Consider the following 139,017-nt stretch of genomic DNA (forward strand, 5'->3'; position numbering starts at 1 on the left):
CAAGCATCCACGCAATTAAAATTCACCTCTACAGGATTCACGTTTTCGGGACATTTTCACCCAGAAAATCACCTGCACAGACGACACCTTTCAGAGATTGTTTAGCGTAACCACCCGCCTAATAACTCTGCTGACCTATTTTTGCACTGATTTACATGCAGAACAGATTATGAAATAACATTATCATATCTTTTGAGTCATAGAACACACACACGGGTACACATTGGGTGAAGGGGGCCCACACTTTTCAACTGACCAAGTCATGGCGATGTGCCCCCCCCCTGCTTTTTTTTAGTAGTGCACAGATCATACTGGATGTTGCTCTTTGCATTTATCTCTCCACTTTCCTGCAGTCCTGGAATGCATCAGTCATACGCCCCTGAAGAAATAGACAACCTGGGACATTGGGATGCCAGGTTTTTTTTTTCTCCTCTGTCCTTCATTCAGATGAGCACTGTGTTTGTGGGGGGGGGGGGGGGGGGGGGGGGGGTTGTTTTTCCAAAACCTGGAATAATTCACATGGCAACAAATGCATTTGGGTGTAACCTTCCCTCGGGTTCTTCCCCATCCACCATCCTGCCTTTGTAGCACCATGCAGCTGGAGAGTGAGATCCCCCCCCCCCCCCCCCCCCACACCCCCCCCCCCCTCCGCCAGCTCGCTTTCCTCATTGCCGTGTGCTTCCCCTTTCTTTGTGTGCACCCCTCCAATTTCTGCTGGAATCACCTTGCTTCTTTACAAATCAATTATTGACTCTGCTTTTTCAAATTTTTCTTATATCTGTGTGCATTCTTTTTCTTCTTTTTTTTTTACATAAAAGAAAATGTCCTTCATTCATTCTTCGAAGAGACAACCGGGGTTATAGTTTTTACGACTGCCTGGATGAAGCGTTTTGTCATCGTGACAGTGTGTGTTCATGCTTTGTTTGGCTCGGCGGACCCCCATTGTAGCCGATCCAATCATCTGCAAGCAATAGATCAAAGGAGCCAATATGAATAGAGATCCCCTGTTTATTGAGCCATAAATTAAATACACATTTCCTCCGATTTCATGGGCGCACTAAACAGGTCCTTGTATGTGATGCATCACGGAAGTGACAAGACCAGTAAATCAATTCATGGCAGACTTCCCCAACATGTATAGATGGGGATAATTTATTTGTGCGCATGCCTGGCTACCATTGACAAAGAAGTATACAATGATTTATTTATTTTTTCCCGGTTTGCAAAATCATTGTTGTCTTTTCTGGATGATACTTAAGAACAAGAGGGCTTTTGTTTTTTAGGTGAATATTGCCAGTAGTTACTTTTTCACAACTTAAAACAACTGTTTCATTTGCCAATTCCATTTGAGTTCTTATATTCCATTCTTACTACGAACAAATTGCTTTTGACGTTATTATATCCTCGAAAAGAAAAACGATATCACCCGCTGTTGGGTGACAGCGTGGCGCTCAAACCTCAACTGACATCCTCTTTTCCGAGCGTTGATTCGCCTCGTGCAGTCCCCTCGAGATTTCCTTGTCAATACGTGAGTTCCCTTTCCCAACGATTCCTCCTCACCTCACTCTGACACCCCGTTAAATGCAGAAAGTCACAAGGGGATGTCAAATAAAAAAAAGGGGGAAAGGTCTTGCGTGCATGCGAAGTGTTGCCGTGATGTGCGAACAGCAACGGCGAGGCTCCTCCCCCACGCCGCACAGAGCGCCGGAGCGCGGCATTTCTCAAAGTGTTCCAGGTGCCCGACACCGAAAAAAAAAAAACCCGTCATGACGATGACAAACTGGTGTTTTCTTTGGAAGTGTAAAACCCAATTGAACTATCAACCACAGCCTTGTTTGTTCTACACAGAAACAATGGCGATGGAAAGTCTGTTGGGATCCATTTTTTGTTTTTACGGAGCAAACACATTGCTGGGTTTATAAGGAATCCATTTCAAGTCCACATAGGGAGGACGAATCGAGTCAAACGGAGGACTCTCACCCGGGAAAACGCTGTTTGAGTTATTTTGTTTTACGTAGGTCATGATGGTTTTCCATGTTAAATGATTAAATCAGTATTTTTCTTCCCTAAACCGTACTTTAAGTTTCTCACTAGCATAGTTTTGTTGGCTGAAAGGAATCTTTGCACATTTCGTGCCGCCATCCAATGCGCCGTGAAGGAGAGTTAATACTTTTTTAAGGGATCACGTTGTTCCGTGAGTTCAGCAGACGGAATGAAACTGGACGATGCAGCTAATAAGCGAGAGTACCTTTCTTCATTTGAGGATTCTCCAACATTTCCATTCTTTCAAATCTCCTTTTGATTGGTTAATGGACACGTTCAAAAAGAGAAATAAAAGAAGTTGAAGACCAAAGTAACATATTCACATAGCTGAAACTGTTTGAATTTAAGTTATTTATCTGTCGGTAATGCTGGTGTGACCGGATGTCGTTTGCTACGTATGTTATGTCCACAGGGGCTTTGGGTGTGATTATGTAGAGATACAGGTGGAGGCAGACACACACACATACACAGGTCAGCCTTCCACGTGAAGTGCCTGATTGCAAATCTCGATGCTGGCTGAGAAAAAGCTAGAATGATGGTACGGGCTACTGTAAAAGTAAAATCCTCTTTTCCCGTTAAAGGCAGGGAACCGATTTCAACATCAACATCGAATCAGATGTCACACTGATGCTGTTGTTTTGTGGGTGTCAGAAAAAACGTACAAATATATAAATCTTCACGATAAACCTCAAAGCCGTCGTAGCCTTGACCCTTGATTTGCAGTGTTGGCCTTTCGTGTTAAAATGTGGTTGATTGTCCTTTCACTCTCCCCACCGCTCTGCAGGCATGTACATGACCATGCGCCCCGCAGAGTCACAGCATGCAACACGCCGCGCCGAGCCAATATCGACTCGTTACGATGGACCATTGAGGGCGATAAAAAATAAATAAAAAAAAAACAGCCAAATATTTTTCCCCGGGTTGGTTGTAGGTCAGTTCATCCTCCAGCATCACCCTGAGCCGGGGTGAGTAATTATTGTCTGCTCCAGTGCAAGGGATTGGCAGTTGGCTGCCCTCTCTCTCTCTCTCTCTCTCTCTCTCTCTCGCTCTCTCTCTCTCTCTCCAATGCCCCGGCAATGCTGCACTGTTATTGATAAAGTTGATAAAGAAATGCTTGGGCATGCACCTGACAGATTAGACCAGAAATCCCCTGGGTGAAGGACAGGCGGACAGCAAACACTAAGTCCACCCGACAATCAGCGGGGGGGGCAGGACAGGAAAGTTTGGGGCTCAAGTGCCTGGGGGGGGGGAAGTCATTTTCCGTGAGGGTTTGTTTGCCTCGGTCGGCCTCTCGGTCGTGAAGCTGCTGCTGTGTTTCTGGCGGGGTCCGCGAGCCGTGAGCAGGGAGGTAAGAGCCTCGTTAGCCGAGGCGTGCGCTGATTGGAAACGAACCGACTGCGGAGTGCAGAGTTCCCGCCGATCTGATGACTAAAGCCGACTTAAATCCAAGCAAACCCAAGTTCCCATCACGTCGCCGCCGATCCATCACGAGTACTTTCGGATGCAAATACTGCAAAGCCGTGTGATTATTCTTGTAACTGCGCACATCTGGCGCAGTTGTAAAAGCTTTGCTTAAAGTTCAACGTTTGGTTGGAAGCGTCTGCGGCGGCTTACATGCTGTTTAGTGGCGTTGGAGTGAGAAGTGCCTTTCAAACCCTTTGAATATATGGCACGGTTAAGAAAATTCTTGGAAAATAATTAAAAAGCACATGATGTCACGGTTTGGTCTCTCTTCCTGTGTTATTTTGTAGTTTTCATGTCTCTTGTGTTCCTGGGTAACTTCACTTCCTGCCTTGTCCTGTGATTGCCTGATTGATTCCACCTGTGTCCAATCACCTGCACCTCCCTTGTGTATTTAAGCCCTGTGTGCCTGTTGTCCAGTGTCGTGTCATTGTCTATATGTCCCTCGTTGTTGGAGCACGTCCAGGTTTTGTTATTGAATAAAGAGCACGTCAGAAGAACCTGCATTTGAGTCCTGCTTTCGCCTGCACCAGCACCGAACGTGACAGAATGACGCGACCACCTAAGGACTCAGCAGGGTTTGAGCTGAAGAACCCGTTTTTGGGAGCCCGTCTGGCCTTTGGTGGGCCCCGCAGCGTTCAGCAGGCTGCCCGGCGCAACGCCAACCCCGGCTCGCCAGCAGGCGCCGGGCAGCGTTCCGGTCACCGCCCTCGCCGCCCTCGCCGCCCTACGCTGACCTCAGGGGAGGTCACCAGCGGGCATTTTCCGGCACCAGGACCCCCCTTAGTCTGGCGGCCCTTCCCTGGGGTCGACCCTCATGTCGACCGGGTGCTCACCTTGGCTGCCAGGCTGCAGGCTGCCTACAGCAAGGCAACACGGGCCCCCAGAGTCTCGCCTCCGCCCGTTCCTGCGCCGAGACGCCCGTCAGCGCCCGTTCCTGCGCCGAGACGCCCGTCAGCGCCCGTTCCTGCGCCGAGACGCCCGTCAGCGCCCGTTCCTGCGCCGAGACGCCCGTCAGCGCCCGTTCCTGCGGCGAGACGCCCGTCAGCGCCCGTTCCTGCCCCGAGACGCCCGTCAGCGCCCGTTCCTGCCCCGAGAACCCCGTCAGCGCCCGTTCCTGCCCCGAGAACCCCGTCAGCGCCCGTTCCTGCCCCGAGAACCCCGTCAGCGCCCGTTCCTGCCCCGAGAACCACGCCCCCGGTCCCGGCCCCGCGGCGCCTGACCATGACCCCTCCCTCCCACCCTCTTGGGACCGCCTGGAAGTCGGTCCTTGAAGGGGGGGTGGGGTCAGGTGTTGGGCCGGAGCCCCACGCCACGACGCCGCAGCCGCACTGCTCGGCGCCCCCCGCCACGACGACGCCGCAGCCGCACTGCTCGGCGCCCCCCGCCACGACGACGCCGCAGCCGCACAGCTCGGCGCACCCCGCCACGACGACGCCGCAGCCGCACAGCTCGGCGCCCCCCGCCACGACGCCGCAGCCGCACAGCTCGGCGCCCCCCGCCACGACGCCGCAGCCGCACAGCTCGGCGCCCCCCGCCACGACGCCGGAGCCGCACAGCTTGCCGCCCCCCGCCACGATGCCGCAGCCGCACTGCTCGGCGCCCCCCGCCACGACGACGCCGCAGCCGCACTGCTCGGCGCCCCCCGCCACGACGACGCCGCAGCCGCACAGCTCGCCGCCCCCCGCCACGACGCCGGAGCCGCACAGCTCGCCGCCCCCCGCCACGACGCCGGAGCCGCACAGCTCGCCGCCCCCCGCCACGACGCCGGAGCCGCACAGCTCGCCGCACAGCTCGCCGCGCCACGACGCCGGAGCCGCACAGCTCGCCGCCCCCCGCCACGACGCCGGAGCCGCACAGCTCGGCGCCCCCCGCCACGACGACGCCGGATCCGCACCGCCCGGCACCCCCCCAGACCCTGACGCCCGGTCGCCGACCCGGCACGCCCCCCGAGACCCCGAGGCCCGGTCGCCGACCCGGCAGGGCCCCCGAGACCCCGAGGCCCGGTCGCCGACCCGGCAGGCCCCCCGAGACCCTGAGGCCCGGTCGCCGACCCGGCAGGCCCCCCGAGACCCTGAGGCCCGGCCGCCGTAGCGGTCGGCCCCCCGAGACCCTGAGGGAACCCCCGGCCGGGGGTTGTCGGGTTCCCCGCCCTCCCTCCCTTGTCTGTTTTTCTGGGTTCCACCCTCCTTTAGGACCGTCTGGAATTCGGTCCTTGAGGGGGGGGTTCTGTCACGGTTTGGTCTCTCTTCCTGTGTTATTTTGTAGTTTTCATGTATCTTGTGTTCCTGGGTAACTTCACTTCCTGCCTTGTCCTGTGATTGCCTGATTGATTCCACCTGTGTCCAATCACCTGCACCTCCCTTGTGTATTTAAGCCCTGTGTGCCTGTTGTCCAGTGTCGTGTCATTGTCTATATGTCCCTCGTTGTTGGAGCACGTCCAGGTTTTGTTATTGAATAAAGAGCACGTCAGAAGAACCTGCATTTGAGTCCTGCTTCCGCCTGCACCAGCACCGAACGTGACACATGATTCTAATAAAGCATGTGGCTTATTTGAAAGGTAACAACCAATGGCTTTTCAATTTATTCTTTGCCTTTAGCTATGTTCATAGCTTTGTTGAGTATTATTGTCATGTGAGTGAATGGCAGGAAGGTTGAAAGTGCGATCTCTCGCTGTGTTCATAATAAACCGCTTTAATGATGCGTTTACAAAGACCCAATATCTTCATATGCGTGGATGGCAAAAACCTGGATGTGGTGAACATTATGAATGTAGTAAAAAAAAAGCAGCGGAACAACGGCTGAAGTAAAATAATCAGCGCACAACAAACCAGACACTCCCCTTTGATCCGATTGGATGCAGATGGATGACTTGATGACTTGTCGGCCCGAGCTGTGACGTCCTCACACCGACCCGGGCAGACTTCTCGCTGGATTCTTGCTGGTTCCTGAGGCAGCGGGCCAGGTGGAAGGCCCGGGCAAACCAAGGTAGCAGCTGTCTTGCGGTCTGGCAGCACGGGGGCGGGGGGGGGGGGGGGGGGGGGGCTGTCGGGCCTGCGGCTGCTGATTGACAGATGGGTAAAAACAGCGGACCCTGTCTGGAGAATCCCCGGCGCGTGATGGATGGAGGTGTGGTCGAGTTAGCAGCTGAGCACATTCCGACGCAGGGTATTAATCTGGTGTGATGGAGGAGGAGCAGACGCCTAATGTGCTCGCCATCGCCGATCTGGGGCCCTTTTTTATACATTTCTCGCACGTTCACCCGCATCGGGATGTTTTCTGCAACTACATACATCAGCCGATAACTGAGCTAATGCGGACCAATGAGGTGACGGTTTGAGTGTTTAACCCACCGCGAGAGTTCTTTAGTTTCAGAGATGCAGGAAACATTTCTCATTATGTTACCGCCATTCGTCAGGATATTTGATACCTCCACTGATTCCATTTGTCCATCCATCAGTTCCTCCATCCATCCAGACTCTGTTTTCTGATTGCATGGAGGTATCCGAGCTATTTCTGTCCTATTGCAAACAAAACTTCTCTGTGCTGCCTTGTAAATCGTTCCCAAAAAACCCAAAGAAATGCATATTTGCTCGCTGATGGCCTCCATAGAATACTATGAGGAGCATGACTCACTGTGTGTTTATAAATGAATTAATAACATCAATTTAATTACCCTGCATTGCCGGCTGAATCATGAATATCTCAGAAACAGTATCCCACAGTGGCTCATCTCATTTATCTCATTTAAATAAAAAAAAGATTTCTGTATGAAAGAAGTGAACACCTTTCTACTAGATCACAACTGTACTATTAAATGACTTACTATTAAATTACAGGGTGCACGTCCATTAGCGTGCTCCTCCACACATTTGTGTGGTTAAAACATACATTTTTCACAATCTTAGACAAATATTTTGGACCCACACGTCTAAAGCGGAACGCCTCCCTTCATCCTGTGCACATGTGGAGATTGATTGGACGAAGCCCCTCATCATAGCAAATCCGCAAAGTGCTCTCTGGCGGAGGCAGAAGGTCTCTCGGCAGGAATCGGCTTCCGGCGCTCCAATCCGTCTCCTGCACCTTGATCGGCGAGCAGCGGCAGGTGGGAATTCCCCCAGGTGCGTTATGAGAGGATGTGGAGCACACTGGTCCGTTCCGTTAGTTTACATTTTGTTCATGACGAGCTTAATCACGTGAAAGAACACCACGGCTGCACGTTGCACAACCAAAATAAAACATCTGATGGCTTTTTTGGTCCTTTTGAAGTTTATCCTAATTAAAAAAAAAAACACACATCTTGGGTCCGTGTGTGCAAAGGTCAAAACATGCAGCCATCAACTGTAGGTTTGACCTTTCAGTCAAATATAACTCAGATAAGTCATTCAGTGATGTTTTATCAACTCAAGTGCATCTCAAATACCATGTTTTTTTTTTTTTTGAAGACCTGGTTTTTGAAAAGGTTCTTTTATCTCATCTCTGTCAGAGTATTGTAAATCATTGTATTTGGGGGTTAAGCCTTCAGCTGGTACCAAACACTGCTCTGCTTCTAACAAAAGGAGGACGCGATTACATCACTCCTCCTTTAGCCTCTCTTTTCTGTCAGTAATTGACTTTGAGATTTTACTGATTACCTTTTAAAGTAAATCAGGGTTCAGCTCCCTGTTACATTACTGACTTGCTGCTTCCATTTGCACTGTTCGATTCAGGCTGCCGCCCCCCCCCCCCCCCCCATGTGTGGTGATAACGCTGAAAAAGTGCCCTTTGGACGCCCCCGCGGTGGATAAAATGTAATAGAATTCTCTTTCGGGTAGCAGTGCAAGTGGAAAAAGACAGGGCCTGATCAGAGCGTCTCGTTTGAGACGGACTGATCCTGGCTCAGTTTGTCCGACTCCTTCAAGAGACAACTTCATGAAACGGTTTTGCGGCGGGTTGACAGAAGGATAACAGGCACCGTCAGACTCTAAAGCTTCTCCTCTGCCAGCCGAGCCAACTTGGACTCTGCGAATCTGTCTGTGAGCAAGTTCAAATCGGCAGATGTAGGTCAGGGGAGGCTAGCCCTGCTAGCTCTGAGCCACCCACACGTTCCCCCCTGTACATCACCTGCATGCTTTAACCTCCTCTCTTCCTCTCGTCTCATTGCAACCCGTTGCCTCCCGCGCTGCAACAAACTATTTTACCGGAGGTGTTTTTGCTTCAACGAGTCAGATTTTGCAAATACGTCATCTAGAGAAAAGAAATTCTGAATGTTGCTGTACCCCCCTCAATACATGTCAAATTAAATAAATTGTATCTCTATGTGGAAATGCACTTATTGTAAGTCGCTTTGGATAAAAGCGTCAGCTAAAGGACATGTAATAATGTAATAATAATGTAAAATAGTAGGAGAAACACAGTCTCTCGATTGGGTTTAACAAAAACAACAACAAAAAATCATCTATGATGCAAATTAGATGTCGTTTTTTGTTTTAACATTTTTGTATATCATTGTGGGCTAGCATTAAAATGTTGGTGACAATCTGCATGAATGACAAATAACAATAAACAAAAAAAAAGGTTTATTTTCTTGGGGGTGCTTTATTTTCACAGGAATGTCAGTGTGATTCTTTTAAAGGTTACGCTTTTAAAGGTTGAACGAAGGACTCACGTATTCTCAAACCGTGGGGCAGCGTCACGTCACGCTGACTTTGCTTTTCCTAAACGAAGAGTGGGCTGTGGGAGTGTCCACTTCTAGCCTCCTCTGTCCTCGCCTCCATGCCCGGACTTTAGTTTCACACAGGAATGAACTCTGCCCCCTTGCACAAGATACATCCAACCCAACGATGTCCTGTGACATGGGAGCAGGAGCCATCTGGGCCCTGATGTGCTTTGTGTGAGCAGAAGAGAGTCGCCGGGGTCGGGACTACTGAGCGGGATTAAAACCCCTCTTCATTTGTTCAGGAATCCGCCGCATTAAGGGTATGAAAGCTGACATGTGTGCACTAAAACGGATGAGCCTGTGCTGTCTGCACAAGTCTTGTTGTGCTCTTCGTATTCCCCTCAGAGTTTACCTAAGCCTGCGAGCTTCTCAAAAGCCGAAAGTGAAGGTGACCCCCCCCCGTGTGTGCATCCACCTGGGGGTTTGCTTTGTCTGTCATTGGGTTTGCACGCTTGCAGCCCTTATTTATTGATTGCCAAATTAACCATGTTGTTGCATTAAGAAAGATGAATCACCCGCCTTTCATTGACATGTTGCACACACTGACTTCCTGACATGTCAGGAACGTCGGGGGCAGCTCGGCAGCATCCTATGGCACGCTGCAGCCAATACACACCCCCACGTTGGCTTGTTATTATATCCAAGTGTCACAAAGGATTTTCTCTCAAATGCCCCCCCCCCCCCCAAAAAAAATGTGCTTTTTAAATATATATAAGAATATGGCCATGGTTCTGCAAAGAATAAAAGAAGGGGCCAGATGTATGTATGGCTTTATCCGATTGCCCACCCACAGAAACAGCACACTAAGATCTCATTCTGCCTAGTGCCAAAGCCATTGATGAGGTAATACCTTGTGATGAGGATCCTAGGGAGGTTGACAAGGAAATAGCCAGGGACACTAATGAGGTGGCCCCGGACGTTTCCTTTCACCCCTGGCGGGAGGGAGGGAACCAGCTGATGTTTAATAGTGTGAAAACACAGATGTAACCCGACGCTGATGGGCCGCTTGTTATCGTCTCAGTGTGATGCGTTCCCGTGGAAATAATGATGTCAAGGTCACCGCCACACCGGGCGCTCGCTGGTGCACGAGCGCTCGTTTGGGGTTTAAGGCGTCATTCAAACAGACTTCGGAAACTCAGGGGGAGGATATGAAGGGACTTCTTTTAAAAAAAAAAAAATGAATGAATCTTACTCTTCGACAACAGGTGTCATGATTCCCTCCGCATGAAGGGCATTAGCGGGCATTAGCGGGCACTTGTAGTCATTTCCTGTGGCGGCCCTTGGGTCGCGCGATCTGACGGCTGTTGGGGATTAGTTCGCGTCTATCTCTCCGATTCCAGTTGTTTTGTCCCTTTCATTATCGCCCGTTTTCGTCTCGAACGGATCGGCGGGCCAGATTGGAGGCTGACCGGGAGGCTGGCACCGGCGCCGCCTCCTCCTCGCGGTGACCACCGGCAGCTGGCGTGGCACGGGGCCCACATGGCGGCGCGCCGGGTCCCTCCTGCCGCCTGCCGCCTCATTGCGCCGGGGCTGTTGTGCAAAGATTTGATTCGTAAGGGGCCCCGACCATTTTCGACGCAGCTATTAAATGAATTATTTTGCCCCCCCCCCCCCCACAAACATTCCAATCACTTGACTCTCCCGTGCCGACACGATCCCTTTCTCTCCTCTCCTTCCCCTCGCTTGGGAGTGTCTGCGGCAGCAGATGCTCCCGATGGCTGAAAACTGGATGGATTATAGGATCTAACAGATGCTGCTAATGTCTCCGGCAGCAATGGCGGCTAAACCGAATCAAGCAGAACGCAGACACGCATTAGTGCATTACTGTACAGTATTCGGGTTGCAGAGCAGTTACTCGAGGGCTCTGCATCCGGGGATCCGGTCGAAAAATTGTAGGAATCTCCCAAAAATCTTTTAAAGAAACACTCTCTTCTCTTATTTTGAGTAGAGCTAAATGCCTCCTGCAGTGGAAGCAGCTGGACGTGCTGAACTCAGAGCACTTCACTGTGTCGTGTGAGACCAGGGGCCCGCTCACCCTCCGACCACCTCTGACCTTGTGTTTTCCTTTCCTCCGGTGAACGAATGAATCATGTGCCAGACTGGCACTGCTATCTGGAGACCAAACCCCCCCTTGTTCTTGTTAACTTCCTCCCAAGTGTTAAACTCTCCATAACGCCAAGGGAAGATACTCCCTCGCAGAGTGGAACATCTCATCCATATTCATACCTAATTTACAGATTTGAGGGCGGAGAATAATGGGTGAGCAAATACAAAATACATCACCAGACAACTTATTAAACTGTCCATGCCCTCTTGCCTAATTACTGAAAGACTTACTAAAACAGCAGTTAATAGTTTTTATCCTCTGTCAAGGGTACCCAGATATCTGAATGAGAGAGTTATTCAATGCAAGAAGAAGTGCAACAATAGTCGCCAGACCAAACCGCGCTTTATTCTAAGGCATCGATGGTCCGTCTGGGACCTGATATATTGGCTTCAATCCTCTGGATGTAACCATAAGACAGCCTTCTCTCCAACATACACAAAAATGACACTAGAATATGAGAGATAACCTTTACAGCAGATGTATTCTCCACTCACAATAACACAAAAACAGGGAAAACACACACACACATACAGTATGTATGTATGTCATGTGACTCTGCCCATTTCGATTTGCATGCTATAATAGCATCAAAGTAAAGGTGTCATGGTCAAAAAAGCTCTAGTTTTTTTATGTCGGTTTTAAGGGTGACAAAACACCTGTAGAATATGCTGCGGACCGAAATAAATGAAGAGTACAGTAAGAGTAAATCTCTCTCCAAAAAGCAGTAACAGCGTCTATGTACACACGAGCTACACATGTAGCTATGATGCCTGCTAAATGATGCTTTTTCCCAGAAAGTGTCCCGCCCAGTGCGGACGTCCCTTATTCTTCCATCTGCATCTGTGCCAGCCTCCACTGTCGATGACACTGTCAGTCAGAGTTCAACGACAGCAGTCAGAGACGTGGTTGATGCATTCTGCAGGAGGGGAGAAGACGAGGGGGGGGGGGGGGGGGGGGGGAAGACAGCGAAGACGAGTCTCTCTGCGGGGATCAGCAACACCTGTTAAGTTTACACCAACAGCTGCGCCCAGTGACAGCCTCTCGGGGAGCGCAGGCCCGTGGGACTGAGCATCCATAATATATGCACTGATGGAGTGCCTCGCAGCACAGAACGACGCCAGTAAAGCATAGGTGGGGGGGCGGGGGGGGGGGCAAATCCAAGGTTCGCAGTGACTCGTCCTTTGGGTTCCGTTCCCTTTCCACCACCCTGTCCTGTGGTGGGGCCGATAATCCGAAATACCCGCTCGCATTCAACGCCCATTTTTTATCACAGATGCAGTTTTATGCCCATTTATCCATGATGTATGAGTCATTTAACACTGTTACGGTGGCAGAAAATTAAAATTTAATTCGACCACTAATTAGAGATATTTCATTGGGAATACCTTATCGATGATTAGCTCGGAGCCATTGTACTGCATGAACTCAGAGTGCTCTGCATTCTTAAGTCTATGCATGACAATGGGTTTTTGATGCTGAAGGTGAATGGACTTTTTTTTTCTTTTTGTTTACTTGAACCTATATTGTTTTGCAGGATGATTGAAGTTTGAGCCCGGTTTTGTTTCCCCGCGAGTTGTTTCCGGTTTCAGTGATCGCTTCAAACGTCTGATTCTCACCTTTGAGAAACGCTGTGATTTACAACCAGGCCTTAAATTGATTAAAGCCTGAGGCTGGAAGGCGTGAATTCGTCTGTTTCTCACATGTCCTGCTGTTAATTCCTCTCACTCATAGCTTCCTCGCGGCCATGTTTTTGGGCTGTCAATTGTGATAACAGCTGTTCTCATCAGCTAGGCCCAACCATCCAACAGCTCAGCCACACACCCACATTGTTAGCGTGTCATTTCGCTTCTACTGCGTTCATGCGTGCCACCCCCCCTCCCCCAAGATCACCATCACGGACCATCTTCTCAGCCTCTGATACTCAGCAGCGTCGGCTGCTGTCGAGACTTTATTATAACATCCATCCATCTTCAAACCACTCATCCTGCACACAGGGTCCCGGGGGGGGGGGGGGGGGGACTGGAGTCTATCCCAGCCAAATTCAGGCGAGAGACGGGGGTGAACCCTGGATCGGTCGCCAGGGCTAAACAACACAGAGACAACATCCACACACCTAAGGGCAATTTAGAGTTCCCAATCAACTTAATCCCCAGCACATGTCTTTGCAGTGTGGGAGGAAGCCGGAGAACCCGGAGAGAAGCCACGCAGGCACGGGGAAGAACATGCAGACTCCACACAGAAAGGCCACTGGGCCGAGTCGGACCCAGGACCTTTTTGCCGTGAGGTGACAGTGCTACGCACCACACAAGTGAACAAAGAAAGATGGAGGTTTATTATAACAAATCATGTTATAATAAAGGGTTATTATAACACGATTTGTTATAATAAACTACCTGATTCCCCGATTGAAATTAAGATGATGATGTGAATCTAATATGAAATATGATTTCAGGTTGGATATTGAACAATGGCCTCGCCAAGTCTCGTTCTTTCATAACCTCCACTTATCCCCCCCACAAACTCTCCCCTAATGCCTTCTCTCTCTCTCTCTCTCTCTCTCTCTCTCTCTCTCTCTCTGACTCACCGGCTGTGACTCACCAACAAGCGGCTTCATAACCCGTACCTTTCATGTCCATTCATTGCAAACTGTCCCAAAGTGTCTCCTGTTGTTTCCCTCTCCTCTTCCACCGAGATGCTCTTTCTTTTCCATCTCCATTGCTTTCTCTCTCTCTCTCTGATAATCTCTGATCCCTCTCCACGTTCACAGCTTGCACTTCAGTTATTTGATGTATTCCCAGGGGTAATGTGTACGTTATCATCTGGGAACATATTGCAAAAGCAGATTTGAGCCGGACGGGCGGAATGCGCGCGCTCCTCGTTCCCCTTGCAGAGGTTCAATCAGGTGTGACTGGTGGCGAACAGGAGGCCCGGAGGAGCGAGCGGGGAATTCACAGTGAGCCGCCACACCGACGAGCTTGTCACCCCCCCCCCCCCCCCCCCTCCCCCCCCCCCCTCCTCCCCCCTCGTGTAATTGTCTCTCTCCGCGGCGTCCCGGCAGGCCAGCGGAGAATGCAGCCTCGCTGCGCCCGCGTTGTGTCCTCCTGTCCCCACGTTCGTATCCGTCTGAGAGGAGAGGAGAAGTTGTTTCGAGCTCAGTCCCCAGATTTGTCTTTGTCTCACACCGAGGTGACAGTGCGGGACGCGCGTCCCTTCGAGGTTTCTCTTCGGCTTTCATTGATCACAGCGGCCCTCCGGATGTAACGCGGTCGACGGCGTTTGGTAACTTTAACCAGTTGCCTTAGGGAACCTGAATGCGCCGGCGTACTCTCTATAATCATGTTCAATCATTTCTGATATATTATTAATAGGTAGAATTTATTTCAGAGATCTAGGGCTGTCTGATAATTTGAATTCAAGGGCGGAAAAAAAAAACCTCACACACACACACACACGAGATAAAGGGTGCAGCTTTAGGGACACATCGCACATTTGTTCTTTTTTTTTAATACGCTACATATTATATGCCCGAACGCATTAAGAAGCACGTGAATCACAAATAGTTTGCAACCTCACACGGCGCACATGACTTTGGAGTCGGGATCGAGTCGACATTGAGAAGCATTTCGGGGGCGACTCGGACGTTTTGTGATCACGATCACGCGTCAACGCGAAGACTTAAAATGCAGAGGCGGGAAGACGAAGATAACTTCGGAGCTAATTAAACGGAAACTTCCGCGCTGAGGTGTTTTCGAGGGAGGTGGGAGGGGGGGGGGGGGGCACACGGAGAAGTCGAAAACCCTTTGCAGAGACACAGCAACGTCAACGTCGAGGGAGAGGACTTATCTCTGCAACAGCCCCGGGAAGCTTGGAAGGCGTTTGGCCGGGTGATTGACAGCTGTCGATGTTTCGCAGGTGTAGATAAAGAAGAAGTGGGATTGAAAGTGATTTTAAAAAAAAAATGTATTAAAGCGCCAAAAGTAAAGCAGTACAGCGTGATATGAAGACGGTCCTATCACTCATCCTGTTCAGGGTCATTTCTTTCTGACGCTGCTGCTGGCTCATCCTCCCACATTTAGATTGTATTATTGAACAAGGCCCCTCAGAAAGAAACGCATGACTCATTATCCCCAAAAAAAAAAAAAAAAAAAGGCTGCACTCCCTCCCTCCCTGAGAACAACTCAAACCCATCCGCAGTACACGGTGTTGAACTTAGATCCGCTCATTACTTTTGACCTTTACGCCGACCTGTCGGGGGTGATGTGGTGACTAAAAGCTCCGGCGGACACTTAGAACACGCCGACTGCGAGGGGGGGGGGGGGGGGGGGGAACGTTTCTCCCACTCGCCAATTTGCGTGGAGCGGGGATGACGTTTGCGGGCGCTTAGCCTTTTGGTGGAACGCCTTGCGAAGACGATGGCGGAGACGCTTTGTGAAAAAGGTCGTTGACTTGGCGACCTCTCACCTTTATTACTTTCCTCCCTCGTTTCCCACCCCCCCGTAGGGGTCTTTCCCCCTCAAACCACCGCCGCCTCGCACGCAGCTCGCTTTAGAGGCCCCCCCCCCCCTTAGAGCGAAGAAATGATCGTTCTTTCCGTCTCGTGAACAAAGGTTACACGAAACGTCATGTTCCAAGCCCATTAAACTATGGTTCTGTCTAATGATAAATAAATAATGTTGTTATTTTTTTGGGTCCATGCGATCAATGGATATTTTTATCGGTGAGACAGCAGCTGTGATACAGTTGGTTAGAGATGTCTCTGTGTGTGTTTCTGTTTTCTTGCATTCCTACACGTGTATGAATCAGTTTCCTTCAGGTTTCTCTTTTTTTTTCCGGTTGTTGTGATAATTTGAAAAAAAAATAATGTTTTTTTTTTCCCTCATCACAAGCTAACCCGTGTCCCTCTGAGAGCTTTCGTCCAGTTAATTGGACGGAAGTCATCCTTTTATTTTCCAGAAGACAGATATTTTTACCGCCTTTTATGTAAAGCTGATCTTCCCTCATTATGTTCTATTTGTGGATTATCTGAGTGGTGCGAAAGAAACAATCCAATGGAACACAGACTGCTGCAGCCCTTTATAGTGTGCACGGTATGTGTCTATTTAGCATGGGAGGAGCCAAACTGTGACCCGGCGTGTCAACTAAACCATCCACTGGAGAACGGGTGCACGTCACGCACACGCATGTCCACCCCGGGACGATGGGAGGAGGACGAGCCAAGGTCCTCCTCCCATCAGAATGTGACACTGGCAAACGAGAGGTCAGGGGGTTTCAAACTAAATCAAAGGCAAATTCTAACAGTGACAAAACAAATGGAGTTTGTCCCCTGCAACCGCTCGCCCCCCAAGCCCTTTTGAGGGAGCAGTTTAGCGAGCGCAAATTACTGCGACATGAGCAAAGTGACGTGGTTTCAGTCGGGCTCAGGGCCGCCGGGGGCAGCGTTGGATACGCGCTTAACTTAACCTCTCAGGAGCATGTGGCTGGTCACAGTTAGACAGCACACACACACACATCATGAAACATTTTCTTCAACCCCAACAAGATCGATTATGCATGATTTGTAATGAGGGGGAGGAGGGGAGGGGGGAGGGGGGGGTCCAGTGCCTTTGACTGTCTATATCACATCACATGTTTAAATCCCATTACAGCGTATGTTGTGAGGATAACAGGAAGGAGATAACAAAGACATGACCTATGTGAAGTATATTCAAAGCATTCAGACAGTTATGGCGGACGTCTTTGTTGGCTTTTCTAGGAACGTGCTGTGTATATATATGTATATATATATATATATATATATATATATATATATACATATATATACATAAGTAATATACATATATAACTAAAGAGCCAACTCACACCTTTTATGGATGCACTTACAAATAACTAATAAATGCACTAAGAAACAATTTGTTTTAAGACAAATGTAGGAATGCACATTTCCTTATTACAGTGAATTCAAACTCATTCTGCAGTAAACACTCACTAGTATTCCAACTATGTGGAGAAAAAAATGCAACATGTAATTCTGATTTGCTTAAAACTATTTTAGAAAATTGAGCCAGGAACGTGTAGATGTATATTTAAGAGGGGAAATCTGGCAAAACACCATTAAAACCCTTATTTCCCTGCCTGTTTGGTTTGTGGGGGGTGGATGAGATGAGATGAGATGGGGGGGTTGGGGGGGGGGGGGGGGAATCATTGGGACACATGTTTCTCAAATGGGACGGCCTTTGTTCAGTTGGCAGTCGGTCCTTGGCAAATAACGTCGACACGTTGCACAGCTGTTGCCGAGCGAGTGCGCACGGCGCGTCACCAGATTTCCAACGCTCGGATGGTCACAATGTATCATAACAAAACCGCAGCCATTTAAAACATGAACCTTCGAGGTGGGCACGGCGTTTCATTACAATTCATGCGCATAAAAATTGCCCCCGACTTCCTCTGGCTCCACTTTATTATTTTACAGTCCCGTCAAATCAGCTGCAGCATCCAATTACTGAACAGACTTCGACCCGTCAGGAGCACATCTAATACCTTTTCCAAATGATAAATGAAGCCCGCGCGCTACAGTGCCACACCGTCACGGCCACAGATGCATATTCACTCGCAGTGAAATGGAACTGTATTCAACAAATGAACTCCACGCCGGGATCCCGCAACTTTCCAAATGCATCAAAAGGGCGGCGTGTTTTAAACCCCGAGCTGTGAGGAAAACAGAGGACTCGCCGCTCAACGCGCCGATAGGGATTGTTGTGAGAGTGTTGGACAGGTGGCTTGGACGGGTCAACCGTCATAATTGTCTCAAGGACCGCCGCGATCCACTGAGTCCCACCGGGTTAATAACGCTGACCTTCTGCCTGGGCCGAGGACCCGTCCTCCTCGAAGTGAAAGAGCCTCCGACCAGACGGCACGCGGCCCTGCCGGCATCTGGGATCGTGGGCTCATCTGCGAGCATCTGCACTGGGAAATGCTCCGGCCAAATTACCAGTTGATGAACACGTGTTTCCATAATATATGAGTTTCATCCAAATCAGGCCACGGAATATTTCGTCTAAGCAGACATGCACAAAGGTGCCATGTTTTGCACAATCCTAAAAACCTGTAGAAATGTTCTATTACGTTATACGACTACGGCCTTTTTCACCAAACAACAATGAAGGAAAACTTGACATCTGGCTGGAGGGGTGTTTCCGACACATTCCTCCTTTCAGCCACAATGAAATGGCAGGAACCCATTTGTTTTGAATCTGAATTAAGTGGCATGTAAAGGGGCCCCATCGCTAAATCATTACGCATCAAGGTCCCGCGGAGGTGTGCGTTCGAGCCCTGCACAGCGCTTTATTAACCGGTATCCTGCATCAGTCGTTTCCTTCACTCGGGCCGTCATCTATTCGTCAGCACTCAGCGAAGATCTAATTTCTGTGGCGTCCAATCCGATCCGCTCTCCGCGCCCGTCTGCCGCCGCTTTGGCGCGGCTGTGAAATGAGAGGCCTTCATCTTGCATCGCTCTCCGTCACCATTGCTGCCCAACACGGCAGGGTTTCTGTGTGACGTGGTCCCTCGTCCGTCCATCGCACACATGCGACCGGTAGTAACTCTACCCCTCCGCTGCCAGCTGGTATCGGTGCTTGTGTGCCTGCAGCCACTGGACCCGAGATCCCTCCAGCTTTAATCCACACATTGCTTGTTGTTTTTAGGTCACATTATAGGGTGTCAGTCCATCTCAATGGTTTTGTCAAAACATGAGTTGGGTTGAAAGACGATTATAGCAGACACGTGAGCTCTGGTTTGTGGATCTTTGGCCAACATTGGACATTCTCCTATTGGGCATCCTACCTCGACCATTTCCCGTTTCAAATGGGGAACGCCATTACCCGAGTCCCATTTTAATCAGGGAATATAAAATGTGCCTTTGCAAAAAGGTGAGAGCCAATCTCCTCCTTGAAACCAAATAGTTTGGATTCAGCACCGTGTGTTGGGAGGCGTGGAACCCGAGAGGTCCACAGGGTGTGGATTGATTGCTTTTAACGTACCTCGACTGGCTTTACCCTCCCTACGGTGTCAGGGAAAGTCAAGTCAAACAGACATTGACTTCACACCATGAAACTAACCGACAGAATTGAGGTTTTAGACGTTTTACGCCTCCTCCGCGTTACATAGCAACGGCTCCTTTTTTTTGTTGGACAGCTTCGAAGAAATGATCATTCTAGGAGGATATATTTTTATACTAAATGTTCTGTTATTTATCAAATTGAAAAAGTTATTCAATAAAAAAAAAGCTTTTAGGTTTTAATCATTTGAACACAATAGCTTTTATACAATAGCCTTTTTTAGCCAGCAGAAGGGCTGGATTATGTACATTTACCACGGCGTTGCTCTTTAAAGGGTACATCTGTTTACTCTTGAGAAGAGAAGTCATCTTCCCTCTTTGAAGAGAGTGTTACCTTATGACCTCGTCTGCTTTGAGACAGCTTTATGAATTCATTTGGGGTTATCTCAGAAACAGCTGAAGGGCCCCGTGTCCACATGGCGCCGTTTTGTGGCAGGAAAGCGGCCAGCAGGGGGGCGGGATGGCGCTTTATCCCAGAATCTCGACCCCCATATCACCACCAACCCCCATTGTGTGATTCTCCAACGTTGCTTTCTTTGTTTTTCAAGTACAGTATTCTTCCATTTCATACAAATACTTTACTTGCGCATTTCAAAAAAAAAGATGGAACTGGAGGCCGCAACAAGAGAAAAAAGGACGCTGGTGCTCATTAAAATACAATTTAGCTCTCAAAAGAAAAATATAATTACAAAACAAAGTACTGCTGAAGACAGCGCGCGTGACAAATAAGTTGAACTTGGAACCTCATAAATGTTTTTCCTTTTGAGGACGAATCTGTTTCCATAAAACAATCTGCACCTGGTCTATTGCAGCAGTAAGTGCTCTGACACCTCCGGGATCCATCAGTAAACGACCGGTGAGATACCTGCAACCATAAAAGGCTTCACTGGTAACCCTTAAATAAAACAGGTAAAGAAGTAGCTTCAGCTGACATTCCTCTTTACACTTTCCTCAGATTGGGAAGAGAGACGTACTGAACCAGTGATTACTACCTTCAATGACAGGTGTTCTTTCCTTCTCTTATAGTTCCTCCCCCCTGGGGGGGGGGGGGGGGGGGGGTGTTACGGGTCATGAGCTGTGGCTCAATCACAAGGCATCAGCTGTATATCTCCCGTTGCTCATCGTCTCCGTCCTCATCACCATCCATCCATCCTGATTACACCTCTAATGGTTCCCTTTCACAGCAGCCACCAAACTGTAATGGAATCATGCTCGGGTGAACAGCCGCTTCTTTGCACTTCCGCCCCCCCCCCCCCCTTTTCCTCTCATTCTTTCTCCATTTGAAAACACACACACACACAAACTTATTTCTTTACAAAGTTCATTTACAGGAAGATGTTTGCACATTGGATACAATGCATCCATTTAGCCCTTTCAGTTCACGTTTAGCGCTATTCTTCGATCCAACCCCCCCCTGTCCTCTCGGCCTCTGCTGGGTCTGCATGGTGTGGCGCGACGAAGCCTCCCCCTCCCGTCCTCGGGGGAAAATCATCTTTCCGTCGTGCCCGAACCCTGCCAGCCTTATCGGTGACAGAGGAGAGATGAATAAGGGATCAAAAGAGCCTTTTCTCTCCTCACGCTGTCAGGTTATATTTACTCTGGGTCCCAGCGGCTCGGCGCAATGCCACACACCCCAATTACACATGACAGACCTTTCTCTTTTTTTTTCTCCTCGAGCCTGGGACCTGGCTTGATGCTGTCCTTTTTTGAAACCTTTCTGTACGCGTTCAGGGGAGGGGGGGGGGGGGGGGGGGGCAACGGTCCCCTAATGAAGCCGAAAAAGTTGCTGTTTTTTCTTAAAAGCGTTTGATTTGTATCGGGGGTTTTGGAGATGAGGTTTGACCCTCAAACTTTTGTGGGAGTTTGCAACGTCCGCGTCCCTCTGAGCGCAGTTCACAGCACTCCTGAAGGCCAGAATGTGTTAACATGACGTGATATAATTGACGGACAAGTATAAAACATAGATTAGCATCTCGCACCTCAAATGGCTCGGTTGGCGGCGCAATTCATCCATGGATTCTACGCCGGTTTGAGCAAACGGCTGCAAAAACCATCCCACAAATCATTTTTGAGGAAAATGAAATAGCAGGAAGCCGATTTAATGACCCATGTCTTTTTTTTTAAGGTTACCTTTTTTTTCTTCTTCATTGAATCCCTACTTTCACCGCAGATGAACTACCCTCTACCGTTTAAAGGTCGGTAACTGATCCCTCACGAAACAGTCAATTCAGTTTAGCAAAACTAAAGCAGATTCCCGGAGTGTTTATGTACTGAAACCTTGGCTCCGATGTTGAGGACTGGCAGTAACCCACCACTTAATGAGTAAGGCCCACTGCTGCTGCTGCCAGGCAATAATCTTCTCTTGGCATAACCAAATCAAAGCACGGAAACGTTCTTATCAGTCAGGAACAGAAGACCTCCCCCCCACTCTCAAACAGACCCAACAGACCCCCGGCTTAATTGATTTTCACCGTCCCAAGGCAGCTCACGCCGTGCGTCACGCCGTCTCGCTTACTGGACGCCTGTGTTTGGTGGCGAGGTGGATTATTTTTGCTCGTTTCATTTGATGCTGCGATTCAATCCGTGATAGCGGCTGTACACAAATAGCCTCGACGTGGGTGGGTTTTTAAATTTTTTTTATTTTACAATATTTACGTAAGTTTCAATCAGATTCCTCAACTTTAATTAAACCGGTGGGTGGATGGCGTACAAAGTAACCCTCCCGTATGAAACGGATGTACAGAGGATGTATTTTTTTTGCTCAGGTAGCGTCGCTGTAAGAGAATTCCCACGTGTTCCATAATTCATCTACACGAAACGCCTTTCAAAAATGCAAGCAGATTTTGAATAAATCAAAAAAGGTACATTTCTAACAAGTCATAATTAACTTTTGGGACAATGTAAGACATCAGAACAATCAATAAAACATTATAGACCCTGTTTGTAGATACAAGTTAATCAAACATTTCAGAAAAGAATGTTAAAGAACTTTACTTTCTAAGTCATTTGACCATTACAGTGAAGCCAAGGGTTACCCTGCTCAGTTAATGTAATTTTTGGATTTCCAGGTATTTAATTGAGATACAGCTACTCGGATTGAAAACAGGATTATCAGATTTTTGTTTTTTCTAGTTGCCACATTTGCTCACTCTCGGTGCCAGCATCAATCTCATTAAGTTCAGTCGTTCTTTTTCATCCAATATCGTATTTTCGGTTCAAGGAGGCAGCTTGGTCCGTCCTTTCAAAACAATCAACGTTTGATCTGATCTAGTTATTAGTTTCTAAATGGGTTGACGGCACCTGAACCTTGAGTGACATGGAATGCATTTCAACGCTGATCTAAATGAGTTTGTGACAGTGAGGCTCTGTCACAGAATGGGATTAGGAGCAAGCGTGGTCATAAACTGATAAAAATCTACACATCTGCCTTAAAAAACAATCCAAAATTAAAAGAATTACTTCAAAATAAAAGCATTATCATCCAGACAGTTTCTTAGAAAATTACATTCATATTTATACGGTGGATTATTTTGATAAAGAAATGTTTAAAAATAAATTCCTCATTGGTAATTGCTTGGTTGTCATTCATAAACAGTGTGTTCACAGGAAACCGGGGCCTGCACCAAGCATTTGTCACTTCCTACTCAGAAGCTGTGATCTATTAAAAACAAACTTGACAGGAAAACGTGTGCACCTGAAAAAACCCTCACACCTGCGGTTGTGCGTTTTGCAGAGAGGGGAAATGCTGCTGTCAGGTTGCAGAAGCCGAACAGAAGGGGAGTCATTACACCGGCAATGATTAACTTCTTACTATCACACATTGCTCTGCACCAATTAATCATAATCATAAAAGAAAAACAAAACAAAAAAACTGTTACTCTTACTAATCCGTCATTATTTTTTTAATTGCAACCAATATAAAACCAATACATCCTGATTGAAATTGACACGAATGCTTCGCTGTGCTTTGGGCAGAGAGCCGGACCACCGACGCAGAAGCATCAAGGGGGACATGCAGCATGCAGCTTTACCCGTTTTACCCTCGTGTCGTCCTCTCGATGAGGGCTAATCACGATGCGGGTGGGGGGGGGGGGGGGAATAAACACTTTTAAAACAAACCAAATAAACCACGTTGCATATTCGAATGACACCCCGGGGGTGGTGTGTATATACAGCACGGCTGATTGTCGCGACCATTTCTGGAAGCAATCACTGTGATTTCTTAAAAACATGTTCATGTTGCAGTGAGACCCATCATGTGTAATTTGTCTATAATGGATGCCTTGGAACTGCTAAAATCGGAATTGTTAAGAAGACTGAGGAGGGAGCGAAGTGTTCGCCAGCCGCTCACCTCGGAGAACATTTGATCAACATTGGTGTTTATTGTTGGATGTGTAAAGTGCTGCACGTGAGGCGGATCCACCTGCGCACATCTCCAAGATGATTTGGACTTTATGAAAATGAAATTATACACTGTCAGGTTTTATAAACATGAACCCTACCGGTTAGGAGGAAAAAAATGATGGTTCTTGGGACTGTGTCTGTAAATGAAGGGATTCCAGATTTCTTCAAATTGCTCTCATGGAAAAAAAGAAAAAAACAGTATTCTAAGGTCAAAAAAGCAAAATAGAGATGATACAAGACAACGTGTGCTCATTCTGTCTCTCCGACAAAAGCATTTAGCGAGGGGACAGAACTGTTTGTAGCTTTACCTGTGATACAACGAGCCCTGGAAAACGACAGTATATGAGAACCCCCCCACACACACACACACAATATGTTCTTGATCCTTGAAAAACATCTTTTATCTTTCCAATGTATCGTTATTAACTCTATATTTAGAAGAAAAAAAAATTTCTCCTGAATATCGTGATTCAATCTTCCAATTCACGTTGTTTCCACTCGTTAGCAGGCAGTACCAACAGACCTAAACATAACACATCATTCCTATTTGTTGCTTTTATTCATTTTCATCCTCATTGGTCCAGTAACGAAAATCATACATCTTGGCTACCTGATGGACTCTGGGTTGTGGCTCTGTGGACCTGAACAGCTGGTAAGAAGCTCTGCAGCCCTGCAGGGAAAAGTCATCTCCAACCCCCCCCCCCCCCCCCACACACACACTTTGATGTTTGCACTGCACACTTCAGATGCAACCTGGAGCTGTGTCTGCTCGCAGGACGCCTCAGATGACTCTGCAAACGCGTCGGGGGGCTCAGCGGGAGTCTGAGCACCCGCAGGGGGCCACTGCGGCCGCGTGACGCCGCGTGAAGCTTTGGAGAGCTGCGACCCCGTGACCTCCTGACCCCCCCCACCTCCCCTTAAAGCCCGCGCCGGGTTCTTCGGAATGTGCACTTGCTAATTCTTCGCTAATATGTTGTTGTCAGGAAGAAAAGAAATCCATTGTGTTCTCACACAGCCAATTTGGTTAAAAGCAACCTGAGGATTTGCTCACTAATCCTGGATAAAGTTATCTTGAATACCAGTGCACCATATGTTCCCGCTAAATGGGTCTTTTTTAACAGGGAAGTATCTCATTAAATTTCGCTTTGTTCTTTTCATTAGCATACCACCTTTCATTTTGTTTCTTATTTCTTCATGCACAGTGGTGATTCTCGCTGTATCCGCCCACTTCTGCGTGGTTTGAATACGCCGCATGGTGCAATGCAGCTGAGCGGCTACCGCTGCTTCCTCCACTTTGGACTTTCTGTTCCCCGAAAGGTCAGAACTGTCAAGCATGTCAGCTAATTGGTCAATGGTGCAACTCTTCAGGTTGGAGCTCATTCATTTTGCTTCATATATTCTCACAATTTCTAATGGGGGGGGTTGGGGTGCAGCCTGTAAGGAGACTCTGGAGCCAGTTGTGCAGTCTAGCATTTGGGGTTATTAACCCAACTCGCTCTGCCTTTTTTACACAAACATGATGGGGGTGCGGAAGAAAAATCGTGTAAAACCGGTGCACTGAATTACTGTCAGTACTTGGAATCAGTATCCGGTCCAAAGGGTCGTTCTTTGTGGTGTGCAGACAGTACCGCTGGGCTTATTGGGCAAGTCACAGCAACAAGAATCCTCAATCGCGGGCCATTAAGGGCCATGACAAGACATTAACCCAAACAGAGGTGTTAATTGGATGACTACCAAGCGCTGGCACGTAGCCAGTGTGACATTCTTGTATCTTCATCGTGCCTTTGTGTGTTCATTCCTCGGGGGGACTAAATTGAATGTGAAGCCTCATTAAAAAAAACAAAAACTGTTGTCTTTTATATTGTTTGTTTTGACAAAGGGAGATTTTGTTTTTTTCTAATTCAATTAAAAAGCGAACTCCAAAACAATGCAACGGCGCCGTCATTGTAAGGTAGAGACCGAAGGTACAAATATGGTCAAGACGTCGGGATAATAAAGCCACGAGCAGTGTGTTTTGTCTTGGTCTCCGTTTTTTGATAACTCCGACTGCGGTGGCCCATCCGAATCTATTTTGTTGTGCCACAGTTTCATATTTAACAGAGAGGCATTTGACACTTCTCAACAGGTGGGCGGGCTGGCTGGCTCCGTCCATATTTCCTTGGCAGCGGTGCGCAGTGATTGGTTCCAGATTGGTCAGAAAGTGAAATTGGATCACAGCTCCTGGCACCAGTCGAATTCGTCGCTTTGCCCTCATTCCCCCCGCGGGATGAGAAGTAGTCGCTTTACGCTGTAAAATAATTGGAAGGAAGAAAAAAGCACAATGTTTCCTTCTGAAATAAAGTGAAATTGTATAAAGTTACATCAAATGAAATTATTAGTTCTATGGGAAACAATGAATCCATCTGCTTGGCCTTCAATTCAATGAATGCCCATGACTGAAAGGTCATCTTTTGGTGAACTGATTTTTAATATTTGGGAGGATGAATTGCTCCTTTAATGACTGACTGATGGCACGTTAACAGCATCCAGTCTGTTAAGCCGAGTATCAATAATTCATATGTTCTTTGTTGGCTTTGTATATTGTTGGGTTGAGATACAATTTAGAACACCAAATATACCGAGGGGAGCCGATGCTTTTTGGAGGGCAGATTTCGGGGGGGGGGGGAGTCTCCTTCGGCGGTCTACACAACTCAGCAATTCATGTTATTCGTGAACTTCACACAAAGATGTGTTGGCGTCTCTTTCATCCCTTTTGTATCAAGTCATCATTTCACCTTGCTCTCTATTCAGGAACTCCATTGTTTGGGTCTTGACCATGAGCTCCAATAAACTGCATCATTCCAAGCGGCAGGACGGTGGCATTGTGTTTTATATTATCTAAAATTATTATAAATATAGATACATTCCACTCCTCCAGTTTTCAAAGAAAGGGAAAACTGGAATTTCCTCCCCGGTCGTGCACATTTAGCGACTCTCTTCCCCTCTCACGCTGAAGACTGTTCAGATCTTTTCCAGAGCCTTGAGGTCAAACGGAGCAGAACCATGAAATTCTGTGAAATTATCATCAAATTTTCAAATGCATATTACATGCTCCAGACCCAAATTATCCTCCCACGCCATTTCAAGGCTGATTGGGACAGAGCGGATGATGGGCCACCAAATGTTATGACGAGAGAATTCCCACTATATCCAATATACACACGGGCTGCGATCAATGTGATGGCGATACGATACGGTGGGATAGTGTATATAGTCACTGCCAATGGGGAGTTTAATGGAAAGGGTTGGGCTACAAAGCAGGTATGGGGACATCCCAGTTGGGGGGAGGAAGGATTCCTAATGGAATTCTAAGACATTAGAAGAGTAGAATTCTGGGATTACCGCCTGCCTGCTTAATTCCTAATCCTCCAAAAAGGTACAGATTGTGTTTGGGCGTCCAGCCCAGCATAAAACACATTAAAGACCCTCCTTAAGAGGGCAATAGGATCACATACGAGTTTCTTTTTGGCAGGTTTTATCTCCTGTGTGGCTTTCCTGGTGCCATTCAATACGAAAGGATGAGGAGCAGTGGTGATGGCGGATGATGATGCGGGTAAACAGAGCGCAGGGAGGGTTCATTTCTTCTGCGCAAGTGCTTTACATGCCTGCACCTTTTTTTTGTTTTGTTGCAAAGATGCACGTGTTTCCCAGTCGTCCCCGTTGCTCCCACGGCTCCCCCCGGAGAAACGGGTCCATTGGTGGGCGGAGCTCTACACACTACACGCAGAGGAGCCCCGGGAGCATCGCTGGAGGGAGGCCCCCGCGGATAATTACAAACCATTCAGCAAACACAACTCTGACGGCACACGGAAACACACCCCCCCCCCCCCCCCGACTGTGAGCCAGGAGACAAACATGGCTCTGAACCAGAGAACGCGGCATGGGGCTACCTGATGGTACAACACGGAAACAAAGTCGGAAACGTGAAGATCTGACACCCTGAGGAGGTGGGGTGGGGGGGGGGGGTGGGGGGTAAAAAAAAAAAAAGCGGCCTAGGCTGGTAATGAAGTGTTTGAACAATCTGCCATGTTTTTCAAGCTCATAATAATCACCTTGGTGATCATCAGCATCACCACCACCAATTATGGAATCCCATCTCCTGGATTTATGTCTAATTACCCTCATTAGTAAATGTCACCTCTATGGGTGTGCAGCTCAGGCCTCACCGGCGTGCTCGCTCGGACCGTGAGTTGGCGAGTTGTCCGACAGCTTGCCGCCCGCCATCGGGCTAACTGAAAAAGAATCGGGTGTATCAGTGACCTCAATCATATCTCCACACCCGCGGCTAACCTCGGGGCTAAGTTGGGGAATTAGCAGAGGAGCCGGGGAGACATGCGGCACTGTATTTGACTTTGCACTTCAGAGGTGTGAAGCGCTTCGCCCCCCCTCCCCCCCCCTCTGGAGACTCTTGAGAGGGAAGCATCATTATACATTGATGAGTTCTCCCTCAGTCTGCACAAGCCTCTGTTTGTGGCCCCAATTGATTTCTTTTTCTTTCTTACTGAATTATTTTGATGAGAGTATAGGGAACGCCGCGTTGATTACACATACTGTTATTCGGGCGCGTGTTTTGCTGTGCACTAGTTGCTTGTGCAGGTTGCATCTCTCCATTGTGCACATCCTGTAGCTTCTCACTAGATCCAAACAGCTGTTCGTTTCCTACACTCCCCAGACCGCATTAACAAAACCAACTCAGCGGATTCCACACTATTCTCTCTCCTGTCCTTTTCCTTTTTGTTTTGCATCTTTTCATTTCGTTCTGCTACATTCTTTCTTTTTTTTACTTTTGCCACTCGGCTCGGTATTTTGGGAAAGGAACTTCACTCCTTTTGGTTCTCTGCAGTTCTGTGCTGCTACCAATCCGTGCATGAAAAATTAACAGAAAACACAGCCAAGGGGAAAAAAACATAACATCGAACCAAGAGCAGAGCTTGAGCAGAGGGTCCCCCCCCCCCCCACACATGCTATTTTAGATATATAAATATAAAATACAGACCAAACAACAATGCCAATAAAAGGCTGTATTGTCTGGGCTAATTGTAGAGATAAACAGCTCTTCCTGGGAGACGTCTCCTTGTTTTCTCTGCATGTCTTTGGCTGATCGGGTTTCAGTGACATTCAAAAGTGGAGCCAGAACTGAGCACACACACACACACACACACACACACACACACACACACACACAGTCAGACAAACACACAATAACCAGCTAGTGTTAACAAGCTTTTACCTTCAACGGTTTGCCCTCATTTGTATTTTAGAGTCCACCTTTATGCCCTCTCCCTTTTGTGTAAAAGTCATGGCTCATTCATTGTGAAGGAAAATGCTGTATTGTCACAATAATTGTGAAAAGCCTGGAAGGAGCAAGACTAAATTCAATGCCCCTGCAGTTTGTCAGCAAATGTGCAACGTTTGCACATTTCTCTTTTTTATCCAAAGCGAACTGCGGCCCCGGGGCATCAAGACATTTGGTGCAAACCGCCGTTTGTTCCAATGGCCATTTTTTATTTGTATTATTCATAGTCTATTTATCATGCTTTATGGACGGTGTTGCACTTGGCTCCAATAAATATTCAGTTGACAGTGTGACAGGGTTGTTCACTTAAGTTGCCACTTATGCAGCCCCGTTCATTCCTGATTAAACAAACTGCTGAGTTCATGATATTGTCCCGAAGGTTTAAAAAAAAGACGCAAATTAGTGTCCCTTGTTGGAATTCATGAAATCTTTATCCAACCAAAGAAAGACCACTGTGCGGCATGTCAGCAGGAGGAGCAAAGTGTAAAGAAGAATTGATTTCTGAAGAAACCTAATGATTCAATTGCTGTGGTCCTGGAGTTTAAATATTGGAGCTGTTATGTAAACCCTGCTGAGCTATTCAAGTACCCCACAGAAACCCTTTATAATAGGCAACGTACAGTGAGAGCGTTTCCTCTCAGGAGTTCCTGTACTTCTGAGACGCAGACCTCTAAAATCCTAATGCAGCCCAGTGCACTTTCTTCCATATATATGCCTCATTATATCCAGGCACGTGCTATACTGCGCTGAGCCGTTCTCAGATGCACCCATACGTTTGGGAGGTTTATGCAGTCAGTACATTATACAATTGGATACATAAGATTATTATTCTGTCTATCATCTTTTTTGTTTCTTTGGGTCCCTCTGCTTCAAACTCCCAAACAAGCAACCGCGGGCCACTTTTAAAGGGCTGTCCCTTAAATTAGCAGTGGCGGATGATGTCACAGCCAATCATTAAAGCTTTGAGACAATCACTCTAGCAGGTCTGCGAGAATAATAGCGTTCACACTACTTCCAGCAGATCTTTTCACATGTTTCTTTTTTCTTTTCTTTTTCCGCGTGAGAATTTCATCAGCAATCCTGCTTTCCGGGATTGGGTTCCGTCAACCCATTAGACAGCGTGTAGTGCGCACGTTCTGAATGGCGTTTGGGGTTGCAGGAGAATAGGAGTGTCCGCGGTGTGGTTGGAGGGAAGCAGCGGGCGGGGCGAGGCAGCGCCACAGCAGTCGGCAGCAGGGCGACGCAGCGAAGGAACGTTGCCTCGGAGCGCGGGCTGCGTGCGTAACGGAGGGACGCGCTGATTGACAGTCGGGAGGCACGGAGCGCCCCGCACGGCACACGAGAGAGGAGCACGCTAATCGTTTTCCCCCTGTGCACACGGCTTGTCAGAGGCATCTCTCTGTGAAATAGCAGCCCGATCAGCCCGGTCGCAAATTACGAAAGGCTCCACCCGGGCGCGGTATTTGAAGACTTGTGCTAACTGGAAAAGGTCCGCGCTGACCTGGCGTCTCCAAGTGCCAAGGAAACGGGAGTGGATGGACAGAACGGTTACACGGCACTTTCCAAGCTGAGTCGAAGAAGATTTCCCGGGTTTCTTTTTTTCTGGAGTAAAAGGAGTGCGACTTGCCTTCGGGATCATTTTGTGGATCTTTTATTATTATTTTTTTTTTTGAACTAACAACATTGTGACGCGTTTGTCAGTCAAGTTGCAAGCCCTGGATCCCGCGAACACCCACCAATCTTTTTTTAAAATTGGAATAACAAGATAATCGTGAGGTGGGAGGAGGAGGGGGGTTTTGGTGCGTAATTTGTGCGGTGTTTGCGGTCGCTGCTCCCGCAGAAGTAGTTGCGCCTCATTTCCCTCTCCACGCGATATAGCGCATCCCCGTCGCCGACCCATGGAGTAGGCTAAAACACAAAATAAAGACCTCAAAAGCGGCGAGGGGAGGAGGGGGGGGGGGGGGTCATTCTCTGTCGATCGGATGGGCAGATTCTCCGTAGTGTGGTAAACTGACCAATGGGGAATCATGAACAGCTCTTCTGAACTCGAAGACGGCACTCGGCATAAAAACCAGGTACGTTCACTCAGCAGTTTGCGCCGTGGCTTCGCGAGGAGTGGCGCACCCGCTTGGTGCAGTGTCTCCACGCCGAGTTCGGGGAACGTGTGTTTGCCCCGTGGAAAGAGGAGCTGCACGCCAGCTTTCTCCCCGACTCCCGGAGGTGGGGGGTGGGGGGAGCACTGGGCACTGGCACTGGTACTTCTGTTCCTGTCGTAATGTCTGAAACCCAGCCGCGCACCACGCAAATCCCCGCGGCTGCTTGTGTTTGGCGTGACACGACGCTCCTGGGTGTTATCCTGCTAATTGGTGCGCTAATTGACGAAGTGGATGATGCGGACACCGCGGCAGGTGATTTTTTTTTTTTTTTTAAGTGGGAACAGGCGGATCGTGGTTTGCGCATTTCAGTGTGCCTTCACTAAATATTCTTATGTCGTCTCTCCCATAAGATGCCTGGGCTTGTGCTTGAGCCAATTGTCCATAAATCCCATTAGTGTCTATTTTGAGTGTTAAAATGTGGCGCACAGACTTCCTCCGCTAGACCTGAAACAGGTGCGGTCGTGTGTTGCGTTGCAGCCAGCCCATCGCTCACTTTGGGGAATAGTCCATGTTCCACAAGGTCAGTAGAGGGCTGTTGATGGTCCATCGGGGAGAGGTACCCTCGAATCCCTGGAAGCACAGAATAATTTACCCTTCCTATATCCTCTTTCCTACTCGCAATGGTAGGATTAGTTATTATGTGGCATTACAGAAAAAGGGGGGGAAAACACTTCCTTTGGTGCCAGTGCAAAAATGTTTGACACAGACGAGAATAAGGGGTGGTGCGTGTTTTGGTATGAAAAGTACCTTGAGAGTTAAAAAGAAAAGAAGACAAATGGGCAACGTGGTTTGTCACCCCTTCCGGCAGTAGCTCACTCCAACAACAATTGTCTTTTCTCTCAGTTGTTCCGTGGCTTCAAACCAATCATAGGGAATGCGGATTTGTGTCCTTCAGAAGCCAGGTTCCGAAAGGAATTGTCTTGTAAGCTCGCCAGCTGCCCGGGACGATACGTTGCTTCCCGTCATGTCCTTCGGTAGACTGTGCAGATCCGTCGGGAGTCCTTCACACGGTGGGCCTGTGTCTGATGTCCCCGTTAGTACCCTGTGTTTGCACAGGCTGCGGTTAATGTTTTGTATATTACAGTTGGCTGATGTAACCTTTTATGATCTCTGGGGGCCCTGATCAATAGCTAAGTGGCTATGACCAACAATTCGCTGCCTATGCTTGCTTTATTTTAACTTAAAGGTCACGCGAATATGCTCGCAAAACACACAGCAGGCCTTTAATTTAATCACTGCCTGTCTCATAATACCCACATATTAGTCTCACATCAGTAAACTTTGCAGAAGAAAATATCTACGCTGGGAAAAAATGAAACCTGATGGGATTTTAACCTAATAAGTGCCGTTCTCGAGGAAGAAAAAAAAAAAGAAGAAGAAGAAGAAGAAGAAAATGACTAAACGGCATGCTAATATGCTCTGTGGTAAGCCAAGAGAGATGAAAATGGAAATCATGCCCCCCCCCCAATCCCAACACACGTTCCGGATCAGTCGGCATCAGGGAGTGTTGGATGAGAGGTGGTGGGAAATGAGGCTGGCTGGTGCCGGTGGTATCTGTCCCCCTCCCTCCTCCATCTATCGGTCTCCATCTTCGGCACTTGTTATTTTGCTATCAGGCGCAGGACCCACATAAATACTCCTCCTCTCTAGCGGGGAGAAGCGAGACCTTCCTTCATCTGCTGTCATTTCAGACCCAGTGGGGGAGGGGGAGGGAGGGGGGGGGGGGATCACGCAGAGATCTCTAGTGGTCTCTGTTTGTTTTCATATCGCTGCACATGGCCGAGGATTAGCGCGGTTGCTCTGCATGTTTGATTTGTTGCTGTAGGTGTGCTGTCACCCGTGGCCTTTTAAAACAGATGGAGGCCAGTTAGAGTAAAATGGAGATTAGAGTGCTGCTTAACATTAGCCTTGGAATCTAATTCAACGGATAATAAGCAACAGTGACTGAGGCGAAATGGTCCGAAAATGCTTTTGAAAGAAGAGACCTGAAAGGAGCAAAATGTCTACCATGTCCTACAGTATAGTTGGTGGATGCACCACAAATATAAGGTTTTTTTTTTTTTAATGAAACACAAATAGAGCTAAATCAAAGTTGCTGCTTTCCAGTATTGCCAAATGAATTCAGTGCACACACACACACACACATCTTTAAGGTATAGGCTTCAAATAAGCCCAAAGGGGAAGCCTAGTTTGGATTGTAGGCAATCAATAGCACTTAAAAAGCTCCGAACTTTCCAGGGCCCTGAAAGGACTGTTTGTATGAGAGAAGAATACCTTAAAGTACTGCTGTGCCTTTTCTAGCTCACGTATTGAGATGCACACACGTACAAGAACACCCACTGCTCTAAAGAGGTCTATATTTTACACAGGATGTGTTGGGGTTTTATAGCCCAAGCTCAGCTTTGGTGCTATGAAAAAAAAAAAAACACACACACAAATGGATCAAACCCACCACATCAATTGGCAAATCACCGAACTGTTAGGGTGTTTATTTATCTTCGACGCATCCGACATGAAGCTGTAAAAAAGGTGGACGGTTTGCCTTGACAGCTCACCCACTGCAGGCCCACATCTATCAAAAACACTCTCAGCCGAGACCCGGTCCAGATCTTATATCAGGCTTGCATGACAGCCATGGCGTGCACACACACACACACACACACACACACACACACACACACACACACACACACACACACACACACACACACACACACACGCGTCTGTAGGGATGTGTCACTAACTCACTTTAATACCCACACGTGGTAACTGTGGCACAGCAGGGCGGAACTGAGAGGGCATGCACATCATGCATGCAATGCACCCTTGCTACGTATCTTGTGCATAGGCCTGAACAATCAATGGAAACTAATTGCACTGAGGATAAGCATCATGCATTTATATTGTTTCTACATTCAATAGATCCACAAACAATAATGTGAGGTGACTTTACAGTGCCAGTGTATCAGTGCTTTAACAGGGGAGACTGCAGCTTTGTACCATATAAAGAGCTCGCTGGACTTGTGGACATCCTTGTTGAAGCTAATGAACCTGCTGAGCTGGCTGCAGGTGTACGAGGCGGTGTGGACTGAAGCAGAGAGTTCCCTGGTTCAGTGGGCCTGTGATTTCCCTGTTGGGGGGGGGGGGGGGGGGGGTTGTCCGTCTATGGCAGCAGTACAACTCTAACAACCTCAGCCTTCTGTCTCGCGCTCCCCTCGAGGAAACACCACCCAGCAAAAGTTCTCAAGCTCCAAAGTACGCCCTCCACCTGTCCCATTTATATCTACAAATCCGGGCACCCAAGTCCCGGGCGAGTTCAGCGTGGGAAATGGGGGGCGTTTGAACTCCTTGCACTGCGCGTGTCCTTGCGCGTGCACGGCGGCGCAGGATATAGAAACAGACCGTGTGTGTGTGTGTGTCTGTCCCGCACTTGTTTGTTCTCGTCCTTGCATCTATCCGTTTTTCACTTTAGGCCGAGGAGGACAAGGGAGGGAGGAAAGGGTAAGTTATTCATTGTATGAAGAAAAAATAAAATGATGCCGATCGGTTTAATCGATTTCAGTATTTCTCTTCATAAAACGCCGCCTTTCTATTGGCATCATGCGTCGAAGCCTCACAGTTGCAATGTGTGGCGGTGCTGTCCTCGCTCACTGATGATTTTCTAATCACCCCTCACTGTTGCTGCAGTATTCGTCCTGTTAGCGTTGGACACATCTGAATGCTGTAGTTGAAGCCCATTGCCGGATTGTGGTATCAAAGCTCAAGTGGCTCGCGGGAGTGTAGGCCTATTGTTAGAATGAAGGGATGAATGTGTGAGAGGAGTGTGTGTGTGTGTGTTGGTGGATCAAAGCGGCCATTACGAGCCGTTACGTAAGTGAAGGGTGTTTTTTTTGTTTTTTTTTGCATTGGCAGAGATTTTGTGCCTTAACGGCGCGGCGTGTTCACAGGTTTGGTTTTCTACTGCAGACAGTTGGAGCCATTTTGGGTAGCGCGTGCACGTGCACTATCCTCCACCCGACCCCTCGCGCTCCTCCTGTGTCTTTTCCCTCATTTTTCTCCCTGCCGACATCTCCCCGCTGACGCAAAAAGACGGTGCATTTAAATATCGGATTTCCGGTGCGGCAAGGCGAGGCAAGAGGAAGGACGGCTTCGACAGTGAACGCAGGAGTCGATAAAATCAGAGGAATAAAGAAGAAGTTGAGAAAAACAAAAAATGTAACCCCCGAGCATGGATGAAGGGACACGGGAGGCTTAGTAAGTATGAATCACAATAGGTCCCCGGATCAGTGTTGAGCGGGCAGCAGGCTAGCTGGGGGCACATGTACCTTTTTTTTGCAAGATGACGCAGACGTATTCCAGCTGCTCAGAATCCCACATGCCGACAACAAAGGCCTGTTATCAGATACACCACACGGCGCTGGTGGAGGGAAGAAGAGTCTTTTTTTTTTACGGGCAGCTTTTGGATCAGTTACAAGGCTCATCACTGAAGGCCAAACCCCCCCCCCTTCCCCCCCCCCCCCCCCCCCCATCCAACAAAGCATCACCCAGGGCTCCGATACAACAGCTGCAATAAACACTGATTGTGACAGTGATTTTGGGTAATTGTGTTGATTTTCACGAAACACACATTCCCCGCGTGTGGCTTTTGCACGCGCGCACGCGCGCGGCGCCCGCATGTCGACGCAGGCGGCGTGTTTCGCACACGGCCGCTTTTGGATTCCTCCTTTTGACTCGCGCCCTTTTTGAAGGGTTCCGAAGAAAGCAGTGCTGAGTAGGAAAACATTAGAAAGGCACCGCAGGGCAAGGTTATATTCTACCTCCCAGAGTAGGTATTGACAGATGTGTCAGCAGGCTGACCCGATGGGCAGGGTTTCACAGCAGAGGAGCTAAAAGTGTGAGAGAGTGTGGCAGAGAGGGGGGGGGGGACGAGGCAGGCAGAGGCATTAGATTTCCATCTGCAGGATTTGGACCCGTGTGTGTGTGTGTGTGTGTGTGTGTGTTGGCCACGGAGGGTCATTAAAGCAGGGAGGAAAAAAAAAACCGCTTCAAAAGGAAAGATAAATGTGTGGATTCACCCCATTATTTTACTCTGGAAGGCCGTAACATCGCCGTTGTGAAATTCATCATTCGCGTCCCCGCTTAAATCATCATCCAAAATGCATCTGAAATCAGCGGCCTGCGAGGCGCGCAGGTGCAGGGGGGGGGGGGGCGGTGAGAGAGAGAGAGAGGCGCAGTGTGTGCACGTGCGACAGGGTTCGTCTCAATGGACAACCAGCCAGGGCCCCCCCCCCCTTCCGCTGACAGACGGCTCCATCTCCATCTCTGCAGTGAGAAGTGTCCAATTTCCTCCTCCCGCCGATCTCCATCGCGGAGTTGATCAGACCCGGAGTCTCGATCTGCGATAAGGAGGCCGTGCTTTTAAGGAATCACGCTTTAAGCTCAGGGGCCTCCCTGTGGGTTTCGGGCAACGTGTATCCGATGGGCAATGCAGACGAAACGGTGAATAATAAAGGGGAATTAATTAGACTTTGACAAAAAATCCGGTGAATTATTCAGGACGAATGGAGGAGTCCAATCGAGCAATCAACAGGGGCGCTGCAGCGTGGGAACCGTCCCCCTGCTTTTACGCGGGGCATCGGGACGCAGATTCCGCCCCTTGATTGAGCCGCGTTTGCTCTCCAACCCTCTCCAGAAAAACCCATTATCGGTTTTCCTATGAGCCAAATGGAGTCATTTCCCGCGGCAAACTGACTTCATATATTTACCTGCTAATGACTTGCTTGAGTTAACGTTGAAACGTAATAGCGTCATTAAGGGGTTCAGGTGCCATCAAGTGTCGCAAGCGTTAATTGACGAGGCGGATGAAGGCTGAGAAGTCCTTGTTGCCCCTATTAAGTCGTTTCCTTGATGCGTGGGAGCAAAAAAAAAAAAGGAATGAAAGAATGAAAGATTAGCTCGTTAACGCCAGGAAAACCTCCAACGCCTGCATCGTTATCACGGATATATGTTCTTTTCTTCGGGGGGGGGCAGGTGCTTCACTTCTGAAAGGCCACACATAAAACGTGTTAATGACATCTGGAAAAAACCAAAATGCAGCAGCAACCGATCATTTCAGTGATTATCAGGCATAACATGCAGTATGTGCTTGTATCGATCCTCATGAGCGTTGATGCTAAGACGCAATATACTGTAGGTGAGGGCTAAATTCATGATTATTACTAAATCAGTTATTACTAGTACCTTAGTAAGCTTTACCATTTGATGATTTTATATACTCACCTAAAGGATTATTAGGAACACCTGTTCAATTTCTCATTAATGCGATTATCTAATCAACCAATCACATGGCAGTTGCTTCAATGCATTTAGGGGTGTGGTCCTGAACACTCTATATATATATATATATATATATATATATATAGGCCACATTGCCCCGACCTTTATTGTTTGCATATCTTCACTATCATTCGTGTTACAGCAGAATACTTCTCACTGATGAATGCAGTTTGTTCACTTAACTGAAGCTGAAAGGTTTTTTTTTTTCGAACCTGTGAGAGATGGAGTGGGAAGAAAAGTGGATGAATGCAGCTGGGAGCCTGAAACGAGCAGCATTTGAAGTAAGGATAGTTTAGAAGGGGCGATGAAAAATTGAACTCTGCCTAAAAAATGTACAGAAGTAGACCGACAGAAAGGGAGCCACAGAGAGTCACAGATGTATTTATTGCAGCGGTCCTATTAAACAGTTATGAAAAACTCATGGCTAAAATATTAACTTTAACTTAACCCACCAACATCCATTATGAATTCATCATCAGAAATTCAATCTGGCAGACTGTGTGCCATTATTCAGATGCTGGGGGAAAGTGGCACATTTAAATAAATGAGGAATTGTAGGACTGCCTTGTCCCTAAAACCTCCATTTCAATTACTCACATGTTAAACCATTCAAACAAACTCGGGAGATGGTTCAATAATGGAAAATAAGACCCTTTTTCTTACCAACACAGCTTATTATCTCATTGAAAAAACAAAAACATTTCGAGCTTTTCGGCCAGTCGGACTCATCAAACTTTGAAAGTGACTCAATCATGAACCATCTGCCTTTTTGTTTTCCATCAGCGGCACAGAGGGAAACCTTATTTTTTTTCCTCTGCACCTTTCGACATGCAGCTCAATGCGGTGTCCCCCCCCCCCCCCCCCCCGCTCCCCCCCGCCCCGCCACGGCAGTAGTAGACGGGCCCGCATTTACAACATTTGGTTTTTCCTTGTTTCCTCTGGTAGAATTCTGCACCTCTCGGCAATACCTGAAGTCTGAATGAGATTGGATATGGAAATGTGCTGCGGACCGCTACTTTCTGCTGATGTTGTGGAACTTGGCAGGACGAGGGGGGGTTTCGGGGGGGGGGGGGGACAGGACACGTTCCTCAGGGAGACAAACACCACGTCCGTGAAACCCGACACGCTCACGGACAAACCCCCTTTAATGCAGGGCACGCTACCGAACCCCAGTGTCTTCAAAGTGTATCGAGATGGGGTATGTTTGACCTCGTCTGTGCGGCCATGTTGCAGCGGCTCTGAGGAACGCCGGGGCGGGCTTTAATGACAACGCGTCGACGCTGCTGCACGCGCTTTGTTTTTTACGGCGAGAGCGATGGCGGCGCGTCGCCGTAATGGCCACTTGTGCATCGCAGTTCAATCTAATACAACCCCCCCCCCACCCCACCCCAAACAGTTTCGATGGTAATCGGGCTCATTATGGCGAGGAACCTTGGTGAGATCTTTTCGGTGGGGATTGATAATAAACTGCGTCTCATTTGTTAAGGTCGCTCGTTGATTGCGACTGAAAATTTGACCAGCATTGGTACCTTGTCACGGACAGTCCTTCACGTGGGGGGAGGGGGGGCTGGGGGGGGTAAACAGAGTCTAGAAGATTAAGTGTAGTGTCTGCATCATTCATCAAAAGGAATGAATAGCCTGAACCGTTCCAGTGTGATTAAACACTTGGTCGGGTCGAACGAGTTCAAGAACATTAAAGGATATCAGATTAGATTTGAGGAAGTCTAGAACAAAAGTTTCATTACATCTCGGCTCATCCGTCAGCCTGAATGAAGTTTCACCCTCAGTCAGTGGGAATATTATTGAATCGTGGAATGCCATGTCAATAGGAGCTCCTACTCAGTATTCACTCACGCTGCGACTGACAGTCATTATCTTTCCTCCATCTGTGCCTCCTCGTGTTTTTGGAATATTCCCCAGTTATGTGAAACCTTGTGCATCCACAACTAAAAAAAACAACAGTTAGAATATAGCGTAAAGATGAACACCCCCCCCCCCCACCCCCTCTCTATCCTCCTTCACCTCCACTTTACATCAGAGATCTCAAGTTGAAATGTTCTGGCTGCGGTGATGTTGGTGTAATCACATACTCAGTTAGTCTGGTATTGTAAAAAGCACTTCTACTGTGGAGCCTGTCACCAGAGCACAGCCTCGGCCATTTGTCTGCCACCTTTAGTCAAATTCTCCCTTAAAGATGCAATGACTAATACATGAAGATCGCAAGAGATGTTGGGGGGGCGAGGGGGGGGGGCCGACCTACGGAGAGTGTGAGAATTTATTTTGAAAACGTGATGTCCGGAGATTTTGGAGTGCTCGGAGAGACTTGAAGTGAAAAGTTTCAAACTGAGGCCGAGCCAGATGGGCTTGTTTTCTCTGCCCCCCCCCTCCCTCCCCCCAACATTTACGACCAGACAGAAACGCTAATTAATCGCCTTTGACCGTTTCTTAGCCCGTGCAGTGTTAAACGCGCCTCTCGCCTCTCGCACTCGGGCGAGCGGCGTCGCGGCCTCCCGTCAATGTGTGAACATCAGAAATCAATCAGACTCACGGCCCCTCAGCTCACATTGATTTGTGGCAAATGTGTTGAAGATGAAGAGAGAAACCTCTTTAGCACTTCGGGGGGGGGGGGGGGGGGGGCAGGCCGGTCCAGGCGAGAGGAGGTGAGGGTCGGGGAGAGGAGGGGGTCGCTGGTCCGGCGACCTTTTGTTTTGATTGGCTTGACGCCGCTCACCTCGGGGTCGCCGCGGCGGTCAGGCCGAGCGGAGGAAAGCCATGATTTTGGGGGGGTTGTTTCATTTTTTTTGCAGTGTGCTTGTGATCTTCCGGTATGTGGAGCGTGGCGGCTGCTCTCAGCCCTGCAGCGGGAGGGGTCACGGGGTCACCCAGGCGGTTAGGGAGTCTGCTTTTCTCTGTAATAAAGTATTACTGTGTTAAAGTGTTAATTTGTACCTTTTTTGAAATTTGTTATTGAGTCCCTTTCAATCGGGGGGGGGGGGGGGGATTTTTTAAACTCACAGTGGATTATCTCAATTACGACTTGGAGCACTTCATGCAGCTCAGATGGGATATCGGGAGGGATGCTGGGACGGTACATTTTGTTTTTCTGTTTTATTCATCTCATGAGTGAAAGGCTTTGTTTATCCATTTTGGAGAAGGAGATGACTGTCGGAGGGGTTGGGGGGGTCGGAGCAAATGAGAGCTCAACGGTGGCTTGGCGTATTTATATCATTGGCATACACCAAGAATCACTGGAGGGGGGGAGGGGGGGGGGGTGATGGAGACGAGGTTTGAAGTGGATTACTGAGATAGCACCGCGCCACGGAGAGAATGAAATCTTATTTACATTAAGCTTTTATGAAATACACAAGCAATAAAAACGTATGTTTCCCCAGTGCAGTAGCCCCCACCCCTCCCCCCCCCTCTCCCTCTCTCTCAGCGGGGGCTGCGAGGCTCATTGAGAGGGTTAAAGAGGAGATTAAAGTGATAATGTACGTCTCTAATCCCCGGCACTTTAAGAGGCCAAAGAGGAAGAAACTGCCTCCGAGCACAAAGCTGGACATGAAGTGGGTGGCGCCGGCAATCAGGGTCAGCCTGTCGCCACGGCAACAGATTATTCAGAATAATTATCCGCCATATGCGCCCTGTCACAATTAGAAGTTGGCTGTGATCGGGGTTGCAGGGTCAAACACTGATCCGCGACCCTGTTCCAGAGTGGTGGGGGCTGAGGCTACGAGCAGCATCGCTTTTCGCCGCAGTGACTTCCCTCTAAATGTCAGCTTTCAGCGGGCCCCCCTTTTTCCTCCGTCACGGATCTTGCAAAATGAAAATCTTGGAAATGAATGAAATGGATTCATGATTTCCATCAGAACGCCAAGCTCCTTGAATCGGCGCTTCGGCTGAGCGCCGAGCAAAGGGAAGGACCGCGTAGAGCAAATGGGAGCTGACAAGAGGCTCCACCAAGTTCTTCTCTTCTTAAAACCTTTTGTGGTTTTACAAGTCCAGACGTTTTAACTCGTCGCTGCAGCCCTGCAGCAGGAGAACGTTTCATTTCCCACAAAGCCGTGTTCACACTAAAAAAAAAAACAAGGTGCAAAGTGGTTTTACTCATTTTAATTCATTCCGTCACTTGTGAAAAGACATTTGGAGTGACTTCTCCTCACTTTTAACCATCTTTTAAAGGACAATTCTTTCAAAATAGATCATATTTGGGAAAAGCCGTTCTCTCAAATAATAGCTAGTTTTTTTTTGCTATTTGCTGTTTTTGCTCTTCTTTTACTCTTCCTCATAGTGTAGGTCACACGTCGCGATGCGAAACGTCTTCAAGTGACCCGGTGCAATCTCTATTCAGATCCCGTAATTCCATCTAATTGTGGATTTCGTGTAAAAAAAAAAAAAAAAAAAAACTGAAAGGCTCCCCCTGCGGAAGTGCGAAATGTGACAGTTTCAAAAAGACCGGTGACACCTCAGGCTCATTCCCCCCCCCCCTCCCCCCGGCGAGCTGTCGCATCGGTTCAGACGCGCGGTGACGCCGCTCTCCTCTGATCACATTTGTCACATCCTGCCAGGCGGGATCACAGGGGTAGCGGCACCAGCGACACTTTTCAGGAGAGCGCCGGGGACGCGTTGCAGACGAGGCGCGCTTTTAAAAAAAACACCCAATTAAGCCCCGCCGCGCGCCGCCCCTCATACGCGGCCTATTAGATTGTCACCCGTCACTATTAGGAGACACTCGGAGGCCGCCGGGCATTCTGGGAAAAAAAAATAATTACGCTTTTTTTTTTTTCCGGGGCGTCATAATTATTGTCTTGAAAGTGTCTCTTTCGAAACGCTAACAAAGCAGCCTCTCACTCCCCCCCTTCTCCCTCCCTCCCTCTCTCTCGTCGCACGTCTGTTGTCTCTCTAGACGCTAATGAAGTGGTTTTAATCTCGCGGCTCCAGAGGACTCGCGTTAATTAAGTCCTCGCGTTTTATTCGTTTGAAAGTTTTTCCACAACGGGAAATGCCCTCCCTCCGTTGTGCCTTGTGCACCCGCGTGGAATTGGCAACAGTGACCTGATGTGCGGTGGGGGGGGGGTGGGGGGGGTGTTTTGGGTCTCCATCTTGAATTGTGTCACCTGTGACGTCTCCTTTTCTCGCCCGAGATTTTGAGTCGTTCGATGGCTTCCCGGGTGTGATCGGGGTCACGGGGTCATGTGGTGTATCTGGCTAGTTGAAGTGAAATGAACCATTGCATCAAAGTACTACATGTATTCAAATAATTAGCAAAGTGGACATTTAGTCGCACTGATGCTGAAACTATTGGCTCCAGGATTTCCTGAACATTTCCCAGTTGGTGAAACCACCTGTTTTAAAAGGCAGTGAGCAAACCCCCCCCCCCCCACACTCTGCATCAAGAGGCCCCTTCACATCTGCTGCTCGTACCCCCCAATCCACGGCACGCGTTGCACTCATTGAACACAGGGTTATTTATCCGGGAGATATGAAATGCTTTCATTATAATAAAGGCCCTGTTGAGAAAATTGCTTTTGTGTTTACGAGTACTGCCACTACAAGTTTTTGGCACTACACACCGTTGGCGTGCTAGGTGCCTTTTTTTTAAACTCCTCCTTTTTTAAACTCGTTCGCTTTTGAGGTTAGGAAGTAAGATTTAGACCCTGCGGGGCGAGAAATAGCGTCAGCGTTGACCTTCACGAAACGAAAAGGCCGCGCAAGAGCCATTTCAGCCTGCTGAATGGGGAGCGAGTGCACGTCTCTATTTTTTTTTTTTATTTACCCACCTTCATTTTCTATTTCACGCCTTCCTCACTACGGAAAGCGTGGCGAGGTCATCCGTTGCACTTGACACGTTAAGGGAGCCGTCGCCGATCTCATAACTCGGGGTGCATGATAGGAGAGCTGATTTCGCATAGAAACCCGTGACCCGCGAAGAGCGAATGTCCTCTTGCGGCGCGACCTCCCCTCCGGGGGGGGGGGGGGGGGGGGGTGAGACTGACCACGCAGCACTTACCACCCGATGGCACTCCACTAACATATCCGTTAGTCACGCAGCGCCACACACGTGGGCGTACCCCGGTGGGGTTAGAGCGACACAAACACACACACACACACAGCGTGTGGAGGCTCGGCCCGGTCATCCTGCGAGGTAGCTGCGCCGTTAAGTGTCCGCAGCGCGGATGCATTATTCACGGTTGGCACGCGCAGCCGCGTATGGAAGTGCGCACATTAAGATGTGGAGGCGCTCGATGCCTACTCGGGGAAGGAAGCGCCCGCCTTCTTATCGCCACTTCAGTTCAAATAGCGAGGCTGTGGGGCAGAGATCCATCTTGTCTGTTAATGTTGTATGTGTGTGTGTGTGTGTGTGTGTCTAGTTATGCGTGCATCTTGTGCATGCGAGATGGTCCCGGTGCACTTAACTGCGCTTGCAACTGCAATCAAGACTTTAAGTGGCCGGCAATTTCCAAAAGAGAAATTGAAGTGTGGACCGGAACGGAGGTAGAAAGTGATGCGGCCCCTGTGAAGTTCAAACGCGAGGCGTCCTTGATGGGAATCATTTTTGATTATCCCAGACAAAAGTACAGCCAACAGCAGCATAATTACCTCCTCCCTATTTTCCGTAAGAATGAGCACGTTCCTTTTTTTAATGAAGAAGTGCGTTCCCGCGTTGGATCAGTAGCAGCAAGATGGCCGCTCTGTGACGGGGAGGAGCTTCCGGGTGCAATAAATCACCGCTTTAGCTTTCGCTCGCCCCAGTTAGAAGGCGTTCATGTTACATGACGGTCACGTGGAGGTTTCTGTCAACTTCCATCGGCACAGTCCAACCTCAAATCCGTCTGTCTCGGGGACAGTCCAAACTCCCTGTTTTTTTTTGTTTTTTTTTAAATCAACTTGCAGCAATTACAAAAAATGTGTAGATGTTGGACTAGTTGAGCTTCTACATGTTCGGAGCCGCGTTCGAACGATGTATTTAGGTTCTTAGTAAATGAATAAGCGGATAAGGGAGCTTGAGCAAGGGCGATTTTGGGATCCTCGGGTGCGTGAGGGAAGCGAGGTTAACAACTTAAGCCATTAACGCCCTCGTTCAACCTCGCCGTTTCCCTTCAGGCCCCCGAGAGCAGCCGCGGCGAGTGTGTGTGCCTCGTCACGGCGGCTCCGGTGATATGTTTTTGCATTCCGGTGTGTGTGTGTGTGTGTGTGTGTGTGCGTGCGTGTGTGTGTGTGTGTGTGTCGGTGTGTGCGCGAGCGCCTCAGGGACAGTGGGTGACAGACTCGCTCCCCGCGTGGCGGCCCCCGATTTGCAGTGCCGAGCGCCAAGGACAAGCAGTGGAGGGTGGAGCGGGTGATTTGTCTCTTAGGATTGAAGTTCTCTCGTCCCGGTCCCCCCCCCCTTTCCCTCTATTCTCTTATTTTGAAGGTGAAGAGCATCCCTCTCTGTGTTTTTTCTCTCTTTGCATCACTTAAACAGCGCATCACTAAATTCAATTTAGAGCTTTTGTCATGAAGATGGTAGCTAGCAACCACGTGTTGGCTGCCTTTAGCGGTAAAGGTAAAGTTTCATTGACTGAAGATTATCTTGCTGACAGTTTAAGAATCATAAAGTGGGTTTTGCTACAAAACTTAAATTCAACAAAAAATCCCAAAATCCAACAAAAATAAAAAGCTGATAAACTTCTGAGTTTTTTTTAATCATCCACAGCAGCTAACCTTGGTCCATGGGTGTTTACCTGAGAGGGAGCCGCAGAGCCGGCGATGTTGTTGTTGTTGTTGTTGTTGTCGTCGCCGCCGCGGTGATAACCGCGTTACCCGTTAACGCAGACCAGCTAGCCAGTGGGGACCGTGGGCACCAACAGACGGAGTTTTAATGTAAACACAGCAGGCATGAAGTCAGATTACAGCACCCACGGGGGGGGGGGGGGGGGAGACTGAGTCTTTCCAAAGAAATGCTTTGAATTTTTTGATTTTAGCACCTTTTACGAATCGGCTCACGTATTCTCCAGTTCAGGTCTTTCTGAGGCTCGTTGAGATGCGTTTGTTTTCGTTCAGCCGGTGTTGGGAACGTGCATTGAAAGAATATTCTGTTTTTCACCACTGAAATGGCTTACCTTGGAGGAGACGCCGCGGCCAATATGCAAAGAAGGGAGAAAAAAAAAAGCCACTGAACGTGGAGACAAAACAACAAAAAAAACGCCTCGTGAAAGCAGAGCGGGATCTCCACCAGACGTTCACAGAAACCAGCTGAGCAGAAATGATGAATATGGATCTGCAACGAGGACATGAAAAATAGACCAATTATTTAACTTACCTAATGCGTCATATTGCCTCTCATGCAGCACTTAGTATTGCCACCAAAACCCCACCAGTAGCGTCGTCTCTATACAAAGTGTCCAGCGCTGTCGTGATCCATCAGTCGCACGGGGGTGAGGGGTGTGGGGGTGGTGGGGGGGGGGGGGGCGGCTGTGCCGGCCATCGCATCCACCACAGCGGTGTCCTCTAAAATACCCACACCCAAATCTCTGTAGTCCGCAGAACAGAATGTTGGGGGGAACGGGCTGTGGGGGGGGAGAAACACCTCCCTCATCAACGGGAGCTCAGGGACTTGATGAAAAACGTCTTGTCCAAACTATGAGGTCCAGAGAGTGGTCCTGTGTGCATCAGTTTAACGAAAGGAAAGAAGAAGAAAAAAAAACTCCTTCTGGTGGTGTTTTTCCTTTTTTTTGTGTGGTAAAGATCAGGATGTATTGTGATCATGGGTTAGAAATAACATCTGCCCTTTTGCCAAATAGTTAAAAAATTTAGCTAAATTGCCATGCGTTGTTGAAAGCATGCGTGCGCCTGCGTGCAGCTCGGCATCGCATGTAAAGATCGGATTTGCGCCAGAGGATTACACTTCTTTTCGAACAGGTTTTTGGAAAATGTGCAGGAATGAATAGATTGCATTAAAGAGTCTCCACAGTCCTTCCTCGCCTTCAGGAGGCATGCGTGTGTGTGTGAGAGAGAGCCTGTATATGTTAAAAAACAGAATTTAACTTGCATTGTTAGAGTGGAATATATTGCTAAATGGTTCAACGGAATCGTTTCTAGTAAATAAAATCGGATTATTATCACATGAGAAAAAGGGGCGAACTGCTTCAATAGGTAGCTGGTGAATAGCTCAGACAAGGATTTCTTCATAATGATAATGACAGGTTACGTAGACATTGTGCCAATTGATGCAGTATTTAATGAGTGTCTGGATTCAGTTTCTAAATACGGGTCGGGTTATTCCACATGAGCTCTCAACGATAACTAATCATTTCTTCTTGATTACATGGATTTCACATTAGTTACTTTCCTTTTGTCCCCTCAAGTAAAATAGAACGTAATCTCACTGACTTTTTATTGGTGTGCCATTAGTATAGGATTGATTAGGTCATTATATAGAACTCCATTAATTCTTGTAGAATTTACCACAGAGCGAATCCTCCCCGTCTTTTCAAATTCAAGGAACGTGCATTAACAAAAAAAAAAAAAGGCACTGCTTTCTTTGCCTTGTAGTCCCTCGGTTGGAGTACCCAGGAATATAGACTCACTGTGAGCTCTGCATTAAGTTTATCTTGATTCATTGTCAGGGGGGGGGGGGAAGCTTCGCTCTGTTGAAAGATGGCTTCTTAATTTTTAATGGCAGGCAGGGGAAGCCTCTGCATTTATTCTGTCAGCATGTTGATTCACCCACTCATTTTGTCCGTGAAGGCATAGCAATACCTACAGACATTGTTAATCTCCTCTATGTACCACAGGTGAACTATGCACAGGTTGTTTGGCTGCTCCCCCTTTTAACCCCCCCCCCCCCCCCCCCCTCCTCCCACTTCCATCATTCTGCCAGTCTCAGTCCCTTCATTTAGCAGTCTGCAGACCCCGTTAAATGATTAGTAAGCCCAGGAGTGAATGTATGCAAATCCTCCTCCACTCCATCGGCTTAGTGAGCAGCAAGGTTTAAACACACCTCGCTAAAGTCCCTGTCACACACACGCACGCACGCACACAAACACACAGGCACACAGGCACACAGCAGGTGTATCCCACGATCCATCACGATCTTCATGCGCGTGTTATAACCTACTGTGGACTTTTTGGGGTGGGGGAGATTCGCTCTGTAGCTGACTTGTTGCCGCGTCCACTGTGGGGGGGGGGGTCTGTGTTCATTTAGCTGCATGGGCGCTCTGTGGCTCCTGACAGCTGCGGACAGAACAGACCCAAGGACTGCTCATTAGAATTCAGCACGCCGTTCCCAAACATCCCTCCATCACTTTCCCCTGCTGCTGCCCCCCCCCCCCTCCCTCCCCCCCCCCCCCTTTGCTCTCGTACACATCGGAGGAGAACGCTTCGAGCAAAGGAGTGAACTGTTGGTCAGCCATCATGGCGGTGTCTTGTGTGAGCTGCATACACAGCGATGCACGCACTAGTTTTTGTTCTTTTTGTCGTGTAGTTCCTAATACAAAAAATACAAAACTTAGATTTCAAATGTTTCTCTTGGTTGTTAACCGACCCGGAACGAGCATAAAAATCAGATTAAAAAAAAGATTTTGTTCCGGTGCAGTTGATTCTATTGAAACAGTGTCACATGTCATGTCCAGTGGGGCCCTTCCACCGTGGGTGAGCAGCGTGGTTCACGTGTCATGGGACGACGTGCTCTCCTGGAGCAGATAGAGAGCCCCCTTCCTTCATAATGACTTTTTAATAATAATGATGTGTTCAAACACACACACACACACACACACACACATCCAACTGCACATGGTGAAGCCTGCTTCGATGCACCCGGTCACCGTTGATGGAAATTGTCTCTCTGTTGTTTTTCTTTTGTATTCGGTGTGTGGAAACTACGTCAAGCCCTGTGTGACGTGTGCAGTCACATGTGTAGGTGCTCGTAGTTCATGGTGCGCCGGCTGCACTTATCTCCAAACGATGTTTAGTGCTTAGTGCTGGGGGCCACTATTTACATCCCTATGTCGTTTCAACAGAAATCCAAAAAACGCCTGTCACCCCCGTGCGTATTTGTGCATGCGTGTGCGAGTCTGTGAGCGCATGTGCCTGCACGCCCCGATTGCACATGTGAACAAACGCCAACACTGGTGGCCCTGTCTGTTTGTCCCATGCAGACGTTCTGTGAGTGTGTGCCCAGCTCCTCCCAGCTCAAACACCGCTGGTCAGACTCTGAAACTGCCAGGGAGACTCCGGCCAAGGTAAGGCACATGCATGCTGTGCACCTGGACCCGCGGTCACATCGCCATGCACGCACACACACACACACACACACACACAAGAGCACAGGCTTTTGTGTTCTGGGTTGTGTTATTCTTTTAAAAGACGCTACATGGTGTCATTATTTTCACTTGGAACCTATTGACTGCTTGTTACATTTAAGTAGCTCTGCCACAGACAATTATTTTTGTTATCAATGAATCAGATCATCTTCTCAAACAGTGGTACGAGTGATGTATATGACATAAATGACATGACGGAACATATCAGAAAGAAAGGGGCATCGCATTCTCTCGTCTCCCACGTCACAAGTGGTCCGACCGGCAGTCGGAACCCCAAAGACGTTCGATGCGACATCAAAGCACACTTACGTAACCTCGGCTCATGCACCCAAACGAAGCACGAGACGGGATTAGGCCTCGGCGGAGGCACTGTGAATGTCCGAGGTGGCGGTGGATGGAGCAAAAAACAAAAAAACAGGCACTGGGAGCTTTTGCGTCGGGGCCTGACGATACTGCTTTAGCTTTTAAAGAGGCGTGTGCCTTTTTATGTGGCATCAATGTGATATTCCGCCTTTGTATAAGTCCGCACACATGCGTGTGTGGATATTTGCGTTTTCAAGGGGTGAACGCGGAGTGCGTGAGCGAAAGAAACGGCTCGTTTTTTTCCGCTTATCCAATGAGCCCACAAAGCCTTTTGTTTGCCAATATTCCTGCGTGGGAGGACAACGTCAAAAGGATCCTCTCCCATTCTCTGCCGTCTCCCTTTTCAAATTCACCCTTCCAAATTCCCCTGTTGTCCTAAAATCCTGCGCCGTGGCACGAGTAAAGACACGGGAGGATGTGAAAGTCAGCCACTAATTACAGAGAGGGCTCCCGCTGCTAGTTTGAGAGGCTCATTCTACCGTAAAGGGATCAGTCTTCAGAGGCTCAGTCAGTCAGACCATCTTCAAGATATCGGCAGGTGAATTTCTTTTCTCCTTCACGTCATCTGACCTCCTGTTAGCCTCACCTCAATATAAAACTCTTATTTGTATTTTTTTTTTTCTTCTTCTTTCCTGTGCGCTGCCTCGGGGCTGGATTTTAGTTACTTTACATTTCTGGCTGTACATTTTAGAAACATAGTGGCTTTAAATGTTGACATTTGAGGACCATTACGTGTGCCAATGGTTTTATTACACACCCCCGGCTGCTCCAGGTGTATTTTTGTGAGTTTCTCTCTGTCGGCGCAAAGGGGGGTGGGGTGGGGGGGGGGGGGGGGGCGGTTGCCATATATCTTCTTTGGGTTAAGTCAACACTCAGTGTGCTTGCATTGATTATTTAGTGCGGTGTCAATGACGCCCCGCTGGCGGTAGAGCTCGGTAAAACGGTTTTGATGTCACACTGCAGCCCATTCCGCAGCATGAGGCCGTGATACACAATATGCACAACCCCCCCCCCCCCCCACCCCCCCACGTTCCCCTCCACAATCATTCAGCCGCACCTGCAGTCACACACACAGGGCGGGGGATAAAAAAGGACTAAAAAACAGTGTTTGACTTGCAAAGAGAGATTTCAGCCGTCACGGTCTGCATCTGAAGTCTGAAGTGGGGGGAGGGGGGGGGAGGGGGGGGGGTGGGGGGGAGCATGATGTGTGGCATTCCCTGGAGCTGTTTTCTGTGATGGTGTATTGTGGTGAAGAAGTTACCCCTTTTGTTTTCCACGTGCAACGTCGTGCACGTGCATTCCCCGTGTGTTACAGAGCACCGAGCAGAACGGGCCGTGTGCAAATGACGGGGTTCTGTGGGCGCAGCTTCCAAACCCATTCGGACAAATCGAGCCTGGGGGGGGGGCGGTTCGCAGTGACAGTGCTGATACGTCAGCGGCGTTCACAAAACAGCGGTCGTGGAACGTGGCCCCTTCAGGAAAGGAAAACATAATGCATTCAACATTCATTGAATCAATAATGTACTTAGTGGATTCTACCAAATGGAAAGATATAGTACCAGAATGGAAAATAAGAAGAAAAAGACTCGTGAAAAAGGAATGGTTTATGCCTTTAGTATAGTTAGTAACACAGCTTTTATTTCTTTATTTTAAATATGACATTCTACCAAATGCATGCAATGTGTTCCTCGCTGAGTCCATGTTTGCTTGTTGATGGCTTGAGGGTTAGATAATTAACGTGTGGCTCCCCATGAATGAAGCCAGGGGCTTTTGAAAAACAACCATCGAGGCCTCAAATGAAACCCTTTTTTGTGTGGGCTTAACTTAACGAGAGCTCCTCACATAGAGAGTGCAAACGTGCACAGAGCACATGTCTCTCACGCGGACGAGTCGCCGGGGGAAGTTGGAAGTTTTTTATTGTGGGTAAACGCGGTGGAAAGGAGTATTTCCTGGACAACGCCATTGATTTTCTTCACATCAACGAAACCATAAACCTCTCTTGTAAGGCAGACCATTAGCAGTCTATTAATGTGCCTCGCTGTGCTTCTGCAACCAATTTACATATTAATGACCTCGCGCTCACTCACATTTCCACATACAGAAAGACAACAAACACCTGCCCACATATTCTCTGAAGAGAACATCCTCCACTGCAGGAAATCTGAGAGAGATCACTTGCTGATTCATTTGGAGGAAGATACGGGGGAGCCAGTCATTTTTAATCATGCATCGGTGGGCCATATTGCACTCTCCCTCCTTTTTGTTAGTTCCCCCGGACCTGAGTGGGAAAATGGATCATAAAAAAGCCATCACACGGGCCTTTATCGTCCGGTTAATGGAGACGACGTTGCTGGCAGAGGTCTGCCTTTGTCCTCTAAGAGGTTCTACTCACTGCTCATTCATTTAAATTCTATCGGCTGTCCGAGTCGTCGTCCTCCTGCTGCTGCCTGATGCTGCTGCTTTTCAGGTGGTTATTAGTTTGTCTCGGGGTGTCTCGGGCGAGCGTCCTCTCTCCACTGCTCCTCCGGTGACATGTTATGTTGCCACATTATTCATCCACAGCTACATTCTCTCAAATAAAATACGTCTATATTGATGTATGGACGTCAGTCTTTTAAAAAAAAAAAAAAAAGGCGAGTTCAAGCAGCGGTGAGGCTGACGTCTTGTTTTTCTCTCCCTCCCCTCTTCCCCTGTTTCCTCTCTCCCTACAGAGGATGAGCTGCAGCTACCTGCTCTGCACCATCCTGCTCTTCGTGGCCGTGCTGCTGGCCGTGACCGTGACCGGCACCATCCTTTTCATGAACCACTACCAGGCGCCGCCCATGTCCGACGGCCTGCCGCACATCTCCACCAATCAGGACGAGGCCAACGCCCTGGTCACCGTGGAGAGGGGCGACGGCTCTCGCATCAACATCTTCATCGACCCCAACTGCCCCGACTACAACAGTAACTTTTTGCGCCTGGAGGGCGTCCAGACGTCGCTGCTCCACTCGCTCACCGACCACGACTCGGACCTCAAGTCGGTGAAAGGCCAGGACCGGGCCCTCCTCGTCAGCCTGGCCGAGGAGGTGGCCAAGCTGTCGGCCCACGCGGGGCAACTGAAGATGGACTACGAGTCGCTGCGCAGGGGGCAAGGCAGCCTGGGGCAAGACCTCAACACGCTGCAGACGGAGCAGGGACGCCTCATACAGGTGAGGAGACGCGTGGAGCAGCACAGGTTTTATTTCCCCCCCCGGCACTGGTGGAATACATGGTGTTGCTTCAGAAGAAGGAGCCTACATGATGGAATATTGTTCCTTGACCTCATGTATTAATGTATATTTAGGAATAGAATATGAGATATGGTGAACGTGTGGTTCTGAATGGAGCTCGTGGCTTTGATGGCGTACATCAGAGCCACCAGTAACCAAATGAGCTCCATTTATTCATGAAAAAGATGTATGAAGCAGTCAAGTATTTTTTGACATTTTAGGATTTACTGTAAAAAAAAAGAAGAGGAGAATAAGTACTGCACAGAGAGGCTCAAGCACCCGACTGTGCTGATTTAGAAACCACGTCGGGATGTGTGTTTCACGGCTTCTTCGGGCTCCAAGTCGTCTGATTTTAGTCGCTTCCTTTTTTTCCTCACTGAAAAAAATAAATAAACCCAAACGGCACCATTTTAGTCACTCAACGCCGAGCCAACCACGCGCACTCCTCCCTGCAGTTCACCGACCCAAATAGCGAGCGGATTGAAGTGCAAATAAGGCGCACGTTTTCCGCCGAGTCGAGCGCGCCCGAGTCTCGCGTTCTGAAGGCGAGGTCACAGGGGAAGTAATGCCCGTCAAGATGGAAAACAACTTGAGTGTGTAAAACAGCCTCCGCGTTGGACGAAAACACGACGAGTCCCTCCCCCCCGCCCCCCCTTTTAGTCCCGCTCCGTCGACTTTGCTTCGTTGGCCGCGCCGTCTCCTAAATGCGCGTGGACGATCTCCACCCCGCACGCCCTTTTAATTTCGGGCCCATCTGCCTCTGCCGGTCTTCGAGAGAAACCGCGCGTGCTGATTGGAGGCCTTTAGCCCACCCCCCTGACGCCGTGTAGGTGGGCACTGGGGCTAAGTGGAGGCGGTGCACAGCGAGCGCGGGGGGGGGGGGGGCAGACACTTCGAGTGATTGATTTCCCGCCCCCCCCCCCCCCCGATTTTCGGACGGCGAGGCATGCGGCGTGCGCATCCGCTGTTTTTCCGTGTGACCGAGTGATCTATGAGCCACCCGCGGCCCGGGGGTTTCTGATTTACACCACGACGCGCCGCCGACCGTGCCGGTGTTGCTAATGCCCCCCCCCCCACACCCTCCCCACCCCCGAAGAGTGCTTTCTCCCTCACCGTATGGAGGAAAAACCCTCTCACATGAGGTAAGCAGGAGAACCGGAGATAGAGAGGCACGCCGTTTTGCATCCACCCAAACGACATTGATGGGACCGGTGACCCAACAGGAAGTGAGGCATACGTTTAACTGATTGTGGGGCTGCAGCCTGTTGCTACACTTCCACGCTACCTCGAGGGTACTCTCTCCTCCTTTAGTTACCCCTGAATATTACAGGCCTAGAAATGGAGCCCTGGGGGGTCTCTTCGTGGCTTAATGTCCTCACAGCATTGCCCATGATTTCCAGATGCAACCTGAACAGATGGTCTTGTATTTTTCTCTGATTCAGCATTGTTTAGTGCCTTCTCTGTGCTGAAAATCTCACCCCATACACACACACACACACACACACACACAGTCACGCTGACACCTTTGTGTAGTTATCACCTGTGGATAACAAATGAGGCAAAACCAGACATTATCCTGTCACCTCTTATAAAAAAAACAGTGTCTTGCCTCACTGTCAGTTTCATGTCAAATTAAAAAAGTGGCCTCAGCATCACGGTCGGATCCAAACATCCTCACATTTCTGTCAAACCCCATGACGTGTTCTCATCGCAGTTAACGCCACGGTAACGAGTACAAGCTTTCGGCAGGAATTTGCATGGGAGGAAGAGCTCCTTCATGTACTTGTTTGGTTCTGGGCAGCAGCAGCAGCAGCAGCAGCAGCAGCCCTGAGGACAATCACTCAGCCTGTTATGACATGCTCGCCTTCATTAAACGGAAGGGTGCGATCACCTCCTCAAAAGCCAGATCCAACAGACATGATGTGTAGTTCACATATTCATCGGACTTGACATTCAGTTTTTGCACAATGTCTGATAAAAAAAAAGGAAAAAGGGAAAAAAGAAGTCTGCGAGGGCTGCAGAGAGGAGCATGACTTACTGATTTCCTTGGACCGCAGGTCACAGTTTAAACCGAATTTTGTGCCTGTGGAATATTAATGCGTTTGAGTAGTGACGCCCACAACCTTTTGTACGGATCGAGGTGCCAAACCTCTGCCGCTGTAGAATAGAAAACCATATCGCCTCAAGATGTTGGCTCTGGTGGGCACAGAGCCCTTTGAGGATTTGAAGAATACCCGGTGAATTCACAAAGTGCTTGTTGCAGCGTTTCACCCGGTGATGTGACTCAAACGACTCCAAACCCCCGATGAGAGTGGATAGTGATTCCACTCACATGCAACGTGGAAACCAATTCCACTGAGCCAAATGGAAAGCTTCAAAGACACCCCAATTAAGTGAATGACAGAAACTACATAATTAAGCCTCATGCTTACCACATGAACAATATCCTTCGGAGATGTTCAATATAATGTTATTATGGAATCAAAATAAGACAATTCAAACAGATACGTCAAAACTGTGACAGAACTGATCTGAGCGCGCCGAGACCTTAAACCGCCCCATCCGCCCCTTTATTCGTGAATAATGCTTTAATTACACAGCTGGACCCTTCGCCCCCGTCCCATCCAAACACACATGGACAGAATCGACAGCCTGATCAAAGAACACAGACTTTCTGTGTGATATGACTGACAGATTTGCGATGAAAACATCCCCTTTATGTGTGTGCGAAGGTTCTGTCAATCATCAGTGTTTTATTCATTCATTCTTCACGCTTCAGGGGATTTATATGTGCAGGGTTCTCTGTTTAGTCGGAAGAATACTCTGAGCGAGGCGCGTTCACACAGCAGGTCGATTACATATTCTCATGGTCAATTAACATCTGTAAGCAAGAGAGGATGCTCAACTTTGTGGTTTTTCTAGCTTTTTGGAATCAGAGAAACCCACGTGTGATGTTAAAATTCACTTCTTCAATATATATATATATTTGCATTCCTTGCATTTGGCAATATAAATAGGTATCGGTTACTTGGGTCTATATGTGCTCCAGGCTTTAAAATGATTTCCGAGAGCTCCCCCGTCTCAGGAGGAGAGAGTGGGCGACTCCTCGGCGGCCCTCTCGCTCGCCTCGGGGCTCCTGGTCGACTGGGCGGCTGCTGTCAGCCGAGGTGAAGACGTGTCGCTGGGCAGATGGCGTCTTGAGTGACTTCACTCGACCCTGCCAATTCCAGCCTTTAAATGGTGTCTGAATCGCTGAAGTTCAGACTCATTCGACACCAAATGAAAGCTAACTGGATTTGAGCTTGATTTTTTGAACGCAGTCGTGTTGAGATTTAAAAAAGGACTTCTCTATCAACATTTAAATTTAGCCCCTTTCATCCGTCTACCGCTGACGCGTGAAGCGTTTCCTCACAAAAAGTCTGTGTCGGCTTCCTGATGAGAGCTAATTACCTCATGAGGCTAACTGATGTGTTGTTTCTGCCTTAAATAGAAAACACACAATGCACCCTTTTTGTCATGAAGAAATCACAAACACCAAAGTTTTCTCCTCGCGCTTTCTGCCTGCAGCTGCTTAGCCCGGTGGTCGTTTTCTTCAGGGCTCGCAGGCGTGTGGTTTTCCTTGGTTCTTGCGTGTGGGGAGCCGACACAATGTGCTGTTGTTCTGCGACTGTGAGCGTGGGTTAAAGCTCCAGTGCCCATGAAACATGATTGCTGTGCATCTTGCTGGGCCTCAGAGGTGCGTTGCATAGTTATTGAGGCCAGAAAAAAAAAAAAAACGTTCTAATGCAATTTTAACACCTGAAAATAGCTGCACAGACACAGTTTTGGTAGGACGCTCTGAACCCCTTTTGTAGACTGGCTGTAAAAGCCTGTACGTCTTGGTGTGCCAGTGTGCATGTGCGTGTGTGTGTGTGTGTGTGTGTGTGTGATGAAGTGGAGGAACGGGGAACGAAAGGGAGTGAGAGAGAGAGAGACGGCGGGTGTGTCGAAGCGTAAGAAGGAGCTCGAACATTTCTCAAACCGAAGCAAAAGTGCAGCTGGCCGTCGGCGAACTGCGGCGAAATGTGTGCGGACGACCTTTGGGCAACGAGCAGCACATGAAAAAAAGGGCTCCAGGTAAGAACGTGTCCACAGTAGATCAGAGGGGTCACCCCGCTCTGTGCCGGCCGGGCGCGGCGCACGCATCCATCACCGGGCTCCCCATAGGGCGCCACCAGAGTGCATTATGGGAGAGGGCACCAAATGGCCCTTTTTGCTACGCTGTGTATTTCGGTAGTTCTAAAGATCCTATGTGAGCGATGCCGTATCAGTGGTTAAACACTGTAGGATTCAGCCCATTTACTAAAAACACATTATATACTATATATTTGAATTGGTGCCATTTCCTAAAGAATAAAAAAAAAACCTTTTTGAAAGTTGAAAACCTCTGTGAAAGCTGCGTTTGCTGCGAGTGTTCGAGGCTGGCTGTGGAAAAGCGTCGCCTTTGCATTACCGCGCAAATGTGATGTAACTCTGAAGAAATACGAGGCAAACAAAAAATGTCGGATTGCTTATCTCAAAAGTCGTAATCCGCGGAGCTCTCCCCCGTCCTGGTTTGGATTTGCCGGCACCTGTCGTTGCCCGCTGATAGCGCTGAGGAGCTCTCGACGACACAAGGCTCCAGGCTTTCACTCCAAATGTACCTTGTTCAGCTACGCTGTGAGAAGCACCGCTGAGGAGGACAAGCGGCTTCTTCTTTAAGCCGCCGCGTAGTAAAATGAATTCACTAACCGCACGGAAGGTTGTAAATACTCCCCAATTAGTCAGAAGCGAGATGGGATTTAAACAGCTTGTAGAGCCATGTATAATTATCTTGCCAATGAATGTAACATGTAGTAATGTGTCTATGTGCGTGTGTGTGTTTTTTTTTTTTTTACAGCTGCTGTCAGACAGTCAGATCAACATGGTGAAGGTGGTGAACTCGGTGAGCGACGCCCTCAACGCCATGCAGAAGGAGAACGTGGGGCTGAAGGCGCGCGTCAAGGCCGACCTGCAGAGGGCGCCGGTGAGAGGGGCCCGCTTCAAGGGCTGCGCCAACGGTAAGAGGACAGGAGGCGTGGCCGGAAAACCGCCTGCGCCCGTCTGATTGGTCCGTCTGATTGTCATTACGTCCCCTTCCCGCCACTGCGTATTTTACGTCACGGCCCACCCTGTTTGACCTTCTCTTCCGTGTTCCGACCTCTGTCGGGACCCCCGTTCTCTGTCAGCCCGACTCCTAGGTTCTGCAGGTTCATACTCCAGTGCGGTCCGCCATCCATCTACTACGTATTCATTCAACTCAACATCTTCTCCCCCACCCCCCCCCCCCGTGATATTGGGGCTTTTCCCCTTGGCTTCGTCTCCTCCGTGTTATCCAGTGGCCTCGGTAGAGATGAGAAATCCATGAGAAATAACTCTCATGTCCACTGGGCTGAGTCGCTGCGCGGCAGGGGGGAGGCAGGGGGGGAGGCCCGAGGCGTCGTCCCGCTGGAAGGCTTTTACCCAAAGGCATTCCCCCCCCCCGTTGGATTTCCCCTTGGGGGAATGCCTGTGCGACCGCTCGTGTGCAGCACATGGCATACAATAGCACAGAGGAGGAACTCTCAGGAATCTGCTTATTTGAGGGGGGGGGGGGGCGGCGAGATACGCGCGTCTTATGTAGCGCCGAGGAACTGAAGTGCTTCACACAGACTCAGCCGGGTGCTTTATTAATTGATCAGCTGTCTCGCCAAGAGTTTCGCGTGACATCATCACGCTGATCTTTTGGTGCTGATGGCTTCACAAGTCGGCTATCCATCCGCATTCCTGATGTGAGAATCAATCTAAAAGCTTAATGTGTAAGGAACTTTACTTTTAAAGTTCTAAATGTCGGGAGATCTTTTATTTAAAGGAGTGTGAGTTTGTAATTTGTATCTATTTTAAGCGTTCTTTTTTCATTGCTCCTATACATAAATAAATACAAAGATTACAGGGGGAAAAAATGTTCTTTTTCAATTATAAATGATCAAATTTGATCTGATCTGTTGAGGATTTCGTATTTGATCAGGTTTCAATTCAATTCAATTTTTTAAGTTAATATTCATTATCCAATTATGCATCACCTAATCTCAAGTCTACCTGAAAGCTGATCATGACCAAAGAAATTGATTAACATCGCATTGAAATATCTCCTTAAGCAATAGAAATGAACCTACTGAGTGATTAGAAAAAGCTGAACGACGGGCCTCTCCAGTGTTTCCTTGAAGTTTGTGTGTCAGATGCGTGTGTTTTTTTTTCAAATCCATTCCTGTCCAACGGGCCGAAGTCCGCAGCCAGTGCGAGGTGGGGATGACGATGAGGTCGGCGCCCCCGTCGACTTATCGGCTTTTTCATGTTGTCATCATTTCATACTGACGTCTACTTCCCTCGGCGTCTCTTCATTATTCACATTTTACCCTCATGAGTTAGAAAGCTATTTATTTTAGTTTAAAACAAAATAAAAAGGCACATTATTGGACTGTGACAGAAGTTTGGGGAATTGGGTTTACTGAAATATATGAAAGGACCCATTCACACCAAACACATTCAGCAGAGGAATTTAAGGCTTCAATTAGTTCTTCTTTGTGGCATTAATGCAGGAGATATTGGCAGGATGAATATACATTGTTGTTTACTCTCTCATTCGATATGAGATTTCTACAGAATAACTTGGATGGGAGACAGCAATATAGAAAAAGCGATTTCGTTCATTTGAAAGCAATTTTTCCCACACCTGTCCTCAAAGCGGAAATAACCAACCATCGTCTTTCAGCCCCGGCTCAATAAAAGCAAGCGAGGAGGAAATGACATCTTGATATTTAGCAAAAAATACCGACAAGTTTCAGGAAATCTTTCGCTGTTATTTGAATTACAACCTACCAACGACCACATGTTTATTTGTTTATTGTGAAAGCCCAGAGTGCTTCTCGTTGACCAGTGGGGGGGGGGGGGGGGTACCCTTTGGCCGCGTAAATGTCGGGAGCAAAGCAGAGCCGCACGGCGCTCAGAGCGATCGATCTGAGGTTCAGCACCGCGGACAGCGTCACGCGGCAGTGCAGGACCGCAGGCCTTTAGCCTTTTACATCCATTAAACACGTATTCGCTTAAATATTCGACGTCTGTTTCTCAGCGGCGGCTTGCGCTTTAAGTTTGTGACTCACCCACGCGCGTCTCCCCGCCCGCCTGTCCGACTGTGCCTGTGGATATTTAAAGCAGTCGTCAGTGTTTGCATAGGATTCCCGTGAGAGCAAGTTGTGTGAATCCCGACCTGACAGCAGCTGTGGATTTGTAGGAGACCTTCTGTAGGAGTCCTGCTTTTTACTTGGTACTCGCTGTGCTGTAACAAGCCATTCCTGTTAGTGTTACTGCCGCTGCCAGAGTAGTTCTAAAGTTCTGCGAGTGGTTTTCATTTTTCAAAACAAGAGAGAGAGAGAGAGAGAGAGAGAGAGAGACGAAGCACGTATGAAAAGGTTAGGTGCAGGACGCGTTAGTGGCTACCGCCGATGAGCCGCGTTGGAAGGAGAGGAGAACGCGGGGTGCATTTAAATGAGTTCACTGCCTGCTGTGCAGGGCCTGTGATGTCAGACTGATTTACTTTGAAGGGTTTATGCAACTCGGGTATTTTGTGTCACCAAATAGATGAGATTCAGGAAATGTAGCATCCCAAACAAGCCAGTTGCCAGAAAACATTTTTTTTTCTTCATATCAAACCTTTTTGCAAGGTTGAATGTCAAAGTTTCTGAAAAAATAACACCCCTGATAATTATTACTGGTGCAACAGACCATAAAACTCATAGTTTGGATCAAAGACAAAATACTTTCATTAACATCCAAAGCCTAAGTCTACTGTAGCATATGCCACACAACGCCATTATCATGCAAACAAACAAACATGGTTTGGACAACAATTATTACTTCTAAGACACTTCAGTGAGCCACGCCTCTGCGTCGGCGCTGACATTTCCCCTTTATTGCCAACTGCAGGAGTCTCTTGAGTCCGTCCCACACACGCGGCACAGCAACCAGACCCAGGGCCGGAAATAGGTCGCAAACGCAATTCTGTTTGCTACAAAGTATTGTGATGCGGACGCATCGCTGCCTTTGGTCTCTTTCACTGGAAAAACACAGAAAACGCATAACGAGGCGGAGCCAAAGGTGGCGGAGATCTTCTTTCGTGATAAATAAAAGAAAAGCCGGAGCCGGAGAGTGTCGGCGCGGTGATGAGAGGGGGCCCCCTAAAGGAAAGACAATCCCTGCTGTAATGGATCATTAAACTGAAAGACTTTAAAAAGCTCTTGTTGCAGACGACCAACTTCTTAAATAACGATGACACTCTCATTTTAATGTCCCACGGAACCCCGGGAGCTCCAGTTTCCTTGTAATGAAAAGAAGGGACTGGGAAATGTTACCATTTGTGTGTGATGACGAGGGTGAAAGTCTGAGCGCTGCGGAAAGGCTTCGGGGGAGGAGGAGGGGTGGGGGGGGGGAGACCAGACGCTCCACATCGTGTAGTGACTGCACAAAAAAAAACAACACCAAAAAAGGCTTCTCCAAGAACTGCACGAGCTGTTTTAGACTCAGGGGTTTGACCCTGCGAACGCTCGGCATGCATAATCTATGACACTGTCCCTGCCGGGGGGGGGGGTTTGGTACCTTGTGCAAAAAAAGCAGTTCCTCAGTCACAGACGAGGTGCTTCCCAGACGCCAGCTTCTCCTCGCGCCTCTTTTTTTTTGTTTTATCCGTCTCTCCTATGCCTCCCCCGTCCCTTTTTTGTCGCTAATCTATACGTCTCGCTGAGCCGTACGCCTCCTCCTGCAAGTCGTATAATGTATTACGTTTCATCCCCCCTCCCCCCCCCCCCTGCGGCTCTCGTTATCTCAATTCTCCTGTCTTCTCCGCGGCGCCACGTCGGCGCTCCACCTCCGCCCCCACACGGTTTCCATCGCTGCCTTCGCTTGCGACCCCTCTTTTTTCACCTCTCCTCCTCTGCCACACCGTGTCATCCCTCACCCATCTCGCCTCCGTCCTCTACCTCCAGAGCAAGGAGAGCCCTCGCCGGACGACAGAGCCTGACCTCGTGTCTCGTGTCTCCCCTCATTTTTCTCTTCTGTTGCCGATTGCGAGCCCACGCTGGATCTGATCTGTCCCCCCCCCCCCCCCCCGCTGCTTTCACCTGTCCCCAGGCTCGCGTCCCCGCGACTGCGGTGACCTGTACGCCAGCGGTCAGAGGGAGGACGGCATCTACTCGGTGTTCCCTGTCCACTACCCGGCGGGCTTCCAGGTCTACTGCGACATGACCACGGACGGAGGGGGCTGGACGGTGAGTCACGGGGGGGGGGGGGGGTGGGGGGAGATGCGCTTGGGTAACGTTTGACAGACACACACACACGTAACGAAGGCCTCTTCCTATTCACTTCATAATCGCAGTGTGAAAAGAATTCAGCGAGCATGAATCCGTCTGCGGAAAAACACAAAGCAACACACATAGTTTGTCTTCCTTGTTTGATTTGATTATAGTCGTGCTCTCATGTATCGACCTGAAAAGGTCTCGTCAAAGTTCTTAACCACAGAGCGGGTCTACTCTGGTTTTTTTTTAATGTTTTTTTTTTCCTTTTAAAAAACAAATTAGTCACGTCTAAGTGAGCAAGTCGTCAGTCAGCCTGCCGAAAGGGGAACGAGACACTAGCGAATTAAGTGAATGGCGCCATGATCGCAAATGTGGAGATTTTAGTGTAAGCTGTTACCGTGACAACTGAAAACCGTGAAAATGTAACATAATGTGCACAGCTCACGTGGAAACAGCTTTACATTTATTCGACTGCGGTTGTTATTGGGCCTTCAAACTAAAAAAAAAAAACTAAACTAAGCGGGTGTGCGTCCGACCTGTTAATGTTTGGTTTTGTAAATGACGTTTTCAGAGGATTTGAGACTCTCGAATGGTAACAGAGAAAAAGACACTTTGAGTTTTGTTTTTTGTTTTTTCATTCTTCCCTGATCAAACATCTGTCAGTGGTCTGGCCTTGCTAAAGCAAACCGAGCGGTTTCAGAGAGGCTGTACAGTGGAAAGCGCCGTCTCTTTGGGGGATGACAGACAGCGAGGTGAACAAACATTGACACTGACTTGTTTGAAGTTATATTTGGAAGTGTGGTTTGGGTGTGTTTTTTCGACTGTGCGTGTGCACACAGACACGAACGCCGCACGCACACGGCATCCTGCTGGTTAGAGCCATTTACTTGCCTTTGTTCCGAGGTATACCGTAGCAGTCCTCTGGGAAACACGAGCACTTCTTAATAGAGAACTAAGGCCCCGTAATGCTTAACAGTTTTCTGCTACATGAGTCCATCACAACTGCCGTCTCTCTCTTTTATTTTTTTCTCCCTGTGGTGCATTTATTGACGCATCCGGGCGCTGTGGATTCTGTTTAAGTCTTCGGGATTGATTTTGTAAGATCTGTACAGTGGACTGTTATTATATCGTTATTTGATACTCTCGGTTTCTTTCATGTAACGCGATGACGCAAATTGCACAAATGTGCTTTTAGAGAATGAATACACCGGCTTGTGCATGGGTGAAAATGTTATAAAAAGGTGTATAAATGTCCCCTTATGCTCAATATGAACAATTTGCTCCTGTCAATCTCTGGCAGCAAATCCCTGCACATGTTTTCCTCTGTTCGGTCTACTGCTCTGGGCTGGTAGCACGAGCGCTGCCTGCTTCTGCAAAAAAAAAAAAAAGAAAGGTCCCGCTGTCATGACTTCTACATAAATACATGATAAATATGCTTTATTATCCCACTGCGTGTCGCGCTGCGGCGGCTACAAAAACACAACTCGCCACGCGCGAAGAACCCAAAGTCATGGCGTGCGGTCGTGTAGTCGTGTGACTAACTGTGCGGAGGTGGGCAAGGTCGCCCCCCCTCACCCCCCCCCCCCCCCCCCCAGCATCACTACGAAACCAGACTGTCAGGTTGACAGAGTGCTTAGCACAGCACGATGGAATGGAGTTACGTGGCAGACTGTCGGCTCGGCCTGTGCATGAATCACTGCTGAACCGCGTGTGCGTCCGTCCGCACGGAAAGAGCTGAGACTGTGCCTCGCGCTTTGCTCCCCTTTTTCCGCATTGTTTTATAATTATTCTTTAAAACGATAATGTTACTGATGGCGCCCCCGTGTGTGGCGGGCTGATGGGGGGGGGATCACACTCGAGCCTCATTAAGACATCAACACGGTGTGTGTGTGTGTTGTGTGTGTGTGTGTGTGTGTGTGTGTGTGTGTGTGTGTGTGTGTGTGTGTGTGTGTGTGTGTGTGTGTGTGTGTGAGCCAGGTAGGGAGACCTGTTTGACGGCTGAGTTTAAATAAGGAATGAGCCCCATATGCCGCCGCCTCATTAGCACGCTTTGACACGACGCAGAAAGTCTGAGGGAGGCGCGGGTTGGACTGGAAGCGGAGACGGTTAAGAGGGTGCGCCATGCAGAGGAAACGAGGAAGAGAGGCCCCGAGGAAGAGGAGCGGGGGAAAAAAAGATGAAGAAATAATTTAAACACAATACGGGGAAAGCAATTATTTTTCTACGTTGCCTTGCGGCCTTCACTTACATTGTATTTCGGTTCAAATGTAAAAGCGCTCAGGGAGCATATTTGTTTATTTATTTACATCCCTCAGTAACCGGAGAACACCAAAAAGTTGTTATTTTTACAAATGGGTTTGTTAATGTGATGGTTGGTGGTCGATAGTATCGACGACCAATAAGATGTGCTTTAGTCTGAAGGACAGTTCCCAAAAGGCCAACTTATTTTACTCCTCAAAGAAGGTATTAAGGTGGTTAGGTATTAAGTTATTAAGAAGGTATTATTATCCTCGGAGTGATGCACAATCCAGACGGTTCAAACCAACCCGGCTATTAAAACCTGGCAATGCGGGTACGAGACTACACTCTGAATAAGAAAACAAGTTGTTTTCACCCACTCATCTACACTATTCTGCATCAATGATGCATAGAAATGTCAGTCATCTTTGCTGAATGGTTCCAGCAGCGAGATCCGAGGCGTTTCCTCATGGGTTCACAAAGAAGAAGAAGTGACCATGTACCGTGCCTGTCGGGTTCTTTCAGAGAGAAGGGGACGGGATGTGAGAGGTGTTGTAGAGTCGAGGTAAACAACAGACAGACCATCAGTAATAAGTGTAGCCCGCTGCTGTATAAATGCATCGGTAAATACATGATAAAAAAAAAGGTGCCGCTGACTCCGGCATAGTAACTCAAAGATCACATATACGTGCATTTATTTCCCTTTCAGACGCGAAGAAGAAGAAAAAGCTTTACGGGAATAAACACAAGGAAGAAACGGATGTTTCTAAGAAACTCCGCTGTCTTTTAAAGGTATAGTTGCTTGGAACCCAGAGCCAGGTGTTTTTTATAGGGCCAGGCCAACTGGCAGTTATATAGACACATGCACTAAAACCCGGAGATGCTACGATCCCCTTTTTTTTCAGGACCACGGATAGCGCCGCTCGGCCAAAACACTTTATAAACTTCAATATTTAATAGAAAATAACCACGCAATAACAGGAAGTACACAGCGTAGAAATAAATACGCTTCAGAACAAAACTACTTCTTAAAACTAAGAAAAGGTTCTTCTCTTCTATGAGTTTCCTCTGTCTGTGCTTCCTGTGGAGGGGCCTTTTCTCTTGTGTCTTTGAGGTGGTGTCATATAATAACACAATAATAAAACATATACTATGATTGAGAGGGAAAGTCTATTTCCAATTGATTTGTTGTTTTGCGCTAAAGACTTTTATACTTCATAGAAAATCATTTTTTAAATTTTGGTATTAATATCTTTCTGTTAGTGAAAGGAGGGGATAAAACCATACGATAATGTGGGGCTACATTATGTACATCCAATATATAAATACATACAGTACATTTACGTTTATGAAGTGTTTATTTTTTTGTGAGAGGGGTTCATTTCATTTGAATACAGTCCCTATTCAAATATGTCCTTTGGTGCCCACTGAGAACCAACAGGAAGAGAGGAGATAACAGTAGAAGATCCTCAAATCCCAAATACAAACTTTTTAGTTCATTCGACCGTCCCAAAGAAAGATCTCTAAAATCCAAGAAGCATGTCTACAGTGCAGCAAATGTGTGGACACATGGGCTCACATGCACACGCATGCTTCGACACACACACACACACACACACACACACACACGCGTGTACTGAAATATGTATACACAGGAGCCCCTCACTCAAACAAAGTAATCCTTCGGGCATGTGGTCTCCCTGTTTTGGCAAATTCCAAACGCCATTTAAACAGAGCCTCTCGGCTTAAGGGTAATGTCTTCTATTATTACTATTTTATTTGTTAAAAGGAAGGGACTAAAAATGACCACGGCATTAATAATGGATGATAGTAGATACATCAGAGTGCAGTGTTGAGGGGGGGGGGGCGCAGGGGTACTGCAATCACTCTCAAATATACAATTCAGCTAAGAACTGAAAAGTAAAAGTTTTAGATTGAATGTAGGATTGTGTGCGTGTTGCGTCGCTCCTTTAGAGGCTGCGAGTGCCTTTGAGCCCGTCTGAGTGTGCGGCGCTGGCTTTTCAGTGTCTCCATCCGCCTCGCCAGCGCTTCAATATTTCATCTCTGTTTAGTTTATTGGTTTGAGAAAGAAAAAAAAAATCCAGGAAGGATGTTTTTGCAGCTGTGTTCTATCTGTGAATATTTCGTAAGGCATTGAAAACCTTGCACACAATCTTATTTTTTGTCAAGAACATAACTGTTTGTCAGGATCGGTGCTGGGTGCAGGTTGACGGAGGCAGGCAGGCAGGCAGGCAGGACTCAAACGCAGAGCTTTCAGAAGGTGATCTTTATTCACCACAGAACCAAACAGAAGCCAAAAACGTGCACCAACGAGGACTGACATGGACAATGACGCGACCAAGGACAACTGGCACACAGGGCTTAAATACACAAGGGAGGTGCAGGTGATTGGACACAGGTGGAATCAATCAGGCAATCACAGGACAGGAAGTGAAGTTACCCAGAGACACGAGACACAAGAAAGCTACAAAATAAGACAAGCAGACCCAAACCGTGACAGAACCCCCCCCTCAAGGACCGAATTCCAGACGGTCCTAAAGGAGGGTGGAACCCAGAAAAACAGACAAGGGAGGGAGGGCGGGGAACCCGACAACCCCCGGCCGCCCAGGGGACTCCAAGGGTCGGCGGCACGGGGTCGGGTCCCTCCGGCCGGGATGACCGCCGGACCTCAGGGTCTCGGGGGGTCTGCCGGGTCGGCGACCAGGCCTCAGGGTCTCGGGGGGTCTGCCGGGTCGGCGACCGGGCCTCAGGGTCTCGGGGGGCCTGCCGGGTCGGCGACCGGGCCTCAGTGTCTCGGGGGGCCTGCCGGGTCGGAGACCGGGCGTCAGGGTCTCGGGGGGCGTGCCGGGTCGGCGACCGGGCGTCAGGGTCTGGGGGGGTGCCGGGCGGTGCGGCTCCGGCGTCGTCGTGGCGGGGGGCGGCGAGCAGTGCGGCTCCGGCGTCGTCTTGGCGGGGGGCGGCGAGCAGTGCGGCGTCGTCGTGGCGGGGGGCGCCGAGCAGTGCGGCTGCGGCGTCGTTGTGGCGGGGGGCGCCGAGCTGTGCGGCTCCGGCGTCGTCTTGGCGGGGGACGGCGAGCAGTGCGGCGTCGTCGTGGCGGGGGGCGCCGAGCAGTGCGGCTGCGGCGTCGTTGTGGCGGGGGGCGCCGAGCTGTGCGGCTCCGGCGTCGTTGTGGCGGGGGGCGCCGAGCTGTGCGGCTGCGGCGTCGTCGTGGCGGGGGGCGCCGAGCAGTGCGGCTCCGGCGTCGTCATGGCGGGGGGCGCCGAGCAGTGCGGCTGCGTCGGCCCACCCCCTGACCCCACCCCCCCCTCAAGGGCCGGATCCCAGACGGCCCCCAGGGGTGGGGGGGAGAGGACCAAGGGATGGGAGGGAGGGGGCACGACCAGGGGCCGTGGGGACGGGCCAGGAGACTGGACTCTGGGGGCCGGTACGGGCGCTGACGGGCGTCTCGGCGCAGGAACGGGCGCTGACCGGCGTCTCGGCGCCGGAACGGGCGCTGACGGGCGTCTCGGCGCCGGAACGGGCGCTGACGGGCGTCTCGGCGCCGGAACGGGCGCTGACGGGCGTCTCGGGGCCGGAACGGGCGCTGACGGGCGTCTGGGGGCCGGAACGGGCGCTGACGGGCGTCTCGGCGCAGGAACGGGCGCTGACGGGGGTCTCGGCGCAGGAACGGGCGCTGACGGGCGTCTCGGCGCAGGAACGGGCGCTGACGGGCATCTTTGGGCCGGGTCAGGAGCCGGGGCTGGAGGGGTTCGTATCCTCCTCCTCCCCGGGCCCTTCTTCCTCGGATTGAGGATGTCCCTTAGCTCAAGGCACGCCTTCCAATAGCCCCTGGGACCAAAGATGAAATCTGTTTTCCGCTGGAAAAACGGGCTTCTTACATCCAGGTATTCCGGGCCCAAGTTGCACCAGGAGTCTGCTGAGTCCTTAGGTGGTCGCGTCATTCTGTCAGGATCGGTGCTGGGTGCAGGTTGACGGAGGCAGGCAGGCAGGCAGGCAGGACTCAAACGCAGAGCTTTCAGAAGGTGATCTTTATTCACCACAGAACCAAACAGAAGCCAAAAACGTGCACCAACGAGGACTGACATGGACAATGACGCGACCAAGGACAACTGGCACACAGGGCTTAAATACACAAGGGAGGTGCAGGTGATTGGACACAGGTGGAATCAATCAGGCAATCACAGGACAGGAAGTGAAGTTACCCAGAGACACGAGACACAAGAAAGCTACAAAATAAGACAAGCAGACCCAAACCGTGACACTGTTTTCAAAATGTTTGGATTCAGTGCACTGTGAGTTAGTGACATAATTGGCTGTTGGACTGTATTTACATGTATATTTTTGTGTTATTATTATTATTATCACATCAGATGAGAGATTAACTCATCCTTTATTTGTCCCGCAGGCTGGAAATTCACAGGGTTTTGACCTCATTTTGTGGCTTTGGTCCTGACGCGCTGCTCCCCTCTTGCCATGCTCTGTAGTCTTTGTCATGCATGGCGAAAAGAAAACAAGTTTCATAAGCCTTAGCAGCAAGTCTACTGGTGTTAATCTGGCTTCTCTAAATCCCTTAACCCAATAAGGGAAACCTCGTTTCAGGTTTAGGTGGCGTTTAAAGAATCAGGTTGCTCCTTAAAGACCGGGCTAATCTTTTTACCTACAGTAAGTACATGCAAATGCGGACATTGTGCTCGTGTCCTTGCGAAGGCATTCCTGCGGAATGAATTTGTTCCCTCTTTGCTGCAGCTGTGTTCAGAACACATGTGTCCTTCTAAACCGTTCACCAGCAAATGTTTGGAAGACGGCAGCGGTGCAAAGCGCTGTGGATCCATGAGCGCTTTCGCCAGACTCTGTCGTATTTATGTGTGTATTTTGTTTGCAATCCCTCCGTCTGTTTTGGATTCATCCGAAATCTACGAAAGGAAAGCAGCCTTTGCAACTGATTCGACGTGACCGTTCCTCTATCCCTGTTTCTCTCCCTGCTGTAATTGCCGATGCATTAATCGCTCTCTGGAGATGTCGCACATTACCTTCAATTAGTCGATGTGGAGCGACAGCACCCCGCTGACACCCGGTGACACCCGGTGACGCGCTAACGCAGTGCGCTCACGGTGTGCACATGCCCGCCAGCTAACAAGGTATTGGCACATTTCCTATTTTCCAGCCTGCTCACATGCCAGATTGTGGTGACACCACCCCCCCTCCCCCCCCCCCCCTCCCTCCCTCCTCCCCGCCCCGCGCTCTGGTCTGTCGGGTCGTGGGGCGTCTGCCCGGGCACGCCTGCGGGGCCCTTCGGTAGGTGACAGAAAGCCTGCTGAAGAGCTTAAGGCGGCCTGTTAAGTAGCCTTCATCTACTGCAGAGATTACAGGGAGCTTAATGCGATGATGCCCGGTGCGACCGCCTTTTAGCGAGCGCCTGGCGAGGTGGTGACGGATCAGAGGGTTCCTCGTTAGCACCGTTGCGCTGGTTTCTCTCGATGTCACTGTCGGGGGGTTAAAATGGTTTCCCTTGCACTTCGGATTGCAAAAGCTATGGTGGGGAAAAAGGTAGAGGAAAGTTGAAATGAATCACCTGTAATAAATCATTACAGGTTTTGTATTTCTATAACTAGAAGTAATCGGTGCATCAATTTATCATCTTCGGAAAACAAGAAGAAGCGTCCGCCGAGTACGTGAATATTCTTAAATGATAAATGATAATCTTAAAGACGGTAACACCATAGTACCTTTTTGTAATTCCTGGTTTTTCAGCTACTTCTTCAAGATGGATTTATTTAATAACCTCTAAACAGCACTCACCATGTTGTGAGATGCAGGAGGTAATTCTGAAAGGGGAAGAGTTGCCTCAAAGAGAAAGGTTGTTTGCTTTGTGGGGCGCGTTGAACAGCACGTATAAAGAATTAATTACCTTCGAGCTGCAAAGTGCTGCAAGAAAAAGGGAAAAAGTAAAAACACTGCAGTATGGAAAAGAAAAAGAAGAAAAAAACGGATGGGGAGGGCCAGAACTGGATGAGGAGAGTCTGTCCCGGAATGATCCTTTATTCCTGCCGTACAGACGGCACACACAGACACACACAGACACACACCAACGCAATACATAAACGCTACAGGTTTGTGCAAACTGTGTCTGCGTTGATCTGTTGATACCGAGCGCACACCTCCCTGAATCTCAATTCATCTGATTTAGAAATGACATCATCAGCCCGCTTCATCACACACACACACACACACACACACACACACACACACACACACACACAGGCGCACCTTCTTTCACAAAGCTACCTGATCCAAATACAGAGCCTCCAACCCACTACGGCCCGTGAGCTTCAATTATTAACATGCTATGAATGAAAATTTAACTGGGAGAATTGATGCAACGCGAGCGACTAAAGAGCGGCCCGTCAGGCCCCTTCTTTGGCCCCTCCGGCGGCCGCGGCTACACCAGGGGGGGGGTGCACCGCAGCGCCAAGGGCCGCTAACGTAAACTCAACCAGGGGAAACAAGGACAAATTGCAGAAGAGAGACGATTGCCATGGTTACGACCTGTTAGTGCCAAGGTAGCCCCGCCCTCGTGGTTGTAGGCTGTGTCGTGGAAACGCGAGCGACCGCAAACTCACATTTACAATGTTTACTGAGGTCGTGAACCCAGTCTAAAGCCGCACCCCCCCCCCACCCCCTCCCTCCTGCAAGCTAAAGGTCGTTTTTATTGGCTTCACTTTGCTTCCCAGCGGCGGAATGCAGCTACAACCGACATAATGATGCACGTTTTTTTTTTTTTTTTAAACGCAATGCTTGTGACGTAGCGTCCGTTACGGAACGCGCTCCTTCCTCATCTCGAAGGTCTGTGACGCGTCCGCTTTGTTTCATGATTTTTTTTCATGATTCCACGAAGCACGAAGCCTCGGTGAAACTGACATGTCTGCCGGACCCGACGGCACGATAAACCAGTCCCGTCAGCCTCTGACCTCGCCGCTGCCCACCAGCCCGGACATTGGGTCTAAGGATTTGTCATGGGGGATGTTGACTGTGTGTTTGTGGCTGTGTTTTTGTGTGTGTGTGTGTGGGGGGGGGGGCGATGGGAGGCTCTGTAAATCAAAAGCATTTCCTCCCCCCCAGTACGACCGTGTGCGCTGGTGCACACTCGCACGCCGCCGCCTTGTGTTTCCTTGAAGGTGAAATTGAAAAGCTGATGTTTTGTGGCGCTGGCCGTCTTATAAATTCCCCCCTTTGCTCTTTTCCCTCTTCCCCCCCCCACCCCCCCACCCCCCCCCGTGTGGACCGGTGCTTTACGAGCCAACCCGGAACGTGAGAGCCGGAGACATTGTGCTGTCTGCTTATCTGCCCCTCGGCTCTATCATTCCGCATGTTATCAGTAGTAAAACAGGCCCGCAAGCAACAAAACTTCTTCACAGTGCCCACAAACTCCAACATTAACATTAACAGCCACAAGCTTATAGAACCATGAATACAATTATGCAGACGCGCTACACAACAAGACAAAAGCATGCGCTAACAAGAAGGCCAAAAAATCCATTCGTTACGCGGCTTTTGAAATGCACACGATGACCTTTTCTGGGACCGTATAAGACAGCATGCGACATCCCTGCGAGCACGCGGGCGGCTGCACATGTGTGTACAAACATTTATGCATCGCACACACGTATTGTCCTTCATGACAGCACTGCCCTCCCCACTCCCAGTCCCATGTTCGCCCCCCCCCTCCCCCCCCGCACTCTGCCACTTTGACCACGGCTCTTCCCTCTGGAAACCTGTGAAAAAACGGAAGGATCGGAGATTTTAGTGAGCGCCGTGTCTCCAGGGAAGGCACGCACACACACACACACACACACACACAGATACTGACCTTCAGGGTGAACAATACAATTAAACCCGAGAGTGGCTCTCCAGTCTTACAAGGATGCCCAACATGGAAGGAGGCAGTCGGAGGAGGGGGGGGGGGGGGGGCGACCGACTGGAATGCGTAACCCTCACCTGAACCCGAGCCGCGTGCCAGTTAAGGAGTTCTGCCCCCATGTGACCACCGGTCCGTGCCTCGCGCTGATTTATAGCGCCGGATGTTGTCGGATGCATTGGAACAATTATCGAGCGGCAGCGTGGCGCCGCTCAGTCTCCGACTCGCATCCGTCTGCACGTCTGTCTGCTGGTGGCTCTTCTGCGCGAACGCACCCGGCCCGGGGGCCCGCTGTGATAATGTGAGCGGCGCATTGTTCTGAAGGGCAACGGGGGAGGGGGGAATGGAATAGAAGGCTGACTGATGACGGGGTGAGTTAAGGTGGAATTTTTGCCTCCATGAAATGCTCCTTTTACAGTTAGGGGTATCTCATCTTTTAACAGGGGTTCATCAAATGGAAGTCATGACGAGGGGTGAGGCCAGGGAGGGCCGGAGGGGGGGGGGGGGTCCTCGCTTGAAGGACGCCTCGCCGACTGGGATGCTGTCCTTTTATCTCACCTGGCACACACACACACACACACACCAGTGTTGTGCTGCAGTGCCTTTGACACAGAGGTGGAACTAAATCTCCCGAGTTGACTCTGGGAATCGGTAAAAAAAAAAAAAAAACAGTGGCCCGCTGACACATCCGTAACACGATGACGCTGCGTCTTTTTTTGCGGTCAAGTGACGCAGCGCTTTTCCCCTCAAGGTCCTTTGATTTGCTTCATCACTGCATTCCTTCTATTTATGTCATAAAAAAAACCATATTTTCATTCACAATACGTTTTTCTATTCCCCCGAGATTGTGTTTGGTTTAAAGTGTCCTCATGCATCTGTAGTACACTTGATGCCATGTGTTATAATGACACTCTCACACATTCTTCACGGTGTGCGCATGCAACACCGGGGCGGTTTTATTTAGCTGAATTCACAGTAGAGTTGAACCTCTCCATCTGTGCATTGAGCTGTTCTATACCCTTTCTAACACTCGCCTCCCCCCAGTCGTCTGGCTGTATGTGTAATGATGTTATTTGTATAGTTCCTACCACTGTATACTATGGATTGATATTGGATCAGAAACAATAATAAACCTACAGGACATTTAATATGTTAATGGGGCGAAATCTAAAACCTTCTTCTTTATGAGTCAGAAGATCCAAGTTGTCATAAAACAAACAATAAAATGTCACATGAGTGTAACACGACAGTGCAGTCAGTAGCTCAGCGTGTTAAAAAGAGTTATTAGTTTGACCTCGAGGTTGAGATGTGTAGAAGCTTAAGGAAGCTAAGAGGTATAATCGCTGATGGCTGAAGATAAGACCGGGACACTGGTGTAATGCTGCGTCCCTTTGTCTCTCTGTTTAGCAGGTGGTTTTATGACCTCGAATGTCATTGAAGCGTTGGAGTTGTATATTAAAAAGAAAAAGTGGTGGTAAACATACGTGGTGATGTAAATAAATATACAAAGCTCAGCAGCACTTATTCTCATTCCTTCTTTTCTTACGTCTTTGACCCGTTTTTCGGAACCCGTATTGATGGAACGGCTGGTATTTATACCTTGTGCAGGTGTTGTTATCAGAGGGAACAAGACACTGTGTCGGTGCCTCATTAGGTTTTTAGGTCGTTTAGAAACGGCGCCTCGAATGCGCTCTGAAGGCGATCATATCTCTGCGATAAGGGAGGAGATTGATCTCTGAATTCCTCCCACATCATTTACACAATAACTCCAGAGAGCTCTGAGCGGGGGGGGGGGGGGGGACCTGAGAAAGTTGCCTTCTTTGAGGATGAGGAGGAGAATCCCTGCGAATCCCTGCGATGGTGCCGATAACCGATGATGACACAGCGATGATGATGATGATGATGATTAAGGAGATTACGCTGAAGACAATCGCGACGAAGAAGACGATTTCTGCCGCTGCTCTGCAGGGTTTATCCGTTTATCTTTGATGGTGTTAAAAGCAAATATGTGTGCCGGTGCCATCTGGTACCTTATGGCATTGCTAAGGGATTAGTCACGTTGAACATAAACTGTCTCTGGGAATTTCTTTTGTTAGCACAGCCTTCCATCTGCATGCAGTTCCTCCTCGGGAGCACATTTCCAATTTTCCTTAATCCTCAACATGGCTCTTTGAATGTCAGCACTTTTAATGCATTAAGATGCTCCACTGTCACCTCATACGTGGTGCACACACACAAATACACACACACACACACACACACACACATGAAAACAAACTCACTAGAGCTAAATTGTTAAATATCTGCTAAAATATGCTTTTTGGTTTTGATTTTTTGCTTCCACCTTTAGGATTATTGTTTCATGAACACCTCCTCTCACCTGGAACTGCAATGAAGGATGCAGAATCCATGGCGATTTAATTCAAAGTCAGTCAAAGATTTAATGGATTCTTGTTATAAGCCTTCCGACAAATTGCCTTTTGAGAGGGAAGAAAATTGGCATTGTTCATTTGTAAAAAATAAAAAATAAAATAAGAGCAGATCCATTTAGTTTAGTTCTAGATGAGCTCCGGCACCAACATTGGCTCTTGGAATGCACAAAGGAGGATGAGACGCCCTGTCTGTGTGTGTGTGTGTGTTTTTTTCTGTCTGTGTGTGTGGTGGGATCTCATCTGACCCCTGACCTCTTGTCTGTGCAGGTGATCCAGCGCAGGGAGGACGGCGCCGTCAGCTTCTTCAGAGCGTGGGAGTCCTACCGGGAAGGATTCGGCAAGATCACCGGTGAACACTGGCTCGGTAAGTGTCCTCGTGTGCGTACGTGTGTCATGTGACCTGCCATTCAAGGACCGGACCCTGGTAAGTTGATTTGTACTGTTAAGAGCTTTATTTGCTGTTGATATATCCCGACGGGACACATGAAACCGTAACAGTAAGTATATTTCCTTAGTGTTAATTCACCTAGTGATACAAATCTCTTTATTTTGCATTACAATGAGCTGTATTGTTCCTACCGAAGCCCTGAAGGGACAAACCGACCACCAGCTCTCAATATTTAAGCACCATTTCTGCACACACGGCACCCTTCATTCAAACTTTAGTTCACCCTTATTTTACTATTATTTGAAAGTATTTGCAAATATTAAAACATTTGTTAATTCGTTCAAAATTATTTGTAAACTTTTAAGAAATGATCTGTTAAAACATAAGAGAGACCAAAAACAATTCCTAAACTGGTGATTAAAATCAATGGTTAAATGTTTTTTTAGTTTACTCATCTATATGATTTTTATAGGATCACAATGATGCAAACATTTGCATATACATAATAATGTATAAATGTTACATGAAGCAGACGTTGTTAGATGAAGTGCGGCCCTCAAACGGAAAACAGAAAGGACATCTCTCTGGTGATAGCTGCAGCACTCATGGAGAAATATAAAGAGACACCCTACGAGAGGCAGACGGAGAGACGTTGGATGCGTCCGTCCCCTTCAAATCGTTGAGAACGCAGTAATGAAAAACATTTCAATTTCCTGCAATTGGCAACGATTACTACTGCAGCAAATAGATTTTTATTTTGCATCTCCCTGCCTCTCGTGTCCCCGGGTTAACTTCACTTCCTGCCCCGGTGTCTCCCGTGTGCAATCACCTGCCCCCCGCCCCCCCCCCCCCCCCTGTCTTTTTTTTCGGCCATTTCTTTTTTGCGACCGCATTTCGGTGGCACTTTGGTTCAGTGAATCGGTTCCCGAGTCAACGTGCTGCGATCCAGACAAACACCAGCCGAGTCTGTTCAGCACCAAAATATCACAACACGAGCCAGAAGGCCAGCAATCCAATTACTATATTCTTTTTTTTTTTTTTACTTTCACATGACAAGCACAACAACTGTGTCATTCATTTTCTTTCTTTCTTGCTCATGATTTGCATTTTTCAGAGGGCGCTTGTCCAATTCCTTCTACTTCTCGCTGGCAGCGTGACGCTTTAGAAATTTGAGAGGAAATGAATGCCAGCAAAGAATTAATTCTGGTGTGAAATGATGAACTTTTTCCTCTTCTTCACACCATTTTTCATTAAATACATGAAAATATTTATTTCATCGTGTGTGTGTGTGTGTATGTGTGTGTGTGTAGGGGGGGGGGGCTCCATCATGGGGATACTTGTGGCTCCAAGTTATCTGCTTAGACTTTTTTTTCTAACAGGTGTATTTGGGTTTTTATCTATTAATATATTCATACTCCCAACAGGTTTAAAAAAAAATAGAAAAGCATTTCTTTCCTTCACAGGCCGGCCTTTGCAGCTTTTTAATTGGCCTGACATTTGTTCACGAAGCGGGAGACAAAGCCTGGAAACGTCTTTTCTCGCGGTTCCCTTTTGAAACATGTACGAAAAGTGACTGGCAATGAAGCTCAGGCGGTTGAGAAACACAACACGTGACTTAATCAGGAGCTGAGGAACATCTAATCGCACCGTCAACATCTCTCCGTGGTTTCGTAATCCAGACCATTATCCCCCCGCGTGCAAAACGGCCCCCGTGGCGTCTGCCTCGGCGCGTTGTTGTTCTCTTGTGTTTGACGCTTCAGTCGCCACACATCGCCTACAACTCAAAGGGGAACCGTGTGTGTGTGTGTGTGTGTGTGTGTGTCTTTGAGAACCTCTCATCGCAGCGTGCACAACCTCAGACTGGTGAGTGGGAGCTGTGGAGCTTAAAGAAGTCTATTTCTGTATAAAAAAATAAAAAAAAACATGTGCTTGTCATGGTCAAGGTTATGGACGTGCGTGCTATGCCACAGCAGAGACATAACCCCCCCCCCCCCCCCCCCTTTATGTGGGTGCCCTTCAGGGCAATGTGGATTGTAGCTATAATGCAGGGGAGGAATTGGATGAATTATACACAGATCACATGCAAGAAATGTGATTAAATCACAGCCTTTAAGAAAATATGTCAGTCTGAATTTATATAAAATTTATTGAGCTAGATGTACAAACAACAATAAACAATAGATCCACTATTTCATTATCACCATCATCACTGATTAACATACAGTCCTTTGGTTTCTGGCCTTTCGATGAATTATAAATGAATGATTTCACATGTTAAATAATTTGTTCTATCTGGCTTCATTTCTGTTTGTCACGTTGCAATCAAACCAAGACGTTGTTTCACTAAAGCCGACAGTAACATAGTAACAAAGTAATAACAACATAATAATAATAATAACAAAGTAAGTTAACTTGTATGTCTAACGCGTATGTCTCCTGTCGGCTGCTGCAGCATTTTAAACTTCAAACAGCAATTAGGGGAACGGAAATAATGAACAAATCGGAACGTTGACACGAATCTGCTTGACGCGCTTGTCCATCGGACCCGAGCCCGACGTAATCAATAACTGACGCCGCGTAAATGGGTCGGTGGCTGCGGGGTCAGAAGGCGTGCAGTGTTCGGTGGGGGCCCGCTCGCGCCTGTGGTTCCGGCCCGGATGTTGGAACGCTCGCATTAGCCGCATTCCTTCTGCAGAGGTTCTGTGGATGAGTGGATACGGGCTCCTCCGCAGACCCGAGGCGATTACGGAGTGCGCTCACAACACAAAACGTGGTTAGAGTGCCAGCTCGATCTCCCCTCGGCGTGCCGCGCGAAAAACGGTGTGAATATGGAAAGCTGGGGGGGGGGGGGGAGGGGATTCAGCAGACTGAATTTCAATGAGCCAGCAGGCTACTTTGAACCTTTTCAGAGTACACTTTGCTCACTCGGTGTGTGCGGTTGTCTCGTCACCCCCCATCATCGATTACCCTCAGGGCAAAAAAAATGAGAAATGGATCCATGCTTGGCCTGCAGCCTACAGAAAGAAATTCATTGCAATTACCTCCGCCAGACAAAATATTGCTGGCTAATGCCCCCCCTCGCCACATCTGAAGATCCCATCCCCTCCCATTATTGTTATTCTGCAGCAGGATTGTTGCTGCATTGAACTTTTAATAGTGCGCTGATAGCGGCAATGAAAGCCAACCCGAGAAGAGGGCAGCCGGGGCCTAACCAATCAGTTCCTTCTTTCTTAAATTCGGTACCGAGCGCATTAGGCAAAGTCAATCCAGCCTCCCTTTTGTACAGTACAGCTGTTCCTCTGGCGGCTTAAGTGTTAATTAGCCCCCAGATTTCACTTGGGGGGGGGGGGGGATCTACAAGTCACCGGGCTGTAACTGTAAACCCAAAGTTATTGCTGAGTAATCTCTCTCTCTCTCTCTCTCTCTCTCTCTCTCTCTCTCTCTCTCTCCGAGGACGACGCATAAAGAGCCCTAAAACTGGGTCAGAGCAGCATTTCCATTGCCGCCATCAAATCCATTAAGACACCTGGTCTCGGAGGCTGGTGCGGACTTGTCTGCCCCGTGACGTAGGTCCTTGAAACAGGTTAACGCCGTCCCAAAGAGACTAACCTACTTTATCTGAACGGACTATTACAATAACCTTCTTCGGGCCTGTAAAGTGTTGAAGGCGGCACTTAAATCCAGCGGATGGAGGCTAGACAAATGATCCATTGTTCGTAATCATGTCGCCCCTCTTGGCTTTGAGTCCATTAACTGCAGCTGTAATTTGCGTGCGCTGGAGTAAGCGATTACCAACTCAAAGCCGTCATTGTGCAACAGTCTGAAGTCGACACAACCGATTCCCCTGTGACATTTAGTCCTTCTCCTCCAGGAGCATTCGGAGCGAGTGGCGTTCAAAAAAAGGAAACGTTTTCAAAGTGACCGGGAGGTTATTGTGTAGACGTTTAGCGTTGAATTAATGCTTTGAAATTATTCCAACATTATTCCAGCATCTATATGGTTTAAAGTCAATATTATCCACCGACGTCTTTTGGTTTAGAGACAACACCTGACATGCTGGAGCAGTACTCAATTTGATCAATCAGTGGAGCATTAACAGCTTAATCAATGCCTCTAAATGGAATTCTAGTTTTTTGGTTGCTACGAGTAACCAACTCATACCAACTGCCCGAATCCTGTCATCTGTTTATTTATTTACACAATGGAGGGGCTCTGTTTGTGCAAATTATTTTACATCTTTGTCCGTTTTTAGAGGTAAAGTCCAAATTTCTCTTTTTCATTTGGTCAAACGCAAACAACCCCCCCGCCTTTAGTACTGCTTAAGCCCGGAACGGATGGATCGTTGCTCTCCGGCCGAATGCATGAACATACGGTTCCTCTCCCACAGAACCAGCCGGGCCGGCGAGGTGAATCCATGCAGGACATTGGATTAAATCTGCCTTGGTTTTTCTGTTCTGCATTGAGCCGGTGTATCGGGGGGGGGGGCAAATGAGGCGGCACAAAAATCTGTTGCTGATTTTTTTTATTTATTTTTTTTAAATCCACCATTTCGTTCACCGCAGGAGTTCTCTTCTTAACTTCTCTTCTTCTAGCCCGGAGACCTCGGAGAAAACGAATCCAGAAAGGCTTTCGCAGAAATGGAAGGAGCCACCTGTGAGGTGCAGATGGACGGAACATGCGTTCCTTCTTTTTTTTAATAAAATACAGCTTCATCCGGCCTGAGGATTGAGTTGCACAGGAGTGGAAAAGACATCAGAGCAGACACTGAAGACAAGAAAAAAAAAAAGCCCCAAAATGAATCATTCTGCCCAACAAATGATTTCGCCAGTCAAACCCGCCTGCTTCATCATCACTGAGGAAGATCTCCCGTGACTCCACAGAAAGGCCCAGATGGCGTCTCTCGCTCCCGTCCCAAGACCCGCGGTGACCGAATGGCGCCCGCACGGATCTCAATAAGATCACTTCGCTTCGCGTGAGCTTCATTCCCCTCCGAGGGTCCCCCCCCCGAAGTCCTTTGAAAAGACGAGTGTGTCGGCCCACCTAAAGCACATCACAGCCACCCCCCCCCCCCTGCTGGGTTTTCCCTCGGAGGCAAATACGTTGCTTAATGAAGCCGTCATTACGGCGCTGCACGTAGCCTGAAAAGTCTCACTGGGAGGCACGGATCTTGTCTCTTGTCCATGAAATCCACTCGCTCAAATCAAAGCGCCCTTCAACGACGGCGCCAATGATGTCTTTTGAAAAAAGCGGCCGCCGAAAAGTCAATGGCTCGTCACATCGGCCTTTTTCAAAGTAAACTTCCATCTCCTGAAAGCCGCTTAGTTAGATTTAGGAAAGTTATACAAATTAAAAGCAGGCTTTTTGTTTCGACCCAACCACCTCCGACCCCACCGGTCCTGTGCGTGCTTTGCTTTTGCCGCATGCATTCTTCCCGGTTCATTGTTACGCAAATGACTATCGAGCGCAGGCGGCTCCACCGCCGACTCGCTGAAGGACGGAGAGCAAAAGGGAAAAGGCTGGCGAGCCTCGTCTGCCCAGGACGCGTGTTTGCCAAGTGTGCATCACTTTTTTTTCCTTCTCCCCGAGCACAAATGGCTGTGCCTCTGGGGGGACTCTTTGGAGACTCGGCTGGCCCTACGACCTCAACACCAAAACCCGCATTGGAAGGTTCAGGTCGACACGGAGCTTCACAAAAAGAGAGAGTTTTCTCCTCCTCTTGTGGCAGCCGAGGAAAACGTTGAGACGGCAGTGTCAACAGCGCGGCCTCCGAACCCCTGAACACGATCAAATTCCGGCTGAATTCTGTTGAAACTGCGTGTGGACCATTCCTCAGGGAGGGCGTGTGTGTGTGTGTGTGGCCCCGGTGGATTTGTTCTAATCTAAAACAACAAGCCAGCTGTAGAAGATGTGAGCCGAAAATAAGCATAAAACAGCTTCATCCTGAGGCGGTAGGGACTAAACGTGGATAAAAAAAACGCCGTGTGCCCCCCCGTCCTTGTTTGGCAGTTTGTCATCTCCTCTGAAGATGCAACCAGATGCTGTAATTTTGTGTTAATGTGACATCAGTCGTGTTTTGGTTTTTCCGATCAGAGGTAAACGCTGTGCAACCGGTGTGCAACCGGTGTGCAACCGGTGTGCAACGGCGAGAGCGAGAGGGCTGGTGGGCGTGCAGAGAAGCCAAAGCGAAAATTGCACTTGACGCCGCCACGTTCGGGAGGCTCCGGCTGCTGCCCTTTCGTCCCACGCTCGCCCCGTGGTTCGCGTCGCCCGCGGAAAAAACGGCTTACGTTTCCCCCCCCCCCCCCCCCCCCCCTGCTGCAGCCCCCCCCCCTCCCCCGTGAGGGTTGCGCGACACGAGGACTGTAATTTGGAGATGGCCGTTGGACGGGGCTCGGCGGGCCCTTAAAAGAATGGCGAGAGGAAAAAGCAACGCTGATCGAGGAGTCGCTTTGGAAATACTCCCCCCCCCCCCCCCCCCCTACCTCCACCCCCCCCACCTTCCAATCCAAAGTATCTCTCTCTCTGTGCAAGGACTACCTCAGATCAATGTGAAGCGGCACAGAGTTCGCGGCAATTAACTCCCGTACCCGCGGAGCTGTTGGGGCGCCTGGAGGAGCAGGAGAAGCCATTGGACCTCCTGCCTGGAGAGAACGGCCAACCAGGGACGTCCGCTTAATGGGATGCTCCGAGAGACGGTGTGTTCAACGCTCTCTGTGTGGACGCGATATGTCGGCCTTTTGGGGGGGGGGGGTTGTTGAACCGCGGAATAGTAGCTTTTGATGTAGCCGCCGTTGTTGTTGAGTCTTCGGGCCGCTGTCTCCCACCAAGGACTCTTTGGCTTTCGTGTATCGGATTGATTAAAAGGGATCGAAGTTTCTGAAATGTTCCCTGAGAGTGTCGTAGGGAGCTGACGTGGTCATCAACGTCGCTTCTCCAGCGACCTCTGGAGTGTTTGGTGACATCAAGAAGTCTCCTTCTGAAATCTGAAAAAAAGCTTCTCGTGTTGGACTACAAGAAGCATCTCAAGCATCTTCTGTTTCATGTCTAAATACTCGGAGGACTTCAACAATGTGGTCATTATTATTATTTGAGCCACAGCGTCGGCGCTGTGTTGTTTTACTATATTCAACGTTTGGAATGTTAAATGCAGCTCGAACCCCAGCGTTTTGAAGAGTTGCTCCACATGTCAAACCTGTCAACCATCTTTTGGTCGTTCTTTTCTAAAGTCATTCGGTCCGTCCTAATCTTTTTCTTTTTCGCGGGGACTCGGCATGAATTCATTCTCACACACATTTATCCACAGAGCTCGCCTCCGTCACAATGCAGCATCCCGAGGCTTGTATTTATATTCTTGTCACACAGGGGGGAAAATCCAAAGAGGACTGTATCCATAAAAGAGAGCACAAATCAAAGAACATCACAATTCCTGTGAGGATGACAGCCCATTTTGCATCATTTGTGTATCTCCTTTTTGAATGATGCTATTTTTGGACACTTGGGGGCAAATTCACAAAAGGGAGGGTGCGGCCTATCCTGCACAGAAAAGAAAAAAAAACAACCCATGTAATCCTCAAAACACCCGCAAGGGGTTGAAATGCCCCATCAGGGAATTAGTTTCTGTGCTTTATGCTATTTATGCATTTAGGTAACAGGCCTTTTCTTTTTTAGCTGCATGCGAAAACAAGTTCACAAAAGATCACATGCTAGTAGAAAAGTGCAGTTACAGTGAAATGAAATCACAGACATGGTTCCTCTCTATAAATTCCTTCATTTTGAGAAAAGCCTCAGCACGTCGTAAGTTGGGACCTATGATGCACTTTTTTTTTCTGCCTTGTCCGTGCGATATGTGTACTTGGTCACATAGACAGTCGCAAAAACGATGCACTGAGCTGCAAAACATTTTCTAACATTCTAACATTCCTAACATTTTTCTATTCTATTCATGGTGACCATTCCTGAACTCTCCCCCCCCCCTCTCATCCACTTTGACATTGACGAGTCCGGGTTAGAACTGCTTTTGACAAACCCTCAGAAGCATCCATCGTAGTCAGCAACATCTTAAACAATTGGCTGCACCCACCTTGTCAGTGATTTGTCTGTGGAAACCTGCCCGACCACCCAATCATGTGCGTTGCTGCGTCTTCTCTCCGCTGGGCAGCGGTTCCCCTGACAGCACCCAGGTCAAGGGTCAGCGGCGCTCCCCTGCCGCTCACAGGTCAGTGGAGACGGGGGGCCGTACGGTGCTGATCGATTCTCCTGTGGGAGATTGATGACTCGCTTCTGCCTCATTAAGGGCAGCTGCACAGTGCATGCCAGTGTCCGGCCAGTAGAGCTTTAGTGAAATCGCATTATTCATTCGTACATTGAGAGAAGAGGGAGAGATGAATGTCTGCAGAAAATTGTCGAGGTTTTCCGGAAAATAGCAAACTTGACGCCGGCACACAACTGGAATACAAGAAGAGGGGGAAAAAGTGGTTGAGTGGCAGAAAACAAATCCAATCGGTTGTTCGGAGTAAAGAAGCAAGTGATTAAAAGATCTTATGAAACTACCTCAGATTAGCAAACTACTCCTTATTAATAGCGTGTTTCGATTCCAACCATATTCCTTTCAGGAGTATTTTATAAGATGCTCTTGCATACGCCTAAATGCGGCGTAAGAGGCTGATTTGAAAAGGGAGCAATAAAGTCAATAAAAAGGCTGCTTCCTTGCAGGAAGGTCACAGCTTAGAGAAACTCACAAGGTTTCTCCCCCCTGAACACTCTCCGATGCCCGATTGAGGGAATAAATTGCCTCATTATTCAAACAGGTGCCCACCGTCCAGGCCTGTGTGTCGCTTCCATTGTTTTCCTCACAATGCCATATGTTTAAAAATTATTGGCATTTTTACATTATTTTCACAATGTAATTTTCAGTGTGTCTGAGGAAGCAGATACTGTTATCTAAATCCTGCGTTTACAGCAGGAGGCTTTCGGGGGGCCAAGTTGTCACTTCACACATCTTGCAACACGTCAGTTTGCTCTTGTTGGTACTTTGTACGACTCCTCAACTGCTCACATGTGTCACCGAGAAGCCAGCTGCGTCTCTTCATGTGATTTCCTTATACGATGTCGAGACAACATGACAAAGAATCATCCAAACCAGGGGGGCCTCCAACCTGTTTTTTGAATCCGGTGGGTTTTATAGAAAGAATAAATTGACATCTTTTGTATGGGTTGGGGACCCCTGATCCAAACCACTTCATCCTACGGGATCACGACGTGTTCATTGTAGCCCCCCCCCCCCCCCATCCTTACTGCCACTGGGAATAACTTTTTTTTGAGTATTTCCGTATGTGTGGAACATTTCACAAAAGTGTATCATCAAACAACGCTTATGGTGATCACCTCAAGACGACCCCGACAGCAGGACAATAATAGTTTTTTAGTGCCGTGTGCAGCTCTTTACAGTCACTGTCTGCCCACGCGCTGTAACCCATGTGGCTCATAGCGCCTGTTGCCTCCCCCCCCCTCCCCCGCTGACTTCCCTCCGGCCGTACCCACTGATAATTATAATCCAGAACACCATTTCACGCGTTAGCACAAACACCATGTTTAATTCCTCACTATTGCACATTTCTAGCAGCATTGCAGTGTGTTGGACAAGTGCTGCCATAATAAGTGGCTTTGCATGGAAATGGCTTTGTTATGCATTTCATTGGTCCCTGTTCTATTCGCTTAATACTCTGAGTAAAATCCTCTGAAAGGAACAAAGCATAAGGCTGATAAATGATGTGCCTCTTGAGGTCATTGGCACGCGGCTCTCATCGGGAGCTACGCCGTGTCGCTTTGTCACTTACGACAACAACATTTTGTGAAACTGAAATGTTTTCTGTTGCAGAATATGTTTTTCTCTACCGACATCGAAGCGTTGTACCTCACCTCATAAGTTCACCTTAAACAGTTACATACTTAAAACATCGCTACATGCATACTGCAGCAGATTGATATCGAACATGCAAACAAATAATTGTGTTTTCAATATGCACCAGGATGCATTGCACAAATTTCCTCCATAACTGTGTCTCGAGGAACTAAAGCCCGACAGCTTCAAGGACGCCTGAGTTAACACTACCACATAGAGGGGATTTATTGTTTGAGTACATGTGCATTAAATCTATTTGATGTGAGGATGAAGTCACCACAAGAATGCAGAGTCCACGTCGCAGCATATTAAGGGAACTGAATGAGATGTGTTGGTCCCAGCTGTCAGGAAATAGCATAGAAGATATGATAGGATATTATATCCTGCATGACAAAGACAAACTACAATATCTCCCAGGACTTGAAATCCCTGCAATCTATTATTTAGAGCCCACGTAAGTGTTTTCAGTTAAAGCCCCTCCAATACTGCATTCATATCCAATCAATTATTCAACGGTGTGATTCCGCCTCTGTCAGTCCGACACAGCGATGCCGAACGCTGAGGGATCCAGTCGTCCGATGGTCTCGCACAAACCGCTGTTTTCGGGGGAATGCCTCGGCGCCTACAGCCCCCCCCCCCCCCCCCCCCTCCCGCCTCTGCCTCCTTTCAGGAGGCCGGCGCGCGTGTGCCTCTTGATTGGTGTGGCCGTACCCCGGCAGACACTCCATCTGCGCCAGATTGCACCGCCGGAGTGGAGATAGCTGCAATTTGCAGCAATTCCCGCCAGTAATTCCGATATGTATGAGAAGCAGAGCAATCCGTGGCCCCTTCTCCTCGAGGCCCGGGGAGGTACTTTATTTGACTGGCCCTCGTCGCCGGCCCACAGGTATATTCCAACACCTCTCCACTTGTGCCGCCGCGGCTTGCGGGAAAGAAAAAAAAAAACACGTGGAGGGGGATTTTATTTTTTAGTGAATGAGCAGAATCGTCTCACGGAGGACCGCTGAATGAGCCCAGAATTCGGGTGATTGAAAATGACACCGACGAATTGCTGGCTGATCTCGTAATGACAGTCAGAGGTGTTTCTGTGTTCCAGCAGCGTGGTTCTGTTTTCTTCCACGTAATTAATTAGTGCATCATTCGCTGCGCTTCTGTTAATGGCCTTCAAATAATAAAAGACGTGTTATCATTTCATTATTTTTGGGGGCACATTGTTCATGCCCGGTCAGACGTTAAACACCAGAACCGCATAGATTAACAATTCATCATTTCTAACGCTCTCTCTCTCTCTCTCTCCCTCTAAGCACCTTCATCCGCCGGACGGTTGTGAAATACGACCTCAAATGAGGGGTGAGGCGAGGGGGGGAGAAGCATGTTTCTTTCACTTTATGTTTCAGGAACCTTGACCCTTTGAAGGCCATTTCGGTGGATTTCATTTTTCTTCTATTTCAACCTCATCGTATTGCACCAGTCGGGGGAAACGGGTCATTTTGAGCACAGATCACGGGCCAAGGGGTCCCAGGGATGTGAAAACCACAACGCAAATCCTAAATCTAAAAGGTCACCCGGGGGAATAGGAGGCGGGGCTTAGCAAGACCGATGGCGCCATGCGGCCCATGATCAAAGCCTCCGTGGCGTTTCTACGCTCCGTGTTTGACTTCCTTTGAATGGACTCCACACTTACTGACCCGTCCCCTCAAGGAGTCAACCCATCAGGGCAGATGGAGAGTTGTCGGGTGAAGCTTGTTAGATTTTTTTTTTTTCGTTCAAGACTCGACGGTAACAAATTCGGTCAGGTGCAGTTCTTTTGTGGAGGGTCTGGGGACCAGTTGTCTAATGCCAGAGTGGACCTAAGTGGATTAGCCATCTGCTCCATTCATCTGGTCTTTTAACATAATAGCCAGTGGCCAATTGGAATTATATATATATTTTATTTCACATGTATTTCCAACATGAAGTCGAGCTTAACAGGAACTCCAGCATGTGCAAGCATTTTGAAGACTTGAAAGTAATGAGCCAGGCAGGAAATGAGGGACTAGAGAGAGGTATGACCTTTATCAAAGATTTCCCTCCCTCTGATGTCAAACAAAACAAAAAGTAGCTACCATCTTGATTTTGCACGAAAATTAGTATGTAAGTTTTGGAGGTGATGATGACACTGGAATAATAAGTATTAAAACACCTAATGCACCTAATTCTTTTCAGGTGGGTTTTCCATGGGCCTGGTTTTAAATTGTATGACCACGAAGACCCTCCTGCAGACGTGTCCGTTCCCGTCTTGTTCTTGTTCTACGAGATGTGGCCTGGTCCCGTTACGTTAACGGCAAATTTACTTTACCAAAGAAAATTGTGTCTTCCAGCGCTTTTAGCGTTTCATTTTGTTTTTACCCGACAGCGCCTCTAAATATTAATGTGGTTCTCTCCCTGAATTACAGCCTCACAGGCCTGACAACCGCCTCAGCATTTGTCTACCTGCTTCTCTATCTTCCCCCCCTTGCCCCCAGAAGGTTAATTTCGGATGATATCAGATGCGATGGCTTGTTGGCTCTCATTCTTCTCGCTCGCGATTTTATGACTCACATCCTGCCACTTGAGTGAAATCGCCTCCTTTATTTCGCCCGGCGGACGGCATTTGGAGGTCTTCAGTTTCACGAAGGCAAGGGGGGGGGGGGGGGGGGTAGGGGTGAGGGAGGGGGGGGGGGGGGGGTGTGCCAAACGAATGAATGCAAACCTGAAATCTAATACTGCCATCAATATGAGCCATCCAGCATCCCAGGGAGTAATCTCATTTGACGTTAGCCCGCATTAAAATGACCCGGGAGGTTTAAAGGTGCTGTGCCACCGGTGTCCTACCTGCTCCGATCACCGGTGCAGGGGAACAGGATCGCTGGCTCGGCCTGTTGGCAGCAGTTTTGCTGCTTTTAAAGAGCATCTGGAGTCAACTAACAGCACGAGATCCAGCACTCTCGGCCACGCGAGCTGTTATTTACCTACTTCTAAACAGACACTTTTTTAATCTTTTTTTATTACTCATGAATAAAAACGGTTTTGGGAAATGTTTTAAACGGTCCGCGACTTCAACATCAGTCACAGGAAAAAGCAATAACCTCGTCCACGTGAAATGGGGAACACTGTTATCGCGTGCCTGTGCAGAGATTGAATGGTTTCCGGTGATTTTACAAAAGATTGCTTTTTGGTTGTCACGGTGACGAGGCACAGCGGCGGTGGGCCGTAAAGCGTGCTCCCAACCAGCCAGAGGGCAGATGTCCTGCAACCAGTTCAGCATCAACCAGCACTGGTTACCGAAAATGACGCTTTTTTCCATCCATTCATTCTCAGTCGCAGCGTTCCCCTTTTTTGTTTTTTTTGTTTTTCACCCCGTGACGCCGCTCTCTCGCCATCTCGTTATACGAGTTGAATGGGAATACCCACTCTACTCCGATTCCATTCCCATCATCAGACGATCGCTGTTACCTGCATGCGTTTACGGCAGACATTTTGATATCCTCTCCTGTGATCCACGTCGTGGTGTCTGTGTGAATTATTCTTGGCGCAGAGAGGCGATGGTTTATGCATAATATGTCGTAACAGTCCCACGGGTAAATTCCACGTGGATGTTAGCGGTGGAACGCTGAGATGATGAGAAGGAAATAAACATGGAGGGAGTCAGGGATGAAGTGAAACGTGTGTGTGTGTGTGTGTGTGTGTGTGTGTGTGCGCTCTTGATGTATTATTAGTTGCTGTAATACCGTGGTAGAAATGTTAGTAGGGTTAAATCAATCAGTTTTAATCAAGCCTCATCTCTACTTTCGTACATACTATCCGTCTCTGCAAAGTGCCAATTAGCCATGCGCGTCGCTGTTCCAATAACAGCTGCCTGTCGCCGTCGATGAAAACAAATACACACCAGCTCATCCATTATTTTTGACGACAGAGAGCGGGCGGCATCGCGCGCCAGCGACAAAGAGGGTTTTTTTTTTTTGTTTGTTTTTTTCCGGGAGCAGAAGGGAGCTGCGGAGCTGCGTGGAGCCAGCCCGCCGCGAGCATGGCGCCGCATCCCCATCAACGCGGGGCCAAGCGCGTCACCTCCTCCGGGCGTGTGTCGCCGTGAGCTCACACGCCGGCAGAATTGAGAGCCGGGGGGGGGGGGGGGGGGGGGTTGTGGGGGGTGGGTGGGGGACGGAGGAGAGGAAGCCGAGCAGGGGGGGGGTGTAAATTTAAAACGAGCAGTCAAAAAAAAAAAGTCAGTCTGGATGCGAATTGATCGCCGTCGAATTGGTTTCGCTTTGTTGTGAAGGAGCCACCGTGTTGCAGGTTCTAGCTCTTAAGACGATTAAACCCGCCGAAATACTTCCCCGGAATAGTTGCATTGCATTAGTTGCATTTGGAGCCGTCCGCCCATGAAGGAAGGGAATTTTAAAGTCCAGTGAACGCATATTTTGTGGTGGATTAACATTTAATTATACCTTGCATTAGAACACCAACATAATAACTGTCTCTCAGTCACTTAAAAGCTCATCCGTAAAAAAAAAAAAAGCTTTAGCTTTCAGTGGCTGTCTGGCTGTGTGGCCTTTTTATAGCTTTTGTGTGCACAAACCGCCCACTTAACTGCGAGCCCCCCCCCCCCCGGCCTTGAATATGAAAAGTAAAGAGAAGCTCGAACACGCGGTTATTGTCTTTGCATCGGTCCGGATGCAAGGCCCGATGCATCTAAGATCCCGCCTGCATCGATGACACGGAGAGAGAAAATACATCCAGTGGGGGGGGGGGGGGGGGGAGAAAAAATAAAAAATAAACGCTGCAAGCTTTGTTCTCCTCGGGAAACCGGCGAGGATTTCAAAGGAAACAATGTGAATTTAATAATATATCGCTAAATGTATGTATCTTCAAAGATGAAACAAGTGGCTCCCGAAAGCAGAACAAACATTGGCGAGGTCGTTATTCCCAAATGGGAGGCAGCCGGGTGGAGGGGGGGGTGGGGTGGGAACGGCGCCGCCAGCTTCAGCCAGCCCCCAAAGTGTTCATTCAGTGAAAGAATCAGAACCAGCCTCCCGGGTTGCGTGAGTGCGAACCAACCAAAGGGTGCTGCTTGCCCCCCCCCCCTTCCCCCTCGTTTCTACTGCGCTTACAAGCACGACAGAATATGGACCCCCCCCCCCCCGAAATCCATTTTAAAACTGTCTCCATTGGCTCCGGGGGGGGGGGGGGGGCAGCGAGAGTTCGGGGCACACCTGTCACACCAGCGGAGTGCTAGCCTGTTTCCTGAAACCCAACGTGGGGGGGCAAAGGGCAAACAAAGTGGAAGCAGCCCCCCCTCCTTTTTTACCTCGTACCCATCAACAATCTGTGAGTAAAGCCGCCTGACAGGAAGACTGAGCACGAGGGGACGAGGGAAGACAAAAACAAGGAGTGGGAGGAGACGGAAGAGTGCTGCTCCTTTTCTCTCCATCAGCTGAGAGAGTCTCAGGAGCTGCCCCCCCCCCCCCCCCCAGCAGCAGAGGGAGAAAAGCATGATGAATAATTAACTCCGAGAAATGTCACAGGCGGCACAGAGAAGTGTAATCATTCCTCAGCTGGGTTTAGAGATGTGTCTTTTTTTTTTTTTTTTTGGTATTATTTTATTCCTTTATGCCCCGTAGCGCTGCGCTACGCTGAGACTGCAACCGGACCCCCCCGCCCCCCCTTGAAAGCCTCCGATACATCGGCAGACATGCTTTTTCAAATAAAAGCAAATAAATCATTAACATACAGGCCTTTTAGCGGAATCACACAGACATCTCACGGAGGTCTCCTCCATTTTTAATCCAGTCACTTGATGTCAGTCTCATTAACTGTAAAATCACGTTTAAGGAGCCGGAGTCTCTGGTGGTGATGACTTAATCAATGTAAGGCTTGAGCGTTTGTTTCCCCTTTAGTTTTTTTGGAGAACACAGCACGCCCTCGCCGAATGAATAAAAGATTTTTTTAAAAATGACAAATTGCCGTCTTCATGTTCCAAACAAGCTAAATTGGTCCCATGAACCCCAGAGCTACGAAAATGAGTTATGGATTACCGTGGCCTAGTTCCCTGAGATAATTGAGGATATATATCATTTTTAGTGCAATTGTAAGATTGTCCCGGCGTTTCATGTGTAATAGAGTAGTAGTTTTATTTGCATTCTCTTCATCCGAAGGGATGTGATGCAATGGAAGGACGATGCAGAACCAAAGAGCGCTGTCCCATCGACGTGTTTGTTAATCAGTCACACTCTGAATGAGATTCCTTATCAGTAAACACATTGATTGTTCAAAATGAGACGCTGACGTTGCCGGTGGCATTAATCTTCTCTTTAGATGACATTGAGTAAGTACTCCTGTACGGTTGCCGCGCTGCCTAATGTGGAGATTTATCCAGAACCAACTTCACAGAAGATTGCTAATAATTAATTATCTGAAGCGCTGGGTGGCTTCAACAAAACATGGTAACTTCTCCTCTGACAGCACAAGTTAACACGGCAAACCGATGTCTTTTGTGTTAGCATGCTAAGACTTAGCATTGGTAGACTGAAGAAATGCCTTTTTCACAAACACAGAGACCCACTTAAAGATCAATCCACTCGAGCAGCAAAGGGAAAGACATCCTGCAGTGTGGAAATACTATAAATACTGATAATATTATAAATGCATCATTATTATTAATAATGATAACGATAATAAGTACATCGTGCTGAGTTGAAACCAAAGTTGAGTGTGAAAATCAAAACAAACAGCAATTAAAAGTAGTCTGCCTTAATTTGACCGAGACATAAAAGCAGAAGAAATAAAGAAGGCCCGCCCTAATTGATATTCCTTTTTTTTGGACTCCGTGCTAAGCTTTCCATAAACGGCAAATCACCGAGAAGAGTGAAGAGTCTCTCCCCAGCGGAGCAATCAGCAAGTTAATTCTGAAGCAAAACACCTCAAAATTCTCCCTTGTATCAGAACCCACTTTAAATAAACTCACAGTAGCATTTAATTAACAGGAAGGTACACCTGAGCATTTAGATTTTAACCAAATAGCTTTCCGTTGTTATTTAACTCGTCTTTCGCTTTAATTATTCTGAATCAGAGCCTTGCTGACATTCTCTGGGGCTTTAATTAGTGACTGAATAAAAGTTATGTAAATACAGTTGGAAGCTGCAGACTCTTTAAATAGAGTCGTGTTGTATCTGGTATTTTATTTTTATTTTTTATTCCAAAAGAAAAAAACATCTTTCTTTTGAAGTTTGTCAAATCACTGCAGGGTACTTTTTCCCTTTTGGGTGTTTGTGCGCGATGAGACTTTCCTCAAAGGGCTACATGACAAAAATTTAAAAAAATTCCGAAAATGAAGCCGTTTTTTTTTTTTTTTTTTTTTTCAAGGAGCGCGTTGAATCGTGTGCGTTTCCGTCTTCAGACTCCTGTTCATGAAGTCACCTGCCCATGAACGAATGAATTTTTTTCCTTCTGATCCACCGTCAAGAGGTAAAGGTGAGAGGGATCGACACGTTAAACCCAAACCCGAAGGCCTGGGCCCCCGACTCATAGCCTGAATAATACTAATAGTGCTTCCTTTCAGCCGTGTGTTTGTCACCAAATGCCCCCCCCCCCCCCTACTTAAGACGGAGCGCGATCCTCCACGGCGGCGGCGTTCAAATGAGGCAAATTTTGTAAAAAAAAGGAGGAGGTTGACTGCAGCGCGTTGAATAGAATCACAGTCTCTCCCCGTGAGGTGACAGGAGTACCAGTCAAACAAGGCCCGCCTACGGCTTCCTCCTCTCCAAACCCAACCTCCGGTCTGCAGCGCGAAGCCTTTGAAGCCCCCCCCCCTCCCCCCCCCCACACCCCTCCGTCAGTGCAGCGCCTCAAATGTTATTTCTCTTCGCTCCCCGAATAAACACTGCGACGGCACCGAGCGCGGAGGAAGGCTTCTTACCGGAGTCTCGGGGCTGAGAGAACGCGTTTGTTTGTCTTCCTGCCCTGGATTTCTGTGACGCCCAGGTTGAGTTACCCCCCCCCCCTGCTGCCCCCCCCCCCCCCCTCCCTCCCCGCCTGACACACCATCCCTCGTGTGCCTTTGATCTACTGGGATGAGTGAAACTCGCCCTGGGACGCACCATCAGTCCAACGCAGCGGGGGGTGGGGGTGGGGGTGGGGGGGGGGGGGCGTCTGCTTAACACATTCCATCCAGAGGATTGAGGAGCAATTAAAAGACCTGTTGGGGGCATCCGGAGTAGCTGAGACAGGTGTCTGTGCGCTAGATGGGTTTCTTTGGTTTAAAAAAAATCAGGGACCCCAAAAATCGAGGAGTCATACAAACCTGGCACATGAGGGGGGGGGGAGGGGGTTGGGGGGGGGGGAGTTCTTTCATTCATGGCTGACGATGGGCATGACTGAGCAAAGACCCGGTGCAATCAAAAGTTAATTTCTCGGCAAATGAGTGTCTCCTTAAAAGCTAGGAAGCAGGAACAAGCGAAAAGCTTGTTCCTGCTTCCTAGCTTTTAAGGAGACACGCGCCGCTGACGTCATCGCTTCCAAATGGCAACCCTCGCCAATGTGAGCGCGCGGCGGTCTTCCAGAGCTGACCCGAAACTGGTGGGAGCCGATATCAGTGCATGATTGGTTCGCTAAAAGGGGACCAAAGACGACACTTCAAAACACGGGGGGGGGCAACGTTTTCATTAGCCGGGGGGGGGGCCACAGATGTCGTTGAGCCTGCTGTTAAATTTACATCATCTTCGATATGACAACTTCCATATCGAGCCTTGAGTGTCCCCGAGTGTTTGGCGACTTGCTTTGATGTTGCGAGACTGAGGGCGCATTGGAATTACAAATAGCTATTTATTTGAATTGGGGCAAAGCAGTTGGTTCGAAAAGCAATTCACCTGCCTGGATCAGTCTGTGATGCGCTGCTAGCCACATGCTACAATCATCTCCCTGGTTGAAAAAAATGCATTTTTTTTCCTCTTTTTTTTTTAATATTGTAAATACTGTGCAAAATATATTTTAGAACTTTAATAACGGAAAAATAGCACTACGAAAGCTATTTGAAGATGAAACCGCCGTTTCATAGAGAGTGCTGAGCAATTACAGAAAAATTTCCAATATTTTTCAGTCAAGGCCAGCAGGACTGAGGCTGAGAATTAGGAAGAAGAAAATATTTATATATATAAATCATTTTATAATATATAAATAATGTGTGTTGGAAGCACAACCCCAATCCTTATTTTGAAGCACCAGAAGCTCTGCGCACAAAATAAACCCCGTCTTGTTTTGGAAAGAAAGCCAGTGTAGCAGGGAGACTCTAAATGGGCCAAAAAAACCATATCACACCTTTATTTCCAGAAAAAGAACAGCGTTTAGAGCCTGCTGAGATGGCTTTAAATCGTTGGCCGAAAACAACGGGCAGCACTTAGTGATGGTCTGCTGTGATCTCCCCCCCCCCCTGCAGGGCTGAAGCAGATCCATGCCCTGTCCATCCAGGGGAACTACGAGCTGCGCATCGACCTGGAGGACTTTGAGAACAGCACCGCTTATGCCCAGTACGGAACCTTCGGCGTGGGCCTCTTCTCCGTCGACCCCGACGACGACGGATATCCGCTGACCGTCGGCGACTACTCCGGCAACGCAGGTATGCGGGCTCACCACCACCTGCGTGGTAATGGCGGAATAACCGCGTTACTTTCAACAGCGCAGCAGAACCATGCAGGCAGCCGAAACGGGGGGGGGGGGGGGGGCCTGCGCTCCCCAACGATCGCATCCGAGCCAGCTCACCTGTCGCCTTGATGAAATTACTCCCAATGAATCGCGTCGCTTGACCTGCAGCGTAAACAAAAGCCAGCCAGCGGAAACCGGGGTGGGAAGTAATTTGGGAATGGGGGACGGGTATGAGAGATGGAGCCAGAAGGAAACGAAGTGGAGCTCCAGGGGAGGGACAGGTGTGGGCAAAAGGGTAACAGGAGGGAAAGGTAAATAAAAAACGAGGACAGGTATTAAAGGGGTCGGCAATGTGTGTTTCCCCCCCCCAAAAAACATAGTGCTGCTGCCTCTGGCTCCCTGTCCTCAGCGTGGCCCGACCTTGAATTCATCTGCCTGGTGGACATTTGAATCCAGTCAAATTACGGGTACTCAGACTGTCTCAGGATGCTCGCGCTCTCGCCTTGGCCCCCTCCCCCGACCCCCCCCCCCCCCCCTCTCTCTCGGCAGCTGACAGGTGCTCATTCGGGCTGGCAGCGGTTGGATCTTAATGGACATCGGGGGGGCCACCAAGGTGACATCCAGCTTATTGCAAATGAGCCTCTAAGTGTGTCTTTTATCTTCTTTTTGTCCCTGGCTCCTCTTCTTCTACACCCCCTGGACATCATCCCATTGTGGCTCCCGTTGAGCCCCCCCCCCCCCCTCCCTCACCGTCTCCTTTTCCCTAATGCCGAGCAGCACGCGCCATTGGCAGCAGGCGCTTGCTCTCAGAATACTTTTATTTTTGTTGCGGCCCCGACTTGTTGCCATGGCGATGCCGAGTGGAGGAGAGAGCAGCGTGCAGGGCAGAGTGTGGGGGGGGGGGGGGTGGAAAGAAGCCGGGGCGGCCACATCCTGAGCAATTAAGGGTTGTTTGATGCCCTGACGAGCCGCTAGCCCTCACCTGATTGCCGCTGAGCCGTCTTTCATTCGGCTCTTCGGCCTTTGTCCTCCCCCGTCCACTTCTGGTCTCAGTGTGAAGCCCGCTCGGGATAGAAGAGGGAGGGGCACGGAGTGGCAGTGGAGGCGCAGGGGCGAGTTCAATGATCACCGGGAGCCGTTTGAAGATCTGCTTTGCTAAAAACTTCAGATGTACGGCGGCGTCGGCAGGGGGCGTTGCTTTCATTCGGCTCGTAAGCCTCTCGGCTTGTAAAGCCGAGATCGATTTCGGAGAATATGCCTGGGAGGAATCTTTATAGAGTGGGTGGATGTTTCCAGCTGGACAATTTGATTGCGTGGATCAGGAAGCGGTCAGGTCACAGGTTACGGGTGGCAGGAAGGAAGGCCTTCTCACTGTTATCTACGCCTTTTTTCAACATTTGTGTAGAAGTTGCAACAAAAAAAAAAAACACCTAAAAGAACATACGTACGAATAAATTGTAGGGGGGTGAAGTCCACTGACTCTCGTTTCTCCTCTCCATCAACATTTCTGTCCATTAACTGATAGACATCATGATGAAATTCTCGGGTATGCCTCATTAAAAAGTGGAAGATAAAAAGGTCACCGTGGAACCTTTGATAAATTGGTTTCAAAGCTGTCTGACCTCCGGCTTTCGATAATGAGAAGCAGTACTCTTGAGAGCTGTGGAGCTTGATTTTTTTTTATTCTATCATCTCCCTCTGTTTACAGAAATGAATGAATTCAAATGCCCTATGCTACTTTGAGGTTGATGCCGGTTTTCTTTGTTACCGATCCGAGGACATGAGACATTCAAATGATCTTTTTGCTGCTCCCAGGCGACTCTCTGCTGAAGCACAACGGGATGAAGTTCACCACCAAAGACCGGGACAACGACCACTCGGAAAACAACTGCGCCTCCTTCTACCACGGCGCCTGGTGGTACCGCAACTGCCACACCTCCAACCTCAACGGCCAGTACCTGCGCGGCCAGCACACCTCCTACGCCGACGGCATCGAGTGGTCCTCCTGGACCGGCTGGCAGTACTCCCTCAAGTTCTCCGAGATGAAAATACGGCCCACGCGCGACCCCGAGAACAAGTGAGGAGAGAGGACGAGAGGAGAGAGAGGATATACGATGACATTACACACCACTTCTTTCCCGACAGCTAGGCGGAGTTCCTTGTCTTGATATTGTTTGTTCACTAAAACGTACCTTTTAGTTTCCTCTGCTGTTTTGCCCCCCCCCCCTGATGTTTTTTTTTCTCCTCCTCCTCCATCACTCAGCTACTATGTGTCCTGCTGGCTGCCATTATCCTTAAACAACACAAGCATCATGCATATTTATTTATTTTTCGTTTTCGGTTCACAAAGAAAAGCAGCATACCAGAACCCCCCCCACCCCCCCCCCCAAAGCTGCAGCCGAGGCGGCCCGAGCGTCGCCTGCAGGACCGCACGCCAGCAGTTCGCTCTCCCCGAACATGTAGCTCTGACCTCCCATCTGTGGTCCAGTCTCTGCTGTATAATCTGAGAGCAAAACTCTCGACAAAATGTAAAAAAAAAAAAAAAAAAGGGGAGTTGGAGATGGAGGTCCTCCCTCCTCCCCTCTGAGGAGCAGTCGAGGAGAAGTGTAACATTTGCATCCCCGATCTGTGTCGACGGGACCCGACCTCAGACAATTAGTCGCAGAGACGCAGTCGGCCGAGGACGAGGGACTAACTCGACAAGCGGTGAATTAGTTCAAAAAGTGAGAATTAAACAGGAGTGAGGAAGAGGAAGGAGGTGCAAAAAAATGAGAAAAAGAGAGAGAGAGAGAGAGAGAGAGAGAGAGAGACAGAACCCATTCACCTAAATCGGGCCATTAGGAAGTACACTCACCGGCCACTTTATTAGGTACCCCATGCTAGTAACGGGTTGGACCCCCTTTTGCCTTCAGAACTGCCTCAATTCTTCGTGGCATAGATTCAACAAGGTGCTGGAAGCATTCCTCAGGGAGTTTGGTCCATATTGACATGATGGCATCACACAGTTGCCGCAGATTTGTCGGCTGCACATCCATGATGCGAATCTCCCGTTCCACCACATCCCAAAGATGCTCTATTGGATTGAGATCTGGTGATTGTGGAGGCCATTTGAGTACAGCGAACTCATTGTCATGTTCAAGAAACCAGTCTGAGATGATTCCAGCTTTATGACATGGCGCATTATCCTGCTGAAAGTAGCCATCAGAAGTTGGGTACATTGTGGTCATAAAGGGATGGACATGGTCAGCAACAATACTCAGGTAGGCTGTGGCGTTGCAACGATGCTCAATTGGTACCAAGGGGCCCAAAGAGTGCCAAGAAAATATTCCCCACACCATGACACCACCACCACCAGCCTGAACCGTTGATACAAGGCAGGATGGATCCATGCTTTCATGTTGTAGACGCCAAATTCTGACCCTACCATCCGAATGTCGCAGCAGAAATCGAGACTCATCAGACCAGGCAACGTTTTTCCAATCTTCTATTGTCCAATTTCGATGAGCTTGTGCAAATTGTAGCCTCAGTTTCCTGTTCTTAGCTGAAAGGAGTGGCACCCGGTGTGGTCTTCTGCTGCTGTAGCCCATCTGCCTCAAAGTTGGACGTACTGTGCGTTCAGAGATGCTCTTATGCCCACCTTGGATGTAACGGGTGGTTATTTGAGTCACTGTTGCCCTTCTATCAGCTCGAACCAGTCTGGCCATTCTCCTCTGACCTCTGGCATCAACAAGGCATTTCCGCCCACAGAACTGCCGCTCACTGGATGTTTTTTCTTTTTCGGACCATTCTCTGTAAACCCTAGAGATGGTTGTGCGTGAAAATCCCAGTAGATTAGCAGTTTCTGAAATACTCAGACCAGCCCTTCTGGCACCAACAATCATGTCACGTTCAAAGTCACTCAAATCACCTTTCTTCCCCATACTGATGCTCGGTTTGAACTGCAGGAGATTGTCTTGACAATGTCTACATGCCTAAATGCACTGAGTTGCCGCCATGTGATTGGCTGCTTAGAAATTAAGTGTTAACGAGCAGTTGGACAGGTGTACCTAATAAAGTGGCCGGTGAGTGTATATTGGGCACTTCGTCTAATCCTCCTGCCAGCTGAGTACTGGCCACCGGGATGCAGCGTTCACAGATGGTAACCCCGGCAACTGTGTGCGTGCGTTTGTTAGTTTTGCGACTGTGCGCGTGTCTCCAGACGAGAGAGAGAGAGAGACAGAGAGTCCTCCAACACTATCATTTCCTGTCACGAGTTCAGCAGAGCGTCCCCCGGCGAAGACGCCGTCGCTTGGTGTCGCTTTTCACTCTCTGTGGAAACCATAAAACAACCATTTGACCAATGGGATTACACAACGAAATTGACATGCAAATGGGGAGAAAGTTGCTGTAAAATAAGATTTAACGCTCTCGACCTGTATTTTTTCTTCAGTAGGAATTCTACAACGTGTTTTGGCAAAAACAAAATTGCCTAGAGCAAAAAAAAAAAAAAAAGAATAACAGAAAAAGGAGAAAAAAAAATGTTCTGTGAAAAAAGCACAAAGGAAAACTGTGGACAGACAATAGTGCAATCCTGATTTTCCGTCTCCCTTAATTTGGTTTTTTTCGTTTTTGAAGTCGGAGAATCAACTTTGTTTTCATTGAGTTTATTTTGATGTACCAAAAGCTTTAAAAAGATATATCTGTAGACTTTATTGTACACTGTGTATGACTTTTGGAGCATGTGAAGCTGTTTTCTTACTATGCTAAAACACAAAGAATACTCAAGCACATGGACTTCACAAAAATCCCTCTGCCGGAGAAAAGATAAAAAATTAAGTGAAGAGAGAAGTATTTACAGAACACCCCCCCCCCTCCTCCTCTCCCCTTTTCCTCTACCTGAACAACAGAAGGACGGATTTGAGTGAAGAGGAGGAACGTGATTGTCCCTGAAGCACACGCTCGTTGCAGCACAAATACAAATATTTAATGGAGGCACAACATCAGAGAGATTTCAACCCCCCCCCCCCCCTTTGGCTCTTTTGCCGCCTTGCTGGACACAATGGATCTTCCTGACTTTGTGTTGGCTCTGGAAGGTCCCGCCGCAGTGCGAGACAATGCCTCACCGGCCCCACCCCGCCTGGGGGGGGGGATGCAGCAACGCCGCACAGATTACTCGCGGCGAGGGAACGGCTGGGAGTTGTTCTCTCGTCACCGGGGGGCGAGGAAGGAACCTCCCGTTGCTGCTGCGCCACCGCTCTGAACACGTGTCACAAATTCTTGCTGGATTTTGAGCGGCGCCGAGTACCGAGGGTTGATAACGTCAGAGGATATAGCACATTTTAAATACATTGTAAATGTGTGAGGTCACTGGAGAATAACATGTGTGTGAGTGTAGGTGTGTGTGTGTGTGTGGTGGGGGGGAAGGGGGAAGCTGATGTGTGTGTCTCTGTGTCATATGCACATGCTTCGGTTTGTACATGCCCCGTGTGCATGAGCCAGACGACAGTGCGGGAGGCCGACTGCGTCTCTCTCTCTCTCTCTGAGTTTTTGGAGTAACGTGATGCTTATGTAAACCCCGCCTCCCCTGCTACTTGTGTTGATACACGAGAGATTTAAATAATTGTATTGAACTATTACTTATTGTGATTGTGAACCTGTCAGCGTGGACACCACCCTCTGGTCCTGCGCTGAGCTGCGCACGTAACCCGGAAAAAACCTCTGAGAACCCGCCCCCCAAAACCTCTGAGACCCCGCTCCCCAAAACCTCTGAGACCCCGCCCCCCAAAACCTCGGAGACCCCGCTCCCCAAAACCTCTGAGACCCCGCCCCCCAAAACATCTGAGACCCCGCCCCCCAAAACCTCTGAGACCCCGCCCCCCAAAACATCTGAGAACCCTCCCCCCAAAACCTCTGAGACCCCGCCCCCCAAAACATCTGAGACCCCGCCCCCCAAAACCTCTGAGAACCCGCCCCCCAAAACCTCTGAGACCCCGCCCCCCAAAACATCTGAGAACCCGCCCCCAAATACCTCTGAGACCCCGCCCCCAAAAACCTCTGAGACCCCGCCCCCCAATACCTCTGAGACCCCGCCCCCCAAAACATCTGAGAACCCGCCCCCCAAAACCTCTGAGACCCCGCCCCCCAAAACATCTGAGAACCCGCCCCCAAATACCTCTGAGACCCCGCCCCCAAAAACCTCTGAGACCCCGCCCCCCAATACCTCTGAGACCCCGCCCCCCAAAACATCTGAGAACCCGCCCCCAAAAACCTCTGAGACCCCGCCCCCAAAAACCTCCAGCCACCTGGAGGCGACGTTGTGCTCACTGTATGTTGCTGGTCCCTTGTTGTTTTAAACGTAGAGCGCTACCTGCCATGGCCCCCGCCTGTGTTTCTGTTGAGCGGACGCCTCTCCCGGTCGTTCATTCTCTCACTAAAACCTCCAAGCGGAAGAGGTGATAAGAGAAGGAAGACCGAGGCTCTGATCCTTCCCGGTGATCCCCGCTCATTACAGCGCATCAGCGGCGGTGATCGATCCCCCCCCCCCACCCCCAGGTCCGCAAACCTTCTATTTCTCTTACTCTGTACCTCCTTAATTGCCTTAGCCTCTGCTGCCAATTCCTCCTCAGTCCATAGCTCCAAAATGCTCCTCCCCGCCCCTTTACTGCTCTGCTTCACTTCTCCTCCCCCCCCCCCCCCCCCGGTCCTCCCTTTCTTTCTGTATCCCGCGCAGAACTAACTCTGTTTCTCTGTTTCTTTTTTTTCTTTTTTTTGGTGAAGTACTTTAGATTGTTTTGCTGAATCTTGATACTGTGTTTTAATGTTCTTGTCAACATTTAATAAACATTCACATTTTATAAACGGGGGAGCACCCTGAAGTGTGTGTGTGTGTGTGTGTTGGGTTTTGTGACTTGTAGTCTCGTAGGTTCGGTTCAAGCCAAATAAAAGGCGAGGCGACAGACATTTCATTTGCGTCTGAAAAAAGAAGCAGACAGTCGAAGTTACGGGTTTTTACTTGAAAATATTTCTCTTGGATAACGATTAGTTGTGATACAGCGCACAAAGTCTTTTTTGAGAGGTGGTATTCATGCAGACGTGAACTCGTGAACTCTGCTGCGACATGCATTTTGCAGAAGCGATGCCCCATTTTAGATCTCTCACATATCAGTAGAAATTCTTCAAAATATATTATATAAAAACACTCCCAATAAAATAAGAATGTGAATGGATTCTTAACCCATATACAAAGCAGAAAATATTTTAAAAGCAAGTGGATAGGGAAAAAATGTAATTCCTTTTTCATAAATCTTAGGTAGATAAAGGTGCTCTGGTCTTGCAACATGGTTGAAGTTTATCTGGTCCTGTTTTTTTTTGTGTAAAAATGAGCAAATCCAAGGGGAAACAATGGGATCACTATATTCATTCTTTTTTCATATGATTTTTAATTAATCCCAATAAGATGAACCGTAATAGGAATCTGTTGTAGTTCTATGGTGAACCAGCTTTCTCATTTCTGGAGCCGTTATGGGGTTTTTGGGGGGGTTTCTTAGATAATGTTTTCGCAGGTTAATTAGTGTGCTGAACACGACGATGAAGGTTCACAACTCAGTCAATTAATAACTAGAGAAAATAAGATAAACAGTCTGCTATCTTCAACTACAGATAATAATCTCAGTAATAGTTACATGAGAAAAAACCCTTTCTGAGTATTCTGTGATATAAAGATTATAGCAACATGCAGTAGACAGCTCCAAGAATGAATTATTGTGCTTATAATAACTTTACTCACTTGAAAGACAGTTTGTCTTTGGTATTTTACATTTATAGCATGGTGCATTCTTATTGTTAATATAATCTTATACTACCTTCCATAAACACCGAAGTGGACGCAGTCACACGTAAATCTTTCTCTTAACGTCTCGCTGTCAGCTTCTTCTGAGGCATTTGAATGCGCTTTCCATAAATCCCAGTATGCTGTCTTCAAATGTATAGGTGCCCCACAATGTTCATTTGACTGATGGGTCACTGTAGTGTGATGAGGTGAATCAAAGGGAAGGGATGTACTTCCTTGACTATTTCTTTTAATGTCTTGGTTTCCTTATTTTACAAAATATTTACATTTTTCTCTTCCTCTCTTCTCACCGGTCTCCATCAGTCCGTTTCGAATCACTCGCTGTACTCTGTTTGTTGCTGCATAAACTGCTGCACCTCCTGTGTGCCTTTATCCCATATAAGCCTGCTGCAGAAGACGGGGAGGCCTTTGTTACCGTGTGCACAAAGCGCTTTGGTTCCATCGTGACCTGAAGCGAGGATCCTGCAGTGATTGGCACGTGTTTAAAAAAAAAAAGGAATAGAGCGGAGAACAGATCGCAGGCTCCGGTTGACACTCGCGTTGACAGCGTTGCTGCGGGAACAGGCCAATGATGTCGTGTGAATGGTTGAAGCTGACATATTTTATGTTTATTCATTAAAGCAGTTGTAGTAGTATGCTTCTTTCTTGTTTTAAGTCATGTTTTCTTGCTGAATGATTCTTTGACTTACAGGTGAAACTCAAAAAATCTGAATATCGTGCAAAAGCTCATTACTTTCAGTAATATATATATATTAGGGCTGTCAAAAATAGCGCGTTAACGGCGTTAATTAGCTGTTTGTTGTTAATTACGTCAATTTTTTTGACGCATTTCACGCATGCGCAGTGTGACAAATTATTCAGGTCCGGAAAGAACCTCTTCTTCTAGGGAATGCACTTCATCCTATACAACACATTACTGCCACCTGCAGGCATACGTCAGGCCGTCAGGTTCAGCAAGTCGTTTGCGCAAGAGACCCGCACCCCCCCCCCCCTCCCCCTCCCCCCGGTTCTTGCGCAGCGGAACAGAGAAGAAGAAAAGCTCCGCCCAGCAGAGCTTTGCTAAGAAAAATAAATAAAGAGCAGCGCTGAGATAGAGGAAAGACCATCGGAGAGACCCGTAATACTGTTCTGAAACATGCGGAGGAAGAGAAGCCAATGCGATGTAATTCCTCCCAGGTATGGGGATATTTCACACTGAAATGGGGGTGGTAGCGGATTTCTTTGCAGCGCCAGTCGTTCTAATCGCCGCGCTTGACTTCAAGGTGTAACCTTTATTATTGTTCGGTCTGAAACGGCGCGCCCAGTGACGGGTGGTGCAGCAATATTGTTGTTCGGGTGGAAATCGGGAGAAAGGTCGGTCCGGGAGATTTTCGGGAGGGGCTTTGAAACATCGGGAGGGTTGACATGTCTGGTCATGTCTGGTCATCGCAGGAGCAGAAACTCACAGCAGAGTGGGATAAACTGCAGAGGCTCGAGACCCTTCTAGAGCCATGCAGGGAAATCAGTCTAACTTATCAAATAACATTGATTTGATTATTTTCTGGAATGAATTAAAAAATCAAATATCAATAACATGTATTTATGTAAAAAATAATAATTATGATAATAATAATGATAATTATGTATCTGTGTCCTGTTATTTATCTTTATTATGCATTTCAGAAAGAAAAAATTGTTAGGATTCAGGTGATTAATCATGATTAATCCACTGAAAATTCTGATTAATTTGATTAAAATTTTTAATCATTTGACAGCCCTAATATATATATATACATTATATCAAATAAAGGCTTGAAATATCTCACTTTGCATGTAATGAGTCTACATCATATATTAGTTTCACCTTTTAAGTTGAATTACTGAAGGTAATGAATGAGCTTTTGCACGATATTCAAATTTTTCGAGTTTCACCTGTATCTATCTGGCTTGACATTCATAGCCATTTATGTATGTATGTATGTATGTATGTATGTATGTATGTATGTATGTATGTATGTATGTATGTATGTATGTATGTATGTATGTATGTATGTATGTGTTTATATATATATATAGCAGCTCATGTTTATGGATTTTACTAATTGTTACAAACTAATTAGCGTGTTTATTTTAAGTAGGAATGAAATCGTTATTTTGATGGCTGAATATGTCTACTTTAGCAATGTGATTTAGAAATTTGATCGCTCTTGCACTGTCTGCTGAACTTTTTCTCCACAGTCGGCTGGAATCATAATCTTTTCAGCACAACACAACGTACAGATATTCTTTTTTTCATTGTGGAGGAACTTAAAGAGTTCTGGTTTTCCTGCAGTCTGGGCTAATGTGGGAAAGTTTCCCCGGCATTCTCAATTAATTGCTTCTTTTGTTTTTTTTTTCGTTCCTTTTCGTAACTTTGTGGTGACATTAATTAATTTGGGTGATTAAATCGCGCTCTCCTTTGTGCATGAAAATAACCCCTTTCAACCTGCAGAGCGTGTCCTTCCAGTCGGGGCACGGCCACATCCAAGTCCAGATGATGTTTGTTCTCCCGTCCCTTTAAAGTAAAGTTCTTCTAATTTTTTTCCGGGCCTTGCACAAATCTCACATTACTGACTGTGAAAGTGAACTTTTGCAACTCTCTAATTATGTTTGATGTAATGCAGCTGCCCACGCACCCTGTTTCCACTTCTTTCTTTCCCACTAAATGTTTGCAAACACTGTTTAATATGCAAGCTGCAATTGGAAAAAAAAAAAAATATGGAGCCATACTGCAGCAGAAGTGGAACACATTGAGTGCACAGATGGAGAGAGGAGAGGCGGATTATGCTGCAGGAGTGGTTTACGTCTTTTATCTATATTTCTCACTTTTTTTGCAGTAAAGCCTCATTACCATTCCGTTATATTTCACACACCGTGAATCCAAGTGAACCTGGAAATTGGCAAAACTTGTGGGTTCCAGCTGCTTAAATGTAAAAAACTTCCAGTTTTTTTTTCCTTCTTTGTTACTAGGCTGCATATTTGGGCATTAATGAACTAAAAAAGTAATTGATTCACCCAAAATATACAAATTGCCAATAGTTGATAATGAAAGTAATCCCATCCTTATGTCTAGATGTTCCACTTTAATACATCCTCACATTGTGCTGAACAGGTAGCTGTAAACTATTAATAGCAATAGATCCAGCATATAATGACACGTGTCTATCTGTGACTTGCGCTGTGATAACACAAACACAACCAATGTTCTGCTTCCCTAATCTTTCATTTCTCTTTCATCTGCAAAAGGATCCGTGAATATCACCATTTCTACTTCTTGTCCTCCTGAAAATGTTCACCCCGTTCTCCAGAGAGCTTTGATGCGTACCTGCTTCTTATCCACGGTGCATCGTTGTAGGATTGCTTCAAGAATTATACCTGCCATCAGACCATCCATGCATGCATTCAACATTTTGACAAAGCTATGTGTCCTCTAGACCAGTGGTTCTCAACTGGTTCTGTCTCCGGGACCCACCATCACCCCTTAATGACAAGCCGCGACCCAAATCGAGGAACATTCTCAACATCTCAAATTTATTCAAAATCAAGTTCATAAGCTGAATTTCATATTCAGGATGTTTAATTATCCTAAAAACCCAATGTCTCCCCCATATCAGAATGGTTTGACCCAACCTGGCACACGCTGCTGCTGAAAACATGGACGGACGAGCCGGAAAAAAAACCGACACTCCGCTGCATTAAAAAAGTCCCTTCAAAATAAAATCACAGGATGATTTTTTCGTTTTTTATTTTCCTTCTAATTTTTATTTTCCCATGCAATGGCCCACTAAAAACGGGACCCACCTGTTGAGAATCACTGCTCTAGACTTAACCACTTCCTCGTTAGCGTCGTTGCATGGTGATAGGACGGGACGATGCGCAACACGCATCTAGTCCGCCACATTAACACCATCTTGTTTCCACTCGAAGCTTCTTTTGGAATCATTTGGAAAACACAAAATTGGGATGTAGCATTTTTATTTTTTTTTGGCCAATTTTTTTTTCTCAACTTCCCACACGGACACACACAAGCAATAAATTCACTTTCTTGGTGAGTTTTGCAGCACAGATCCTGCATCAGACCAGAGTCTATTATCCCTCGGAGAGGGAGTCTCGGTACCGGTGGCCGTGGAGGAGTGATTCGCTGCAATGATCAGCGCGTCCCTCTTGGTGTCTTCGCGCGGCGCCGATGTTCCCGGGAGTTGGCTCTGAAGAGCAGTCAGGTGTTCGGGGGGGGTTGGCAAGATTCTCATTTGCAGGATTCACCGTTGAGTTTTTGGCAGCGCTTTTCACTTTCAAATAGCTCCTTTCTCCTCCACCTCAGCAGGAGTATCAAACCAGCAAAGTCGGGGTGAAACCGCGCGCCTCTTATCACGCCCGTGCATTGCAGTTCTTGACAGGTCGGGACCTTAATTGGAATAATAATCTTCTGAGGGAACAGGAATGGATGAGGAAATACTGGGGCAATACTTTCACACAGCTGCACCTGACCGTCATCGCGCTTCATAAATCAGACTTGTGAAAGCACCCTGGAGTTTTCCTCTAACGGCCTATATTTCATTTCCTGAAAACTCTAAAGCAGCATTTTTTTTTTTTTTTTAAAGAACTAGTTTTTTTTTTTTTTTGTGAGGAATATGCAGTCAGGCCGTCCTGACCCCGCTGCTGAACATCCAACTGTAAGCCTGTGGAAATGATTGGGAGTCAGCCTGTCCAGACACACGCTGCTTGCAGCAGATAGCCGACATCCCGCCGCAGCCACGGACCTTTTTGTGAGGGGGGGGTCCGGCCCCCGGCGGCAAACGGGACAACCTCCACAACCCGAGGCAGCGATGTCTAGAGACAAACTGAGTCATGACGGAGAGATCTCAGGGGTTTTTGGAGAGAGGGGAGAGTTGGAAAAAGTTCCACTTGATGCATGTGTCAAGTGATTTGGTGTTGTGGTCAGTCAAGAACTTGACTGGACCGCCATAAGACAGTTGTACAACTCGCCAGTTTTAAAAAGTCTAAAAAGACTTTTTGTTGAGTAGTTAAGTAAAAAATGTGACTTGCAATACATGACCCAATACATTGCTATTTAAAAAGAAAAGAAAAGAAAGCCTGAGATGCTCTTAAAAGAGTCTGTGACACATTCTGATGAATTCCGAAAACAGAAACAACCCAGAAGGGATTTCAGCATTTTGGTTTCATGTCTGTTTCAACGTACAAAAACATCCCATTTTAAACTCAACATTTTAAATAGTTTGCGGTTCACCCGCCTTATTGCATTATATAATTGTATCTTATTAAGCCTTTTTGTAAATTAGACTTTAATGTGAAATCTCTCTTGTGAAGCGGCTGATTGTCAACAAGGAATCCAGCGCAACACCCCGTCCTCCTTCTGTCACTCACCGTGCGTTAAAAAATTCAACAAATATCCCAGTACATTCTCTATAAAATCCCAGAAACATGCTCGCACGCTTCCATCCGTGCTCCAGTACACCTATGCCCCCCGCGTGCAAGAACGATATCACCCAGCGCCCCCGTCTCTCGTTTGTGGAGGCGCCTTGTGTGTGAGAATCCCGCAGGCCAGTCGCGTCTCAAGCTCCCACCCGGGAGTACCGTCCCCCCCCCCTGCGGTCCGTTGTTCTGCGCTCGGCTAATTGATGGTCCTTGGCAGGTAGAGGGTCCCAATGGAGCCTTGTGGGAAATATGGATAAAATATTCTGCCTGTCAGGCCCAGGGAAAGGTAACCCGGCACCTCCTTATTACTGGTGACACCTCACAAATTTGAGTGGCTGCTAACCAGGCAGACCTCAGGAGGGCCTCTGATGTAAAGATGCAGGCGCAGAGGAAAGGGGGGGGGGGGGGGGTTGGGGCTGACGGACGGGTCATGACAAGAATGTTTCTCGTTAACTCTCCGGGGGGGGGGGGGGATACGAGGGAAGGGGGCGTGGCGCACCCACAAGCCGACACGTCTCTGTTTCTGTGTCGTGCCACAGCGAGGCGTGAAAAAGATACGCGATCGCTGTGAGGAGGCCAAAAAAAACGAGCAACTTCTGGAATTGGCGGGAGGCAGACGAGCGAGACTTCGTCCTTGTTGGTCAACAACCACGTGCACACAGCTACACGGACGTTCGTCCTGTCCCCCTCCCCCAACAGTCCGCCCTCTGTAGGTCGCCATGCGTCGCCATGCCTACAGGTGACAACCCTTACGACAGACTCTCTCCCCCCCCCCCCCCCCCCCCCCCCCCACCCTACACTTGGTCTGACCCGATGATGTCACTGCTGTCGTCATCCCCTGTAGAAACACCAGGCCTCGCTGCCCCCTTTAGCCTGTAGCGTACCGGCTGAGCGTGGTAAGGACCCAAGAGGCAGCCCAACGTGGGGAGTTGTCGTCCACTTTGTCCCATTCGTTCTGAGGGGCACAACGTTCATTAAGTATATGCCAAGTATCTCATAATATACTCATAATAACAGATACTCGTGGCTCTTGGTATGCGGAGGAGGTGGTCCCACCGTGGCCCACTGGCCGTGTGTATGTCCTGTGAGGTCATTTTTGAAATTGGACTTGTTCAATGACTCACTGTCTGTTGATGTGGAAGGATTTATAGAGGACATGCGTGTTGGAACTTACGAGATATTACAAAGTTTGTTTGAGAGACGGCACTTTCTCCTAATGGTGAATAAATCGTTTTGGACGTGTTTCAGGACTTTAACTCTCTTAAATTGCTCTGGACAATAACGGTAGGGGTTTGCGCTCCCTCGGTCCACAGCTCGATGGTGGGTCATAAAGCACTTCGATTTGTACCGAGTAGGACAAAGACTGTGAACCTAACACTTTACTGCTTTACAGGCCTCACAAAAGCTTACAGTCCGTGCCTCGGCACCTTGCAACACTCGACTCCCTCTCGAGAGGTTAAATGACGAGGATTTCTTCACATCCTAAGGTGTGGAATATATGGGCTGTGTGGCCTATTAGGTGGAAGGTTATGTGTATACATTTACACTGGATCCAGCGCTATTTCCTCCTCTGCCATCCAAAACAATCATGTTCTGTGTACGATACCCATCGGTCTACTTTTTTCCTCGCTGTGTCTCCGCCTTCTTCTCTTTCACGCGTTCATCAACCCACTCCAACACCAACAAACGCGTCCACACCAAGCCCGATGGCTTTGAGGCAGACCAGGGATTTTTTTTTTTGTGTCTATTTCACGCCAAAAGTCACACTGCAGCGACAACATTTCTTCTTCCTGAGGTGTTAGTTTCATGAGTTTTAGCAGTGCGTTTACCTCACTCGCGTGGCGAAGTACCAAGGGAGCTTTGCCGCTACGTCTGCATCAATTTCAACTAACAGTTGAACGTGGTTCTGCTAAAACAACAGTGCTCTTTTTCGCTGACTTTTTACACAAGCAAAGTGACAACTCACCATTTGTTTTCCTCTCGAGGCTCTTGAGGTTTTTTTTTCTAATGTGTGATTTTGTCACCTAAATGAAGCCATTTGTTTGGTTGGTAAACTGCTCTCTTCGCTCAGCATAGCTGGTCTTATTTATGCTCACCACAGTAATTAACTATCTCGGTCCTTTTATAGAACAATGAATTAGACATTCGGCACTGCAGATTAGCCGCATGCCTAATTGGGTAATGAGTACCATTTAACTGTGTTACAGCTCGTAGCAAATGGGGCCTTTTAACGCCCCGTTTCTGTCTCCGTTTTATCTGTTTGTCGAGTATCCATCGATCAACCTCAGTAACTCTCCGGATCCTTCCTTCTGTATTCAATCAAATGTGCTGTACCTTGCTCGGAGCCTCGGGTGAAGCTTTAGATGTATCCGCTGATCTTGCGCTCCACCTCCCACCTTTATTCGCGGGCTTTTGGGTCACAACCGAGAGGATGAATCTGCGGATACAAGTATGTGAAATTACTTCTCTCAGCGAGCATAGGCCCGGGGGGGGGGGGGGGGGGGGGCTCAGACTCTCTGATTCTCTATCTGAGCTCCTGAAACTACTCTTGCAACAGGCAACAGTTGCTCCTTTTGTGTGGAGTGAAGCGTGCTGAGGTGGTGGTGGTGGTGGGGGTGGAGGTGGATGGGGCATCTCCCTCCCCCCCCCCCCCCAATGGAGGCATTCTGGTCACGTCTCACTGGGAGGAAGCCCAGAAGATTTAGGAGGGATTAAATATTCCAACTGGTCTGGGGACGCCTGCGGATCCCCTAGAAGGAGCTTGGAGGACATGGCTTGGGGAAAAGGATGCCGTGAGCTGCCCTTAGTCTCCTGCCACTGGAGGCTGGACCCTGGAAATGGGATGGACAAAGGAAGGTTTTTTTTTCTTGGCTTGAATGTTAGAAATGAATATTGCAACAGTTGCCATTACAATGGAATAAAGCACCGGCTTCAAAGCGCCATTGGCCCGCTGAATGGGCCTTATCGGAGATTATCAGCCCCGTAGATGTGGCTTGGAAAAGGCCCGCCATTCTAACAAGTGTAGGTTTAGAAGGTCGTTATGCCGCGAATACGAGAAGTGGAAGAGGAGAGGAAGAAAGGGTGACATCATTAGAAGAAAGATCAAAAGATGCCATTTTTGCATTCGGGGTCGCTTTTCGTGTCCTTTCCAAACCTAAAGCTCAAGGTTTACATATTTTACCTCATCTTTGTTTTTCTGACAGTAAGTTCCAAGCAAAGCTATTTCAACACACCACTGTCTATTTCCAAATTAAGTTAATTGTATCGTTGTTGTTTCCTGTGTCCCATCTGGTTCCAAAAAAAAGCCAAAACCATAATGTGAGATTAGACGCTTAAAAAAAACGTATTCCACCAAATGATGACGTCACGGAGACCATTTATTAAGCAACAAATAAAAAGGGCTTTTCTGAGACTGTAAAAATGCTTAAATCAGTTTTTGACATTATTCATTTTGCATTATCTGCATTTGCATCAAAAAACTCTATTGAAGTATAATTAAGTATAATAGTACATTCTCTACTGCAACTGTAGCATAATCCAAATTAAGGAATAAGTGACAACACTCAGAGTCAGAGACGCGTAACTTGTTTCATTTTTTCAATATTATGTTGTTATACTTGTTTTGAAGAGTTTTTTTTTTTTTTTACAATTGTTTCATTCATATTCATCTGCTGAAGTAGTGTCATGCTTCCATAAAAAAAAACGTGAAAATTGGCACCAAAACCCACCAGCTTGCTGAAGCAGTGAGACCATTTGCTCCACTGAGAGTCAGGGTGGCAACGCGTGCACGTTGGTGTGAACGGATGTGAGCTGAAAGAGACGCTACCATAAGCCCGTCACACGCGTTATAAACAGGAGGCCTGGTACGTGCAACGGGAAGGCTGTGTGACCTCGCCATATTGTTGCTTTAACCTCACTTAGTCAGAAGAAAAATCCCTCTAGGGATTAGCCAGTAACCGCACACAATGAATTAAAAACACAGGTTTGTGATGTGGATTCGAATGGTTTAATCTTCCAACATTGCAAGTCTCTAAATCATGTTTTGGCTGTATGACACTGGCTCTTTTTCCTTTTGTGGCAGGTTGCAGCTTTTGCATCTTTCAGCAGATTCTCAGTGGATTTTTTTTTTTTTTTTTTTTTTTGAAATCTCTCATCATTAAAGCGGATCTCGGGCGTTGTCTGTATCCCTGTTTATGACATCTATCGCTGGAGCATACGGAACCCTGTGCTTGTGTTTCAAGTCGGGGACGTGCACCTGTCTCTCTCTCTCTCTCTCTCTCTCTCTCTGTGTTATTGTCAAAAGAAAATCCCCATTAAAAGCTGTGATGATCTTTATGGCCTGACTATTGAAGTAACATCAGGCAAATTCAAAACCAAATGTTGTAAACGCCCAGAAGATGACTTATCATAGCCGACGTTGGATCCCATTACCCGTTTGTTGCATTTTGCTTATCACAAGCCAGTATTTTCCACAGGCCTGTGCCTCTCTAATTCATTTTTACCACCAGTCATCCCGATGGCCTCGCTGTCCCCGTGTGAAATTACACCCGGCGAGGGGCTCCTAGGATTTGAATGGGGAGTTGATACCTCTTAATACGTCGTACATGTAGCTGTGAGGCATTTAGTTTTGCTATTAGGCGAAGAGGAAACAAAAATAACGCGGCTCCATCTTCCCACAGCGACACCTAAAAGTGATGTCAGTCGGAATGTTAGCTTTAAATCGACACATCTGACACACAAATGGATGCCGTGTGGGAGGGTGATTTTGGATTGCATGTCATTTTATGAACTGACTTCACCACTTCAACAGCAAACATCTCCACCCGTTTACCTTTTCATAGACCTTAACACGCATCATTTGTACAACAAAACTAGAAGATAAAGGCTATAGTGAAACAATGTTTCCCCTTGAGTTTAAGTCTTAAATATCTTGACTGGCTCAGACGAAACACATTTAATAAATGACAAAAAGACACAAATTTAGAATATAAACGCTTTTTAAAGGTTCTCGCAGTTATGTAATTCTCTTTAAACCTCTTTATCCGGCCTTCCACTGCGTGTAGTGTCGTATAACATGTATGTTCTAACTAACAACAAGCGAAACATCACGGCCATGAACCATGTGAGGTTGCATCACATTTTTTCGACCTCCAACGCCATGAAGCTCCGTCGTCATTATCATCTCTTTTAATGTTGTCCAGAGGAGCGAGGAGGCCTCCGGAAGTGCTCGGGGGGTGATTATTACATGAGCACCCCATGTGGAGGGTCCTTTTTCGTTGAACGTGTGATGTGACGAGATGAGACTTGACACGGAGGCAGTGGCGGTGCCGTCGGGTCGCAGGGTGGCACGGCCCACGGGTCAGGTCGAAATGTGGGGAATGTCGGCCAGAGTTGTGCAGTTGTGAGGATGCCCCCCTCTGGATTACTGGAGAATATACAGTAACTGATACATTTTGCTTGCTACTTTTGAATTTTACCCTTGGAATGTTTTATTTTTAGATAGTTTCCGGCTGACATTATATAATCACTTATAAACTTGTGAGTTATTGACAAGTTTTTTCTATTTCGAGATTTGAGCGACGATGGTGACTAATAACGTGTCTGAATAAAGAAAAGTACTAAAATCATGAAAGTTCATCATGAAAGTTCAAAAATAAGCGAGACAAGGTTCAATTAAACGATTGCTGCATTTTAGAAGATGTTAATTCCTTTGCTGATAATGCCTGGCTGTTCTATTCCATGATAAGACTGACAGGACTTGGACGGCCCTCTGCTCTGCATGGAGATTAGGTCCAGTACACTTTAAATGTAGTAGAGAATAATGGAGCTCCAGCCTCATCTTGTTCTCCTTGCAAGTACGTGACACCTAGTCAATTCCTCCTTTGTTTTAGATGTTTTTAAGGAGCGCTTATCTCTATTTCATTTGAACCCCGTCTTTTCCTATTTCATACTCTCCTGTAACGCACCACAAGAGACAGGAGTGAAACCCAAGCGCAGAGCGCAGCTTTATTGTGGAAGTACAGACAAGGGTTAGGCGTGGTCGAGTCCAGTAGGCGGGCAGAGGGTCGAAAGCCAGGAGAGCGGGGCACAGAGGCACCGTCAGGGGGTCAGGCGTGGTCGTATCCGGAGTACAGGCGGGTGGTCGAAAGCCGGGATTACGTGGAGTTAGGCAGAAGTACCGTTGAGGATCAGGCAGGCAGGAACGAGGTCTGGGACAAACGAGAGGTCAATAACAGGCAAGAACAGGAGATCGGGAAAACGCTCGGAATGTGATGGAACATGCACAAGACTTCGCAAGGAGCTTTGGGGAGTCACAGGCTTAAGTACAGGGCTGGCTCTGATTAGTGACGAGCCCCAGGTGAGTCGGTGGGCTGATCCCAGATGGCACAAACCATTATGGCTCAAAACAGAGGGGTGACTGAGGTCCCGATCTTCGCACCTCAATATTCCGGGGACGGGGAGCGTCTGCCTGTGACAGAGCCCCCCCTTCTACAGGCGGCTCCGGAAGCCGAAGTTCGTCCTCTACGGGGGGGCCGACCCCGAGGCCGCGGGCCGGGACATTCGGGGTGGGCCTGATGGAAGTCCGTGATGAGGTCAGGGTGTATGTCCGCGGCTGGACGCCAGGCTCTCTCCTCAGGGCCATAACCCTCCCAGTCTACGAGATATTGTAGACCAGACTGGCGACGACGCGAATTTAATAGTGCCCTGACCGTGTATGTTACCCCGTCATCCAGGAGCGGTGGGGGTGGTGCCGGCTGCACCTCAGGTCCTGACTGACCGCCCTCGGTCCTGACTGCAGGTTTAAGCAAGGAAACATGAAAGGTCGGATTGATCCTGTAATGGGAGGGTAACTGTAACCGATATGACACTGTGTTGATCTGTTTGATGATTTTGAATGGGCCAATGAAACGGGGACTTAGCTTCTTAGACGGGAGGCGGAGACGGATGTTCCGCGTGGAAAGCCACACGTCCTGCCCGGGTTGGAACCGGGGCGCTGGGCGCCTGCGCTGGTCGGCGTACTTCTTCTGGCGCTGAACGGCCCGTTGTATCTCTGTCCGGGTAGCGTCCCAGACCGTCCTGCTCCGCCTTAACCAATTGTCTACCGCCAAGATCTCAGACGGTTCCCCAGACCACGGGAACAGCGCTGGCTGAAAACCGAGCATGCACTGGAAGGGTGATATCCTTGTGGATGTGCTTTTATGCGAGTTTTGCGCATACTCTGCCCATGGCAAAAACCGGCTCCATTCCCCTGGTTGCTGAAAGCAGTAGGCGCGTAGGAACCGGCCAATCTCCTGGTTCAGCCTCTCCGTCTGTCCGTTGCTCTGCGGGTGATATCCAGACGACAGATTCACTTGTACATTTAACATCTTGAAAAATGCTGCCCATACCTTCGAGGTAAACTGGACCCCTCGGTCTGACACAATCTCCTCAGGGAGGCCGAAGGTCCGGAACACATGATGGAATAGAGATTCCGCGGTCTCCAAGGCAGAGGGTAGCTTCTTAAGGGGAATCAAGCGGCAGGCTTTGGAGAATCTATCCACCGCCACCAAGATGGTGGTAAAACCCTGGGAACAGGGAAGGTCGGTGATAAAGTCCACTGCCATATGGGACCAGGGTCGGTTAGGTATGGGGAGGGGTTCCAGGAGACCTGAGGGGAGGTCCCGGGGGGATCTTGTTTGTGCACACGTGGTACATGCCTGAACATAGTCTGTGACATCCTGTGTTAGAGATGGCCACCAAAACTGCTCTCTGGCTAGTGCAAGGGTGCGTTGGATACCTGGGTGCCCAGAACTGGGGCATGAATGCATCCACTGAAGGAGCTGAGCTCGGACCGCTGCGGGCACATAGGTTTTATTCCCGGGGCACCCCTGGGGAATCGGGTCACCTGGCAGGGCCTGTTGTATCTGCCCCATGATATCCCACCTGATGGGAGCGATGATGTGCTTAGGTGGTAGGATTGGTCCCGGAGTGTCCTGGGAGGACGCAGATTCCTGGAGCCGGGAGAGTGCATCTGCCTTGCCATTTTTCGAGCCGGGTCTATAACTCAAAATGAAGTCAAAGCGGGTAAAAAACAGAGACCAGCGAGCTTGACGCGGATTTAGCCGTTTAGCCGACTGTATGTACTCCAAATTACGGTGGTCGGTTAGCACCAGAAAGGGGTGTTTGGCTCCCTCTAGCCAATGCCGCCACTCCTCAAACGCCAGTTTGACCGCCAAGAGTTCTCGATTCCCTACATCATAATTTCTTTCGGCCGAGGTCAATTTGTGAGAGAAGAACGCGCACGGGTGTAGCTTTGCGGGCTTACCCTGGCGTTGTGAGAGGACGCCTCCCACTCCTGTCTCAGATGCATCCACCTCCACCACAAAGGGGAGGGCCGGATCCGGGTGCCTGAGGACCGGCGCTGAGGTGAACATGTCCTTCAGTTTCCGGAAGGCCGAGGCGGCAGCCTCATTCCACCTGAGCTTCTTGGAGGACCCCTTGAATAGAGACGTTAAGGGTGCTGCAACAGAACTGAAATTACGGACGAAGCGTCTGTAAAAGTTTGCAAACCCTAGGAACCGCTGGAGCTCCTTGATAGTCTGGGGCTCGGGCCAGTTCATTACTGCCTTGACCTTCCCCTCGTCCATCTGGACCCCCTGGGGGGATATTATGTACCCCAGAAATTGTACCTGTGTCTGGTTGAATTCGCACTTCTCCAGCTTGACATACAGGTGGTTCTCAAGCAGTTTGTCGAGGACTTGGCGTACATGCCTGACATGCGCCTCCAGATCTGTGGAGTAGACCAGAATGTCATCAATATACACTATTACACTCCTGCCTATGAATTCCCGGAGTACTTCATTGACAAAGGCTTGGAACACTGATGGGGCATTGGCTAATCCAAAAGGCATCACCCGATACTCGTAATGCCCTGTTGCCGTGTGGAACGCCGTTTTCCACTCGTCCCCGTTCCTGATGCGAATGAGATTGTAGGCGCTGCGGAGATCTAGTTTAGTATATATCCGAGCTTCTCGCAGTTGTTCCACTGCTGCAGGCACCAAAGGCAGGGGGTAGCGGTACTTAACGGTGACGGAATTCAACCCCCTGTAGTCAATACATGGTCTGAGACCCCCATCCTTCTTCTTTACAAAAAAGAAACTTGAGGCTGCAGGTGACGTGGATGGGCGAATAAAGCCGTTGGCAAGAGCCTCCTCCACATAATTTTCCATGGCCCGGGACTCTGGTAAAGATAATGGGAAGATCCTACCTCGGGGTAGCGTAGCTCCTGGCACCAAGTCAATGGCGCAGTCCCATGGTCTGTGTGGTGGCAGGCACTCGGCGCTCGCCTTGCTGAACACCGCTGCAAGGTCTCGGTAGGCCGGGGGGACCTCTGGTGTGGCAGCCGTGGCTGTGCTCCTGATGGTGGCTGTTCTGAGGGGTTTTGTCAAACACTGAGAGACACACTTGTCACCCCAACGGAGCAGTTCGTTAGTGTTCCAAGAAATTTGTGGTTCATGAAAAGCCAGCCATGGCAGACCTAAAATAACATCGTTCGATACATTGTCAATGACTAACAGGGATAATTCTTCAGAATGCAGAACACCCACAACCAGGGTAACCGGGACGGTAACCTGTGAGATGAAGCCTGACCCAAGGGGCTGATTGTTTATGGCGGTAATCGATAATGGTGGGGAACAGGGCAACGTAGCTAGTTGCAGTTGTTGTACTAGGCGTTGACTAATAAAATTCCCCGCAGACCCCGAGTCTATCAACGCAGGAACGGTTGTTGCCTGCCCCCTGCTCCCGATGATAGTGACCGGTACCAGGCATTGGTGCTGGGAGATGTTTGGGCAGAAGAGCGTACTCACAGTCAGTGGCTGTTCCCTGGTCCGCCGATGGGGGCAGTTGTTCCGGTAGTGCCCAGCCTTACCACAATAAAAGCACAACCACTCCCTCCTTCGTTGATCTCGTTCCTCAGGGGACAGTCGAGTTTTTCTGAGCTGCACTGTTTCCCCCTCCGGGCCTGGGGTACCCTCGGGGACGCTGTGTGGAAGACCCCTTAGCGGGTGGTCATCACTGCCCCTGGACTCCTTCTCCTGCTGTCTCTCCCTCCTGCGACGGTCGAGTTGGGTAGCCAGGCTGATGAGATCCTCAAGGGTATTGCCCCAGTCCCTGTTCACCAGTTCATCCTTAAGAGACTCGCTAAGGCCATGATAAAAGGTGGGCATCAGGGCAGAGTCTTCCCACCCGCTTTCTGTTGCCAAGGTCCTGAAGTCTATCGAAAAGTCAGACACTGACCGTGGGCCCTGGCGTAACTTCAGGAGGCGCCTCGCAGCCTCCTGCAGGCTAGTAGAGTGACCAAACACCTGTCTTAGCCGTTGCATGAACCCCTCATGGTCGGAACAGACAGGTTCCTGTTGGTCCCACACGGCCGTGGCCCACACCAAGGCTCTTCCTGTGAGCCTAGAGATGATAAATGCCACTTTAGCACGGTCTGAAGCAAACTGTGGGGATTGCAGTTCAAATATCAACGAGCACTGCGTCAGGAAACCTCTGCAGAGTTCGGGACTACCATCATATCGCTGAGGTGGCGCTAGATGAAGTGCTGACTGTGGTAACGCTGGTGCGAGGGTTCCTCTGGTAGAGGGAGCCTCGACAGGGGCAGTAGCGGCGAGCGCCTGAACAGCCGTATGTACTGTGTACTGCTGGAAATCCTGGAGCGCTGCTGCTAAGTTGTGCACGGACTCCCCGACTCGACCCAGTCGTTGACCGTGCTCTGCTTGGACCGCGGCAAGATGTTTGACGATATGTGCCATGCTGGGGCCTCCTACAGCCCGCTGGTCCGGGTCGGACATCTCCAAGGACTGAAGGGACTCTGCGACTCTGCTGGGTCTGATTGAAGGCGAAGTCTTCTGTAACGCACCACAAGAGACAGGAGTGAAACCCAAGCGCAGAGCGCAGCTTTATTGTGGAAGTACAGACAAGGGTTAGGCGTGGTCGAGTCCAGTAGGCGGGCAGAGGGTCGAAAGCCAGGAGAGCGGGGCACAGAGGCACCGTCAGGGGGTCAGGCGTGGTCGTATCCGGAGTACAGGCGGGTGGTCGAAAGCCGGGATTACGTGGAGTTAGGCAGAAGTACCGTTGAGGATCAGGCAGGCAGGAACGAGGTCTGGGACAAACGAGAGGTCAATAACAGGCAAGAACAGGAGATCGGGAAAACGCTCGGAATGTGATGGAACATGCACAAGACTTCGCAAGGAGCTTTGGGGAGTCACAGGCTTAAGTACAGGGCTGGCTCTGATTAGTGACGAGCCCCAGGTGAGTCGGTGGGCTGATCCCAGATGGCACAAACCATTATGGCTCAAAACAGAGGGGTGACTGAGGTCCCGATCTTCGCACCTCAATATTCCGGGGACGGGGAGCGTCTGCCTGTGACATCTCCTTTCGTCCCCTTTAGCTCCTCTGCATAACGTGCCAGGCAGGAGTTTAGCGTTTAAAAAAAAATAAATGTGCAAATGAGAGAACAATAAAGGAATTTTACTGGAAATGTCCTTCTCTCGAATGAACTCGGGTTTGCATTCAGCGTGTGGGCGTCAAGCTGATCAAATGCAACGTACGCGAATCATCTTCTGAAAAGGACACGCAGGAGCCGGAGCAGGATTTTAGTGGCGTCGGTCCCGGTAATGTGGTGGGTGAGGCTGCTGCGAAATGTCCGTCACGGATCAGCTCACCTGTGATATGGAAGGAAGAAAAAAAAAAAAGGACTCTGTGCGGCTCGGTATGTGAATTGGAAATCGGGCAGATTAAGGTCTGGAGAACATGCTGAGCTATGTCACAAATGCATAATGATGGATGAGTGCTGCGGTGTGTGTGTGTGTGTGTGTGTGTGTGCTCATTTGTTTCCAGGCATCACCGATCACCCCCGAGCCCTCGCTCCCTCCTGCTGTTGAATGTCACCGGTTCATCCGTCTTGCGTCTTCTCAACCATATTTGCTGAATAACTGCGACTATATGGTGCTGAAGGTTATCTGCATTAGTTAATATTTGTGCATGGTCAGCGTGCTTTATCCTTCCGACTTCATTGCTTTTGTGCTTTCTTGAATGATTTCAATGCAGCAAAGTTAGATTTTTTTTTTCGTTTTACCTGCACGGCTTCATTTGTCATGCTAATCTGTATTAAAGTCACGAGGGACATCAGTGTTTGCGTAAGTCCAACTTCCGTTTCTAGCTGCGTGTGTCTGTCTGAAGATGTATTGCACTCCATTAGTCATTCATGTATATGCAGATAGAGAAGTACCAAAGGAGGGATGGAGATTGAGAGGTTTTTCAATGGAAATGTTGCTCTTGTTCTTTCTTCATATAGATTTTTCCGGCTTGCTCCTTTTTTTTTCTTCTTTTTTTTTTAATTACTCAAAACCAACGAGATCCCATCCGTCTCAGGTGCAGATCACCGCTCACCTCCCCTCACAATTTGCATAGCCTTCGTCCAGCTCCAATGACGGAGGGTGAAGGGGGGGAGCTTCTCCGGCAACACACGTCCCTCATCATCTATTCAACAAATGAGCACCGATACGGCTGCCGATGCAGCTCCCTCCTTGCGTCTCTCAGGACCCGCGCCTGTGTTTGAAATAGCACACACCCACGCGCATTAACTCAGGGGGGTTAATCATTCCAATATTGACGCGAGTCGCTCTTAACGTTGTCTGAATTGAGTTTAACCCTAAGGCGGGTCTTTGGGAGGTCAGCCCGGGCTGATGTGAAAGCTCGGGCCTCGGATCAACATATCTGGGAGGATAACGGATTAATGCGCCGCCCCCCCCTCCCCTCCCCCCCTCACACGGCAACGTGACCCGAGGCGGGAGAGTTTGGCCGAGGCAATAAGGCAGAAAATCTAATACGGTGGCATGGGCTGTCCCACTGGGCTAGTGGAGGGAGGCGAACCGACTCCGTCTTTCTTTTCTCTTTCATATTAGACCAGCCCTCTCCTGTCCGTCTTCCTCCCTTCTTTTCCCTGCGTCGGGCTTACACTGGGTACATAAAGTGATAAAGCCGCGAGTCCCGTCCGGCTGCGTCCTCTCTAACCAAATTGCAGAGCTTACATTGGGCAGCTTTGCCGGAGCAGTAACCCTGTTTCGCCCCGGGGGGGAGGGAATACAGAGTGAGCTATTTGTTTCGGCCCGCTCGCACGCTTCCAGCAGGCCCTGTTCCCGCCATCCACCCATTTGTTTTCTCGATGCATCGACCCACCGGGCCACCCTGGAGGAATACACACACCTACACGCCTCCTGGATGGTTTAGTGCCCCGCTGTGCCCGGACGGATGCAAAAACATGGATGCTGTGTGTGACGGGTAAAGGCCGACGTGAATGAATCATTCACTAATGGTAAAATATTAGTGAAAAGTCCCGGAGTGCAAGGACATGATTGTTAGTGGGAGGGGGGGGGGGGGGGGGGGGGGGTACAGGCTTACTTGTGTAGTTGTTAACTTTCCCTTTCACGTTCTCTCCTCTGACGCTCTCATTCTGTGCAGCTGACTGCACAGTGAACTCCCCGGTCCTCCTCGGGGGGGGGGGGGGGGGGGGGGCACGAGTCCACCACCTCGGGACTCTGGGAGTCTCAGGCACTCCAGCCACCGGGGAGCGCACACCTGCGCCGCGGGCACGTGGCGGTAATAGACGCGGCGTGTGGATGAATCGGGGGCCACTGATTACCGGGGGGAGGTGGGGGGGGGGGGGGGGGGGGTCAAAGAGAAGCCACGTCTCCGTACACATCCGTAATGAGCGGTGGGTGATTGAGTGCTGGTGTCTCTTTGTTAGTGTTTTAATGTCTCTGCGTCTTGGTCTCGTCCATCAAGAGGTGTTCTCTCTCCCGATTGGTCTTTTGTTCCAATGTTTCCCTTCGGTGTGAATTAGAGACGGAAGAAGAAGAAGAAGAATCAGTTCGTAGAGGTCAGCGGGGTCAGAAGAAACGCAGAAGAAGAAAAAAAAGGGTTGTTCTGAGAGCAGGTGACAAACAACCTCTTCTTTCAGTTTTTTGGAGCACCTATTTGTTCATTAGTCAGTTTTCTGCTAAACTGTTTTGCCTTTTTTCCTTGGCCTTAACCGCTCTTTGGAAGAAACCCCCCCCCCCCGACTTTCTATCAAATGGAACCATTAATTCAAGCTCTCCGTGCTCATTAGTGTAAACAGTTCAAGCGGTTAATTGATTAAAAAAAAAAAAAAAGGAACGAAAAGGAAACTACTCCAACGGCACAGAATTACTGATTGTATTATGATCCTGAGTGTGAGCGGCGTGGGACGGGGGGGGGGGGGGGACGGGGGGGATGTAAGAGTGACTCCGTGAAGCACCTACTGCGGCGCCACAATGGCCTCATCCGTTTTCTTTGCTTTCCTTTCAGCTCTGATTAAATGAGTGTGATGGATCTCGCCGTCGTTAGGGAGAGACCCGAGGCCTGAGCGGCTCGGCGCCGCCACAAATCAGCTTTATGTTCGGAAGAGCGCCGAGTGGCAGTGACGGCTTTACTGCTCCTGCGGTATTAATGGACGGAGGGGGGGGGGGGGGGGGGGGGGGGGTGGCGTTTTCACGGCACCGCCGCGGGGGGCCTTTTCAAGTCGGACGTATGGTAACCAGGGGTCATTAAGGAGCTTTGTGTGTTTCCCGCCGGTGGACTGGACCTTAGTCAGCACGTCGCTGGGTCGTAAGGTGTCGGAGTCGCTATTCGTTCTCCCCTCGGAGTCTTTATGGAGATGCTGACCTGCTAAATCACCTTAAAAGAACAAACGTTTCCCACCATTCTTGGTTTTTCACCAGAATGTGCTGTGTTTTTTTTTTTTTGTTCATGTATCCAAAAGTATGTCTTTCCACAGATGGCTTCCCCTCCACGGGGGGGGGGGTCCTCCTCACCTCGATTTTCTCCGAGTTGATGCATTCTTTTTCATGATTCCGAGCCTGGATCCTCTCGTGCTTAACTCGCAGCGGAACATCTTTTTTGTTGTTTTTTTGTTGTTGTTTCCAGAGTGCAAGAAACGGGGTCAGTCGCGTCGCTCATCCTGAGAATCTCATGAAATTACAGAATCTCTTTCCCTCTGCGTCTCGTTTGGGCGACACACGTCGCTGCCGAGACAACACGTCAATAAGTGGGTCTTCATTCATCCCAGGCTGGCGCTGAAAGTCCATGTGATAATCTCACCGTAATGCGGGATGATTCAGTTCAAACAGACGGAATCTTTCACTCGGGAGGCTTTTATCTCTCAGCTTTGTCACAACGCCGCACGCCACCGTTTGAGTCGTAACGCAATTTGTTTTTCCCAACGCGCCGCCAGCTGCACCACTTTCCCTCCTTTTTTTGCGAGGTGCACGAGGGAGGGGTGGTGGTGGGAGTGTTGCGCTCCTGTCACACCTGCACTTACCGAGCGGAGAGAAAAAAACAACAACCTGCGCGCTGCCATGGCGACGAAGTTGTGACCATTTAGCAGCGGGGGGCGACTCACACCCCAAAGACACTTCGTTCAGTGTGTGTCCACCTGATGCTGCGAAGGCTTTTGGACAGATGGCCCTTAAGCTTTGTTTCGCCATCATTTTTTGGGGGGGGGGGGGAATGCTCGCGGTGGTGTTGCTCACAGTGTTTACAACAACAACAAGGAATTTGATCATGAGAATTATCACAAAGTCAACAAAACAATATTTTCTCTTTTATTGAATTCATCATTAAATACAGACCTGCTCTTGGAATTCTAAAATAAATTTCCTGAACTAGGAAAATAAATGAATATCATTTTTGTGTGGCCCCTAATCTTCTTCTGTATTTCCTGTGAGCAGAAAGTGTGAAATTGTGTATATTTATATGACACGTGACATGTAAAGCTCTTTCCACATTAAACACCATTTCGCAAGCGATGGCTTCGTTAACATGCGCGTGAGGGGAGGAGAGCTAATTGGCAAAGAAGGAGATGTGTAGGTGAAGCCGTTTCTCGCCATGCGCTCACCCGCTGGAGACCAAAAGCTATTTATACCCCGTCCTTACTAAACTTTAACCTCGGACGGAGAGAGTCCTCAACGAGCACGGATGCACGTTGCAGGTCATTAGCAGCAGGAGGAGAGGCGCCAAGGCGCCGCACACACCCGGCGTGGAGGTCACCTCCACGGCAGGAAAATGGCACCCCAGCGGCAGTAAATTCAGGCGCACTGTTTGTGGAGCGAGCGAGCGAGCCGGGGAAAGCAATGTGAGAACAGCAGAAACGGGGGTGGGGGGGGGGGGGGGGGAACAAAAAAAATAAGTAAGCCGACGGGAGACGCAGTGGGGCGTCGGGCTGTGTATTTCAAAGATGAGTTATATCCCAAAACCATAAGCAGTCACCGAATACCGAAGGAGGAGACACGCGGCGCACTGAGCCTGCAGTGGGCCACTTCCAACCATGTGTCCTCTCTCTCTGTGTGTGTGTGTGTTCATTGGATCATAAAAACAATGTCTCTGTGTGAAACCTCTCTCAGGCAGAATTTGCCTGGTGTGAAAATCCATCCGCCCTGCACGGGCAAAGCATACTGCTCATTAGAGTCCTGAGAGGTTTGCAGTCCGCAGAATGCGTCTTTGTGTGAAGATGACGGCATTTCGCAATGTCGTTTGTGTCTTTGTGCTTGCGAGTTTTGGTTTTGCCACGAGTGTTTTTATTTTTATTTTATTTTTTCCCATCCCTTTGTGTGTTTTGACATCCACGCTGCACACTTCCATTTGAGGGACTGTAATCTATCCTCTATTGTCAGTGAGTCATTCTTGTCGCTGCAGCAAATGCATAAATATTCAATGGTTTGTCACCAATGAAGTGGTGATTAAAAGGGGAGGCTGTAAATAGCTTGGTAATTCCACACAACTGGATTCTACTATACAGTGCAAAACAACCCTGGAAACCATCCATATGTCACGCTGACTGAACTGGATTAATTTGACATTAGAAAAGCCAGACAATTACTATAGTAACTAAAGCAGTCTGTTAAAGGACATTTTTAACATAGAAGATACACTCACCTTTTAGACTAATAGTCTACAGCCTTTGAGCGGCGGTGCATGCAAACACCTGCACAATGACAATGCTTGGATAGGCCAATCAGCTGCGAAAGACCACGAACAGCTGACTCTGAGGAACCCTGGGACCCAACGAATCGCTCCTCTGAGACCCGAACCTGTGGAGAGAGAGAGAGAGACCCGAAGCAGGACGCCAGACACTCGAGAAAACGTGACATGTGTCCCCCACGCGTCCCGCTGACTTTGCCCTGTCGACGCCAACGGGGCTGATGTTCCCCTCGCTTGCCAAAGGGGAAGCTCGGTATGCCGTCACAAAGTCAGCGGGCAAGCCTGTGTTTAGACCCAGGGCTCAGCGTTGTGTCTGTGGACGCCGGCGCCGTTCGGAAATAGTCACCCCCACTCCCCCCCACCCCCCCCCCCCCCCATTGCTATCACTGCTTTTAGCTTTTTAGCACCGTTCTTTTGAGGAAAGCCCCAATGTTCGCTTTGAGACCCTTCGGCGGGGCGGAGACACGCGTTGGCCCCGATATCGCGGCGCCACGCGATATCGCTGGAAGTCGTCGTAACCGCTGCCGCCGCCGCCGCGCCACCTGCCGGACGGCGGCTCGCCGTCGTTGCCGCTGGCGACGGTGCGAGACAAAACACCGCTGTAGGCCAACCTCGACACGCCAAGCCGGGGGGCAGGGAGAGCGCAGCGCCGACCATGATGGCCTGGGGCCCCAAAGGGTCTCGCCGCGCCAGTGGGGTTCCCAGAATGCAACACGGAGAAGTCCCGATCGTCTACTCTCAGCTCCCTCGAGTATGTGAGCAACACTTCTGTATTTTACTGTCACCCATAGATGCATGCAGCAAAACCACTTCCTTTAATAAAAAAGCCTTGGAAATGACTTGCGACCTCTTGTATAACCCTGGCGTATCCTTTTTTTTTCCTGTTCCCACCGATGCAAACTCAATGAATGACTTGGAGAACCACCGCAGTGGGACAATACCTTTTGGTATTTCCGCTGTTGACGCATTTCAAGCGCACAAAGACCGGAGGCTGTCACCACCAGGGGTGTTGGCGGAATGTGATTTAGTGTTTTTCTGCCTTTGCGGGCCCCCGCACCCTTATCTGGCGGGTGGAGCAGGGGGACTTGGCGCTGTCATTCTGCATGGCATCAGCGGAGAGAGAGACACTGAGCAGATAGTGTCAGCGCAGGTAGTAAAGGGGGTCGTTCCCTCCGAGGGAGTGAGAGTGCTATTAAGGCAGCATTGGAGAGGCGGGGGGGGGGGGGGAATACTGGGTGACAACCGGAGCTTATCTGAGCTGTCGATAGCTCACTGTGTAGCCTGGTCTATGTTGCATAAAATACACCTTTTAGATGCTAAGGGAACCACTTTTCTCTGCTAAAGCACTGAAACCAGGATCCTGTATAGATGATAATTGCCTGTCCGTCCTCATTAAGCTTCAAAAACACCTTGGTTGGGCCCAGCAGCCGGTAGGCCTCTGGAACCAGTCCAACAGCTGACTTGAGCCGGTCCGACTTTACAGCATAATTGAATCACTGTGGTACACGGTCTCTGACGCTGATATGATTTGTTTTAACCCACCCGTTAAATTACATTATAAGGCTTAAAGTGCAGGCGGCCTAGCCAGTTTTGTAGCTTTGTGGGGTTTTTTTGCAGCAACTAGGCTTCATCAGGCCCCCGCCTGGGCCAAGTGTGCTTTAATACATAGAATTAGAATGGCAGGAAAAATCCGGTGCACGTTTTGCAAAAGCACACTTTAGATTTTGTCAGAATATTATTATTTTCCCCATCGAGATTTACATAATGTTCTGACCTTGGATCGTTGAGATTTGAATTATAATAAACAGGAGATTTGAATGGAAACTAAAGTCAAATGAAGTGAAGTAGAAGATGAGATCTGCTTCTGAATGAGAAGAGGTTAAGCACCTGCCCTCGAGAGGACGGGATGAATGTGTGTCTCAGAGCAATATTCCAGTAAGAACCCTTCTACATCTGGATTAAATCTGTATTTTGTCTTCATATGATCAGCTGGGCTCCCTCCGCATGCTGTTTTTTTTTTTTTTTTTTACATGATAGAAACGAACTTATTTGATTGACTGCAGAAATGTCAGACGGAAAAAACGCCAAATGTCAGACTTCCAGCTAACAATCCGTCTCCCTCCGTCAGTCCGTCTCTCTCTCTCTCTCTCTCTCGCACGTCGCCCCCGGACTCCTGTCTTGAGAAAGGCAAACCCGTCTCTTAATCCACCTGCAGCAGAGAAATCAATAGCGTTTTGCTCACCCAGCCTGGAAAAGATTGCGAGGACCGTCTCATCCGTCCAAGTTTACACGACTAAAAGTGTGCTGTGGCATTAATCCAAATGTCAGGGCTCACGCCAGACGGCCCGAATTTAAAAACTACACAAGAGACGCTTTGATCCCCCCCCCAAAAAAATCACGGTTGGTAGCAGACAGGGGAGCGAGGGGAATGTTCACATCCAGTGAATAAGTCACCTCTTTTAATCTGCAGCATCTTCATTTGTAAGAAGAACAAATACTTTAAAAAAAATCTACACTGCAAATTCCCTGCAAAGTGTATCGTCAGCATCTTGGCTAAAACTCACTGCAGACAGAAGTGCGCAGCCGGCGATGTTTTGTGCCCTGCAGGACGTTTTAAAAGGTGAGCTGTTATCAAAGTAGTCAAACGCCCGTCTGGCTCTGCTCTTCAAGTGCCGCTGTCACACTGAAGCGCTCCTTCCTGCTGCCGGGGCGATACCCATCGTTCCTACCGGTCCGGATGCAAATTTTTGTTCAAAGGTAACAATTTTCTTTTTTCCGGTGGTGGTGGTGGTTTTCCCATTGCTATCTGTGCGCGTGTGTGTGTGTGTGTGTGTGTGTGTGCCACGCTCCAGGTAGACAGCCGTGAAAATGAAGAGGCATGAGCCCAGGGTGTGACGCTCCGGTGCCGGCGATTCATTCTCGTGAGCACGTGTCGTCCCGTCAAAGCCGCCGAATGAGTGTGTGTCGTCCCCCCCCACACACCTTACCCCCCCCCCCCCCCCCCACACCCTCCATACATGTCGGTGAGTGTGAGAGCCCGGGTGATGGGTATCGATGCGCTGCACAGGCCGCATAAGGTGCAAACGTTAAGCTCTTCTCTATAGCAAAGCAACACAGCCTGTGACCTGCAGAAAGTGATTTTTGGTGTGTGACGTTGAGCTGAATCATCCAACTTGGGGAGATGTTTGTTTGTGTTTAACGCTTCACATAAAAGATCATTTTGCATTAACAGCAAATTCCGGAAAGTAGATGGATTTTATTGTCTCTCTTAGGGTTTGGAATTCTTTCTAAGGTTTTATTTTTCAGATCTAGAGCTTTTTTTTTTACAGTACTGTACAGCCACTGAAGGGAGGGACAGCATGCTGACAAGCACAAGGTTTATTTTACAGATAAATATATTGATCTCTTTTTTTTTAACCACTTTGGGGCACTTTGAACAAGCAATAAACCCTCAATTGATGTATTTGCACCTCTTTAAGGGGGTCAAGTATGTTGGCAACTGGCCTAAATTACAATAGAAAAAGCTTGTGGTCGACAAGGAGAAACATCAAACGTGTATTGAATATATAGACATACATTGAATTGGTTCCCACCAAACCCCTGTATTTGCTATTGGTTTCCTCCTCTCATGTGGAGCCGAGTGTACCGTAGAGTCAGTTTATCAGCGCTTCATCGCTAAAAACAGCCGCCTGCCGCGGCCGGCAAAGAGGTGGCCTGAGATTGATGAGTGTGTGGCCCAAAGCGGTAAAGTTGCAGGCAATAAAAACCCGAGCAATCAGCTGAGGGATGCTAAATATGCCGCGCAGAGGTGAGGACATTGCAGAGTGGCAAAGTCAGGCGTTAATTTCCCCTAGATTTTATCGCGTCGAATGACCTCTTTCATCATACCCGGTCACCCGGTCCGTCATTTCCACAGTAAAAAAACGTTGTTCAGGGAAGCTTTGTGGAAAATTGTTACTTTGGACTAAATGATAATGGTTAAAATAGCAAAAGCGGACGTTTTCGGGGGGGAAAATGGAGAATCCGAATGCTGCTGCGTGGATCAGCTTTCCCCATTTCAAATGTTCCCGTCCTTCTGTTAATAATTCAAGCATTGATGAACATGAGAATTGAAAAAAAAAAATCCAAATTTGCAAGTAACCCAACAAACAAACTGAACACTAGACTTGAAATGTGAGCCAGTGGAACATTTTAACTGCTCACAACTGGGCTGCAGTTCATCCAACGTCGTATAAAAAAATGAAAAAATGAAAATCTACAACCAGTAAAGAGGATCCCAGACACAGACGGGTCTCAGATGAGGGGGAGCGAATACGACCCTGAGAAGCCACAGGCTTCATGAGAGATCGTTTTATCTTCCCTCAGAGTTGTGTTCTTTGGCGGGAAAGCTTTAGTCATGTGACTCCCACAGCTAATGCCCATGAGACTGAATCAAGAGAAAAAAAACAAGGGTTTGTAATGTTTTTACATCTGAACGTAATAAAAAAAAGAGGCTTCTTCAGATGTAGCTAAAGTCACGACTCTATTTCCAAGTTCATTAACCGATATAAATATCTAATATTTCTACATTTCTTAAGGCCTTTACACACGAGGGGCGCGACTAATAAACGACACAAACATGCAAATTGCCAGCAAATAGTCTCAATCAAAATATGCATCCCGGCGGCAATGCGCCTTCGCAATAGTTGCAACACTTGCGTTCGAACACTTGTTTTTTTCCAGCCCTGAGTAAAATGTTAATTACCTTCAAAATAAAAGCCCCCTCCATTTTCTCTTTCATTCATTTGTGGCTAAAGTGACACACCGCGTGGCATTAACACGCTGCACGGAGGCTGCCGACATGCATCGTGGATATTTGCTGGTGACGAGTTCCCTCGTGTTTGTGCATGCTAATCGCAGTGTGAACACAAAGCCGTTAAACACGCTGACCTCCGCTCCTACCCGAACAAATCCTTGTTTAACCCCCTGAGCCGAGTTGTTCGTGAGGACATTTCGGAGTATTTCTCCGCCTTTGAAATATTATAATAATAAATAAATATATTCAAAGGTGTGTTTGCTGAGCTCCGGCAGTTGACTACTGAGCTTTTTTTTTTTTTTTTTTGAAATTCTCTCTTCTTTTACCCCCCCCCCCCCGCCCGCCGGCTGTTCCTTGCTCACCGGACTCCGCCATCCGGGAAGAGCTGCGGCTGATGCAACTGCCTCGGTCACAGGGTGTCGGGCAAAGTGTGTCTTCAGGCGAAATACCCCGAGCCTCCGAATCATCCCTTTTACGCACCGACTGACAATTTCCGTTCCCGACTTTTAAATGGGCCTCCTGTGGAGACTCTGCAGTGCACGCGTGATGGATAGATGTAAAGATCTGAATGTGACGCTCCACGTAGGATGAGCCCCTATGAGCCATTGGGTCAGTCTCCCCCTCCCACCCCTTCTCTCCCTCAATTGGCCTCCCCTTCAAATGCCAGGCAACGCCCGCCTGCCGCATGGCGCTGCCTCTTGGGTGGCGTTTGTGTTTTTCATCTAAAACTAATAATAACGAGACAGGCCCTCCGAGGCGCTTTGTAATTTTGCTTCCCTTTTTTTCACAGATCACCACATTTCTTTTTATACCGATGCACATAAAAAAAAAACCCTATTATAGGCCAGTCAGGGAGAGCTGCCATCTCTAATTTTCACTTTTTTGTATTCCGGTTTTATATGATGATATTTTCTGCAAAGATCTTTTTTTTTGTTTGTTGGTAAAAGCCTGTGAAACGTTCTGCTTCATGTGACCAGGAAGAGGTTCTGTGTGCAGGTTTCCTTATTTTTTGTCAACGCAATCCCCCATTCAAACTTTCAAATTGGCTTTTTTTTATTTTTCCTTTATTCCCATCACCAAAATCAAAGGAATTAGGGCGTTTCTTCAGTTTTGGTAGGACGCGCCTCCTTGTCCGTTTTGTCCGGTCCAACCTCCGGTAAACGTGTTGTGAGGGGTCAAATCCATCCAGGTGTCACAAAAGACCTCCGACTGGGTTTGACACGAGGGCCGGAGATGGTTTGCTGTCAGCTACACAGAATGCCCCAGCAGTAGGTTTTTCATTATTAAAGGTATTGATTCTCGATACCTGTGGAGGAGGTGGCAGCGGGAGTACTCGGGTCCACTTGATATTATTAACTGCAGCCGCCCGGCCCTTCCTTCCTTCCTTCCTTCCTCACTTCCTTCCTTCCTTATTACCCGGACCGACCGCAGTCAGCAAAATGTTTTGCCAAGTGATGAGCTGGAACGAGATGAACGAGCCGCTGATGGACGGACGTAGGAAGAGCAGCGAGGGGGGGTTATAAAACACTGTTAGATACAATCTGTTTGCAAATTGTCCTCACGAGCGTGGCTATTTTTTTTTTTTTTAAGGTTTGAGTGAAAAATCAATGTGCGCTCTTTGTACATTTAGCAGTCCATGAATCTAAAATTCTGAATTTGGGGGGGGGGGGGGGGGAAGCAATATTCTGCCTACGTAGCAAAAGCCTCATGCGCGCGATGCAGTTAGCGATGACAACGAAAACTAATGATCCTCTGAAGTCGGTCCCGATGGGTTCGGAGCAGGCCGAGCACATGAATCAAGTGCTGTGCACTCGGTGACCTGGCTGTTTCCCCCCCCCCCCCCGAGATGCCGAGTGCGTCGTCACATTACTCAAAGCCAGTGACGTGGATTCATCCGCCATGTGGATCTTACTCGATCGGTCTCCCCCCGTCCTCGAGATCGCTCGACGACGTACGCGACGGACGAATGTCGAGAACGGACATTGTGTCAAATGGCTTCCGAGGCGAGGGTCATGTGATCAAAGAAACGCCACGCTGCGTGGATTGTAACCCACAGCGTCCCTCTCGCTGTTGTTGTCTCTCTCTCTCTCTCTCTCTCTCTCTCTCCAGGCTGCTCATATGGAACTCGCGCAATAGGAAAACCTTTTAAGGGTTTTTTTTCCTCCCATGCAGTTACACTAATGGATCTATTTTCCAGCTAAGAGCAACCTAATGTACCTATACAGGATTAATAAACAATTTATGACGATCAGCCTTCAGAAGGACTGATGGGCAGCTTTACATGCGGGATGTGAGTGCTCTCAACCTTTTTATTATTTATTTGTTTTCAAATGAAATGATAAAAGCCCATCAATCTAATTAGAAAAAAAGCAAAACCGCAAACTGGGCGCGAAGTGATATTCACCTTTTCAGATGTGTTTTAGTACCTAACGAGCGTCTCATTTGTATTCATATATCTTGTTACTGTAAAGTAAATCACCAGGTGGCGTCCCATTTACAAGTATATCACCAATTAGCTCGGCAAATGCTTTTTTGTTAGAAGATAAATGCCCCGGAATTGGATGTGGAATTCCTCCAGAGATCGAGGAGCAGCGCGTGTCCGTAACGAAAACGTGCTTCGGGCTTGGAAGCCAGCGGGGGGGGGGGGGGGCGTTCTCCTGGACAGTAGATGTTATATCTGCCCAACAAGCCGCGCGATTGATCCCCATCTGATTGATCTCTCAGACTCGGAGATCACGGAGGCCCGAGCAGGAGACTCCCGGGAAAGGGGAGCGCTGATGGCATCTCCTCCTCCTCCTCCTCCTCCTCCTCCTCCTCCTCCTCCTCCTCCGGCGGCGGCCTGTACGCGCCATCGGCCTCGCGTGGCTCACAGCGGAGCAGAAAGGTGGATATTCGGTCGTCTGTGGGTCTCTGGGGCCGCGCAGGAGATCTTCACCGTCCCACGGGCGGGATTTTGTGTATTTGTGAGCCTCTCTCTCTCTCCCTCTCTCTCCCCCCCCTCTCTCTCTGGCCATCTGTTGGTCTGTTGCCTCTCTCATATGGATAACAAGACGTGGATTGGAATGACTAGTGTACAGCGGGCTTCGTATGGCGCGTGTGCACTAACAAGGCGGGGGGGGGGGGGGGGGGGGCGCATATGCTGAGGGTTAAGGGCCCTGCCAGGGAGCTACTGCAGCGCCATGGAATAATGCAGGTGGGCAAGGGCGTAACCACGCATTCTTTGGGGGTGGGTGGGGGTGTCCCCCTCAATATTGAGAAAATACCAATCTGCCCCCAATATACAGAAAAATATCAATACATGTTCTGCTTTTATTCCTTTAGATTGGTCAATGTAGTCCTCAAAACTTTTTTAAATGTTCACATTTTCATATATAAATATAGAATTGTATTCATGCTATTCATTTGGACCCCCCCCCCCAATCCATAAACCATGGTTATGCCCTTGCTGGTGGAAGTCCAGCCTGAAGTTGTGCTCATTTAAATAGCTCCTGCGTGGTGCTTTTTTTTTTTTTTTATTGACCTTTCGAACAGGTTTACCTGCAAGGTTACTTACTCTCAACTTCTGCAGCCAGCAAGACCAGCAAGCCCCACCCGGGGGGGAGGTGGTGGGGGGTGGGGTCACAGCGCTGCGGTCAGACGGACGGAGAAGATGCACGGAGGAGTGAAGGGAGGGTGGTGGTAGTCGTCGAGGACGAAGATCCATCCATTAGTGCATAAGACGAGGTGCTGAGACACGGAGGGGGGGGGGGGGGGGGGGGGCGTGATCCGGTCCACGTGCAGATGTTTAGTGCAACCCGTGTGCGATGTGATGTCTTTGAGGGAGTGGGTGTGAACATGCACACACTCTGAATGTTCATCGGGGGGGATCCTCACTAAAATTCAAAGGGGCCAAGAGAGAAAACAAAGGGAAAAGTGGGTATCAGAATCTGGAGCAGTATTCCCAGAAGAGACCCCGAAGGAGCCCCCCCCCTCCCCCCCCCTTCTCCCAGTTACAACAGGAATAAACCCCTTTGATCTGTGCCTCTCCTGATTCTATTGTTATCTGCTGTAAACCTCCGCCCGCCCCAACCGTGCACCGTGGAACCTCGGAGGCCAAAAAGTTACAGTATGTGTCGGAAATAAAGAGGCGCCAATGTGTTTACTCGTGGAACCTGCAAAACACTTGATATCGCCAGGGAAGCTGTACTCATTTGTAACATTTCCATACACCTTCCTACTGTAATTAGCGCTTTTGGAGAGGAGCCTCCCCCTCATCACCACCACCACCACCAGCAGCACCACCTAGTACACACCTGACTTTGTCTGGCTTCTCAGAGCATTTCTAATTACCGGCATCAACCATTTCCTTTATTTTATTTATTTTTCAACATTTAAGCCAAGAATATCGTCCAATCGCTGCGATGTCATTTCGGTTCGATTGCTGCTGGAGAAGGAACCCGCCTCTTCTCCAGGGGCCGGGTCTAGACAGGCAGGTATGAGGGGGCATTGTGTTCCAGCACCTTTTACCATGTCTAATTGACAATTTAGTTTGAGGGGGCACAACATTTATTTGAGGGGGCCAGGCCCCCTCTTGCCCCTGCCTAGACCCGGCCCTGCTCTTCTCCCGTCTCTGAGAAGTACACCACTCTCCCACCCCCCAAAAAACAACTTTCAACCGTATAATCAGTCTGTGCTGGCTGCACCTTGCTGAGACTGAAGCATTTCCATGGAACGCCCCCCCCCCCGAGATATTGAGCGGCTGTTTAGCTCCGGGACCCACTTCTTGTTGGAAGTGCTCATGGGCCTGCGCTCACGCGCACACCCCAACGCGCCGCATTCCTCTCCCAATGATGGTCATTTTCTCATCGGCACGTCGCGACCAATTAATTGCCATCGATTTTCTACCTTCGGATTCCTTTTCGGGGGAAAAAGAGGCCGCTGTGTCTCTCGTTCTCCTCGTGGCTCTCCTCGGGCTCTGAAGGGATCCCTCCTCCTGGACGCCACAGTCGGTGAACTCTTGTTAATTGCTCGCAGCAGTTGGAGGTTATCAGCTGGCCGGCGGTGAGGGTCTGAATAATAAGCAGAGCTTAACGAGGCCCAGGTGGAAAACAATTAATAAAGAAAGCTGCTGCCGTCTCACCGGAGAGGAGGATGTTCAAAAGGTTCAGTAAAAAAAAAAACAAATAAAAAAATCGTTTTCAACCCTCAAAAAGCACGACTCAGAGTCCAGTCCAATTAACTGAAAACCCGAGGTCAAAACCGGGGAGGCAGAACTTATTGAGTGGGGGACCGGACTAGAGGGCGTGTGTCTAAAAAGGCAGGGAGGGGGGTTCGTGTCTAAAAAGGCAGGGGGGGGGGGGTTCGTGTCTAAAAAGGCAGGGGGGGGGGGGTTCGTAGCGGCCGCAGAGAAAAACGCCTCCAAGCGAAATGGACAAATTGGCAGGAAGTGAACAGAAGTGGGGACGTATGCGTACATGCAATGGGCTGGAGAGGAAGGGGGGGGCACAGCTGGAGGCGGGCGGGCGGGCGGGCCGGGGGGGGGCGGGCTTGGTTGACATTGTGACATGAAGAGGGAGGCGAGGAGATTAAACGACGTGGGTGCAGGTTAGGGATGACTCATAAACAGGGTTTACGGAGGCGACGGCAGCTGGTTGGCTGATTGCGTGTGTGTGTGTGTGTGTGTGTGTGTGCGCGTGTGTGTGTGTGTATGTGTGTGAACGCTGGCCCCGAGCGCGCCTCTGGCTGCCCTTTTCATGGTGATTTACACATTTGCATAATGGCCCTTTCTGATGGTTGAGTGTCTGAGGTTGACACACACACACACACACACACACAAACACACCTACTACTATACGCCCAGCTCAATATTCTATCTGCACTGAATGTAGTTGTTTTTGCGAACGACCTTGCTTCTGCAGACATGGACGTTCAGAAGTTCTGGATGCTGTGTGTTGCTTCGCCGGAGACCAGCTCGCACAAACTGAACTCACACACTCGGCGCGGCGCTTCCTCGGGAACCCGATCGAAACGCCTGCCGTGACGCGCCTCCCTCAGACAACCCGGGGCCAACGTGGCTACACTCGAGGGGAGAACGCTGGTCAACTGGTAGAAAATATTGAATCATGTTACGATTCTAACTCATTGTGAGCTGAACCAACCCACAAAAGGCCTTTGACAACACCTGACTTCACCTTCTAAGGAATCACCTTTTTAGGACTATACGTTTAACCGAAACAGGTTACTTTGTAGATTCATTCTTCACAAAGTAAGAACATTTTTAATGTGTTTTTTGATTTTTTTTTTAATCTGGACTAGGCCTGGTTCCTGGACCACTGTCCAAACAACTTTCCCAGAAAGAGATCTGAAAATCAGAAATCCCTCTCAGCAAGCGGTGTGTCGGTTACTTGTTTTGACATGTAACCGACACATGAGTGACAGTATTTTGGCTGGCGGTGACATTAGTCTTACTCCCTAAGGGGAATAAAAAAATAAATAAAAAAACACTCAGGGCCTCCTCGATGCCAAAAGGTGAAGCACTCCATGTCCACTCCACGGCAGCGAAGAACCGTCCCCTTGAAAAGTGAAACTCGGGGGGCCCCCGCTCCCCCCCCCCCCCCCCCCCCCCCGCGGCGCGCTCCACTGTTCATTCAAAGGTTCAATGTGTCGTGTGTGTGTGGTGTGTGTGTGTCTTTTAATTGCACCAAAGTCCACACACTCCGCACTCCCTTGAGTCCTCTGCAATACGCCAATTAAGTGTGAAGTAGATGGGGGTGGGGGGAAGGTGGGGGGGGGGTTCCGTGCTTCACAGGGTCGGCGGTTCTCTGGAATCTCTTTACGTAGACGAGTTCACTGCCAAAGTGCCCAGACACACACCTGTGTGACCCCCCCTCCCCCTTTTTTTGCATCGTTTGGAGTCACTCGTCATTCGCCTCATCGGGATAAATACTTTTAAGAGGATTTGTGTAATTTTAGGAGAAGAGACGGAGCACTCCAGAGAGTTTATTCTGTTGAAAGCCCCTTTCCGAACACACACACACACACACACACACACACTCTTCTTCCATCAAGACCCCACTGCTCGTCCTCCACGTTACCGCCTTCGGGCTCTCTCACTTGGAGTGTGAACGTATCATGCTTCTCCCCTCTGTGGGTGTGGGTGCGCTCAGCCAGCGGGTGGAGAAGGTACCTGCGTCATTGTACCTGCGTCAGCGCCACCAGACGCTTTCGTGGAACGGGGAGAGCGCAGGTTCTACTTCGCCGAGGGGGGTGTGACACTTCCCCCCCCGCCCCAAACCAATCAAGCCTGACGCGATTTAAGCCTCCCGCCGCTGCGGGTGAACTCCACGAGAATAGATTCATGAAAATGTTTGACTTTTTTTTTTTTCTTTTTCTTCTTGGTGTGAGATTGCCTCGAGCTCTCCGTCCTCCCTCAAACCCAATCAACCAAAAACGCTCCATTCCTCCCTCTTTCTTTGTCTTTCCTCTTATCGTCCATTGCTCTCTCCCTCTGTGTCTCTCTCTCTCTCTCTCTCTCTCTCTCTCTCTGTCCCCACTGTATCTCTTTGCATGCTATCACACCTTTGTCCTCACATCCTGGAACTATGGCAAATAGGGATGACAAATCTTTCCTCTCAGCAGGTTACCGCCGTAGGGTTTTTTATTTTATTTTTTCCAGAGATGGCTGACTCTTTTCATGCTGTGACCCCCCCCCCCCCCCCCCCCCGGCAAGCATTGAGCTTAAATGCTTACCCGTTGTTTTGGGTGTGAACAGTGTGCTTATGTTGCTAAACAAACATAAATACTCCTCTTTTTCTGGAGGGGTTGGGGGGGGGGGGGGGGGGGCACGGATGAAATAAACAAGGTGTCAGTCAGTTTGGATTTCTGACGAATGGGCCTGTGAGGCTCCAGTTGTTTCCGCACAGAGGCCAGTAACAACAGGAGAAGATGGAGGGACGCGATGGAGGGAACACAATATGGCGTCCGTCTGATCCTCGAAGGCGGGGAGAGCTTTTTTTTCTCGCTTTCGGAGGTCTCGGCTGCTGGTCAGAATCGCGTGATTCTGTGATTTTAACAGCACCGCCGTGGGGAGGTGGGGAGGGGGGGGCAGACGGTCCAGGAGCCAGGCGGTGATGGATGGCTACGTCCGTCCCGGAGGATGGAAGGGGTCGCGGCGGTGATGGAGACAGTTCTCCCCCCCCCCCCCCCCCCCTTGCTCGGACTCTTTTTTTAATTAACCTCTTTGGGGAGGACCGGCCTCTTCCTTTTGGAGGTAATCACAGCCTGGAAAGTCTCTTCATTCGGACTTATCTGACCCCCGCGTGTACGTCTGTGTGTTCCCCCCCCCCCTCCACCTCACATTCACAGCAGTAATGGCCCCGTCGCACAGAACAGGGAGGAGACAACGGCAGCGAACCCCCTGGGAGACTCAACTCTCCTTTTTAAGCTTTTTTTTTTCCCTCCACCGCTGGAACTCGCTTCATTTCTCAGCGAGGCCACTTCATTGATCCCACTAAGACGCACCTGCAGTCTTAATGGGAGGATTATGCTTAGACGCCGCGGCGCTTTCTCCTCTCTCTCTCTGCGCTTCAGTCGTCGAAACAACACGAAACGCATCCTGATTTTTCACATTAGAACCTCCGAAAGGGGACCAGCGTGGACTCTGAGACGGAGGATCCCTTCTGGTCCAGAACAACGGGATCAAAACGCCCCTCCTGTGCCTTCGCCGCCTTCATTTCGTCCCTCTATTTGGGTTTACTTCTTTCATGTCTGGGAACACCGGCTTAAGTGGCTCCGTTGGAAGCTCTCTGAAGCGGGGGAGGGGTGGGGGAGGGGGGGGGGCTCTCAAATGAAGCTCGTGCGAACCCTGGGAAAATGTGTTGCTTTGCCTCTGGAGATCCGACGCACGCGGCGCCCCCTGCTGTTGGCCCTTCTGATCGGTGCGGCCGTCCAAAGGCCGAGGGAGACGTCGAGTCAAAAAGAAAGGAAAAAAAAAAAAGAAAAAAAAGATAGAAGGGAGAGTCACACGGCTTCGTGGGAGCATTTGCATTTGGACGAGAGCCGTGAGCGCTCCACATTGAAGGAGGACACGCACGGAGGAAACGCATGGGCCCACACCTCCCCCATGTGGACGTCTTGCACAGAGCACCGTTTTTTTGGGGGGAACGCTCCGATTGCGCTGACCTCTGACACTCCCACACATTCTGGCTTATTATAACCAATGAAAACAGTACTGATGTATGGAGGAAAAAAAAAATCTCCACCAATCTTTCTACTTGAGTGCCAATGACATGCCAGGCAGGATGTGTGGTTTCAAAAATCCCACTGTCTCCCTTTTCTCTTGAGCATATCGGACAATTGTTTTAGTCACCGTGTGAGACAGTGATGTGTGTGTTTATCCACACACACACACACACACACAC

General features: G+C 48.8%; 2 protein-coding genes across 3 annotated transcripts; both read left to right on the forward strand.

The window, feature by feature from the left end:
* The first annotated feature begins 30,300 nt into the window (after positions 1-30,300).
* Positions 30,301-97,340, forward strand: fibcd1b (fibrinogen C domain containing 1b). Of its 2 annotated transcripts, XM_037484723.2 has the most exons (8): positions 30,301-31,236; positions 48,789-48,872; positions 52,028-52,507; positions 57,486-57,645; positions 61,787-61,923; positions 74,824-74,920; positions 94,294-94,473; positions 96,315-97,340. In XM_037484723.2, the coding sequence occupies exons 1-8, from the start codon at positions 31,189-31,191 to the stop codon at positions 96,578-96,580; spliced, it is 1,452 nt and encodes a 483-aa protein (XP_037340620.1). In that variant the 5' UTR covers positions 30,301-31,188; the 3' UTR covers positions 96,581-97,340. The 2 variants fall into 2 exon arrangements, with proteins under 2 accessions (XP_037340620.1, XP_037340621.1); XM_037484724.2 differs by lacking the exon at positions 48,789-48,872.
* Positions 97,341-99,537: 2,197 nt separating this feature from the next.
* Positions 99,538-114,574, forward strand: LOC134107232 (circumsporozoite protein-like). The gene is made up of 4 exons (XM_062559013.1): positions 99,538-99,582; positions 100,346-100,803; positions 114,277-114,347; positions 114,516-114,574. The coding sequence occupies exons 1-4, from the start codon at positions 99,538-99,540 to the stop codon at positions 114,572-114,574; spliced, it is 633 nt and encodes a 210-aa protein (XP_062414997.1).
* Positions 114,575-139,017: the final 24,443 nt, after the last annotated feature.

Source organism: Pungitius pungitius, chromosome 18 (genome assembly GCF_949316345.1).
Source record: "Pungitius pungitius chromosome 18, fPunPun2.1, whole genome shotgun sequence".
NCBI lineage: Eukaryota > Metazoa > Chordata > Actinopteri > Perciformes > Gasterosteidae > Pungitius > Pungitius pungitius.

Bases quoted from the DNA above. Each gene is read 5' to 3' on its own strand.
- fibcd1b (XM_037484723.2), top strand. From the start codon at position 31,189: ATGAACAGCTCTTCTGAACTCGAAGACGGCACTCGGCATAAAAACCAG. The intron at 48,873-52,027 runs GTAAGGCACATG...CTCTCCCTACAG, and splicing joins CCAGGGAGACTCCGGCCAAG to AGGATGAGCTGCAGCTACCT. The intron at 61,924-74,823 runs GTGAGTCACGGG...TTGTCTGTGCAG, and splicing joins CGGACGGAGGGGGCTGGACG to GTGATCCAGCGCAGGGAGGA.
- LOC134107232 (XM_062559013.1), top strand. From the start codon at position 99,538: ATGGATCTTCCTGACTTTGTGTTGGCTCTGGAAGGTCCCGCCGCA. The intron at 99,583-100,345 runs GTGCGAGACAAT...AAAACCTCTGAG, and splicing joins CTCTGGAAGGTCCCGCCGCA to ACCCCGCCCCCCAAAACATC. The intron at 100,804-114,276 runs GTATGTTGCTGG...CCCCTTCTACAG, and splicing joins GAGGCGACGTTGTGCTCACT to GCGGCTCCGGAAGCCGAAGT.